This window comes from Eumetopias jubatus, unplaced genomic scaffold, assembly GCF_037043125.1.
Source record: "Eumetopias jubatus isolate StellerSeaLion01/CBP00866 unplaced genomic scaffold, mEumJub1_p1.0 scaffold_11, whole genome shotgun sequence".
Taxonomy (NCBI): domain Eukaryota; kingdom Metazoa; phylum Chordata; class Mammalia; order Carnivora; family Otariidae; genus Eumetopias; species Eumetopias jubatus.
Genome location: NW_028274817.1, coordinates 59,814,573 through 59,958,751, shown reverse-complemented (window position 1 = coordinate 59,958,751; position 144,179 = coordinate 59,814,573). Strand labels below are relative to the sequence as shown.

Here is a 144,179-nt window from a genome sequence, read left to right as displayed (position 1 = left end):
CCTTTTCGACCTTAGCCGCAGCAACTTCTTCCTAGAAACATCGCCAAAGGCACGGGAAGCCAGGGCAAAAATGAACTATTGGGATTTCATCAAGATAAAAAGCTTTTGCACAGCAAAGGAACAGTCCACAAAACCAAAAGACAACCGACAGAATGGGAGAAAATATTTGCAAATGACATATCAGATAAAGGGCTAGTATCCAAAATCTATAAAGAATTTATCAAATTCAACACCCAAAGAACAAATAATCCAATCAAGAAATGGGCAGAAGACATGAACAGACATTTTTCCAAAGAAGACATCCAAATGGCCAACAGGCACATGAAAAAGTGCTCAACATCGCTCGGCATCAGGGAAATCCAAATCAAAACCTCAATGAGGTACCTCCTCACACCCGTCAGAATGGCTAAAATTAACAAGTCAGGGAACGACAGATGTTGGCGGGGATGTGGAGAAAGGGGAACCCTCCTACACTGTTGGTGGGAATGCAAGCTGGTGCAACCCCTCTGGAAAACAGTATGGAGGTTCCTCAAACAGTTGAAATTAGAGCTACCGTTCGATCCAGCAATTGCACTACTGGGTATTTACCACAAAGATACAAATGTAGGGACCCGAAGGGGTACGTGTACCCCAATGTTTATAGCAGCAATGTCCACCATAGCCAAACTGTGGAAAGAGCCAAGATGCCCATCGACAGATGAATGGATAAAGAAGAGGTGGTATATATACACAATGGAATATTATGCAGCCATCAAAAGGAATGAGATCTTGCCATTTGCAACGACGTGGATGGAACTGGAGGGTGTTATGCTGAGTGAAATAAGTCAATCAGAGAAAGACATGTATCACATGACCTCACTGATATGAGGAATTCTTAATCTCAGGAAAGAAACTGAGTGTTACTGGAGTGGTTGGGGGTGGGAGGGATGGGGTGGCTGGGTGATAGACATTGGGGAGGGTATGTGCTACGGTGAGCGCTGTGAATTGTACAAGACTGTTGAATCACAGTTCTGTACTTCTGAAACAAATAACGCAACATATTTTAAGAAAAAAGAAAAAGAAGAAGATAACAGGAGAGGAAGAAAAGGGGAGTATGTCAGAGGGGGAGACGAACCATGAGAGATGATGGACTCTGAAAAACAAACTGAGGGTTCTAGAAGGGAGGGGGGTAGGGGGATGGGTTAGCCTGGTGATGGGTATTGAGGAGGGCACGTTCTGCATGGAGCACTGGGTGTTATGAACAAACAATGAATCATGGAACACTGCACCAAAAACTAATGATGTAATATATGGTGATTAACATAACAATAAAAAATTAAAAAAAAAAGAAGATGTGGTCCATATATACAATGGAATATTACTCAGCCATCAGAAAGGATGAATACCCAACTTTTGCATCAACATGGATGGGACTGGAGGAGATTGTGTTAAGTGAAATAAGTCAAGCAGAGAAAGTCAATTATATGGTTTCATTTATTTGTGGAACATAAGGAATAGCATGGAGGACATTAGGAGAAGGAAGGGAAAAATGAAGGGTGGGTATCAGAGGGGGAGATGAACCATGAGAGACTATGGACTCTGAGAAACAAACTGAGGGTTTTAGAGGGAAGAGGGGTGGGGGAAGGTTTAGCCTGGTGATGGGTGTTAAGGAGCTCATGTACTGCATGGAGCACTGGGTGTTATACAAAAACAACGAATCATGGCTCACTACATCATAAACTAATGATGTATTGTATGGAGACTAACATAATAAAATTTTTAAAAAATAAATAATAAATATAGATTTTATTTATTTGATCAAGAGAGAGTGCATGAGCACACACATGAGCAGGAGGGCAGGGCAGAGGGAGATGGAGAAGCAGACTGTCTGCTGAGCAGGGTGCCTGACAAGGGGCTTGATCCCAGGACCCCGAGATCATGACTCGAGCTGAAAGCAGACACTTAACCACTGAGCCACCTAGATGCCACGTGACTGTGCTATTTTTGTCTTCCCAGTATATTACAAATTAAGTAAATTTAATTCTAAGAAGCAAATAAGTAAGCTATAAAGAAGCCAAGAATGATAACCATACTTTACTTGCAAGGATTATCTCAATCTTGGACAAAGATTATTTCTATACAGCATGCTAAAGTAACCAAAATCAGTATATATGTATGTATTTTTAATTCCTAAATGTCAAAAGGTCAATTGTTAAGAGTAACTTGTGTACTGAAAAGTCAATTATATTTGCTCATTAAGTTGTATAACAATCAGTATTAAAGCAATCAGTTCCAGTTATACCTGGCTGCTCTGTGATCAACCTACATGTGACTGGTTGAAACAATAATGATAAGGATAATGATGAAAGCCTGAAGATCAATTTTTCAAAGGCCCAGAATTTTAAATAATCTACATAACCATGACTCATCTATGGAATATATGGGTTTTAACAAGACTATTAAGCCCTCTAGAGAAATAGCTTATTAGGAAAGAAATTTCTTTATGAGGAAAAAAAGTTTATTGTTTATACAAATCCAACAATGTGAATATACATGCCATTTGAACATGTTTTTGTTCCTGAAAGTATATTTTTGTGTAGAAAGTAATGTGATTATTGATAAATGAAATTTTTTATTTCTTTTAATTGAAATTATATGCTGGTAGTTTCTACTATTGAAATTATATGATTTTTTTTCGATGGGCTTGAATGGTATCAGATTTTATTCCTTCTACTCCTCCATAATTATTTAAATTTGTTTTAACCTGTAATTTAATTCAGCACTGTTATTAAACACATACTATGTGAAAATAATTGCATTAGGACTCAAAGAGGGAGGAAAACTTCCCAATTTCTACCCAGCAAGAATTTATAAACATGTGGGAGGTAGAAATGTGTGTGTACATATTTATGTACAAATTTAATGTATGGTTAACTTAAAATATTAAACAAATAGCCAAAATGCTTTATTATTAATTGCTGGTAGCTTACTATGAACCAAACATGTTACTAAGCTTTTTAGATATTTTTCCTCATTTTGTCCTTACAATTACTTTATAAGTCAGATTCTAGTTTTAAGAAGAAACTAAGACAGAAAAGTTATATCCAAGTTTCAGTTATGCACTGTAATCATAAAGGCAAAGGAGGGATGTGATATCATTCAAGTATGTAAAAAAATGTCAATTTTCATGAGCCCCGATGAAACAATTTTATTTCTCTACAGGAGGATATTTTTAGGATGGGCATTCAAAGAAAAGAAAATAGGTTTTGCAAAGTTCATAAACCAAAAAACGTTATAGTTTGTTTAAAGAATGTTAAATATAAGTATGCTATGACTAAAAGTGTGGGTTCTGGAATAAAAATACCTGGATTCAAAATCCTGCTATTAGCTGTATGACCTTGGACAAGTTACTTAATCTTTTCTATGTGATATTTGACTCATCTGTAAATGACACTTGCAGTTGTACCTTCCATTTACAGTGTTTTTCTTTTTTTAGAATTGAATGAGATACTATATATAAAATAATTAGACTAAGCCTGCCACAAGTAAGCAATCTATGTATCATTTTATTATTATCAATAGTACTGAGTAGCCTAAGGGGACTGGTGCAGTAATGTAGCACAATTATACTAAACCTCAAAAACATAATTTCTTTTGTACTCTATCTAGTGCCTAGGGCAGAGCTGGCAAAGCCCACATTGGCCACTTTCCCTCTGAAGCCATATTACTTCAGTTTTCCATATAAGATACCCAATAAATACTTCATTTTTCCATAGCTACTTTATTTAACAGTATCATATCTTCTTTGAACTCCTTTTCTAGGAATTAGCTGGACCATTTGTAAGGCTTATCATATTATCGTTGCTTTTTCTTTTTCTTTTTAATTTGTACATGGCTTATTATTCCAAAGAAACTTCAAACTCCTAGAGAGTAGAGAATATGTGTTATGTAACCGTGTATTCCCTCCAGCACCCAGTGTGTTATATAGTCACAGTGATTTCTTAAGAAATCCCCCCACTCCCCCCCCCCAAAAAACAGCTAGTTTTCCATGGGTACGCTACATAGTTTTTTTTTTAAAGATTTTATTTATTTATTTGAGAGAGAATGAGAGATAGAGAGCACGAGAGGGAAGAGGGTCAGAGGGAGAAGCAGACTCCCTGCTGAGCAGGGAGCCCGAAGTGGGACTCGATCCCGGGACTCCAGGATCATGACCTGAGCCGAAGGCAGTCGCTTTACCAACTGAGCCACCCAGGCGCCCAAGCTACATAGTTTTTGATAATTGTTTATTGGTTAATAATAATGATAATTCCTGGGGATTACATACTTACTATATACACATAAGGCACTGTGCTTTTTTCATATATCACCAATTTTCACAACAATTCTGCTAACAATTATAAAGAACTAGATGAGGGCAATGAATAAATAAATTGGATTAAACTTAAATGAAACAGATAATTGTAATGGAATCAGGAGAATTACCTGAAATAATTCTATGTTCATATATTGAAAGATCAGGAAAGGAAAGATTTAGTTGAGATAGTTTACATTACTACTTCCTTTACCAAGTGGATAATCTCACCCAGTTATTCTCATTTTGTTCTTTTAAACATTTTGGATAGTGTACTTTATATCACCTTATAATATTCAACCTCCTAGATCATTATGAATCTCCATTAAGTACCCCATATTACTTAACCAGTTATTACAGTGTTAGTGCTTCTTAATATTATGTATCCAGCCAAGACTGTCTGGCAATATTGATCTTCTGTGCATTATCTATCTTTGTTCTTCCCAGTTCTTTCCCCAACACCAAATAGGATATTTAGTCTTCTCAGAGTTTTATTATTTCCTTTAATAGCTATTAACTAATCCCACTGATATGTTAGTTCTAATCTTTAGCTGAAATATTTTTATCTTATTTATATAACCCTTTACATGAGCACTTCCCTTTTTACTATAAGGGTCTTTGTATCTTAATAAAGTAATCTGAATGATTTTAAAAGATTTATACAATCAAGTCTCCTAAATGGTAGGAGTTGTGTTGTTTGAACTTGATTCTTGTGGGCAGGCGACAAGTATACCATGACTAGAACCCCATAAACCTCAAATTGTATTGTGAACACCGTCACTTTTCTACTAATTTGTTTCACCTCCCACTTTGTCCAGCATTTCCTTCCTCTGATAAGGTTTCCATGCTCTTCATTGTTACCCTCCAACACTGCCTAGTTAACTCCTGGACTCTCCATATTTGTCCTTCTTTACTTTTTTGTTTCCATTACTAATCACTTTTTTTCATCTATTTATCTAACAAATATAATTTCTTCCTGTGCATTTGTCATGAGTAATACAATCACTCTCATTACCTGATTTTTTGAACTGCAGCCCTTAGATTAGTACCATAGTTTAGCTGTTGGATCTTATTTACCGATGTTCCACATTCTGCATCAAAATTTACCTTTGATGATTGCTTCATATGCCAGTTCAAATGGTGATAAGGTCTTAGTAAATTAGATAGGTGAGACTTCTTTAATGGCACCGAAGAAACTGATAATCCACTCCCCCTTCAAAGCAATGAGAACACTGAAAAAGAGTCATATCTACTGTTTCATAACTTGTGAAATTAATGAAAGGCTTGGAAAAATCCAAAGAGAATTTACTCAAGAAAAATTACCCAATATCAGGAATAAGCACAGTCTCTTCAGCTCAGTGGCAGTCTTGAAAACTAGCAGTCTCTCAACCATAGTGATGTGGTGGCCAAACTAATACCTAGTAAGTTAGCTGTCTAACAATCACCAAAGAGGGGCAGATCAAAATTGGAGCTCCTTTAAATGTCTCATCCTCAGAACATTGCCACTATTTGACTTATCTAGAAGTTCCTTACAAAAACTCCATTCCCAGGGCTTGTAATTATTTGACCTGACTTAGAGCTCACTCAGTGAACAAAACTTTACTTCCAGGATATTTGTTAAACAGAATCAGTGATAATTATTTAACATTGCAGCTGCCAGAGACAGCAACATAAGTTGAGACAAGTGCCTATCAGAAAACTATGTTAAATGAAGGTCTAACAAAAAAAAAAAAAAAGAAGGTCTAACATAGTTTTGAGAATCTACAAGACAATAAGCATGCAAAGGACTATGCAAATGCCCAGGAAAGACATGAGAAGGCCCTAATTTCTCACTCCTGGTTGAGTTTGAGACCCTGTGCAAACACTAAGTAATGGCTCAGGTAGTGTTATCTACTCCTTGAGCATTGATGCCCAAAACACATGAAATCCTTTGCAAAGGATAGATTTTTTTAGTTCAAAGCATTGTACAGTCATTAGCTGACCACTAAACTAATCAAGCAATTATTTTAGTCACCAAACAAGCAAAAATCGACAACAATGACACCAACAAAACACCAATTACAGTGAATGGAGTGGGGGAAATCTCATTTCCAAAGTTGCTATGTTATACTATTTTCAATGTCCACTTTTCAAAATAAGTTACAACACACACACACACACACACACACATGCACACACACACGGAAAAAAAATCAATAAAAACTCCCAGAGGAAGACCATATGTCAGATTTATTTGATACACATTTTATTTTTTTAAAAGATAGATTGATTGGGAGCACCTGAGTGGCTCAGTTGTTAAAGTGTCTGCCTTTAGCCCAGGCCATGATCCTAGGGTCCTGGGATCGAGCCCCACATCGGGCTCCCTGCTCAGTAGGAAGCCTGTTCTCCCTCTCCCCTTGCTTGTGTTCCCTCTCTCGCGGTGTCTCTGCCAAATAAATAAATAAAATATTTTAAAAAATAAAATAAAAGATAGATTGATTATTTGAGAGAGAGAAAGAGGAAAACAGAGAGAGAGAGAAAGTGGGAGGCAGAAGGAGAGGAGAAAGAATCTCAAGCAGACTCCCCACTGAGCATGGAGTCAGACATGAGGCTTGATCTCATGACCCTGAGATCATGATCTGAACTAAAACCAAGAGTCGGACACTTAACCAACTGAGCCACCCAAGATCCCCCATCTGATACAAATTTTAAATCACCTCTTATAAATATGTAAAAAAAAAAAACCAGCAGAAAATTATATCAAAAGAATTAAAGAAAAAAAATGGTGCTCAGCGCAGAGTCTGCTTGAGACTTTCTCTCCCTCTCCCTCTGCTTCTTCTCTCTCTCTCTCTCTCATAAATAAATAAATAACCTTTAAGAATTAAAGAAAAAGTATGAGTGGAAAGTTTCCCTAGATATACAATACCACTAAAAATGTAGAAATTGCATTTAAAAAAGAACCAAATACGAATCTCTGGAATTTAAAAGGACAATAACTGAAATGAAAAATTCTCTAGAAGCTATCATCAATAGATTTGTACTATTATGAAGAAAGAATCAGTGAAGTTGGAAATAGGTCAACTGAGATGGTCCATTCTGTAAAGCTGAAAAAAAATTGACTTTAAGACACAAAAATGTGTCATGTGTACCTTACCATTGTGGCTGAGTTATCATTGATGATGATAATGATGATAATGATGATATAATAGTGTCATTTTAAAATTTATATGTCATGGGAAATTTTGTTATAAAATACAGTTTCATAGATCTATAAGGAATATAATCAAATAAACTATCTAAAACTTTATTTAATACTTTGTCATTGTATGATCCAACTTCACTAGCCACCACACTGTTCTCTGTTCTTACAATCTCTTGCTTTTCCAATCTATAATATTTACATTAATTTCTTTATTAATTTGCTCCCTCATTTTTACTAGTTTTTTATGGTTTCTATTAAGCACAAGGAACCATGCTCAATGTTGTATAGGATATGGAAATGACCAGGGCACATCTCAAACTTTTAAGACTATATGATTGAGTAAAGATTTGATGAGAATATAAAGAACTAAAAGTTACTCAAGGGAGTAAAAATCAAATGTCTAATAACAAGAAAGAAAAATTTTACCTACAATTTTCACATCAAATATTTGATTCCACAACTACTTAGCTGATGTACATAAGGGAAGCATTTGCATGAGGAGGTTTTGAATTACTCCTGGAAGCATGCTATTACATCAACAGGCATTCTTGGAATGGAAAGCAGTCCAAGCATTGGGTTCAGTATAAACCAAGATATGTAATAGAACATTTAGGGGTTGGTTTGATGTATAGAAAACCCAACTACATGCTACCTACCAGAGACTCACTTCAGACATAAAGACACATGCAGATTGAAAGTAAAGGTATCAAAAAGAATTTATCATGCATATGGAAGTGAAAAGAAAACCAGGTTAGCAATACATACATCAAACAAAATAGACCTTAAAACAAACATAATAACAAGAGACAAAGGACACTACATAATCATAAAGGGAACAATCCAATAAGAATATATAACAATTGTAAATATTTATGCATCCAATATGGGAACACACAAATACATAAAGTGGCTAATAACAAACATTAAAGAAGTAATCAATAGTAATACCGTAACAGTAGTGGACTTTAACACCCCGCTTACATCAATGGATAGGTCATTGAAATAGAAAACACAGAAGGAAATATTGGCTTTGAATGACACATTGGACCAGATGGATCTAACAGATATATTCAGAACATTCCATCCTGAAACAGTGGAATACACACTCTTTACAAGTGCACCTGAAATATTCTCCAGAATAGGTTACATGTTAGGCCAAAAAACAGTTTTCAACAAATTCAAAAAGACTGAAGTCATACCATGCATCTTTTCTGACCACAATGTTATGAAACTAGAAATCAACCACAAGAAAAAAATCTGGAAAGAGCACAAATGCATGCAGGTTAAATGATATGCTATGAAACAATGGATAAATCAACCAAGAACTCGAAAAGGAAATCAGAAAATACATGGGGAGAAATGAAAATGAAAACACAATGGTCCAAAATCTTTGTGATGCAGCAAAAGTAGATCTAAGAAGGGATTTTGTAGCAATACAAGCCTACCTCATGAATTAATAAAATTCCCAAATTAAAAACAAAACAAAACAAAACTAACCTTACATCTAATGGAGCTAGAAAACAACAACAACAACAAACAAAGCCCAAAACCAACAGAAGGAAGGATACAATAATGATTAGAGCAAAAATAAATGAAATAGAAACAAAAACAAAACCAAACCAAACAAACAAAAAACCCCACAATAGAACAAATCAGCTAGACCAGAAATTGGTTCTTTAAAATATCAACAGAACTGATAAATTTCTAAGAAGACTCACCAAAGAGAGAGAGGGAGAGGGGCAGAGAGAGAGAGAGAACTCAAATAAACAAAATCACAAATGAAAGAAGAGAAATAACAATAAACACAACAGAAATACAAAGGATTATAAGCTAATATTATGAAAAATTATATGCCCATACATTGAGTAGCCCAGAATAATTGGATAAATTCCTAGAAACATATAATCTCCTATAACTGAATCAGGAAGGAATAGAAAATTTGAACAGGCTGATTAACAGCAATGGAATTGAATCAATAATTTAAAAACTCCTAAAAAACCAGAAGTCCAGGACCAGACAGCTCCACAGGTGAATTATACAAAACATTTAAATAAGAGTTAATTCCTACTCTTTTCAACTTATTCCAAAACAGAGAATAGGATGGAAAGCTTCCAAATATATTCTATGAGGCTAGAATTACCTTGATACCAAAAAATAAAGATACTGCAAAAAAAGAGAATGACAGGCCAATATATTTGATAAACACAGATGGAAAAACCTTCAACAAAATATTATCAAACCAAATCCAACAATATATTAACAAATTTTTTCACCAAGGTCAAGTGGGATTTATTCCTGGGATGCAAGGATGGTTCAATATTTACAAATCAACTTGATACATAACATCAAGAAGAGAAAAAGTAAACACCATATGATCATTTCAGTAGATCCAGAAAAAGCACTTGACAAAGTACAACATCCATTCATGATAAAAACTCTCAACAAAGTAGGTTTAGAGAAAATGCACCTCAACATAATGAAGGCCACATATGAAAAACCCATGGCTAACATCACACTCAATGGTGAAAAACTTTTTTCCTAAGATCAAGAACAAACCAAGAATGTCCATTTGCACCAGTTTTATTTAACATAGTACTGGAAGTCCTAGCCACAGCAATCAGACAACAAAAAGAAATAAAAGGTATCTAAATTTGTAAGGAAGAAATAAAACTTTCACTATTTGCAGATGACATGACATTATACATAGAAAACCCAAAAAATCCACCAAAAAAATACTAGAACTGATCAGTGATTTCAGTAAGGTCAAAGGATACAAAATCAATATACAGAAATCCATGGCATTTCTATACACAAATAATGAAACAGCAGAAAAAGAAATTAAGAAAATAGCCCTATTTACAATTGCAACCAAAATAATAAAATATCTAGGAATAAACTTAACAAAGGTGAAAGACCTATATGCTGAAAACTATAAAATACTGATGAAAGAAATCAAAGATGACATGAACAAATGAAATGATTTCCCATGTTCAAATTAGGAGACCAGATATTGTTAAAATGTCTACTCTACCCAAAACTATCTACAGATTTAATGCAATCCCTGTCAAAATACCAACAGCATTTTTAACAGAAATGTAATAAATTATTCTAAAATTTGTATGGAACTGCAAAAGACCACAAATAGCCAAAGAAATTTTGAAAAAGAAGAACAAAACTGGAGGCAACTCAATCCCAAATTTTAAGATATACTACAAAGCTGTAATAATAGAGTATGGTGCTAGAACATAAATCGATATATAGATACATGAAATAGAATATACAGCTCAGAAATAAACCCACGATTATATTGTCAATTAATGAACAATATAAAAAGCAAGAGTATACAATGGGGAATAAACAGTATCTTCAACAAATGTGTTGCAAAAAGTGGACAGCAACATCCAAAAGAATGAAATTGAATCACTTTCTTACACCATACACAAAAATAAACTCAGAATGGATAAATGTGAGACCTGAAACCATAAAATTCATAGAAGATAGCACAGGAAGTAATTTCTCTGACAGTAGTCATAGCAATATTTTTCTAGATAAATCTTCTAAGGCAAGGGAAATAAAAGCAAAATAAACTATTGAGATTACATCAAAATAAAATCTATACAGTAGAGGTAACAACAAACAAAAGTAAAAGACAACCTACTGAATGGGAGAAGATATTTGCAAATGACACATCCAATAAAGGGTTAATATACAAAATATAGAATATATACAATTCAACAATATACCAAGATCAATGTCAAGGATCTTTTCTCCTATGTTTTCTTCCAGGGGTTTTATAGTTTCAAAATGTTTTTTTAACTCTTTAATTCATTTTGAGTCCATTTTTGTGAGTGGCATAAGATATGGGTCCAATTTTATACTTTTACATGTGAATATCCAGTTTTCCAAGCAACATTTGTTAAACGGACTATCCATTCCCCCATTAAATATATCTTGTCAAAGATTAGTTGACTCTGTGTGTGTGTGTGTGTGTGTGTGTGTGTGTGTGTAAATATATATTTCTGGGCTTGTGATTTTATTCCACTAGTCTATTTGTTTGTTTTCATGCCAGCACTGTGCTGTTTTGACTATTATAGCTTTGTATTATAGTTTGAAATCAGAAAGTGTGATGCCTCCAGTTTGTTCTTCTTTCTCAATATTGATTTGGGTATTGGCCTTTTGACATTTGATACAAATTTTAGGATTGTCTTTTGTATTTCTGTGAAAATTTTTGCTTGAATTTTGATAGGGATTGCATTGAATCTATAGATGGCTTTGGGCATTATGGACACTTTTATAATATTCATTCTCCATTAATCCATAAACATGGGATATCTTTTCATTTAATTGCGTCTTCAATCTTTCATCAATGTTTCAGTTTTTTAGTGCACAATATCCTTAAATTTATTCCTAAATATTTTATTGTTTTTTATGTTATTATAAGTGGAATTCTTTGAGCACAGGGTGTTATACACAAACAATGAATCATGGAACACTACATCAAAAACTAATGATATACTGTATGGTGACTAACATAACATAATAAAAAATATTATAAAAAGAAAAAATAAGTGGAATTATTTTCTTTATTTCTTTTTCAAATAGTTTACTGTTAGGGTATAGAAATAAAACTGATTTTTTTTAAAGATTTTATTTATTTATTTGACAGAGAGAGACACATTGAGAGAAGGAACACAGCAGGGGGAGTGGGAGAGGGAGAAGCAGGCTTCCCGTGGAACAGGGAGCCTGATGCGGGGCTCGATCCCAGGACTCTGGGATCATGACCTGAGCTGAAGGCAGACGCTTCAACGACTGAGCCACCCAGGCACCCCATAAAACTGATTTTTGTATGTTAATTTTGTACCCTCCAACTTGACTAATTCATTTATTGTTTCCAACTGTGTGTGTGTGTGTGTGTGTGTGTGTGTGTGTGGAAGTCTTTAGGATTTTCTATAGATAATATCATTTCGTCTGCAAATAGAGAACATTTTACTTCTTCTTTTCCCATTTAGATGACTTTTGTTTTTTTTCTTGCCTAATTGCTTTAGCTAGGACTTCCAGTACCATGTTGAATAAAAGTGATAAGAGTGGGCACTCTTGTCTTGTTCATTTTAGAGTAATGTCTTTTAGTTTTTTGTTTTTGTTTGCTTTGTGTTTGAATATGATGTTGGTTCTGCAAAATAGTTAAAGGAGTATCATGTCTATAATTTATTTTCAAATGGTTCAGAAAACTATATATATATGTGTGTGTATATATATATATATTTTACTCTACAATCATGAACAAGACAAGAGTGCCCACTCTTACCACTTTTATTCAATATGTCACTGTATAGATAGATATATATGTATATACAGACATATATACATAAGACATACATAGAGAAGGAGAAACTAAATAGTACAATGTTGATAGCATTTCGGGAATCTAGGGGAAAGGTGATTGGATGTCTTTGCATCATTTTGCAACATTATTCTAATTCTGAAATTATTTTAAATGAAAAGATTAAAAATTTAAATGCAATAATAAAAACTATTGTTAATATACACTTTATATTTCATAATCCCTCTTTGGATTACACAAATTTACTAAAGAATGTTGTAAGCAAACATTATTATCTATTATCATATGATAAAACAATAAAAGTGGTAGTAGTCAGGGGGCGCTTGGGTGGCTAGTCACTTAAGCATCTGTCTTCAGCTCAGGTCATGATCCCCCTGCAGTCCTGGGATTGAGCTCCATGTTGGGCTCCCTGCTCAGTGGGGAGTCTGCTTCTCCCTTTCTGCTCTCTCTCTCAAATAAATAAAATCTTTAAAAAAAAAGTGGTAATAGTCATTGTAACTTCAATTTTTTGTCTTCCTTTTTATTTTTAATTTTTTTTTTTTGAGAGAGGGAGAGTGTGAGAGTGTGGGGGGAGGGGCAGAGTCAGAGGGAGAGAGAGAATCCCAAGCAATCTCCATGCTCAGTGTGGAGCCTGATACCAGGCTTGATCTCATGACCCTGAGATCATGACCTGAGCTGAAATCAAGAGCTGGATGCTTAATCAACTGAACCACCCAGGTGCCCCTGGTCTTCCTTTTTATTTTTTAAAATATTTTATTTATTTATTTGAGAGAGAGATAGAGCGAGTGCACACACAGAGTGAGAGGGAGAAGCAGACTCCTGCTGAGCAGGGATCCTCATGCGGGGCTCAATCCCAGGACCCTGGGATCATGACCTGAGCAGAAGGCAGACACTTAACCAACTGAGCCACCCAGGGGCCCCTGTTTTTCCTTTGTAAATGTTAATTTAGTATATTAAAACTTTCCCTAATTGCTACATAGTGATTATATATAAACATCAGATAATGATTTTTAAGTATTTAATAGGGAAAAATTTTGCCCCTTTTTTCCTCCCTCTTTGTATTACTTTCTTACTTTTTACCTTCCTCCTTCCTTCATTTTTGCTTCTTTTTGTTCTCAGTTAGTGGATGTTTGCTAAGTATCTATGAAATACTCAACAATGTGCTAGATGTAAGATGAGGATAAGGTACATGGGAGGCATGAAAGTAACAGAGGGAGACAAATGGAAAACTCCAAAGTAGAGGATATTGAAAACTACTTGAGGGAAACAAATATTCCTTGAATTGACCACTCTGTCAACACTTTCTACATCAGAAAATCAGAACCTCAGGTTACCACTACAGGAACTATCCTCAAATCTAGGAAGTAATTTATAAATCTACTTTGGATACAATAAGTATGATGCACTTAGCTTACTACTTTTGAAAGTGATTGTGTATTTACCTTTCTGTAAGACACTGTACTTGTCAAGTACTGACTACATGGAAAAGCACTCTTTGGGCAATTTAGCAGACTGAACACACAGAGGCAGTTTTCAGAAGTATCTCTATATCAATTATCTATAAGTTTTGATAACTTCCTCCATGTGCAGGGGTGACATCTCACCGTACTGCATTCCAGTCATATGCATCTCAAAAGGGCTTACCAAGTGCAGTTCATAGATATGGAAGAGCAACCCATGCATTTAAATATACTGATTTTATAGCTATAAAGCCATTTACAAAGGAAGGTGCAAAAAGTTCTGTAGCACAAGGTAGCAGTAAGTTAGGCACTACCATTTGCATGCATTTTTATGAGACTATTCATTCAACTCTTTTATTCATTAAAAACAAAAGTACTTAGTATAACAACTGTCACCATCTCCTTGGCCTAAAACAGATTAACTTAGATCATTTTTAAAAAATACATTCAATCACCAAGTGAATTACTTTCCTTTTAACATTTCAAGGCACTTGTATTACAGATCTCAATGAATATCTGTACTCCACTGTAGAGATAGATTTAAAATTTATACATATATTCTATTCTTTCTTGGTTATTTTAAGAGTACCTGAGAAGGGAGGTGGGGGTACCTCCAGAGAGTGTTAAGTGATAGACCAAAATTTATACCTGAATGCAGAGAATAATCTAAGCAAGATGGAGCAGTATGTGAAGATTATCTTCTTGGATTTTTTTGCTCTTTTCTCCCACCCATACATGACTACAACTCTTCTAACATAGAGGAAAGTTCTTTTATAGCCCTCTTTCTGTGTCTAAAGTAATTCATTCAAGTTTATTATAACTCTGGTGTATGAAATGTGTTGTTATCCTCTTAAGGTAACTTGTGTTTTAATATTTAATATTGCAAAAAGAATCCTGGAGGGGATCTGAGTTGTGTTCTGACTTTGCCACTAAATTGCTTTGCAGCTTTGGGTAAGGCTCCACCCCCATGTGTAAACTGAGCCAGATTGATAATTGTCACATCTCAATGAATGGAGAAGTATATAACAATGTGAGGGAAGGTACTTTGTAAAAATCATACAGGTAATCTGAATAAACCCCACCCCTGGGAATTGCTTCTTGTTACACATACACTTCTACTTGAGAATCACTAGACTAGAAGATCTTGTAGGTGTATTTTTGCCACCAGATTCATAGCAGATAATGTATAGGAGCACTCATACATTTGTGTGTCACTCAAATGCTGACTTGTGACTCAGGAAAAGTGTACAAATACAAGGAAGAGTGATATTTCTATAAGGAAAGCCTTGCATCTGCTATGATGCATAAAAAGCAGTTATTTTATGTTAACTATTCATTCAACTTATTAGCAATAACAATTAACAATAAATGTTCATTATCAGTAATAAAATGCTTATCACATTTCTCACAATTCAATGGGATAAAACAGTGAATACTAAAACAAATAAACAACAAAACTGTAGCTCCTTAAATTCTATTAATCTCTACAGGCCAGAATTTTAAGTTCCAGAACAGATGAATAAGGGAAATATTTGGGAATAGAGAGCTCTGATGGTATATTCTAAAGCCCTATGACACTCCCTTAATTGATATTTGTATAAAATTTGCTGTGGCTGTCTTGGGATGAATGAATGAAATTATGCATTTTATTAGCCACATACTGATGGCTGTTCTTTTTTCTTGGGTTTGAATCACAAATCTCTCATTTACTAGTTTTGTGACTGGGCAAGTCTCTATACCTTTCCTAACCCCAGTTTCTTCATGGAAATAATATAAGGATAATGATGTCCATCTCATACGGAGTTGGTGAAGATTAAATTAACTATTGTATTGGCACTTGCTTTATAGACTAAATCTGAGGAGTTACATGGAAGAAAATGTGAGAGCTTGTTAAGCAGAAAGTGAGCTATGGATGTCTATTCCAGTGAAGTAAGCATTTAGTATATCTGGGTAAGATGAGAACTTGTTATAACTCCATGTTGGGCCAATTTAGGCATAAGAATTGATAGGAAACAACATGAGATCTTGATATAACTGATGGTTAAAAGAAATAGCTCTAAGTCAGCTAGACTTTCCAGTAGTTTTCAGTTCTAGTTGAATATTCAAATCACTTGGGGGTGCTTTTAAAAAATATATTTATCTGGGCCCTATCCAGACTGATTAAATCAGAATCTTTGGGAAGTGGTGCCTGAGCACCAATATTTTCTTTAAGTCCCTTTGGGTCAATTTCATATGCAACCATGATTAAGAGACACTGCATCTAAGTAATTATGCAAAGTTGTCAAATTTGCCATTTCCCCGAGGTTCCAAATATTCTTCTCCAGGTCTTTCGTGGCACCTGGTAAACAACTCAATTACTACAGAGTGAAGTGCCTAGGAATGAATCTTAAACAGTGAAACTTCTAGCCCTATAAGATCAGGCAGGGTATGAGTGCTATCCTGGCATAGCCCTGATACACTGCACACTAGACTTTTGGATCTAGGTGAGTTTCCTAGTGCTCCTTAAATCTTGTCATCTAGGTATTTCACTATCTTCTTTATTCATGTATAAGTCCTTTAGACTATAAGAAAAATCAGTGTTATGTACCAGTGGGCTTCCCTGATGGAAAGGAGATGCTCTTCTACTGCTCAGCTGTTCCCTCTGGAGGCAACTGCAGGATTCTAGTCAAACTAGGGTATTTGGGCTGCATTTGTTCAGAGCTATGACATAGAATAGCTCTGCCTCCAGATCATGTATGATGAGGAATATAAGGTTATAGTTAAATTGATTTCTTTTTTTTTAAAGATTTTCTTTATTTATTTGAGAGGGAGAGACAGAGTGAGAGAGAGCACAAACAGGGGGAGTGGGAGAGAGAGAAGCAGACTCCCCGCTGAGCAAGGAGCCCGACGTGGGACTCGATCCCAGGACCCTGAGATCACGACCTGAGCTGAAGGCAGACGCTTAACCATCTGAGCCACCCAGGTGCCCCTAGTTAAATTGATTTCTAAACAAGGGTTTTTTTTTTTTTTTTTCTGAAGTAATACAATTTACTTCCTGATTAAAACTCTGGGCTGGCCTTCCCACTTGCTTTGGTTAACAGAATAAAACGAATGCAACAGTGTGCCAATTGAGAGCCTAGGGTTTTGCAAACTTATATTTCTCTCTTGAAACTCTGACTCTCAATGAGAACATGCTGAAGTTAGTCTGATAGAAATTGAGAGACTGAGTAAAGCAATGCTATTTGTCATAGACAAAGCCCAAAGTGACCAGTGAGATGACTGAAGACACATGATCAAAGCAAACTGAGATCACTCAAACCTGTTCCTGATCAGCAGAATTGCTTAGCCAATCTGTAGACTAATGAAAAATAATGTTTCTGTTACTCACGGTTTGTGATTCATTTAAAGAAAAAAATCAAAATGATAAATTGAAATTTATTTTTTTAAAGATTTTATTTATTTATTTGTGAGAGAGAGAGCACAAGCAAGGAGAGCAGTAGAGAAAGGGAGACGCAGGTTCCCTGCTGAGCAAGGAGCCTAAAATGGGCCTTGATCCCCAGGACTCTGGAATCATGACCTGAGCTGAAGGCAGACACTTAGCCGACTGAGCCATCCAGGCATCCTGATAAATTGAAATGTATTTACTCATCTTCAACAATTATAATTAGTTTTGTGGGGAAAATAAGTAATCCACTTTCACACTACTGTATCTCTCTACTACTTGGCACATAATAGGTGCTCTATACATATTTGAATGTGTGAATGATTAGTTGTAATAACAAATATCTGAAGACAGAAGTGGCAGAAGAAATTGGTAATGTTTGGAATGAAGGATAGAAGATTTGGAAAGAGTGCGATAACTTCCTGAAAATACTTTCAGGACTGCCATAGGAAAACTTATATCATCTCTTGGTTAGCAGGGAGGTAATAAGTAGTAAGCTCCTTATTACTTAGGTGTGTCAAGCAGAGGCTAAGTGATCATTCACTACCTCTTCTGCAGAGTGTTTTCATTGGATAAAAGATTCAACTTTGGAAGCTCTTGTCTACTCAAAGTTCCTGAAAATGCCAGTCCTCTGAAACATTATAGTTGGTGCCTAACACTTGAATGAAAATGTATAGGATAGATTATTTGCCTTGCTGGCTGCAACATTACAAGAAACAGTCCAATGCAGCAAGTTATAGCAGTATAGGTTTTGGTATAAGACTGATCTAGGTTCAGTTCCTGGTTGTGCTACTTAAAAAAAATAGTCTCAACATTATATCTAAGTTCTCAGAAATTGTCAAATTTATAAAATGGGAATGATAGAAATGGAACTTATGATAAAGGATTACTAAATGGGTAAAGCTTTATGCTTAACAAATAATAAGAGCTTAGCAAATATTATCTACTACCTCTATTATTACATGTATTTTGGTTATCATCATAGCCTAATTATTGAGAAAGATCAAGAAAAGAGAACATGGTAAGAGCCAATGGGACATTTATTTTCCAATTTATTTTGAATTGTCTCTATTTATATAAGGCACTTGTATATGCCTTTGTGGAGTTGATTGTGTATACACACACACACACACACACACATAGATATATCACATCTTCTTTACACATTCATCAGTCCACAGACACTTGGATTGCTTCCATATTTTGGCTATCATAAATAATGCTGCTATACACATAGGAGTGCATGTATCCCTTTGAATTAGTGTTTTTATATTCTTTGGGTTAAGTACCCAGGAGCATGATTACTGGATGGTAGGATGGTTCTAGTTTTAGCTTTTTGAGGAAACTTCATACTGTTTTCTACAGTAGCTGCACCAGTTTGCATACACACAAACAGTGTAATAAAGTTCATTTTTCTCCATATCCTCGCCAACACCTATTGTTTATGTTTTTCATTGAAGCCATTCTGACAGGTGTGAGTTGATACCTCATTGTAGGTTTTCAAGCTTTTTATTTAAATTTTGGTTAATTAACATGCAGTGTTATGTTACTTTCAGGTGTATGATATAGTAATTCAACATTTCCATATACCAGTTTGTTCTCTGTAGTTAATAGTCTGTTTCTTGGATTGTTTCTCTGTCTCATATTTTTCCCTTTGCTTGTTTGTTTTGTTTCTTAAATTTAACATATAAGTGAAATTATATTTGTCTTTCTCCGACTGAATTATTTCACTAAACATTGTACTCTCTAGATCCATCAATGTCATTGCAAATGGCAAGACTTCACTCTTTTTTATGACTGAGTAATATTCCATTGTGTATATATACATTCCAGATCTTCTTCAGGCTCCCTGCTCATAGGGGAGTCTACCTCTCCCTCTCCCTCTGCCTCTCCCCCTGCTCATGCACTCTCTCTCTCTCAAATAAATAAATAAAATCTAAAAAAAAAAAATTGCAAGGTGCACCTGGGTGGCTTAGTTGGTTAAGCGTCTGCCTTTGGCTAAGGTCATGATCTCAGGATCCTGGGATCAAGTCCCATGTTGGGTTCCCTGTTCAGTGGGGAGTCTGCTTCTCCCTCTCCCTCTGCCTCTCTCCCTGTTCATGCTCTCTCTCTCTCTCTCTCTCAAATAAATAAGATCTATATATTCCAGTTCTTCTTTATCCATTTATTAGCTAATGAACATTTGGGGTGTTTCCATGATTTGGCTATTGTATGTAATACTGCTATAAATATTTGGGGTGAATGTATTTCTTCAAATTAGTATTTTTGTTTTCTCTGGGTAAATATCTAGTAGTGCAATTACTGGATTGTAGGGTAGTTCTATTTTTAACTCTTTCAGGAATCTTCATACTGTTTTCCAGGGTGGCTGCACCAGTTTGCATTCCCACCAGCAGTGTAAGAGGGTCCCCCTTTCCCCACATCCTCACCAACATCTGTTCTTTCTTGTGTTAATTTTGGCCATTTTGACTAGTGGGAAGTGGTATCTCATTGTGGTTTTGATTTGTATTTCCCTTATGCCAAGTGATGTTGAACATCTTTTAATGTGTCTATTAGCCTTTGGGAAAAAATGCCTATTCATGTCTTCTGCTCATTTCTTAACTGGATTTTTATTTGTTTTTTGGGGGGTGTTGAGTTTGATAAGTTCCTTATATATTTTGGTGCTAACACGTTATCAGATATGTCACTTGCAAATATCTTCTCCCATTATGAATGTTGCCTTTTAGTTTTGTCATTTCCTTCACTGAGCAGAAGCTTTTTCTCTTGATGAAGTCCCAATAGTTCATTTTTGCTTTTGTTTCCCTTGCCTCCAGAGACATGCCTAGAAGAAGTTGCTATGGCAGATGGCAAAGAGGTTACTGCCTGTGTTCTCCTCTAGGATTTTGATGGTTTCCTATCTCACATTTAGGTTTTTCATCCTATTTGAATTCCTTTTTTGGTGTGGTGTAAGAAAGCAGTCTAGTTTCAGTCTTTAGCATGTTGCTGTCCAGTTTTCCCAACACCATTTGTGAAAGAGACTGTCTTTATTCCATTGGCTATTCTTTCCTGCTTTGTTGAAGATTAGTTGAAAATATAGTTATGGGTCCATTTCCAGGTTTTCTATTCTTTTCATTAATCCATGTGTCTGTTTTTGTGCCAGTACCATACTATTTTGATTACTACAGCTGTGCAGTATAGCTTGAAGTCTGGAATTGTGATGCCTCCAGCTTTGCTTTTCTTTTTCAAGATTGCTTTTGTTATTTGGGTTCTTTTGTTGTTCCATACAAATTTTGGGATTGCTCTAGCTCTATGGAAAAATGCTGGTGTTATTTTGATGGTGATTGCATTGATTGTGTAGATTGTTTTGGATACTATAGATATTATAACAATGTGTGTTCTTCAATCCATGAGTATGGGACGTCTTTCTATTTCTTTGTGTGGTCTATAATTTCTTTCATCAGTGTTTTATAGTTTTCAGCATATAGGTCTTTCACCTCTTTGGGTAGCTTTTTCATAGGTGTCTTATTATTATTGGTGCAATTGTAAATGGGATTGTTTTCTTAATTTCTCTTTCTGCTGCTTCATTATTTATATATAGAAATGGAACAGATTTCTGTTGGTTTTTGTTTGTTTGTTTGTTTGTTTCTTGTTTTTATCCTGTGAATTTAGTGAATTTATTTATCAGTTCTAGCAGGTTTTTTCTGATAAATTCTTTGGGTTTTCTATACATAGTATCATATCCTCTGCAAATAGCTTTACTTCTTCCTTACCAATTTTGATAAATTTTCTTTCTTTTTGTTGTCTGATTGCTATGGCTAGGACTTCCGGTACTATGTTAAATAAAAGTGGTGAGAAGGGGTATCTTTGTCTTGTTCCTGACTGTAGAGGAAAAGATCTCAGTTTTTGCCCACTGAATATAATGTTAGGTGTGGGTTTTTCATATATGACCTTCATTATGTTTTTGTATGTTCCTTCTAAACCTACTTTGTTAAGGGTTTTCATCATGAATGGATGTTATACTTTGTCATATGTTTTTAGATTTATGAATATTGAAACACTCTTGCAACCCAGGATTAAATCCCACTTGAACGTGGTGAATGTTTTTTTTTTTTATTGTATTGGTGGATTTGGTTTGCTAGATTTTGTTGTTGTTGTTGTTGTTGTTGTTGCTGAGGATTTTTGTACCTATACTCATCAGAGATATTGGCCTGCTGTTTTCTTTCCTTTTTTTTTTTTTTTTTTTTTGGTGTCTTTATCTGGCCTCGGTGTCAGGGTAATGAATGTGGAAATTTTTCTTCTTTTTCTGTCTTTTGGAATAGTTTGAGAATAGGTATTAACTCTCCCTTAAATGTGTGGTAGAATTCACCTGTGAAGCCATCTGGTCCTGGACTTGTTTCTTGGGAGTTTTTTGATTACTGATTCAGTTTCTTTGCTGGTAATTAATCTGTTCAAATTTTCTGTCTTCCTGTTCAGTTTTGCTAGGTGATATGTTTCTAGCAATTTTTCCATTTCTTCTACATTATCCAGTTTATTAGTGTATAGTTTTTCATAATATTCTCTTAGAATTGTTTGTATTCCTGGGCGCCTAGGTGGCTCAGTCAGTTAAGCGTCTGCCTTCAGCTCAGGTCATGAACCCAGGATCCTGGGATCAAGTCCCATATCAGGCTCCCCACTCAGTGGGGGGTCCACTTCTCCCTCTGCCCCTCCTCTCTGCTTGTGCACTCTCTCTCTCACAAAAGTAAATAAAATCTTTAAAAAAATAAACATCAAGCATTATTTTTTTAAAAGAATTGTTTGTATTTCTGTGGGGGTTTTTTTGTTCTTATTTCTCCTCTCTCATTTGTGATTTTACTTATTTGGGCCATTTCTCTTTTTTCTGTATAAATCTGGTTAACATTTTATCAATTGTACTGATTTTTCAAAGAACCAGCTCCTGGTTTCATTGATGTCCTATTATCTTTTTTGTTTCTATATCATTTATTTCTGATCTACTCTTTATTGTTTTATTCCTTCTGCTGGCTTTGGGTTTTATTTTTCCCTTTCTAACTCCTTTACGTATAAGGTTAGATTGTTTATTTGAGATTTTTCTTGCTCTTTACATAGGCCTGTATTGCTATAAACTTCCCTCTTAGAAGTGCTTTTGCTGCACCCAAAAGTTTTGGACCATTGTGGTTTCATTTTCATTTATTTCCATGTACTTTTTAATTTCTTCTTTGATTTCCTGGTCATCCATTCATTGTTTAGTAGCACGTTATTTAACCTCCATGTAATTTTGGTCTTCCCAGATTTTTTCTTATGGTTAACTTCTAGTTTCATAGCTTTGTGGTTAGAAAAGTTGCATGTATGACTTTGATATTTTTGATATTGTTGACGTGTTGTGGTCTAATATGTGATCTATTCTGGAGAATGTTCCCTGTGGACATGAAAATAATGTGTATTCTGCTCTTTTAGTATGGAATGATCTGATTATATTGGTTAAATCCATCTGGTCCAGTGTATCTTTCAAAGTCACTGTTTCCTGTTGGTTTTCTGTTTAGATAATCTTTTTATAAGTGAAGTGTTACAGTCCCCTACTATTATTATATTATTATTATTAATTAGTTATTTTATGTTTGTTATTAACTGTTTGATGTTTTTGGGTGTTCCTATATTGGGTGTGTAAACATTTACAATTGTTATGTCTTCTTGTTGGAATACTTATTTCATATATTGTCCTTCTTTTTCTGTTATTACAGTCTTGGTTTTAAAGTCTATTTTGTCTGATATAATTATTCCTATTCCAGCTTTCTTTTGACATCCGTTGGTATGGCAGATATTTCAGCACCCCTTCACCTTCAACTGCAGGTGTCTTTAGATAAAAAATGAGTCTCTTTTAGACAACATGTAGATATGTCTTCTTTTTTAATCCATTCTTTCAGCCTATGTCTTTTATCGGAGCATTTATTCTATTTATATTCAAAGTAATTATCAGTAGATAGATGTTTATTGCCATTTTGTTACTTGTTTTGTGGTTATATCTGAAGACTTTCTCTGATCCTTTCTTGTCTTTCTCATTTTCATGGTTTGCTGGTTTTCTTTAATGGTATATTTGGATTTCATTCTCTTTATTCTTTGCATATTTATTCGTAGTTTTTGATTTGTGGTTAGCATTAGGTTTGTATATAACCTCTTTCTTGTACCTATAGTAGTCTATATTAAGCTGATGGTTATTTAAGTTTGCATCCATTTTTACTCCTCTCCTCCCCACCTTTTATGTATATGATGTCATATTTTACATCCTTTTATTTTGTGAGTTCCTTTATTGATTTTTACAAAAATAATTTTTAACTGCTTTTGTGTTTCGTAGCTTCATAATTTCATTTTTGGTTTTTCCTTTCCACTGAAAGTGTCCTTTCTAATATTTCTTGCAGGGCTGGTTTAGTGGTCATGAACTCCTTTAGTTTTGTTTGTCTTGGAAACTTTTTACTTGTCCTTCCATGCTGAATGATAACCTTCCTGAATAGAGTATTTTTGGCTGCAGGTGTTTCCCATTCAGCATTTCGGATATATCGTGCCCCTCCTTTCTGACTTGGAAAGTTTCTGCTGAGAAATCTGGTGATAATCTTACGGGGTTTCCATTGTATGTAACTATCTTCTTTTGTTGTTTTCACATTTTTTTCTTCATCACTCTATTTTACCATTTTAATTATAATATATCTTGTTGTGGATCTGCTTTTGTTGATTTTGCTGGAAGTTCTCTTTTATTCCTGGATCTGTATATCTATTTCCTTCCCCAGATTAAGGAAGTTTTCAACTATTATTTTTTCAAATAAATTCTCTGCTTCTTTTTTCTTCTTCTTCTGGGACTGCTATAATGTGATATTTTTAAAAAGATTTTATTTATTTGACAGAGAGAGACACAGCAAGAAAGGGAACACAAGCAGGGAGTGGGAAGCAGGCTTCCCCACAGAGCAGGGAGCCCAACGCAGGCCTTGATCCCAGGACCCTGGGATCATGACCTGAGCCAAAGGCAGACGCTTAACCGACTGAGCCACCCAGGCGCCCTATAATGTGATTGTTAATTAAATTTGATGGAGTCACTGAGTTCCCTAAGTCTATTCTCATTTTGCATAATTTCTGTTTCTCTCTTGTTTAGCTTAATTACTCCATTACTCTGTCTTCTAAGTCATTAATTTGTTCCTCTGCTCCTTCCATCCTGCTGTTTATTCCATCATGTGTAATTCTCATTTCATTTATTGAGCTCTTTATCTCTGCTATGTTATTCCTTAACTCTATGTTAATGATCTCACTGATATCCCCCACTCTTTTCTTAAGTTCAGTGAGTATTCTTCTGATCATTGGTTTAAATTCATCATCAGGCAGGTTGGTTATATCAGTTTCACTTAGATCTCAAGCTATGGCCTTTTCCTGCTCTTTCATTTGGGATAAATTCCTTTGTCTTCTCATTTTGTCTAAGTCTCTGTGCATGTTTATGTTTATTAGGAAAGTAATCTCTGTCTCCTGTTCTTTAGGGCAATGGCTTTATGAAGAAGAGGTTCTGTAGTTCCTTGCTGTGTAGTGTCTCCAGAGGCTGGTGCTTCTGTGAGTGTCTCCAGTGTATGATGCGTGTGCTCTGCTGTTGCATCCTGGCTGATTGATCCTTTAAGCCAGCCATCTGCAGAGGATCTCTTTGCCTGTTGTGGGCTGTGTATGATCCCTGGCCTGAATGTGGCAAGTTTTAACTTGGTGTGCTCTGGTCTGCTTGTGAAATGAAACCTGTCTCTGAAGCCACTAGAACTGTGGCTGTACAAAGCTCTTAGTTTGGGAGATGCAGTGTTGGCAGGGGCTTGGACTGGACTTCTGGTTGAGGGGGCTCACCGTGCTGGAACTGAGGCAAGCATGACTGGGAAGGACAGTTCTTCCAAAGAGCCAGGGGTGGGGTGGGGCAGGACATTGTGTAAGCAAGTTAGATAGCAATTGTGGGTGCTGTGCTGGTTCCCACAGGTGTCTTTGTGTTTATGCTGAGGGTCAGGGGAGAGAAATGGTCCCTGCCTGTTCCTTTACTTTTCTTGGAAGGGTCTGTCCATTAATGCTGCCTATCTGGGACACACACTCCAAGCTGAGCAACTATCCTCCCCACTCACTGTGTGCCCTAGGTTCTCTTCAGATTGCTATTTCTACACTATATGTCCATAGGCAGTTTGCTCTGCCTTTTCTTTAAGAGTGGCCCCAATGTCCTCTGAGCTCTCCCAGAGCCTAACATGCTGACCTTTAAAACTCCAGGCTTTAAGCTCCACTCCTTGCAAAATCTCACAAAATCAGCACTTCTCACTTTCCAAACCGGTTGTTATGGGGACTCATTTTCCCCATGCTCACCATTTTGTGCTAGTTTGTCTTTGACTCTTCTTCACAACCAAAGCTCCCTCCCCACCACAGCAGCCATGATCCATTTTTCTTCCAAGCCACATCTCAGTGTTTCCTAACTTCTTCAGTGTGGCCTTTTCTCTACCTTTAGTTGTGGAGCTTGTTCTGCCAGTCTTCAGATTGATTTCTGGGGTATTTAGGATGATTTGATAGTTATCTAGTTGTATTCATGGGACGAGGTGAGCTTAGTGTCCTCTTAATCCACTGCCATCTTCAATATCCATGGGAATCTCTTTAGTCTCAATAGAAGTCAGTTTGTTTTGTTCATTGATTGTGAGACAGGGATCATTAGTCTATGCTTATTCGGGTCACACAGAAATCTAGTGCTAATTTTGGTCAATAGTGATTACTCATCTTTCCACAATTTAGATCACTTGAGAATAAGTGAACATAAGCGGACAAATCCCCTAAACCACTTTCCTAGTTTATATGAACAATAGACTGGCACTGGGTTTTTGTTTGTTTGTTTCGATTTTTGTTTTTTGTTTGTTTGCTTGTTTTTTAACAAGTGACTAGAAAGCTTATAACTAGATCCCTGGCCTCCACTTACCCTTGATTCTCCATTAGGAAACATCATATAGAAAAATATGCCAGGGGTGCCTGGGTGGCTCAGTCAATTGATTAAGAGTCTGCGTTCAGCTAAGGTCATGATCCCAGGGTCTTGGGATCAAGTCCCGCATTGGGCTCCTTGCTCAACAGGGAGCCCACTTCTCCCTCTCCTGCTCCCCCTGTTTTTGTGCTCTCTCTCTCTCTCTCTCTGTCAAATAAATAAATAAAATCTTAAAAAAAGAGAACTATGCCACGTAGAAATGTGTCTTTGTCAGGACATGTTATATTTCCCCCCTTTTCTTTCTCTCATATCAAGTTTTGTCTCTGTAGATACCACCTCTTACTCCTACAACATTTCCATTTTATCTTCCCTTCAGCAAACTGGTAGCGATTCCTACAAAGAAGTTAAATGAACACAGACTTCCAATGTAGTAACATACATTAAGTGGCTTTGGTGAGGCTTAACTCCTCAAGACTGGTGATAATGGGCTTATGAGACATGAAGGTACCTAAGAGATTTTCTTCAGGGGCCAAAGAGATATCTAATTGCATGAAGATGCTGAAATATGAGACAGGAGGAGTGGTGTAGAAAAGTGGAGAATGAACGTCTCACTAAATAGTGTCCAATTCGTTTATTTAAAAATGCTGGTCATCCCAAGTAAAATGCAATTAAAGTCTAGATTCTCCTTCCTTGGCTTTGACTTGTGGTCCCACAAAGCCCAAAGGAAAGTTTCTCAGATATTTCAATCCTAGAGTTTGTAGCAAGTAGTGTTAGCATAACTTGAAACTGAAGGACCAGTCAGAATCCCATCAAATTCTCCTCAAAATTGCAGTAATATCTCTAGAAATCATATTCCAAGCATTGTCTTGGAGATCATCCCAGTGAGGTCATACCTAAATACACTTTTCTAAGGGCCTTCCTAAAGACCCTCCTTTCCTTCCCACCTTTAAGTTTATTGCCCAAGTTTCCCACTGTCTATGGGAAATAGATTATATTTATTCATCTGGATTGCAGAGCTGTAATGGTGATAATCTTCAGGGAGGTGCTTATATCAGCTGTGCCTCCAGTGGTTCTGTTCAAAACCACTCCCTTTGGGGCTCTAATTAGGATGAACTGCCAGAGGCTTGTTTCTCACTTATGCTTAGATGCACTACCCCTTGGCCTCTCTAAGCTCTGATTAGCCTTCTTGCATGATGTGTAGGAATAGACAGATTAATGATTAAGTATCTCATTTAATTTTGCTTTTGATAAGACAGCAGTCATAGCTATTGTCCTTTATCATGTAGAAAGGCACACTCCTGATACTGCTTGGGTCTTTAAAAACAAGGCCAAGAGTAGCAAAGCAATTAAAATTCAAGAGAAATCATAAATTCTATTGGGATTTAGTATGTTATTTAATTCTTCTAACAGGGGCTGAATCCCAGGGATGATAGAAAAGTCTGGATGTTTGTTGCCAGCCTAGAGACATGGCTAGTTACAAATTGGAATGTTGTCTGACTTGGGGCCAGAGATCTCTCTAAACTGATTTTTAATGGCCTTGCCCTTCCTACTGAGCTGAATATGTCAGTCAACAAAATTCACTGCAATCCTATTGCATACTTTGTCCTGATTTAGTGATGGAGAGAACCCAGATAGAGAAGATTAAGTTGTGGCTTTTGTGAAGGTCACATCTAAGGAGTTCCTCTAAGAGTGATGCATATGGAATGACAATTCTCAATTTTATTTCCATGGAGTTCTACATTTGACAATGTTTCTCCTTATGTATAGTTACATTAGATTTTACAGATACCCTAAGTAGAAGCATGTACTAATTTAGTGAATCAGGGCATGGATTAATGCTATAGAAGAATCTAACAGAACAGTGTTTCCTGATAGCTCCAAATAATTTTCTCTATTATAAAATTGGAAGAAAGCTAGTGTGACAAAGTCAGTGCTAGAAATGGCTGAGGTAAAATCTGGTCATCTTTGTGCTTTCCTACCAGGCCTGAGTACAGCTGGCCTCTTTAGCAATCCATAGGGAAAGGGATGGCACAGGATTATATGATAGCTGCAACCCCACCTTCCCCCCAATCCTATTCTGAAAGGGTATCAGTGAGTGACTACTGTTTTTAGTTTTAGAGCTATATTTTCTCCTGTGTAAATGCTGGCTAAAATAGAATTGTAAAAAGAGTGAAGGTTTGCATATTTCAGAAAGAAGTTGAGTTTTGCCTTATAAATTTAGAAGGGTCAGTTTACTTTTAATAAGGTTCAGCCTTGCATATAAGTTCATTTGAACTGATTGCACATAGAATAGGAAAGCACTCCTTATCCTTAAATGCTTGAACTTTTATCATTAGCAAATCTTTCCTCTCTGTTCTTTTCTTAATATTGTAAACTTCCTGTGTTTAAGTTTTCCCCATCACTAAACTTGGGACAGAATATGTCATAGGAATGCAGTGAATCCATGTTGTTTGATTGATGTAGATCAGTGGAATACAAACAAGAACATTACAACTCAGTTTAGAAAGGTCTATGCCTTAAGTCAGACAAAATGCCAGTCAATAACTAGCTGTGTTTCTGGGCTGATGATGAACATCAATCCTCTTTCTATCATTCCTGGGATTCAGTCCCAGTTAAAGGCATTAAGTTACACACAAACATAAATTTAGCTGTGGTTCCTGTCTTTAAAAATTTCACAAGCTATTAGAAGAGAAAGTGATTGAACTAAATAATTACAGGATTAATCAATCTGATAGCTTTATCAAATGTCATAAACAACTCTCCTCAGGGGCCAGGCAGGTGATATAAACTAACTATTAATAAAATGAGTTGTGGAGAATGACAATTTATAAGTGAACAAATCCTACCTAAAGACTTCACATTTAAAATTATTTTAATGCTCTACCTGGCAATATATTTTTTGTCACCTGGCTAGGATATCAGGACACTTTCCTTCCCTGGAAGAAAAGAGGCTATAAGTATAAGGGACAGAGTTGCATGAGTAGAAAAATAAAATTATGTTGATAGTTGCACTAGGCTTAATTAAACTGACTTTGTAATAAATATATATATTTCAAATAGATTGTGGAATGTCCAATCATGGAAATAGCATGTAGCTATCAAAAATGGTCTTAAAAGAATATTTAATGGCATTGGGGAAATTCTCACAAGATGAAGATTGAAAAGGTCCTGATAAAACTCTTCTTTTTTTTTTTCATGGACCAATCTAAGTTATTTATTTAAGCCATCTCCTGCCATAAGCAAATGGATGGAAGATTAGTATACTGGTCGTCATTTGATGCAAGTAAGGAAGGTGAGCTTAAGGTCCCATAGACTTTTCTGGTCCGTGTGCAGAGTCATGGTCCAAACCAGTGCTGTGGTCACCACTGGGTGGTGGTCCAGGTTCTCTTTATTCATCTTCATAGCCGGTTGGAAGTGGATTTATGTGAGAGTTATGGAATAAACTATGATTACCATCTCCCCAGGGAAAGGGCTTGGATCTGATGCAGAGATGGGGGTGGCCGATGAACTCAGGTCTGTCGTGCTTTCCATGAGGTGACTTCAGGAAGACATTCAGCATGCTCACACCCACGCCAGGGAGCGTTACCAAGTAGGTGAGAGCCTTTCACATGCAAGCTGAGGCCTCCTCGCCATGGGCACCACTCGACATGGAATGCCCCAGTTGTGCCCCAGATGGACCTAGCAGCCCAGACAGCCAGGACACAGCTGCCACCACCACCGCTATTTTTGACCTAGACCCTGATAAATTCTATCATCTATCATCTATCTATCTATCTATCTATCTATCTATCTATCTATCTATCATCTATCTATCTATCTATCATTTATCTATCATAATCCTACTACATGGACACACTCATGGAAAATAAAAGACTAAGGAAATATACCAAAATATCTGCATTAGGTTATTCTGGGTGATGGGTTAGCTACACTTTTTATTGTCTTCTTTGTGTTCTTTCACAGTTTTGTAACAAACTCTATGTTGTTGTAATCAGGAAAAATTATAATTATATCTTAATGGACATGCTAAACCTAAAGAATGAATAAAGGGATTTCAATACAAGTAGAGCAAAAGAATATATGGTAGAGAAAAGGCCATCCTACCACCTTCAAAATCATAATCACCTAAGCAATTGCATAGACACAAAGCTATTTCTAGTTTAATTCTGAGCCTGTTCTAGGTAGCTTATGCAAAACTGTATGGCAACTAGCAAAACCTAAACCCTGTTTTATTTTCAGAGACTGTAAACAGTTGTGTTTGTGTGTGTGTTTTAGATTTGTCAAGGCTCTCCCTTCTCCGTGTACTGGTACACCTTGCTTCAACTTATAAATGTATTCTTTTTTACAAAAAAGATTTTGTTTATTTGAGAAAGAGAGAGAAAGAGTGTGCACAGAGGGAGAAGCAGACTCCCCGCTGAGCAGAGAGCCTGATGTGTGGTTCAATCCCAGGACCCTGAGATCATGACCTGAGTCTAAGACAGATGCTTAACCAACTGAGCCACCCAGGCGTCCCAATAAGTGTATTCTTGAAAACATATGTGTGTGTGTGTGTGTGTGTGTGTGTGTGTGTGTGTGCATGTGTGCATTGTAGACTGCCCAGTAGGAATAGAATTTTCTTTAGTTAAGTACCTACTATGTTCCAGATACTCTGTTAGTTGTTTTCCAAACACAGTTTCACTCATCTATACAAGTTAGAAAATTAGCTACTGTGTCCCATATTTTACAGGTGAGAAAACAGATTCAATGAAGTTATATTACTTGCTAAAGGAAATTGACACAGTTCAAGAGTGGCTGAGCTGAATCTTGAATTCACCGTGTTCTGGTCAAAATCTGTGCTTCTTCCATCGTACTGATTTGGCCTAATGTTTGCCACCCAACCTCTGAACCTTGGTTTCTTTATCTTTAGTATGAAGAGATGACAATATAAAAATGCAGGACTTTTTCAATTCTGACATTTTATGAGTCTGTAATTACAACCAAACTCATAGAGCTGTTACGAGGATTCTGTGCAATTGTCTTTAAAAAGGGGGCAAAGTATGATACAAAGTCAAGGTGTTATTTTGTTAAATCAAATACTACTGTCCCATACACTCACATAATTTCAGAGCTGCTTCATCATTCCAGCTGACAACTCTTCAACAGTTGTACCTAAAGTTGTCTCTCTAGTTTGTTAGGCTCCAAGCCTCAAGGTAAATAAGCACATGCATGCACAAATGCTTGGTGTGTGGGAATGTGAGTATTGAGATGCAAGGAACTTTAAGAAATTGAACAATTTTTTTGTATTGTGAATGTCAGCATCTAACTGAATTTTTATATATTACTTGTTTTTGTAGGTTTTGTTGTATTTCTAAATTGGACCTGCTTGAAAGAGTATGGCATACAAATAGAGAAATCAGCCTGAAGTAAATGAAATGTTACCTTACTCTGTCAAGATTCTTCAAGATGTTTTTAAAGTGTTATCATTAGCCTAGTACTATGAAAAATCTACATTCACTTTGTGCTTCGATCTGGAATTTGTAGCAGATTTTCAGTGAGTTAGTTAAAAAGGAATATCCTTTTCATAGCTATTTACTACCCTTTCCCAAATTTAGCCTTCCACAATGTAAACCAAATTGTAGAACACCAAAAGCCTTTCACTACTGAATTTCATGCACTAATTGGGCACAGAATGCTTTCTTGCCTGTGTAAATGGCTTACATATGCGACCTCTAATTCAGCAGGTTTAAATTAAAGAACACAAAAATTATAAGGAGAGGACCTCTGCATTGTGGGCTATATTTTCTATTCTTAAAGAAATTATATATTTAAATATATACACAATTTACATATATTTATTTATTTAAGTTATATTATATATAAATATATATATATTTCATGCATTTGTTGTAAAAATATTTTACATTTTTTTGGAAGAAGGGGAGGAAGGGGATGTTTTTAAGGAAATTATAAGAAAAAAATCACTTTGATCTGTTCATCTATTGAAATCATGTAACAATATTTATTGTAACAGATTTTTCATAAAACAAAGAAACATCCTGACAAGAAGTTTCAGCATAGGCAGTTGGAAGTAGGTAATCTCTTAAATAAATACTAGGTCAAAGATAGGATGGTTGTAGTACATGTTCTATGTATAGGGATAATTACTTAGTGATATTTCAGGCACGTTTAAATCATGTATTATGATGATATTGCATTCTATTTATCTTTTAAATCATTAACATTATAATTTTACACAAGACAGAATATTTTTATTTTACTTCATTAGTCTAGTATTAGAGACAACATAAATAGTTTAGAAGAAATAAATTCAGAAGTAAATAATTATATTCCTAGAACTAAATACAGTTGATTGAAATGTGTTTAAGATTTAGAATAACATTTCTCTAACCTATTGATTCATACTGACCATATTTGTAAGAAAAATAAAAGTCTGTCCTCATAAATGTCTCTGTTACTCCTGCATGGATTGTACTCTGTGGTAGCATCTGAAACTTTTGCTATTTTCATATAAGGAATGGTGAACTTTTGTAACATTTGGCTTGAGGGCCAAATATTGGAGTCCCTCTTCTTTTGGCCATCATACAAACTATGTGACATTGTTTTAATTTACAAAATTCAAGTATTGTTGAGTGAGAGAACTTTGTGCAAATCTATATTAAAAGAATGCAACCTGTTCAAAATTGTGAAGTTTATAGTTAGTAATACCAACTGAGGATAAACATGGCTAAGCTGAGTTCCTTGAGAAACAAGTCAGAGGGTAATTATTTGTGTCTTAGCCTGGTCTTATTGTTAGCTTCATAAACAACCCAGAGGGAATTCTGTGGCTCTATTCCATCTTAAGTCACTAATATCTGCCAAAATAGTAAACAAAAAGTGAATACATAAATAATAAAGGTCTTTAACATACCTGGATAAGTGTAGTTATTTAATTTGTTTTGATTTTGCCTTAGTTGTATGCAAGATTCTTTGGTCTGATGAATTTGGAGAAAAACACCATAGAAAGTAAAATTTGTGTTTGCATTATTCAGCTCGCTTTGAATTAACTACGCTGTAGTAGTTCATTTTTTAGTTTCTCTGACAACTATACAGTTTATCTGTCCTTTGCAAATGAGTGCAGTGCATTGCAGAAGTCCAGAAACCACAGTCAAATGTTTCCCTAGTCATGCTGTGTTAATCAGGATACCATAAATCTGTTACTGTCACATTCTTTAACTGTAGCCCTTGTATTATAAAAAATGTATTATAAATTAAAAAGTAAATAAATAGGATCTACTAAGCCAAAAACTAAAAAAAAAATCTTCATTGTTTTTATTTGTTTTAACATCAATAGTTTAAAAAAAAATTAAGAGAGGAAGCCTGATCATCCCAGTTGGATTACAAAATACAGCCCAACCACTACTTTAGAAGATAAAGTACAGATGTTCTATAATGAAGGGAACTGGGAATTCATCTCGGTAACCAACTTTGTGACCTCAAAGCTGCTTCACTGTTTACAGATATATTCATTTAGGTGAGACCCACACCTAGTGGTAATGATGAAAATGTGTTGGAATGTTTAAGACTCCATCATGCTGATATTCTCAGTAGCAAGTGTACAACATACTCTTGGATTGAGGATGAAAGAATGCTACAGTTGAGTTCCAGGTGTGATGGAGATTTATGACACCCTATTATTATGATTTTCTTTAAGCCTTGAATTCCTACAGTAATTCATCTGAAAAACCTAGCAACACTGCAATGGTTTGCAAAACCAACTGACATATAAGAAAGCTTTGTTTCTGACGGCATTAACTCTACAGATAATTACAATTATTAACTCATGTGACATGCTTGTGTTTGAGGATAAGGTTAAATGGTTGCTTCTCTACTGCATGTCCTTTGATACTTCCTACTTTTGAAATCGCTTCCATAATTGTTATAAATAAAAGAAAGGTGGTCTGTTTTTTCAATTCATTTGCTATGTTGCTCTTTCTCTTAAGTTTAATATATGTGTCATACACACAGATATGTATACTCATAGCCCACTAGACTATGCTTTTCAGGATGTATGATTATCCTTTATCTGTGTGGATTCTGACTTTGGTGGTGAAAATTATCCATTTACAGACAAATATAAGTCCAACTTTTTTGGATTCTAAATATAATATGTCTTATACAAAACTCCCAGTGAACGCTTTTCTAACCCCAACATTATGCTATGCTGTTTTTATTACACCATCTAACTTTTTAAATAAACAGAACTATGTATTCATTCAATGGTTATGATAATCTGCTCTAAATGAATCACCAATTTTAAGAGATAGTACAAAATTCTAAAATTGTTATGATCATAACTAATATTTTAACAACTCAGCCTCCCTCACTTTGCTCATACAATCCCATCAATTTAGAATCTCTTCTTTCCTTCTCTATGCAAATTATACACATAAATCAGTATAATCTCAAATTCCACTTATCACTTCCATGGCTTTTGATTCTTTTGATTTAAAATATTTTCTCTTTTAGAAGGAAAAAAGAATGATGGATCACATGAGTAGACTTAAGGAACTCGCGACTCCATCAAATGTAATAACATTCATATCATAGGAGTCCCAGAAGAAGAAGAGAGAAAAGGGGGCAGAAAGTTTATTTGAGGAAATAATAGCTGAAAACTTCCCTAATCTGGGGAAAGAAAGAGACACCCCAATCCAGAAGGGACAGAGAACTTCCATCAAAATCAAGAAAAGCGGGCCAGCACCAAGACATATTGTAGTTAAATTTCCAAATTTTAGAGATAAAGAAAAAATTCTAAAAGCAGCAAGACAAAAATCAGCAAGACAAAAGAAGTGCTTAACTTACAAGGGAAGACCGGAAGGTTAGCTGCAGATCTCTCCACAGAAACTTGGCAAGCCAGAGTAAAGTGGCATGATATATTCAACGTGCCAAAGGGGGGATATCTGCAGCCAAAAATAATCTGTCCAGCAAGGCTATCATTCAGAATAGAAGGAGAAGTAAAAAGTTTCCCAAACAAAAACTAAAGGCGATTGAGATCACTAAAACAGCTCTGCAAGGAATATTAAAGGGGACTCTGAGTGGAAAGGGAAGACCAAAAGTGACAAAAATGAAAGGAACAGAGAAAATTTCCAAAATCAATGACAAAACAAGTAATAAAATGGCACTAATACATATCTATCATTAATTATTCTGGATGTAAATGGACAAAACTCTCCAATCAAAAGATATAGGATGTCAGAGAGAATGAAAAAACAAGACCCATTTATATGCTGCCTACAATAGATTTATTTTAAACCTAAGAGACCTGCAGATTGAAAGTGAGGGGATGGAGAAATATTTATCATGCAAATGGATGTCAAAAGAAAGCTGGAGTAGCAATGCTTATATCAGATAAACTAGACTTTAAACAAAGACTGTAACAAGAGATGAAGAAGGGCACTATATCAAAATAAAGGGGACTATCCAAAAAGAAGATCTAACAACTATAAATATTTATGCCTCCAAATATATAAAACAATTAATAACAAATATAAATGAACTCATTGATAATAATCCAATAATAGCATGCTACTTTAACACACCACTTACATCAATGGTTGGATCACCTAAGCAAAAAATCAAAGAGGAAACAATGGCTTTCTATGACACACTGGACCAGGTGGACATAACAGATACATTTAAAGCATTTCATCCCAAAGCAGAATACACTTTCTTTTAGAGTGCACATGGGACAGTCTCCAGAATGGATCACATACTAGGTTACAAATCAGGCCTCAACAAGTACAAAAAGACTGAAATCAAAAACAAGACAAAAAGACTGGCTTATTATCTGTCCATAACACTATGAAACTTGAAGCTAACCACAAGGAAAAATTAGGAAAAAAACAGATACATAGAGGTTAAACAACATGCTACTAAAGAATGAATGGGTCAATTGGGAAATTAAAGAAGAAACTAAAAAAAAAAAAAAAGGGAAATGAATAAAAGGGAAAACACAATGGTCCAAAACCTTTGGGATACAGCAAAAGTGGTCCTAAGAGAGAAGAATATACCAATATATGCCTACATCAAGAAGTAAGAAAAATTTCAAATAAACAACTTAACCTTACATCTAAAAGGGCTAGAAAAAGAACAACAACGAACCTTAAAGCTAGTGGAAGAAGGGAAATAATAAGGATTAGAGCAGAAATAAACGACAGAAACTAAAAATAAACAGTAGAATAGATCAATGAAACCAGGAGCTGGTTCATTGAAAAAAGTAATAAAAGTGATAAAGCTCTAGCCAGACTTATAAAAAAGAAAAGAGAAAAGACCCAAAAAAGTAAAATCACAAATGAGAGAGGAGAAATAACAACGAACAGCACATAAATACCAAAAAAATGAGAATATTATGAAAATTTGCATGCCAAAAATCAGACAATCTTGAAGAAATGGATAAAATCCTAGAAATATAAAAACTACCAAAATTGAAATAGGAAGAAGTAGAAAACTTGAACCGACCAATAACCTGCTTAGAAATTGAATCAGTCATTAAAAATATCCCAAGAAACAAAAGTCCAGGACTAGATGGTTTCATGAGGTCAGTCTACCAAATATTTAAAGGAGAGTTAATACCCACTCTTCTAAAACTATTCCAAAAAAAAAAAAAGTGGAAGGAAAACTTCCAAATTCATTCTATTAGGCCATCATTACCCTGACTCCAAAACCAGACAGACTCCTCTAAAAAAGAGAACTATAGGCCAATATCCCTGATGAACATGGATGCAAAAATGTTCAACCAAATACTAGCAAATCTTATCCAGCAGTACATTAAAAGAATCATTCACCATGATCAATTGGGAATTATTTGTGGGCTGCAGGGTGGTTCAATATTCACAAATTGAACAACGTGATAAACCACACTAATAAAAGGAAGGATAAGAACCATATGGCCTTTTCAATAGATGCAGAAAAACCATTTCACAAAGTACAACATCCATTCATGATAAAAACCCTCAACAAAGTAAGGATACAGTAAACATACCTCAACATCATAAAGGCCGTATAGGAAAAACCCACAGCTAATACCACCTTCAGTGAAGAAAAACAGCAAGCTTTTCCTCTAAAATCATGAACAAGACAGGGATGTCTACTCTCAACATTGTTATTTAACATAGTACTGAAAGTCCTAGCCTCAGTAATCAGACATCAAAAAGAAATAAATGATATCCAATCAGCAAGGAAGAAGTCAAACTTTCACTATTTGCAGATAACATGATACTCTATATCGAAAACCTAAAAATTTCTTGATCTCTCATTTTCAAAAATTATAAAAAGAATCAGCAGGCTGTTAGACTTTCAGGTTCTGAAAATTTTTAGTTTAACTCCTAATCTCTCCCCTCAAAATTTTTTTTTCACCACAAGACATGTGGTCTGTAAGACTGGCGTACATTTAAGATGTGTGTGTGGATGTGAGAGGAAGAGAAACAGAGAGACAGAAGATACTTCCATGTAGTTTACTTTACTATATAATGACTTGGCTTTCACCTATAGGGACAAATGACACTTAAGTATTTCTGGTCACTTGGCAAATCAAAGAGTAGACAAACAACACAGGGACTGAAATGTCAGATGTCTGCTTTTTCCCTTCACATGTGTATTTCAAAACAAAAACCGGAAAAAAATGGACTTTCAAAATAGGAGACTTTGGTAAGTTTCGTGTGTGCTGCAGCTACCCTGTTGCAGGCTTGTGTTTAGATTGGATCCAAATGCCTCACTGACAGACATAGGACAAGTCCAAATAGTTGCTTCTAGATAAAGTTATTTACACTGAAGTTTGACCCCCGAGGGCAACAGAGCAGCTAAGTATCCTGGGAAATACTAACAAACAGGCCTACTTTGCTCCAGATCATTCAGATTAAAAACAACAACAACAACAACAAATTTCTGATAACTTCAAAGCTTCTTTCCCCCAGCATGCATCCTAGTTTCCATGAAAACAGGAATTTGAAACTTATATCCTTTATATCAAAATATCAGGAAACAGGCCCTTAGCATTTGGTTTCTGTCTCAAAGACTTTCAACAATATTGGCCACATACCATTTTCTATTATGGTTATAGGCCAGCAAGGTCACACAATGTGAAAGAAGCACAATCATTTTTACATTGTAAAGTCGGTTTTAAAAAGAATTTTGAAGTTAGACTGCGATGAAGGAAGGATTTAATTTGGTCAGCCATATGTGATTCATCAAGTATGAATATGCTTATGTAACATGCATTATACTGTATGTGTTTGTTCCTAATCCTTTACACACTTGTGGCCCAAGTAGTGTCCAGATTGTGAGAACATTTTCTCAGTTCTTGGTCTGATTTAAATACACATCTTGAGTTAAATGTAAGTTTAAATTTGTAATGTTTTAACAAAAGTTTCAGGAAAGGGTTGTAATTGAGTAGAGATAAATTTGTTTTGTAATTGTTGATATAATGTGAGATTTTAAAGGAAGACTTCACTGAGCATGGGACATTTAAAATAAATTTTGTTAAAGCTGATATCTCAATACAAGATGTCATCCAAGCCCCCTGCCATTTTAAGAGAAATATTTCTTTAAAATAATATTCAATACAACAATTTCCTTGTGCATGAAAAGAATTAGCCTCTTTTCGTTGAACTGTAACACAGAACCTTTCTTTCCATTCATCTCTTGTCTCCTTTTATAGTGATATTGCTTTTCTTATTATTCAAGTAGAAAAAAGACAGCCTTGAAATCTGAAGGACAGACCTCCCCAATACACACACTGTTTGCAAATGAGCCTTTATACTATTGCATTGAATAAATGTTTTCCTTTTATGTCATACATGTGATTCAAGTTCTTTGACAAAACGTAAGTGTATTTTAACAGTTGTCAATAACCATAATGGGTACTTCCTCACTGAAGACAAACCTGTAATTTGGTAGTAGGAGATATGCTAATATTGTAAATCATGGTGTTCTTTTTGTTTACCTGTGGCAGTGGTAACCTTTGAATTACAGCTGTGTCATTGATCTGGATTGCTGCTCATTTTATCTAGAAAATTATTATTTATAGGCTCAAAGGAACTTAATACTAATGTGAAGTTCAATCTGAGACAAATAAGGAGATGTTTATTAAATGGGGTAAATTGAGGCTAACTTTTTTATTTGGGGGTTTGGAATATGAAGAAAGTTTATTACATATCCAAAACAGTAGAAGAAGAGAAGGAATTTCTTTAAATAGCCAGTGGCAGAGGAACAACTTAATTTCAAGCCCAGTGCCCTTTCTCTCCTGTATTGCAGTTGTTGGACAAGTATGCCGGGATAGTGATTGAGGAGGGAAAACATTCCTTCTTGCTTGGGAGAACAAAATGTTACACGAATTTCTTACCTAAGGAGACCAAGTCAAGAAAGTGCTCAACTCAAGGAGCACTAAAGAAACATTTGAAACAATAAATTCTGCTGCTTTTACTTCAGTAAGAATTTTCAATCTGTACCCACATAGAAAATTTAACTTCCCGAAAAAAAGAAGAAGAAAATAACAGATAATAAAAATGGTCCTGTGCATTTGAAGCATCCCTGAAAAAAGTGACAAAGTTAATCTTTATATAAAATTTGAGATTGTTTTCCCCTTTCCTGTCAAGGGGGTTAGGGCAAGATTCCATATTGAAATATTTTTGGGAAACCAGAAAAAATAAGGGGAAATATTTTTTTTTTCATTTTCTTGTCTGAAGATCTAATTTATTTGATTTTATTTATTTTTTTAAGATTTTATTTATTTGACAGAGAGAGACAGCAAGAGAGGGAACACAAGCAGGTGGAGTGGGAGAGGGAGAAGCAGGCTTCCCGCTGAGCAGGGAGCCCGATGCGGGACTTGATCCCAGGACCTTGGGATCATGACCTGAGCCGAAGGCAGATGCTTAACGACTGAGCCACCCAGGCACCCCATGAAGATCTAATTTATTTTAATGACATGAAAACTAGTAGTCAGGTTTATATGTAATAGTATGTGAATATATTTATTATATTTCTAGTAAACTCAGAGACCCTTCACTCTACTAAAAATCATAACCAAATAGCAAATCCATAGAAAGAGACATTTTATCTCATTTTGAAGAAGAGAGAGATTTCTGAGGTTTTTCCTCTCAAGGTTACTGCCTGTAGTAGAAGAAGAAAAAAAAATTAAGTTAGACACCAAACTGCTAACACTGAGTACTTTTTTGTACTTCTTTGTACTTGGCACTTATCTGAATTTCCTTTGTTTTCTAAATATATTAGTAGATGAGTAAAAGTTATTTTTTTAATTGTTGGTCTGATATCATATACTCATTTTCTTTCCTTATATATGTACCATTTGAACCTTTTAAAAGTTACTATTCTGATTCACAATTTTGAGAATAGTGAGGTAAATAGTAAATAGAAGTGAAATATTTATTCTTCCATATATTCATACTAAAATATTTCTTGTACATCTCCAATGTAGACTGTTTAGTGCTCTGTGAAATGTAAAGTTGAAGACAGCATAATCCCTGATCTTGAGGAACCAAAAATGCTAGAAGCTTTTACATATATCTAAAATAGTCATATGTGGAAAAAAAATAGTCATATGTGGTAAGACGTGGTGCAAGCTCAGTGTTGTAAGAGTAAGCTATGAATACCAGATGAAACATTTTGATTTTATCTTGTAAGTATAGATGAGATTAAAGGTTTTAAATCAAGGATATGATCAAAATGATGCCACAGAAAGATACATTTTCTGGCCATGTTTGTAGTGCTGCATTAGAATAGGTTGGAGTCTAGAATAAAGAGGCCACTTAGGAGGCTATTGCAATGTGAGACACCAGAATCACAGCAGTACTGTCAGTGTGCAGACCCTGAGAAAGAAAAATCAGCTAGTTTGTGTTTGGTATTGCTGTGGGGTGAGACTGGAGCAGGGAAGGTGGGGAATGGTGGCTGGCCACACAGAGAATTGAAACAAAACTATCTCTGAAGTTGTTAACTTTGGAAGACTAGGAAAATATTGTCACTTGACAAAAAAAATTCAGTGCCTCCAGATGCATAGAGCTGATGACGAATTTCAGTTTTAACAGGAAGTTTACAATTGAAGAAAAGGAAAACAAATTTCAGGGATTCTGTCCCTTGGCAATACAGTTTAACAAAAAGACCCAGGCTAAGGCATTAGGAGACTAAGATCATATTTTTAACCCTATCACAAGCCACTTTTCTGTGCCTCCCTTTCTCTGTCCGTGGACAGAGTGTAACCATACTTCTCTCACAGGGATATTCACTGAGAGGTGGGGCAAGTGATTAGGCTTCCTCAGAAGGAAGTAGACATAGAAATCCTAGCTTCATTATGTTCTGCTCAATAATAACCTACTCACAGAGTAACAATAACAGTGGTTGAAATATGTGAAAAGCAGTGCCTGGAGGAAACAGAACAAGACTCTTTTGTGAGTTAAAAAAAAAAAAAGAAAGTAAAAGAAAAAAAAAACAGACCTTTTGAAGAGGAGAAAGAGAAGAGTAAAATCAAAAGAACTCCTTAGTACCGTATTGGTGATCTCAAGGTCTAAAACAGTTAATGCATGTCTGTAAGCACCTTGTTTTTTTCTTTTAATTCCTTAAACTGGTTAGACATATAAAATATTATAGGGTGTGAATTCATATTCGGGGGTACCTGGAGCGGGGTGTGTAAATAAAAGAGGGAAAATTTAATCGCATGATCCTTGGAAAAGGACTTTTGTAAAACGTGTTTGAAATTTTCTCCCTAATACAACTGAGCCTATCTTGTTCTCTATTGACAGTTCCATTTTTATTTTTTAATTGGTACAAAGAAAAGATTAATATTCAATATTGTAGACTATTATTTAAAAGTTTCATTAAATTTCAAATGAGCAAAATTGAGTGGGAAATAATGTTTTTTTGTACAAAGATCAAAATGAAGTACTAGGATTGGAAATCTTTTCACATTACCTTCATCATAAATTTACATTCAATTGTTGATTTTTACAAATCAAAAACAGGCTAATAAAAATTATATACCAAATCAAGAGTGTAAATGTGCTCACAGATTTGATCCAAAAAATGCCATTTTAAGAGAAAGGTTTGTATTTAAAATAGATCCCTGATTATGCTAATTATACTAATTCTTTCTTAATTATCAAATTGCTCAGCATTTGGTACAGTTTACCAAAATACAGAGAAATCCTACAGGAAGATGTGATTTCCTAATAAGAGCAGTCAAATCAAAATGATTTGAGAAAGTGATACATTCTCATCAGCTTGCTTCTTATGGTGCAGAGGGGAAACTGGAGGATGGCAACTTAAGTTTTCATGACCCATTTATCAGATCACAACCCAATTTAAGACTCATAAATAAATCCACAACATAAATTGAGGAAAGCTAAAGCTTATTCACTTTAATAACCATAAGGATTGAGGATAATATATTAAAATTGAAATGGGTAACCACCTGAAGAGTCAAGATAAGAAAATGAATCAGAAAATTTTCAATTGAAAGCATTAAAATTAGTGTTAAAGAAAATAATTTGCACAAAGTATTAAAAAGAGGAAACTACACTAATTGAAAGTGTTAATGCATATAAAAATGGAGAGAGAAATCACACAACAGCAAAAAGCCATCTTTGCATGTAACAGGGTTTTGTTTTTGTTTTTTGTTACCATTTTATGTTTTCTACTTAGAAATAAGCAAACTCATAATCCTCCTTAAAGTGATACATACAATAAATGCAACACAACTAGGAAAAACATGAAGATTAAAAGAAGCGTTGGGAGAACATTTAACTTTGGTCATTTGGACTGGATTTTAGAAAAGAAAAGTCACTCAGACCATTGTTTCCTTTGTTGAGGCTCATTTCATAACCTAAACAGAAACACCTCCATATTTGAAGGAAAAACTCAATTATAATATCTGAGATGAGGGTGATTGTGACCAAAGCAATCTTTCTAACTATCCCTCCCAAAATACATGATTCTATTTACCTGAGAAAATCATACACATGCATTTCAAAATAAACAGCTTTTTATTTCATAGAGAACTGGTCACAATGAGTTCAGGTTGCAGAGCTGCCTGTTTGGACAACCAAAAAAGCAGTCTCAAGGATTCAGGAAGTTAGGCTCACTTCTTTTATTGACACTGTGTTTTCCATATCTCAAAATAACTCCCGGGGTTCTAGCTCTTCCACTTAGCAATATTTCTAAATTACTTCCTTTTCTCTGTCCTCTCACTTAGCAAACCTGCAAAATACTGAACCGTTTTAAAAAATGACCAAAGCTTCTGATATTTTAGAAGTCTTTTAAATAGAAAGGATTTTTTAAGTGCTAGTGGTAACTAAATAGTGAAATCTGATGCTAAAGAGTATGCTTATTTTAACTAGTGGTACAGTTCCTGTGTGTGGAGAGTGGCGGCTCCACATTCCTGCACCTCTAAGTAGTGGGCAGAGTGGACTTACTTTGGGGGCACTTTACTTAAGCCAACAGAATGTGGTCCTGTTCCTCCCAGATAATTTCCTAGGACACACTGGCATTCAAAAATCCTGAGCATAAGCTGCAAAGATTTGGCAACTGTTGTGGTTTTGATGTGTGTGTGTGTGTGTGTGTGTGTGTGTATTCACAAACACACAGGCATGAAGTACGGTCTGTTGAGAAAAATAGACCAGTTTCAGCTGGGAGCCTGGCATTCCTTAGGCAATAGCAAGAGCCAAGGAAGAATTAACATAACAATAAAAATTATTTTTAAAAAATTAAAAAGAAAAAGAAAAAAAAAGAACCAAGGAAGTAAAAAGGGACACTCACTTCCTTTATGCAGCCAGGAGACTGTTGATTTATCAACAGTGTTCCAGCTAAGGGCCAGATTCAGAAAGAGAGCTACCCTCTCTAGGACCTTATTTCTCTAAGTTCTGCAGGGGATAGGAGGTACAAAAGAAATACAGTGCCACCTTTGAGCAGTGCTGGATAATAAAGTAAAAATTGTTTTTTTTTTTTTTTGAGGTTCTTAGCCTCCCATTTATTATTTCTTATAGAGCCTCTTCCTTTTTCCTAGCCCATGTCTCTCTTATTTCTAGCTGTTTCTGAATTAATTTCTAATAAAGGACTATCTGATAATGAGGAGTATCGGTTACTAGGTAGGATCCCTTCTGAAGGAAATAGTAAAGTAGAGGCAATTAAAGCCTAAAATGTGTAGTTGTTATTTGAGGACCCCCAAAAATCACATCTCATAGACAGAGATGGCTACTGATTAATCCCTATGCAAGGTCTTACCTAAAATAATTTATTTGAACCAAGGCAGAATGCTACAGTTTGTGGACAAAAAAGGAACTCAATAAATTCTTTCTGACTTGAAGTAATTTGGCCACAGACCCCCCAAAAAAAATAGTATATGAACCTCCTTAGGTTACTCATAGTTTACAAAGTATTACTCATATGTCCATGGAGTTTTAAGCATGAACCTAGAGATATTATCTTCATTGAAGAACATCATGCAAAATACACAAATTAATTTATGGAACTATTCTAATGGTCAGGGGCCCCAGCTTCCTGTTTGGCATGTTTTTGGCATGGTATCCAAGCAGTTCACCCAATCACCAACTTTGCATTCATTTCTTCTGACAAATAGCTCCGCAAAAACAAAATTGTTTTATTACTTTTTATTCTCTGGCATTCTTTGGCTTTCTCTAGAATTTTTGGTTGGAATTTTTATAATTTCTTCTATTTTTGCTACCCAAGTAGTTGGAGGGCAAAAACAGGAATAAGTAAAAGGATGCGCTAGTTGCAAACATTTTTTTCTCTGGTATGCTCAGAACTACCATTCCAAGTGTCTTCCAGAAATTTTGAGAGATGTGAGGAAATAGAGGTTGAGAACAAGTTATTTGGATTGTGCTTTATATGTATTTATATCTATCTATCTATTTATCTATCTATCTTTTATCTATCATGTATTTCCAACATATATCTATCCTAAAGTTTTTTTAAAGAAAAGCATTGAAGTCACTTTGTGTGATCTCTTTAAAGCCAATGAAAAAAGTTAGTTCTGGGCTTTAAAAAGGAAAGAATCAGGTTACATATCACCATATGAGAAGGTGCCTGATTAGGTTATTCTTTGCCTTTCTTATAACTTTCTTTTCTTTTCTTTTTTTATTTTTTTATATAACTTGCTTTTCAAATCTCCAGAAGAAGTGGAAATAAAAAGCAAGAAGACATTATTTGAAGGCTCAAAACCTCAGGAAATTTCTCTCTCTCTCTCTCTCTCTCTCTCTCTCTATATATATATATATATATATATATATGAACTTTATTTGATACAAACTCATTCCTCATATCAGACCACAGTAAAATACCAGTGTGTAGATTGGGAGGAAATGCTAAAGAATGAAGACAACAATAACAAATGGGATGAAACCCAATAAATAAATGATTTAACTGTCATCAGAATGGATTATGTGTTTAGGGAATATTATTTCATCCAAATAGAGGAGGCTTGGCTTGCATTTTCACTGTTCATATTTAGTCATTGTCTCCTTGGGTACACAAGGGGCAGTCAATCCAAATTACCCGTCCTATAGGGCTCTCTCTCTGTCTCCTGCTTTTTGTTTGCCTATTCATTCCTTGCACAAAGCCCAGCCTAGAGAAGGAGTGGCTTGGGGGTGCCCGGAGGCATCTCACAACAATGGCTTTGAGTCCTCCGTTTAACTCTTCAACTGATTAATATTCTGTGTAGCCAGAAGCCAGCCTGACTCAGGGCCTTGGCTTAAAGAGCAGATGGATTATGGCCACTGCTCCTCAATTGATTCATTATTTAGGCCATTAATTTTCTTCTCACCAAAAACATCTGGCGTCTGATGCTTGGGGATAAACTGATATTAGCTTCAAGCAAGTTTAATAACAGGTTCATCATCTATGATTGCAGGTTAAAACCACAGACAAGAATTCAGAAAGTATCCAAGTATTTCAAAAGAAAGGATGCTGAATAAGCTGCTCAGCTTAGAAATATTTCAGAGAAAGGATTAATTTTGTTTTGTTATTTAAAAGAAAAATACACTCACGTTTTGGTATTTTTACGTTACTAATAATCTTAAATAAGATAATAAATATTAAAGAACTTTGAAAACTATAAAGTGTGACACAAATGTGAGGTTGATTTATAAGTGTTATTCTTGCCTTCAATTCTTTTTAGAACAGGTGGTAAGAAGGTAAATAAATGACATTATTATTTTAGATTATAGGATTTTTAATAATATATTGAATATATCTTATTTTTATATCCCATGATAATTCATGTTTATTGGCCAGATCCTTTATCCTCCAGAGACTACTAAACTACATTTTGATCATTAAGCTCTCTTTTGCTAAAATAGCTAAAGGGTGCCGGCTATAATTCTACTACTCCTTTCTAAACCATTTTCCTTCTTTTGAGATGAAAACTTCTCTCATTTTAATGTTTCAGAAGCTTTTGCCTATCAAAAAACTATCCTGGGGAAAGGTTCTACTATCAGTCATTTACATCTTAGTATAAATGTGCTATCTCTCCTATAAAGGATTTGTAGTTAAAGACTAAAATGAAAGTGTAAAATGAAAGGACTATGACAAAGGAACTTAAAGTAACAGTAAAGGGATAAAAATATAAGTGCACACATGTATGTGTATATTATTCTGTCATTGGATACTTCCTGCCATACCAGAACACACACTTACATAGATGACTGGCAATTCTGCCTGTGTGCCTAGCTGTCCATATTGGCTGCAGGTAGGTGTTTGGCACCAATCTGCAAGAAGTTAAAAGCCCAGAGTGGTTGCCAAAATTAAACAGTTGTGTGGGTGGGCCTAGCTAGACATTCATAACAGATATCTGGCTTGGACCATCCCTGTGAGCTATAACTGCAACATGCTTCCTCCCAGCACTCCTGTGTCTTATGCAATGCTTGCTGGAAAGCTGCTCAAAGGTTAATGTCTTAAGAGAGGTGAATGAGCCTGTAGTGAACAGCCTCAGATTTGTAAACAAGCACACCCTCCAACTCCTAATTCAGTAGAAACTGTGAGTCAATAACAAAGGTTATTTACTAGGCTAGTAAAGTCCCAATAGAGATGATTGGTTATTTTTAAGGGTCTGAATACCAAGCACACAAAAAAGGATATTTCAATTTAGTCAAAGCCAGTTGGTCTTTTTTCTCAATTCTCCTTGAACAGAAAAAAGGGGATCCCTGCTTTCCCCCCATCTTTACACAGTTCTTTTCCTTCACTCTTATGCCCTATATTTTGATATATTTCTTCTTTTCAAGGAGAAAATGTCCCAGTGTGTGCAAGCTTTTAGAATGTATGATGGAAGGTAAGGATGAGAACTGTACCTGTCTTTCAGGGCTAAAGTCCAAAGACACATTTTAGGGGCATTTTCAAGACTGGGGCAGCCAAGGTAATTTCTGAGGCAAAAGTTCAGTTAATTGGTCATTTTGACAATTTCATTAATTTCTCCTTCACAGGTCCTTCAGCTTACTACCACTCAGCACCCCATTTCCACCCGCACTACCACTTATGGAATTTCCAGAGTTAATGAATTGCTTTAAAGGTGTGGAGAAGAGTGGTTCCCAGATTTAGAGATTTCACAACAGTTCACCTCCAAGAAAAGATTATTTGACCAACACAAAGTTGAAAGACTGCTAACTTTTCATTCTGTCAAATAACGTATTTAATGTTGTCTACTTACACTGTGACTCCATATAAGAAAGGTTATCTTAACACCAAACAAAATGTAAGATTGACAAAAATCTCAGTTAAACAAAAAACTATTTAGCGTTATACTATTACTCACTTCATTGTTCTTTTATATATATGTTTTTTCATTTCACTGTGACACAGGTCTGTTGATGTCTAGATGAGGACTGGCATTTGGGAAAAAGTGATGTAGACATTATCTGCATTCTCAGTGGGCCGATGATAATAGGTCATGGAATCTATGTCCATGATATTTACATTCACTGTTTGCTTAAAGATGCTATACTGGCTGCTGAATACAAAAGGACTTAACAAATGAAATTGTGATTAACAGAAATGGCCTTGCTCATGGATCTTTATTGACCTATGTATTTTATAATTTGAGTAGTACCATGAAAATGCCCCATCCCTGATTATAATGTGTCCTTATTTAAATCTTTCCATTACGGATTCACTACTTGGTGCTAGAAACAAATATTCTCAAAAAATTCAAATATTTTTGGAAAGTTAATTTTATACTATAAAGTATTATCAGTTGCTTGTGCTTTAATGTAAAAAGCCTTCCTCCTAAAAATTAACTCTGCTAAAGACATTGAAAGAAGAAAAGATTTTAAGTTCTAAGGACAAAGTTGAAGGACTAAAGGATCATTATGAAACATGGAAGAGAAGGGTAGAGCTCTGACCTGGACATCTTTAAAGTCTGAGTGTTCTAGGAACCTAGAAGGCAAAGTATAGGAGGTAACAGACATGGGAAAGCTCTAAACTAACTTGTAATTTTGCCAAAGGTATTGAGACTCTAGATAAAATCTTTTTTTTTAAATATTTTATTTATTTGACAGAGAGAGACACAGCGAGAGAGGGAACACAAGCAGGGGGAGTGGGAGAGGGAGAAGCAGGCCTCCTGCCGAGCAGGGAGCACGATGCGGGGCTCGATCCCAGGACCCTGGGATGATGACCTGAGCTGAAGTCAGACGCTTAATGACTGAGCCACCCAGGCACCCCTAGATAAAATCTTAAATTCCCCATTTTTAGAGTATTCCACTCCTTTTATTCATTTTGTCCTCCATTACTCACACCCAAATAGTTACTGAATATGTGAGAATAATTAGTAGTATCCTTTATGGTAAAAAATATAATAGTTTTCTATCTACAATGTAAGAGTGCATACACAGCTAATTTTAAGCCTTCTTAATGAACCTCTCTGGGGATCAACCTGCTATTGGGTATGACAGCTCTCCAAGGTCACTAAGTACTTCTGTATCCCATGCCAGTTCTCCTTCTTACAAATATTCACAGCAAGGATTTTATAACCCTGGGAGGGAGGGATCTTGCTCTCATTGAATTTAACCTCCTTTATCTGGTAAACCCTATAGTGGGAGCACATGTATCTGTAGCAAAGTTCAGTGAAGGCAGGCTTGTACTTTGCTTTAGTTTCTTGATATTTGGTCACATATACTACTCTAAAAAAGAACTGTCAACTAAGATGAGAAACCAACTTCTAGGTCTCTCAAATGTCCCTTTATCCTCCTTCCCAGAAGTTTAAGAAGCTGGGGCTTACCTTGACCTTTGGTTCTTCTAAGATGATTAAGTATATTAAATGATACTATGACCCTTGACCATATTCATTAAGCCCTAGTGGGCAATTGATTTTTCTTAATATCTTATTGATTCTAATTGGTACCTAGTATATTGACATTCAATATATTCCTGGTCCATATGATGATAATGAAGGTTACATTCATAATGGTCTGATGTAATTCCTTAGATATTTGGGTTGAGAGAAAACATAATCAACCAGCTACTATGTAATACAGTAGTCACATTCACAAAGTACAAAATGGAATATTGTTTATCATATGATTCCTTCATACTCTCCAGATTTTACTTAGCAATCTGGGAAAAAAGGAAGGTTAGTGCCTCTTCTGGCTGAAGCTGACTCTCCTGAGAAAGTAGAAAATCAGAATGATAGAGCAAACTTTAAAGAATTGTCTATTTTCCAACTTCTTTCATGAGTTTCATCAGTCCTTCACTGTCCATAAAGGATTATAAATGAGCTGTTAATTCCAACTTCCCAAACTCAAATATGATCTAATTTTCAAAAAGCCCTCTTTCTTTTGGGCCCAAATAAAACATATTTTAACATTAAATTTATTGGTCAAGTTAGGGTTTTCAGATAAAATACAGGACATTCTGTATTTTTATTTGCTAAATCTGACAACCATAGAAAGGGAAAATATGTGGCAGTATAGCATATTGTTTAAGAAAACAGGATTCAGTGTTTGACAGATTCTGGTACAAACCATGGCTTTGACATATAGTAATTACATAACTTTAATAACATCACTTAACCTGTCTAAGCTTCAGTGCCTTCAACTGTAAATGGAGATGATAATAATATTTAGTTCATTGGGTTTTCTTAGAATACATTAGATCACCCATAAAAATTGATGTCTAATCCTCAATGACTATTGTCCTTGTTTTCTATTCATTGAGTGTGCCTACCTCATAACAACTGGAACCTAAGGATTATAACCCTGAAGTAAACAGGTGACAAAAAAATGAACTTTAAGAGAGAATTTAATGAGTGCTGCTCTCTGGCCGACTCTGATAACTGCCTGAGTTTCTGAGAACAAAGTCAGGAAAGCAGTGTTTGTTCAATCTTGAGAGGGACTACCTTCAAGCATTTGAATTAGCTAAGTAATTGAATATTCCTTAAATAATTTACAATTATACTCTGGTAGCAGTGTCCATGTCTAGGTGAGCTTTTTTTTTTTCCTAAATGGCAATGACAGTTCCACTGTCCAAAAATCCACTGTTCTCCTCTTCATCCCTCTGTCCCTTTAACCACTGACGACCACTGATCTTTTTACTGTCTCCATAATTGTGCCTTTCCTAGAACGTTATATGGTTAGAATCATACTGTGTGTAGCATTTTCAGATTGGCTTCTTTCACTTAGTAATATGCAGTTAAGTTTCCTCCATGTCTTTTCATGTCTTGATAGCTCATTCTTTTTAGCCCTGAATATATTCCATTATCAGTTTATTTACCCATTCACCTACTAAAGGACATCTTGTTTGTTTCCAAGTTTTGGCAGTTGTACATAAAGCTGCTATAAGCATGTGTCCAGGGTTTTGTGTGTGCATAAGTTTTTTTTGTTTTGTTTTTTAAAGATTTTATTTATTTATTTGACAGAGAGAGACACAGCGAGAGAGGGAACACAAGCAGTGGGAGAGGCAGGCAGAGGGAGAAGCAGGCTTCCCGCTGAGCAGGGATCCTGATGCGGGGCTCGATCTCAGGACCCTGGGATCATGACCTGAGCCGAAGGCAGACGCTTAACCATCTGAGCCACCCAGGCGCCCATGTGTGCATAAGTTTTTAACGCAGTTAGGTGAAAACCAAGGAGTGTAATTCCCAGAGTGTATGGTAAGAGTTTTGTAAGAAACTGCCAATCACATTATTTATAGTTTATTTTATTTTTTGTAAGGAAACTTTGGAATATAAAGAAAACATATGAAATCACAAACACCATGCTCAGAATGCATCCATAATATATATGGGTCTAGAGTCTAAAATCATTGTCTAAAATTTGGACAGAGCAATATTTTATAACTATATAATTTGAGCACAAGTAACCACAGATGGCCTTGTTAGAAAGGTTCCATAATAATTTAGGTATGATGAGTCAATACAATTATGTGTTAAAATAGTTTTAAAGATTAACAAAATTATATTGAAGTAATTTTGTTAATTTAAATTAGTCATGAATACATCTTTTTTAAAGATATTTTTGTAATTTATTTCTTAGAGAGAGAGAGAGAGCACAAGCAGGGGGAGGGGGGAGGGAGAAGAAGCAAGCTCTCTGCTGAGCAGAGAGCCCATGCAGGGCTTGATCCCAGAACCCCAGGATCATGACCTGAGCCAAAAGCAGAGGCTTAACCCACTGAGCTACTCAGGTGTCCCTCATGAATACATCTTTATTCATGTGAGCTTTAAATTTTTTGATTTATTTCCTTTTGGTCCTCACATTTTTTGATAGCTAAAGAAACTTATAGAGAAGTTAAGTCATTTCTTCCTTAATCAGAAGTCCTATTGTGAGAACAAACTGGTGGTAGAATCCAGGTTTCTTGACAAGTTAGCTTTATCTTAATTTCAATGCTTACTGATAATTTCACTGTTATGAGAAAACTTGATTCATAAGAACTAAACTCTTAGTTGATGTTCTCATTCTACATTCATGCAACATAAGAACAGGGAGGTATATGATTTTTTTCCATGGAGACATAGCACCTAAAAGAACTCAAATGTATTTCTGGAGTTTGTCTTTTTTCTAGAGGAAAGATTAGTTATTTTACTTAAAATACAAGGAATCAATGATATGTTACTTTAATGTGAGATCTTAATTCATTAATTTGCTTGGTTTCCAAGTCAAGGGCATAGAAACTTTTGGTATATAATTGATGTACTATGAAAAGTATTAGCTTTTAAACTCAGTAAATGAAAGGTTTATAGTACCAGTGTTATGTGGGCTAGTGCATTTCTTTAAAACTTCAGGCCCTTCATTAGAAATCCTTATTAGAGTCACTAATAGACAGATTGATTTCCTCAAAAGAAAATATCTAAAACAAATTGGAATTAGACCACAATGAAGGAAAAGGTGACAGTCCTACCATTTTCACTGTGGCAGTGAAGTTGTCCACAATACTAGCCTAATCGGATGATAAAACAGTTACCATTAGTAAACTATTGCCTGTGTGAAGAATGTGCCATTCAATGTTTATAATTAATTAGAAATGAAACAGATAAATACCTCCTTTTATTCATGTAAGGGCCATAAATATTGCTGTTATCCTCAATGCATTATTCTTTCTTTCTTAATTTTGAGCATGCATTCATGCAAATGTGCGCACACTCATACACACACACACGCTTATGCTGTCACTAAGATATATCCATTAAAAAACCAGTACATCCACACACCTAGAATGCAATAGGCAGAGTGACAATATTTGGAACTCTGTAGTTTATGCCTTTTGAAACTTGAATACAAAAACAAGTAGATAAGTAAAAATTCCTGTTAGAAATTATAAATGAAAGAACATTTTTCAGTGAGTAGGGTTTTTTGTCCAATTCTTTTTAATGTTAGGAAAGGGTTCATTAGAATAATAAAAGATATCTATCATTAAAGATGACATAGTTTTGTATTTCTTGGCTGAAACTTGGTGAAATACCTCAATACATTTTTAGAGAACAGCTTCAGAAATATAACTGATTATTTTCTTTTTCTCAAAGTGACTAAATTTGTATGGGTTATAGGAGACAGAGCAGAAGGTATGATCCATTTTTTTAAGTAATGGGACTAGAAATCTTTTGTAGAGGTAATGATTGTATACTTTTTTGTTGTTGTTTTACCTTGAGCCTGAACTTCAGTCTAGGTAGTATTCTTTCTATGTTCTATGAGGCCAGTCAAAGCCAGCAATGATTACGAGGCAGGTGTGAATTTTCACCCCAGCTCTGAGATTTACATAACAGGTGAGCTTTGGCAAGTCATTTAGATTCTGAGTTTCCTCTCATTTATATACTGGTGATATCTATACCACAGGGCTATTGTGAGGATGTGAAGTGAAATGCAAAGACTTAAGAGTATACACATGAAAGACCTCAATTTTTATAACTATCAGTCCAGTTAAAGAAGTGTAAATTAAGTGAAAAACATTTTGATTATTCTGGCTAAATAATTAAGTTAGTTTACATATGGCAAATTTCTGAGTCTCATCTAAAGTTACTTTTCAATTAGGTTAGAATTTTACTGGAGCAATTTGTTTCAGACTTGTGAGTCTACAAAGAGTCTATCTTGCTCATAATATTGTCTTGTGGATCTAGTGTAATCACTTCTCTTAGCCATCATTACCTTCTTTCTCTTTCACTAAGCTTTGAGAATATAAATATTTCTCTGTGTCACACAGACTCTTGAAAGTTCCTAGAGAAAAACACACATCAATGGAAAATGAATTAGAAAACAAAAAGCAAAATGCATGAAATTTCTCTTTTCTAACTACCTGCTTATTTATATTGGACTCAATATTGAATAAGTAGGGAATAAATGAGTCTAGATCTCATTAAACCTGCTACCTGAGATCCTGGCCAATCCATGGGAGAAGTACTTTTCTTAATCCATATAAGTTTATAATCCTGCAAGTTATTTTAATGGTTTGTGTGTACATGTATGCTGATACACATTTCTCTCTCTTTCTCTCTCCCCCCCTTTTTTTTGGGTTGTAATTTCAAGTTCTAATAGCAGCTTAAAAGATTTAGATGACATTGGGAGGGTATGTGCTATGGTGAGCGCTGTGAATTGTGCAAGACTGTTGAATCACAGATCTGTACCTCTGAAACAAATATAAGGAATCTTTAAGTGAGTTAAAGGAAAAGTAGAAATTGGGCACCACTCATTACCTAAAAAATGAGCACATTCCTCTTCCTTCCAGCTGTGGGCAAGGTCATATTGGATGGGGTAGGGGATCTAAACTTTAGAACAAGAAGCCAGTTTTCTTCCTTAGTAGGCTACTACAAATCCTTCTAAAGACCAAAGATCAAATTTTAAGCTGTCATTTCATTAGGGGCAACTTGTAGTTTGATTTTTTTTTGCTTTAATAATAACTAGTCCTGACATCATTACTGTGAAAGATTCTGTAAAAAATAGGAGGCTTTAGCAAAGTTTCTATTAAATCAAAGAGCAAGAAAGAAACTAAACTAAATGACAATAGAGCCATGAAATGTGTCTTATTTTTCATACTTTTCTCCTATGTGCCTCTTTGTGCAATACTAAGATACAAAACATTTTATCATCAAGGAACTGTTACTTTAATTATAAAGTGAAACAACCTTGCTAATGTAGTCTGAAAGCCTTGTCAGTTCATACTCCAGACATGTAGTTCTGAATGGGCTCCAAATTCAAATACTTAGAAAGCCTGCTACCATCTGATTGTGATGTGGAGGCTTGAAACAGCTTTCTATTACACCCTACTGATTTGAGTCATCCTGGTTTTATTCCTGTGTTTTATTTATTTATTTGGAACTGCAGCCTTTGCCCTTGGGGTAGAGATAAAATACTAACACTCCTTTGGTCCCAAGCAGCATGCACTTTTGAATAGTTCATTCATGGGGAACCATTTGTTTGAGAAGGCTTTTTGTCTGATTATTGGCCTGGCCTTTAGGGCTCAGGCAGAGATGTGATGAGCCTTGCAGGAAAAATTAAAGAAGATGTAAACAGTAAATGCAGACATTTTGCAACATAGCTAAAAATAAATTGCACTACAGGCAATTATGCAAGTTTTACTGGATACATTAAAAAGACATTAAATGCACAGCTGTTTTAAGTGTCTTTTAAGCTGATAAATTAACTGTCTAATAAATTGTAAGATTTGTCAGCTAATAATGCTATTTTATCTGCTTTAACATATGCCTTCCTAGTTCATGAGGCATTATTGTAAGTGCCAAAAGGAGATAATGTGCATTTTACAGTGTTATGTCTTAAGTGGAATGGATCATTGGCCATGAAGAAGTGTGTTAATAAATCTCCTAGGCTTTGTTAATTGCACTCAATGAAGTGTCACTGTTAAAACACAAAAGATGTGATAGAGAAAGCTGAACATAATGTCTTTCAGTTTTACAATTAACAGTTCACTAGGCAAATCGACTAAAAAGACCATAATTTGTTGAAGCCTTATTAACTTACATTTTTCTAGTCAAGGTCATAATTGTGGATGGTTTAAAGCTATCTTTTAATGCTCATCACAAAAGTAACCTTGCTAAAAAGAAGAAACATTTTCCTCCAAGTGGAATGAGATGCCTACCAGGTTCAAGAAAAATAAAGCAGCACTGAATCAAACAATAGTCTTTTAGAATTATTCACCATCAAGCACATATCCTTGTCCTTGACTTGAGAAAAATGCTATTTTGTACTGTTTGTCCAATATAGTAAGTAAAAGAAGGTAGTGCACAAACTATGAAATTAAAAGACACTGCTTCAGAGGCCATTAAATATAAGCCCTCAGCCATTAAAAAAGCAATAAAATTTAAAAGTTTAATTTATGTGAAATTGATTTATTTTTTCCTTTTAAATTCAGATGACCCAGTATATTCAATTTGAAAACTCAACATAAAAAGCTCTTTCTTATAAGTTTTGAGAAACTTACAATGAGGGTCATGTTGTTTATATGTTAAAGCAAGAAATGCTTTCTTTTCACTGCTGGGAATTTACTCTTGATTAGTTTTTATTACCCGGCCAGTTTGCAATACTGACCCCACAAAATCAGAAGTTGCATCTTTTTTTTAAAGATCTTATTTATTTATTTGACAGAGAGAGAGAGACAGTGAGAGAGGCAATACAAGCAGGGGGAGTGGGAGAGGGAGAAGCAGGCTTCCCGCTGAGCAGGGAGCCTGATGCAGGGCTTGATCCCAAGACCCTGGGGTCATGACCTGAGCCAAAGGCAGAAGCTTAAGGATTGAGCCACCCAGGTGCCCCAGGAGTTGCATCTTTAATAATACTCTGGCTTCAACAATAATTTTCACAAAACATGTGTAGAAAAAACAAATGGGAAACAATGAAACTATATACTACCTTTAAAGCCAGATGGAACTTCATCTTTTGGGCCAAGTATAACATATTTCATGTGTTTGTTTTAGTATCAGATTCTCCAAAATTGTTAACCACCCAAAAGCAAATTTGAGTAAATTCCAGAAATCCTGCATCAGAATCTCTGTTCAATTTTTACTAGTTGAGTGATCCAGTAAGCCCTCATTTATTTATCTATAAACTAAAATAAAAACATCTACCTTATAGAATCATTGTCAAGATCAAGGGAGAAAATTTATGTGAAATACTCTAAAAAGCCAAATTTGTATTATTTATCCTTAATTGTGTGTTAAAATATCAATTATATAATTGTTACTATTCAAAACACTTTCACATCTAGTATCTCAATTAATTCTTACAACAATCTTTTGAGGAAAGCAGGGCAAGTACTTCTTAAACACAAAATATCTTCTGATGGCCTATTGAGTATAAGGTGCTATGCTAGAGGTTATAATTCTATTACCAAGTATGATACTGACTTCATCTCTCTTAAAGCTCATCATCTGGTTGAGTAATCATAGTGGTATTACAATAGAGACAATTAAAGCTCAGTGAAGTGAAGTTACCTTCCTAAGGCTATACAGTAAGACTAGGGGAAAAACAACTTTAAGCCTTCTGGTATAGTTCACTTCTAAAAACACCTTGAAGATGTGAAGCTAATGTCAGTCCAATGCTCTTTAACTTGCTCACACTGCTTTACTTAGACCACACAGAAAATGAAAATGGAATAGATCCAATGTTAGAAACTATTGTGGGCATTCTAAATGCCTTGATGATATTTGGACTAGATGGAAAGGAAGGAATAGAGTGAAAGAATGCTATATTCAGTAAACTATTTGAGTAGGGCTGCCTCAGATAGCTTCATTTCTGGCCAGACCACCCAAAAGAATGGAAGTCCTAATTATCTTCACCACGAATCTTCTTTTTGATTGAGTATGAATGGGATGATTTGATCTTAAGTGGAGATTATACACTATGCTATGTCAGTCAGTCTTCAAATAAGCTTAAGAGAAGCTTTTTAAAGAATATACATCATCAGTAGGGGGGAGTAGATTGGGAGTGTTTTTTTTTCCTTAAACTCAAAAATATTTCAATCACTTTTGTTTTTGAATTGCTGCTTCTACTTGTGGTTGGAAAGTGCAAGGAAAGAAATACCATCAGCTTGTTTATTAATGTCTTTAGTACATCTGTAGAAATAATAAAAGTTATTCAATCTTCATGAGATTTCTTGGCTCATGATGGGTGTACACAAGATTGAGAAACTAGAAGTATCAAAACTTCCAAAGATAGTCAAGTTAAAAAATGTATGTACCATATTCTCAAGATAAGAATTGTGTATTTTAAACAATATGAATTAGAAAGAAATAATCAAGAAATTTAGAAAGATAGAAGGATAGAGAATAGTAAAGAGAAAGATGGAGAGGGAGAAAGAAAGAATGGAAGAATGGAAGGAAGGAAAGAGAGAGAGGGATGGAGGGAAGGAAGGAAGGAAGAAAGGAAAGAGGTAAAGAGGGAGGAAGGGAGGGAAAGAAGGAAAGAAAGTGAAAGAAGAAAGAAAAAAGAAAGAAAGAAAGAAGCAAAGAAAGAAAATATAAAAAGAGAAAAGGAAAGGAAAAAAATAAAAAGGAAAAAAGGAAGGAAGAAAAAGGAAGGAAGGAAGAATGGAGGAAAGAAGAAAACATAACATACTATATTAAAAGATGAGAAGTGCACATATTTGGAATACTTTTCTATGGCCAGGATCCATATTCCTATAAAACATGTAAAATATGTCAGATCTTACCAAATTCAAATGTTGCATTTTTCCACTATATATGGGTTCAAAATCCCATGGCTTAATAATAATAACAGTAATAATAATTTGTTGAGGGCTAACTATATACTATTCTAATAACTTTGCTTATATTAGCTCATTTAATCTTAGCAATAACCTCATGAGACTGGTTATATAAATATCTTCCATTTCACAGATGAAAATTAAAGGCACAGAGAGAGGTTAAATAACTTGATCTGGGTCACACAGCTAGCAACTTTTAGAGTCAAGCTGTCTGATTCCAGAGCTTACGATCTTAGCCACTAAGCATATTCACTAAATAGTATGCTTTTTCCATTATCTTCCAGGAAGAGAAGAAAATAGCCTGCCTGTTCAAGTGTTCTTACAGCTGGCTCAGTTCCTTGTTGCAAGAAAAGGTAAGCTAAGATCTGGGGGAGTTATCAGGGTTATACTGAGTTTGTAGTTTAAATACCCATGACTCCCCAAAAGATAATATATCTGTTCAGTTTTAATAACTTCCATTATTTTTATTATTGCAAGCGAGGTATATATTCTTCATGGACAATTTAGAATATAGATATAGAAAATTATAAAACTAAGGGTGCCTGAGTGGCTTAGTCGGTTAAGTGTCCTACTCTTGATTTCAGCTCATGTCATGATCTCAGGGTTGTGAGACCGAGCTCTGCATTGTGCTTCATGCTGGGCATGCAGCCTTCTTAGGATTCTCTCTCTCTCCTTCTTCCTTTGCCCCTCTCTCTCTCTCTCCCCCTTCTCTAAAAAAATATATAAAAATAACTGAAAGTCCCATACTCCACATCCAGCCAAAAATAATCACTATATATCTGTATGTACACACACACACATATGCACACACGTGCCCACAAAATCAACCATCTGCATAAAAGATGTGAGGCATAACTTAGTGGTCATACATGTATATAAAAAAAAAACCGTCTAGGGTGTTTATCAACAGTAAGCACAATATGAGAAAGCAAAATGGTATGCTTTTGCTCCCAAGATGCTGAAGTGATCTTTAATAGAAGGAGAAGTTCAAGAAACAAGAAGCTAAGAGACCTGTTCTAGTTTATATTATTCCAACTACACCTGTAAAATTGTTTAGTTATGGACACCACATAGGATATTGACAAACAAGTGTCCATCCATAAGAAAATGGGATAGTATAGGGGTATGAAGTCATGTCAGAGTAGGAAAAATTGATAGAGCATAGAACTTAGAATACTGGGAAGTCCAAGTGCCTTCAATTTCTGTCTTCAGATAGCTGATGAACCGTTACCTGAAATAGCAATAAAACCTGTATTACCACATAGCCCAAATTAGGAGAAAAATTTCCAATGTTTTTGAGGAGAACAAAGGTGGAATTAATTTCTTGGGAAATTAGTTCCTTGTCAGTGAAAGTGATCAAGCAAAGATAATGCACGTTCACTTGTTTAAAATGTTTCATAGGGGATTCAAGCTTTGGAGGAAAGCATTGAAGAGTCTTGCCTTAGGGACGCCTGGGTGGCTCAGTCGGTTAAACGTCTGCCTTTGGCTCAGGTCATGATCCCAGGGTCCTGGGATTGAGTCCCACATTGGGCTCCTTGCTGAGCAAGGAGTCTGCTTCTCCCTCTGCCTGCCTCTGTCTCTCTCTCTCTCTCTGATAAACAAATAAAATCTTTAAAAAAAAAAAGGGTCTTGCCTTAGTTCAATTTGGGCTGTTAAAACAAAAATACCATACACTGGGTGTTTAAACAATACAAATTTATTTCTCACAATTCTGGGGGCTATAAATCTAAGATTAAGTTTCCAGCATATTCAGTACCTAGTGGAGGCCCACTTTTCAATCCACAGATGGCACCTACTCACTTTATCTTCACATGGTGGAAAGAGCAAGGAAGTTTCTTGGGTCTCTTTTATACAGACACTAATCCCATTCATGAGGTCTATGCCCTCATGACCTAAATACATCCCAAAGGACCCACCTCCAAACACCATCACACTGGGGATTAGGTTTCAACATATGATATTTTGGGGGAAACATGTACCCATTCTATGTTCTCCTCTACCTTTGAGTCCATATATAAGTCTTGAGCCTTAGGATTTCAAAGACTTTAAAACTTGGGTGTGATCCTGGGCAAAATTGTGAAGGTAATCCATCTTATTTTTCAATACCCCTTTCTGTTGTTGGGATCTTTCACTGTTACCTTTGGCTGTGAAATAGACCTCACTTTCACCTTCTCCAGAACTAGAAGCTCAGGTCCCTATTGGCAGGCCTCAGGCCCTGCTTTTTTCCCCCTAAATTTTTCCCCCTAGTCTTCTTTTCTATTCTCTTAGGTGCTAGCAATTCAGACAGTAATCCAAGCAAAGTGGGTTATAATGGGTTAATGGCTTTATCCAAACAGATATGATATTTGTATTCCATCAGTGACATCCCCCATGCAAACAATGAAAGGATGTAAGGCAGTTCAGAATGAAGTCAAACACCTATGGTGATTTCAGGTCCTGAAAAGAGGAATGAGGAATGAAAGTAACTTTTCCACAGGATGTGGGTTGTTGTGAGAACATTTTTTAAATGTAATTTCTCTAACATATTTCCTCTACCAGTGAATCATAAGCAGAATGGAAATCCAGAGATAGCATCAAAATATCTAGGGGAAGTTTGTGGAATCTTCATCAACAGAGATGTATAAAAAGAGCATAAACTAACCTTTCTGGGATGATAATAATACCTCTGGGTAATACACTACTCAATGCCCTTCCATACACATAATTTCATATCAGTCTTTTAAAACTCTGAGGTAAGTAGGGTGGGAATAATTATTCTAATTTTACAAATGGGAAACTTGAGGTTCAGAGTATTTAAATAAGTGACTTACATTACTTATGCCTAATTAGGGATAGAAACAAGAAAAAATAAATTCACATATCCTAAAGTCATTGTTCAGGGATATTTTCTATGATGATAATTTTAAAAGTTACAAATAAATATTTATTGAATGCTTACTATACAATTAGTCCTGTATTAAGCAATTCACTCATATTATCTCATTGGATCTTTTGGAAACACTATGATGTAGGTATTATCATGCCAGTGTTACAGATGTGAAAACTGAGGTTTATAGAGATTAGTGACTTGTCTCAGACTGCATAATTAGCAAATGGCATATATAGTATCTTAAGCCAGATTTGTTTGACTATTAAGTCCATACTATTTTCTCTTCAAAGCCACCATCTGTGCATTATACTGGTCCTAGACTAAGGGTTGTTTACTTTTAAGCTCTGCATTCCAATTTGACCTTTTTAATCATTTGTTAAATTCACACACAATATTCATTTCTTAGTTTAGAAACTCAGATATTAGGCACAAAAGATAGAGAGCTTTAGTTTTTAAAACAGATAATACCTATGCAAAATGTATAATTGAATATATATTACTTAATATATAATTAATATAATAAAAGTCAAAGAATACAGAAGAGAATAGAATGAAAAGCAAGTTTCTCTTTAATCAGTGGATCCCCATCCCTGAGTTTCCCAGCAACACCACCCCTCATCCTTACTCTCCTCCTTCAAAAAGCAACCACTCTTAACAGTTTCTGGTTTATCTGCCTAAAGATACTTTATTGTTTTATTCACATAATTTTATGTATATGTTTATGAATATGTATATATGTATACATATAAATATACAACTGCACATGATATATGTGAACACATGAAAATGTCTATGACAAAAGGTAAAATTCCTAGAGGTAGAATTGCTGGAGCTCATGGTATATACATTTTGTTACTTTGATAGATATTGCTAAGTTCAGTTGTATAAGTTTAAGTCCTACCAACAATTTGTCAGAAAACCTTTTTCCCACAGCCTTTACAACAGAGTATGTAATCAAACTCTTTAAATTTTGTCAAAATTATAGGCAAAAACTGGCATCTCATAATTTTAATTTGTATATATTTTCCTATTATCAATGTTGTATTACATTTCATATGTTTAAAAGCCATTTGCATTTTTCTGAGTTGTCTAGAAATAGCTCTGCTTATTTTTCTATAGGGTTGTTGGCTTTTTCTTATTGATTTTTAGAAATTTAAGGTATAATAAAGAAATAGGGCCTTGTCAGAGACATAGTTTACATTCTATTTCACCTTGTCATGTGCATTTTTGTCTTTATTTATGGTACATTTTTCAATGCATACAATTTAAAATGTTATAAAATAACATTTATTTAATCTTAATGGTTTTGAGGTTTTGTGTATTGTTTAAGAAGGTCTAACCAGTCTAGGATTACTTAAATACATTCCCTATGTCTTCTTCTAGAGCTTTTATAATAACTGCTTTTAAAAAGCCTGGTTTGTGAATGAATTATGACCAAACCACTCTGATTTCAATGATATATTATCTGAGTGATTTTAAATTTCTAGCAAATGCTTACGAAAAATAATTATAGAAATACATGTGTGATGGATTAATTTTAATTCAGTCACTTATTAGGATAGATTTAGCCAAAATTTGTGTAACATAGAACCACAAGGTAGACAAAGTAAACTTTGGTCAGAATCAGGAATGTGGAAAGATGTGGAGACAAAGAAAATACTTCTTACACCAGATAGCTAGAGAGAAATTGCATGTACATCTAATTGTAAATGAATGGTCAGGAATATTGTTGAAAGATGCTCAGTATTTCTCTTTTGTCATGTAGTGTGTTGCATCAGGATTGGGAGAGAAAATAAGCATAAGATGGTGGGATTTCTTCTATGCTCAAACTGATTTTCTTCCATACAGAGAAGTTCATCCTGCTGATAGAACTGCTTTCCAGAGATTAAAGATAGGGAATCTCACATTAAATTAAGGATACATAAAGCATGCATGTATTTCTCTCTGCTAAACTCTGAAGGGCTTGTCTGTTGGCAGAAGTGACCCATTATGACTTAAACAGATATCCATCTGCAATATATTAAATAAATGAGAGGCTGAAATTATTAACCCATGCTCAATATATTTGCCAAAACAATAGGATTTGAGAAAAGTGGATGCAGCTTTATTTCCCTAGGAAATTTCAATAATTCATTCATTAGATGAATACAAACTGAATTTTAATGCAATGTAACTGGTAGACAAGAGACTCAATCTCAAGAATGTGAAGAATGTTGCTTTATTTTCACATGCTTGGTGGTCTCTCTAAAAGACTTTTTTCTAAAGATGGTTAAATTATACACTTTTTTTCTTTAATCTTTATATCCATGGTAGAAGTAAGTTGAAAAACTGAGATTTACCTTTATAATTTTGCCTTATCATTCACACTAAAGATGAAAACCAGAAAATAGGAAGAATGTACATAGCTCCATGAATAGTTAAAGGGTGCTAAAACTGAAAAAAGAATTGTTTATGAATTTGCAACCACCTTCTCATTTTTAATAGCCTAATTCCAAACAAGATGTAAGAAAATGGTCAGATCACATATGAACAGCAGGGAATGGGAACATCAGTGAAAAATATATGCGACAAGGAGGCTCATTGTATTGGGGATTGGCCCAGGCAAAGTTATTCAGCAGGTAAGGTGCTGTCTGCCTCAGCCTCTTTCATGCTGTCACTTAGCCTTTCCTGTGTCATCATGCTACAAATCTCTGTTACTATTGTTTAACATGTTAGTAGCAGTGAAGCCAACTTCTGCTAGGACAAAAGCTGCTGAATTAACACCACCTTAAATCACCACATTTTACATATATAAAAACTCAGAACAAAAACAGCAATGCTGATTTATAGTCCCAGTTAGGGAATAAGGCCAGGAGATTTAGAATAAAATGCAGTCCCCACAACTTCTTACCTTTGTGACCTCAGAGAAACATCTAAACCTTTTTGATGCTCAATATCCTCATTTGTTGATTAGGGGTATTTAACTCACAGGAATATCCAGATAATTAAATTAGAAGATATATAAAAATTGCCTAAATTGCTTAGTGTATAATATATACTCAATAAATGCTATTATTATTTGATTATCCTTCCTTCAATGTTGTGATGTGTACATGTCTAACCCAGTGCTTATCACACAGTGTGTGCCCAATAAATGTTAGTCAAAGCTGAAAGACATGTGATTACCTGTTTTATGCTAAAATGTTAATGACATAACAATTTAGTTTATTTGTTTTGGATGAAACATTATTTTCTTTATTCATATGAAGGAAGAATTCTTTTTTTTTTTTTAGGATGAATTCCATTGAATGGTAATACCTTAACTCAAACTCATGAGTCACTAATAATACATATTCTAGAAATGTAGCTGGGAAGAGATACTACTTAAGATCAAGAGAGCTTTCGTTCATCCATCAGATCCCAACAGGAGCCTATATGATCAGAAGGTAGAATTGTTGTGATTAAGAATGTGGCCTTTGGATTTGGAATGATTTGGACTCAAGTCCTGGCTCTATCAACTTCTAGCTATGTGACCTTTAGTATGTCACTTAATATTTCTGAGCTTCAGTTCAAACTCAATACATGTTATTTTTATTGCTGTTATTAGTTGAAATACAATACTGTCTTTAACATCACCTTTAAATACAGAACACAGAAATTCTCTAGTATAAGCAACCCCCCCAAAAATGGATCCAAATGAAAGAAATAACTCTCCAGAATCTCAATAAACTAAATAGAATATATCTCAATTAAAGCACAGATATCAAACATTATATATCTGCATCTCTGTGTATATACAGACACAAATCATGGTAAACGCGTTTCTTGATAATAACCATAGGTAGAAATGATGGAGAAAGATGAGGTCATTCTTTTTCTTTCTTTTATTTTTTTTGAGGGGAGTGGGGTGAGGCAGAGAGAGAGGGAGAGAGAAAATCTTAAGCAGGTTCTATGCCCAGCACAGAGCTCGATGCGGGGTTCGATCTCACAACCCTGAGATCAGGACCTGAGCCAAAACCAAGAGTTGGATGCTTAAGTGACTGAGCCACCCAGGTGCAAGGTGAGGACATTCTTAAGAGCAACAATTCCTTTCAGACACCACTAGTAATCTGAGATTCTTATACAAACACAGCAGGATATAATATCCAGCAAAAGCACATACCAAAAGAACTCCATCATTCTGTTATTGCTGCCTTGGCATGGTCAGGAGCTAATCATATTTTAAAACACAAACATTTCTAATTAAGTGGTCTGAAAGCCAAAGGCCTTTTAGAAAGACCTTATTTAGTAGCACTATACAGTAAGTCTTAATGCTCTAGAATCTAGTACCTATCTATGCTTTACAACAAATACTTTTTGAATTTCCTTCTCACTAACCTTTGTATTCTGTTTACTTTTGTGTGAATATTTTTTTTCTGAAAGATATCAAATTTAAAGTGTTTTTCAAAACTAAATCTTTAGTGTTGATAGTCATAAGACGTGTCAAAACTGGAAAGAATCTTCTCTTCCCTTAGCAAATAAAATGCGATTAAATAGTGAGCATAAGGGGTAAAATAATAAATAACCTACATTCAGATATTATCACCTTATGAATTTAACCAAAAGATAAGGTATCAACCATCATATTTTTCCATTGATCCTATAAAATATTTTGGATCATATTCTTAATTTTGTCTCCAAATGTTACTGAGAGAATCTTTATCAGTATGTGTAAATGAACACAGCATAGTGATTCAATACAGTTTGTTCATGACAGGTCTGTGAGATCATTGAAGCAACTCTGCCACTTAATCAGTTCTTTAATTTCTGCAAATTAAGTACAAACTATAAGTTATCTTCATTTCGCATACTAACCTACATGAAAGTCTACCTTCCAGAGCACCTCTCCTGTAGTAAATTCTGAGGCTAGAGACACAGAGATGAATAAAACATGATCCCTGCCCTAGTGGTTTTCAGAGACATTTGTAAACATGTAGTAGCAATATGGAAAGTCTTACAATGGGAATAAGTCTCAAGTTCTATGGAACCCCAGAAGAGGCAGCATTTTTTAATTGGATGAAAATTCTTAAAAGAAATAAGGAAAGGTGCTTTACAACAAAAGGACAAGATATGCAAAGGTAGATAAGTGAGAAATGAATGGGATGCTCAGGGAACTATAAACTATTCAGGAAGTGGCTGAACTCAGGGCCAGTTTCATGAGTATGTGACCTAAGTAGTTGCCTATGGCCCTCCACCCAGAAGGGTCTCATACTGATTTAATAACATGTCATCACCATTTTGAAATTGTTAATCATTTTTGAAAGGAGTTTTGCCCTGGCCCAACAAATTATAGAGTTTGACCTGGCTGCAGTGAAGGATGACTGTGAGGATAGTGTTGAAAAAGGGTGACTATGAGGATAGTGTTGAAAAAAGAGGCTGAAATTATGGTAGGCAAGGGCCCATTCATAAAGGTTACTGTATGCTCTGCCAAAGAGTTTTGATTTTTCCTAGATTGATAAAGAATCGCTAAAGAATTTTAGGCAGGTAAATGGCATAAGATTTTAATATTTTCCAAAGAATTTTCGGAGGACGGCATATATAGAAAGAATCAGAGGATGGGTGAGGGTGGAGGATGTTAGAAGAATATTAGAATAACCTGGTCATCCTCATGACTGTACATAAGAATATTAAAATATTGAAGTCAAGGGGCACCGAGGTGACTCAGTCGTTAAGCGTCTGCCTTCGACTCATGTCATGATCCCAGGATGCTGGGATCCAGCTCTGCATCTGGCTCCCTGCTCCGCGGGAAGCCTGCTTCTCCCTCTCCCACTCCACCCGCTTGTGTTCCCTCTCTCGCTGTGTCTCTCTCTGTCAAACAAATAAATAAAATCTAAAAAAATATTGAAGTCAAGAGGTAATTAAAGGTTTGATGTAAAACAATGGCAGTGGAGATGGACAAATGATTATTCCCTAAAATTCACAGAGTTTGGGACAAAATACCAAAACTGACTGAATTTAATTATTATTGTGCAGGTCTGAGTATTCTGTTGATGAGTTAACAATATTTGTATGAGTAATGAAATAAATACATAAATAATTTGTAATTTATTACATATTAATTACATAAAATTTATTCTGGCCTTTATTTTACAAAATCATTACATTTTTATAATAATAATATCAGTTGTGTTCTGTTGACAGCAATACTAAATAAGACAGGGTGTCTTGAGTCATACTAATTTTTAGCTAGTTTTTCATTAATTTCAATTTGGAGAAACTTCCCTCAGCTGAAAGAGAGTAATAGTAAATGGAATTATCAATACAATTCTTAAGATTCTTAAGTAATACTTAGATTAAAATATAAACCATTACCTCAGTTAGCATTTCTTGTATAATAAAAACTTAGTGATTTAGGACAACAATCATTTATTACCTCAAGATTTTGTAGTTGAACAGTTTAGGCTAGACCCAACTCATGATAAAATGGAACTACAAAATATAGTACCCAATTTTTTCAACCACAATCATGTACTTCACCTATCATGGACAAAAACTGTAATGTTACATATGATAAAGCATTGTTGATACATATTACAAGAATTTTTTTAAGATTTTAATTTTAAGTAATCCCTTACACCCAACATGGAGCTAGAACTAAAAACCCCCAAGATCAAGAGTCACAAAAAATGAATCATGGAACACATCAAAAACTAATGATGTAATGTATGGTGATTAACATAACAATAAAAAATTGAATTAAAAAAAAAAAGGATTCACATACTCTACTAAGCCAGCCAAATACTACCATATTACAAGATATTTTAACTTCACCACATAAATCTCCATGCCTTATACTGTGATTTTTATTATTTCCAATGCAATATTTAAATCTATAGGATATTGTATAATTTCTGCTTTCAAAATTTCCAATACTCACAAATTATAATATAACTTTATGGCAGTATGTTTGTCCAACTTGTTCAAATGTCTTTCAATCAAAACTATATCTTGACCTAAAAGGAAGAATAAGTCATTCTGTAGAGCAGTCTTTATAGAAATTGGCTTCGGCAATATTTGTGTGTGAATATTTTTTCTTGTGGTTGTGCAAACATTTTTCTTTTTTTAATGTAATTATTTTTGGAATATCACTTTTATTGCATATTTCTAAGCAGGTCCTTTCAATATAGAGAACCATTTCCTATTTAAAACATTTAATCCTGTTAAATATGAAATAGACAAACTTATCTGTTTTCTTAAAGCTCCTGTTCATATTATTAGTAACAAGCAACAGTTTCAGACCAAATAACAGTGAATAAATTCAAAATTAGTTTCATTTTCCACTAAAGACCACAAGTTGTTCTTCATTTAAAGATATTTTGTTATTTCACTTAATTCTTCTAGTGCATTTTGTATTTTGCCTAAATTAAATGTAATTATTTTAATAGCATTTAGTTGACATATCATCATGTGTCTAAGGATGGTTGTAAGGTCAACATTAATATATATTATATTAAATTAAAATGATCTATCTTTGGGAAGACCCAGAAATTATCATATATAATCTCAATTGTCAAAAGAAACTCTCATTATTATCAGCACAGTTGAAGCCATGTCTCCCAATAACAATTACAATATGTTCAAGATGTACTCTGTACATAGCACAAAAAAAGCTTCTGTATTTTCAGCCCAAATTTTGTCTTGTACACTTTTCTTTAACCAAAATTGTCAGCATCATTAATACAGGCTCACCCTCAAGAATGATTTAAATCTTTGCTTAAAATTGAAAATGGCTTACTTTACGCTCTCTTACCTGTAATCAAAACCTGTAATTTTATATTAAATGTTATTTATTCAACATAAATTTTCCCTCCTATAATCTAGTTGTGCTCAATAAAATTCACGTTTAAAATTTCACGATTTATTTTCTTACTTTTTAATCTATTAAATTAAAAATACCATTTTCAATTTTTCATCCTAGATAGTGACCATTTACTTTATTCATTTTTATCCATTTTATAGGTTTAGACAACAGATTTCAAAATAATATCTAACAAATCTAAATTTCTGTTATTTCTATAGTGTGCACAATTATGTTTGCTTAATTTTGGACACATATTATTTTAAGAACATCGTGACTGAATTCTATACTTGCCTTTACTTGTCTTTGTTGAACTATAATTATTGTTGGGTTTTTTTTTCATTTTTCCTCTGTTATGGAAGTTGCATATATACAAGTGACATTTTGTATTCATTTAACTGCAAATCTAACTGCCTCAGAGACATAAATATTTTTATCAATCCAAGCCGACCTTAAGGGTTGGTTGTAAAGTGAGCAGTAACAGTGATAAAATACATTGTTTTTGAATGGAGAATACAAAGCCATTTTCCAGTTATTTCCAGTTATTTCTCCATTTGAAAGAACTTTAGTGCAAAATGAATTATTAAGTGTCTGCTATGCTCATCTAATTGGTAAAAAATAGAGCATTAATTAAAATTGTATTATGCTTTGTAAGAAATATTCATATGACAGCCATTTTTCATGACCATAATTCAATAAATATAGTAAAGATTCAGAGGTTTCATGTTCCAATTTTCTGGATTTCATGAATGTATTTTTTTTTCATTTTTTAATGGGCTGGACATAGTTGCATTTATTACTTCTGAGTTGTGAATTTGATATGAATATTTTTCTTTTTTGTTCCATTGGTTTGATCAATAATTAAATTTCCACATAAAAAATACCAAGGATTTCATCTGACCTTTTCAAATTGTGAACTTGATGAGAATAATATCCTCGCTCAAAGTCTTTGTTTTGATGAGGAATTAACTTTACATTAAATAAAGAATATATAATGTCCTGCCCTGTTGATGAATTTTGTAGGAGTTATGCTCAAGAGAAATCTGCTCACTTTCATTATTTCTATTTAAAAAAAATTAAACACACAATATCGTTATTTTTTTATATTTATTTTATATTAATATTTATTTATTTTCTATGTTCCACTTTTATATTATCTGTTTTCATTATCTGAATATTTCCTTATCTTAATAATCTGAAGGATTAAAAAATACAGTTGTATCCAAAGGGTACAAAATTTGAATATATTTTTATCAAAAATGCAAATTTAACTAAATATAAAAATCAAAAATTAAAATATTTTGTTTTTATTTGTTTCTAAATATTTTAAATAATTTATTGAATTGAAAATATTATGAATTATAATTAATAGTATCAAAGTTAATAGCTTAGTTATTAAGATAAATCTGATGTTCTTTTATTTAATTTTCTAAACTCTAAATTTCTAAAACTCTAAACCTTATTAAATGATTTTATAAAGAAAAACTGCATTTTTAATATTCCTCTAGTTGTTAAAGAATCAGTATCATGGATGATTTACATATCTACATATATAAATATGTGAGTAATGTGAGTTATTCAACAGTACAAAATTTTCTTCAGCTTATATATGTGCATACTGTGAGAATCATGAGTACCTCTACAATAAGGGATTGGAACATGAAGGGTAACAAAAAAATTGCATGTTTAGCACCACTAAGAAATGATTCTTTGTTATGCAAGAATCTATGCCATTGATAACAGATGAGAAAAGGATGTGAAAGATAATTTACCATTTCACCTATCTTTGTACTTTGGCTGCTTAAATTCTCCTCACACCCTAAAGTAGTGCCCTTCTCCAACACTGGTACAATCTATAAACCTTTATGTTATTTGAATGCAGTCATCATTTGGTTCAAGGATATAGTGTAAAGGATGTGAAGGAGAATTTCCCTGGGGTCTCAAGAGTGCTAGCTGTAAGAATAGATTCTGGAGTTATTAGTTACCCTATGCCAGAGCTTAGCACTGGATCTTGAGTGATAGAAAGATTCATGTATTCTTGTGTAAGACTGTTGAATCACAGACCTGTACCTCTGAAACAAATAATACATTATATGTTAAAAAAAAAAAAAGAAGAAGAAGAAAAAGATAGCAGGAAGGGAAAAATGAAGAGGGGAAATCGGAGGGGGAGAGGAACCATGAGAGACTATGGACTCTGAGAAACAAACTGAGGCTTCTAGAGGGGAGGGGGGTGGGGGGATGGGTTAGCCTGGTGATGGGTATTAAAGAGGGCACGTTCTGCTTGGAGTACTGGGTGTTATGTGCAAACATTGAATCATGGAACACTACAGCAAAAACTAATGATGTAATGTATGGTGATTAACATAACATAATAATATAAAAAGAAGTAAAAAAAGATTCATGTATTTTTAATAGATTTCTTTTTGTGTTTTGGATATGTATGCAGCTCTATAGCATAGATCCCAATATCTAAGTATATTACAAATGTGCAAAGGTGGAAAAAAGATATTTACAGTATAAAAATGACAAAATCTCCTGAATTGGATACTAGGAGTGAAAGACACATTGGAAATTATTTCGACAGCTGTTTAAGTCCCTGGATGAACTACGGTATCATTAATCAAGATGTGGAATACAGAAGGTAGAACAAGTTTTGGGCAAAGACAGTGATTTCAGTATTGAACATGTTGAAGAAGAACTGACTCTGTGATATCAGGGTAGAAATAACCAATTTGCTGTTGGAAGTAGAGTATTATGTTCATAAAATTTAGACTTTGATAAAAGAAATATCTTAGTTAATCAGGGCTAGAAATTACAATACAGACCATATTGGCTGACAAATTTGGGTGGTATTTTTCCCATCCCTTATTACTTAAATATTTAATTAGAGGAATAACAGGAACAATGCATTTAACAATATATAAATGTGGCAATATAACATAGGAATCTGTGTGTTTCAGTGAAAATAGCAGCAAAAATATTTATCCAACTTTAGATATCAATTTATACCCTCCCAATTTTACTTCTACACACCAAGCAAATCAATTAGCTTCTGTGAACCTCCGATTCTTCATCTAAAAAATGAAGTTAATATGCACCTCTATCAGTTTAGATTATTTTTGCTTGAAAATAACAGGAAACACTGGCTCTAATAGCTTAGAGAGTATGATATGTATTATCTGACATAACACAAAATCCAGAGGTAGGGTGGCTCTAGGATTAGTTCATTCAATGGCGTGGTGACACCATCAAAGACCAAGGTTTTTGCTAAAGTTTTACTCTGCCATTCCAAGCATTTAAGTTTAGGTCTCCTCATGAGAGCAAGATAGTTGTGGCACTTTCTTTTTTTTTTTAAGATTTTATTTATTTATTTGAGAGAGAGAGAATGAGAGAGAGAACACGAGAGGGGGGAGGATCAGAGGGAGAAGCAGACTCCCTGCTGAGCAGGGAGCCCCATGTGGGGCTCAATCCTGGGACTCCAGGATCATGACCTGAGCTGAAGGCAGTCACTTAACCAACTGAGCCACCCAGGCGCCCCAGTTGTGGTACTTTCAAGAATCACGTACAGACATGGAAATATCCATAAGAACAAGAATAAGAGGGCCTGTTTCTTGTATTTATCTGTTTTCTTTTTATTTAATCACTGAGGAATGTTTTCCAGAATGCTCCCTAACAGACTCTCTCAGGTCTCACTGATCAGAAGTGCATCATATGCCTGTAGCTAGACCAATTACTGACCAGGAAAATTACATCACTAATCTTGCCTAGACATTGTCATTCATCCCCTGGATTAGAAAAAGCACTGACTTCCCTTAAATTTAAAAGCTCAATAAGAAAAGTGATACCTAAAAAAAATTAGGGTTCTTTTAGAGGGGTGGAAGGGGAAGGCTGGATTGATGTTGGGTATGCAATCATCAGTGTCCACTATGATGCCTTGGAATGTTTTTGGAGTATTAAATAAAGCAAGATTTATTAACATATTTGGCATATAATGACAAACAAATTACTTTAAGACTCATGGTAGCAGAATTAATGTTCGTGAGAAAAGCAGCTGAAGATTTCTCTAGCATCATCATCCAAAATGATTATGGGGGGCACCTGGGTGGCTTAGTCAATTGAGTGTTGGATTCTTGATCTGAACTCAGGTCTTGATCTCAGGGTTGTGATTTCAGGTCCTGCATTGGGCTCTATACTGGGCGTGGAGCCTACGTTAAAAAAATGATTATGGGGTTAACATCATACCAGGTACAAAGAGGGTTTGTACAATGTGGAGGATACATTGCAATTAATCTGATTAAGCTTCGCTCTTGCCTTAGATATTCCCAATCTCTGGATGCTATGATGGAAAGCAACATTCAATAAGCTAAATACAAATTCAGCAAAGCCTGAGACCAATTTGTTGCATCTGATTATGTGTCTTAAGCAAGTCAGTATTCATGGGCTACTGACGTGTATGTGTGCATTAAGACCATTTTATCGTTGATGCATCCACATTTTTCCCATCATTCACTTGTTTTTTTAAACCACACATAAAATCAGTGTATACACTGATCAGAAAAAATTACTTGTTTCATGCAAAAGAGCAAGAAAGTCACTGAGCTAAGTTTCAATGATGTTCAGGCCATATGAGTGTGCTGTGGTAGTTCATACAAGTAATATTGAGGAAAACTGTCCTCCCATAGCTGATGCTGGTAAAAATCTCACATGCTCTGCCTTGGATACGTAATACATTATATGTTTTCTTTGACCCCTTAGATTAGACAAGCACCAGAGAAGTAAGGAAAAAGGCAGATAACCCACAGATTTTCTGAATTTTCTGTATTGACTGATTTGAATAAGAACACAAGTGCAAAAGGCAAAATTTTACAACTGCAACCTAAAATTTATCCCATTCAGTTTCTGCAAGCAGAAAACTACTTACATGACATTTGCAGAGGATTAGGGGTTTGGATTAGAATGTGAGTTCATATACGTAAATATATAAATATATGTATATTACATAAATAATAACTGCGCATTGTATAATATATTGTACTGTCAAAGTATTATTTATATGACTAACTTCTATACTTAGAGAATACAATCTCTCTTCTGTGATAGCCAAAAAGTTCTGATCTGACTCCAGAAATAAAAGATGCCAAAACTTCTCCTCAGCAGTAAGTTGCAAATTGAATTTAATGTTCTTTATGCTTGAGAGAGGTTTTTAACAACAAAAAGCTTTAATATCACTGTTGGTAAATAAACAAATAAGTACTCTTCTTAAAGCACTATCCATATACCTGAACTGAAACAAAGTCATCTCTAAATCAAGAAGGCTAACAATCATGACATTTCCTGTGTATCCTGGGAAAATTCCAACAAAGATTAGTTTTCTGGAGGGCAGCTCATTTTTGCATTTTCCCAAATTCTGGAAAAGTGAACAATGTAGATTGCTTCTGGGTGAGTTTGCTTTGTTAAATAGATAATATTGTTCATAACGTGCTAGTGGAATTAATTTTAACTGGTATGGTATGGTTATGTATTGGTGTTGTATGGTTAAAAGTTAATAAAAACCAGGTAGGAGTCCCATAGATGCCTTAAGGTTTCAATGAGATAATATAAGTTAAAATTTCTAGAATAAACCTACTATATAGTAAATGTTCAATACATTTTTTCTCCCTTCCAAGGTCACTTAAATTAGGAAGGGTTTATTTTACTCTATTATTAATGGTTATTTAACCACTGTGATGGAACAAAAATTTAGAAGCTTATGATCTAAAATTTGAAGAGTTATAAAACAAAAGCCAAGGCAATTTTTGGAAGACCAAAATACATGTTTTCTTTTCTACATGTTTCCTATTCAATTTCCAGCAACAGTAAAGGCATCTTTTGAGTAAACAACCCTGTTGCAGAGTTGACTCAGACTTAACTTCCTCAGTAGGCAAACTCCTTCCCTTTTTGCTAGCCTGGGTTATGTCAGGGGCATTCCGAACAAGGGGACATTAAAACTATATCCACCTGGGAAAAATCAGAAACCCTAGCTTTCTCTGCTAGATGGGAAGCTAAGCAGTGGGCACAGAGCAAGAATATCTAATTAATCTGTTTTTCCAATCTTGGGAAATGAGGATTTGAAGCATCTCTTCTTTCCTCCATTTAATGCTTATTATAAACTCCAAGAGACAAGAAACTACTCTCGGATCAATTATTTGAGCTTGCAGGACTTTTGGAAATATAAGTCCCTTCCACTCCATAATATCAGAGAAGAAAATAATTCCTGATCTTGAAAGCAGTACAAAATTGACCTCACCAATGCCTATAACCCAGGCAGGCATACTTTGAAACCAGGAAGGTGACAAATAACTTTCAATATATCCAATTACTTCATCGGCTTGCCTGTAATTTTCTTTTTATATACTTGTAGAGAATATGCGACATTTAAAATTAATATTTTTGAACAGCTTGCATCATTCACACAGATGCCCTGGTAAGAATAATTAAATATATTCTCGGTGGGTGGATTTCTTTCTCTCTCTTTCCCTTCTCCTTCTGTGAAACATCTGTGGGTGATCCTTCTAAATAAAGAGGGCTAACTAGTCCACAAACATAAGATGAAGTCCTCTGTGCCATATTATATATGCTCAGCTGTAATGTTTTTGTTTATTTGTAAAATATGTCACATGGTAAATGATTGACTTATGATGATTTCAGAGTAGGAAATAATGAAATTGTCTCAGCAAAGTAATTTGAGAATACAAGCATTAAGACAATAGGACCAATCCCTGGTCAAGCCAGGGTAGCATTTGAGTTAACCTAAGGGTCTATAGATGCTAGCCTATTGTTGTTCTATGCTAATACTTCTTTCCAAAAAGTGATCCTGCAACCAATAATTGCAGCTTTTTAAACTTTACTATTCTTTTTTTTTTCAAACACATAATAATCCCCACTCCTTACTGTTATCTACACAATTCTTTACTATTTATAAACCCTTCATTGTTCAGCTGAAGTCCCATCTCTTCCAGGATGCTTTCCCTGATTACTTTAGCTCACATTACTCTCTCTTCTTTTTGAACACCCATAACACCAATAATCTAAGCTTCAACTTTGTTTTTTTAATATAACCTCATGCTTTGTAGTATTGGTTTATACTGATTCATGAATTATTCAGTACTTATTAATGCATATTTATTTTGTCTTTTCACATATGGTGTAAGTACTTCAAGGACAAGTTTCCTAATATATGCTTATTTGTGTCCTACAGCACAGGGGACAATGGACCAGGACCATGCCTGTGGTGTTCACTTAATAAATTTATGTTAAATAGAAGTGGAATAAATCTCATGTTGTCAGATGTAAAGATTGTTTAATTCTTCAGTTTTTTTACAATCTAACATTTTAGCTGATAACAAAATCATATGATCATCTCACTAGATGTAGAAAAAACTTTTGACAGCATTCAACATCCGTTCATGATAAAAACTTTTTTAACAAAGTGAGTTTAGAGGCAATATATCTCAACATAATAAAGGATCTCATTTTGTGATAACTTTTCAATTTCCTCTCAGCAAAAATATGGAGGCAAAGTCCAATTTTTAATTGCCAGAGACTATTTTACCATTTACTTATCCAGATGTTAGCAAGAAGTGTTGACACTGGAAAGCTTGGAATACATGTTTCTGCATATAAACTCAAATTTAAAATAAGGGGGAAATATGTGACAATATACTATGTGGTGATTATGAACCACACGGGAAAAGTCTCTTCACAGATCCTTTGTCTTCTCTTTATTTTCTCCTGGAAATTTAAGAAAATGCTATGTGGGTATATACAAATCAAAGACCTGATTATCATTGGCATTTCCTGTTCGTGCTCAATTTTAACTAACACAGTTAACTTAACTCCCCATTTCCACTACATATTATTTCTAATCTATATAATTCTTCAGTTAGAGTAGGAGTGATCTATCCAAACTTTCCTGGGAGTGTATAATACCAGATAGCAAGCCATCTGCTGTACCTTTCTTCAAAAGTGGTCCACAGGCTCTATACTGCATGTTTGTAAGCTAGACTATCATATGATGAAGGATTTCAGATATTTTAATATAAGTATGTTCCTTTGGGGCATCTCTAATGTGGCTGTAACTTCATAAATTCAGATCTATAGCAAATAGTGCTGCGATGAGTTCTCACAATATAAGAACTGGAAATCCACCATGAAAGTAAAACACAAATTATTGTGGCATATTCCCTTAACTGTGTTTGGAGTTAGTTAATACAGAGAAAACTGCCAGAATGTGGTGGAAGGGAATGTGGGATCACTTGTAAAAAACTTGATAGAGTTGTTTTTCCCTTTTCATTAATTTGTATTCCACAAAGGAGAATGTGCTACTGTTTTGTTTTTGTTTTTATATTCTCATTTCTATTTTAAGATCTCAGGGTGAGAAAGGAGAACCTTATATGTCAAGATTCTTCCTTCCTCCCTTCCTCCTATCCTTTCTTTCTTTCTTTCTTTCTTTCTTTCTTTCTTTCTTTCTTTCTTTCTTTCTTTCTTCTTTCTTTCTTCTTTCTTTCTTTCTTTCTTTCTTTCTTTCTCTTTCTTTCTTTCTTTCTTTCTTTCTTTCTTTCTTTCTTTCTTTCTTTCTTTCTTTCTTTCTTTCTTTCTTTCTTTCTTTCTTTCTTTCTTTCTTTCTTTCTTCTTCTTTCTTTTCTTTTCCAGCATTGTTAACATACAGTGTTCTATTAGTTACTATAGAGAACAAACTGATGGTTACCAGAAGGGGAACGGGTCAGGGGATGGGTTAAATAGATGATGGGGATTAAGGACTGCTCTTGTGGAAAGCACTGGCTCATGTACAGAATTGTTGAATCATTATATTGTACACCTGAACCTAATAGAGCAGAATCAGTTTTTTGGTTTGTCTCTTTTTTTTTCTTCATGTTTTTTATTTCTTAAATTCCATATATGAGTGAAAAATCATATGGCTTTGGTCTTCCTTTGACTTATTTTTCTTAGCATTATACTCTCTAGATCCATCCATGTTGTCACAAATAGCAAGATTCCATTCTTTTTCTATAGTGAGTAATATTCCATTGTATGTATGTATGTGTGTGTGTGTGTGTGTGTGTATAACACACACACACACACACACACACACACACAGAGCAAGAATATCTAATTACCTAATTAATCAGTTTTTCCAGTCTTGGGAAATGAGGATTTGAAACATTTCTTCTTTCCTCCATTTAATTAATGCTTATTATAAAATCCAAGAGAGAAGAAGCTACTCTCAGATCAATTATTTGAGCTTGCAGGACTTTTGGAAATATAAGCCCCTTCTACTCCATAATATCAGAGAAGAAATTTCATCCCTGATCTTGAAAGCAGTACAAAATTGACCTCACTAACCACCCATAACCCAAGCAAGCATACTTTGAAACCACGAAGGACAAATAATTTCTAATATATCCAATTAGTTCATTGGCTTGCCTGTGATTTTCTTTCTATATACTTGTAGAGAATATGCCACATTTAAATTAATATATATATTATATATGTATATTAACATATAATATAATATGAATATATAAATATAAATATATATACCACATCTTCTTTATCCACTCATCTATCGATGGACACCTGGGTTGCTTCCATAATTTGGCTATTATAATTGAGCTGCAATAAACATAGGGGTGCATATATCCTTTCGATTTCATGTTTTTGTATTCTTTGGGTCTTTATACACCTAACTGTACACAGCCTATAAAAGTATTCTAAACTTTCTATAGTTTATTGCTAAAATATAGATTATGCTGTTATCAAGCTAAAAACATCCATGGAGATAAAAGATAACAATTCATATTCCACATTTAAATTATTTTTATTAATTTGAAAAAAAATCCTAATTTAAGAAATACTACAGAAATACTAAATCAGAGTAGGGCTTTTGGACTAAAGAAAAGGTTTCTTCACACAAATTAATAATTATACCCAATATATTAGAGAATTTCAGAAATAATTAACTTAATGAAAATTAATATATAATATGGAAAGTATGGATCACTTCAACTTTACCCTGAGTATATTATGGTCATAATCTTTGTTATCAGGCAGGATCAATAAAGGATAAAGCTACAATACCCTGAAATTCTAAAATTCTAAGATCTAGTATTGAAATGCAGAGGAAAAGAGAAACGCATAGTAAAACTAAAATTTTTTAAACCCCCAGATCTTTGGAGTTAATAGACCTTATGTACTTTTTTTTGAAAGATTTTATTTATTTATTTGACAAAGACACAGTGAGAGAGGGAACACAAGCAGGGGGAGTGGGAGAGGGAGAAGCAGGGCTTTCCACCGATCAGGGAGCCTGATGCGGGGCTCGACTGCAGGACCTGGGACCATGACCTGAGCCGAAGGCAGACGTTTAATGATTAAGCCACCCAGGCGCCCCATAGACCTTATGTACTTTTTGAGGTTAATATAAAATATACAATATGATAATTTCATTATTATTAAAGATACTGCTAATTATTTACTGTTTTTTGAATTAAATGAAGTAGCTCAAATGTCTTAGAATCTAGATGTTGGGAGACTGAGAACAAGGTACTGGTTAATAATGAGGAAAAAATATTTCAATATAAAAATCAATAGAAGTATATGAACTTCTAAAAGTGAATAACTCAAAAAAACATGCTTAACTCTTAGAGAATTTCATTGAATAGTGCCCCCCAAATAACCATTTAATGGAAAATAGCATTCAAAACAAGAAAAAAAAAAGGAAAGAAATTGCTGGTGCTGCAGACACATCAAAAATTCAGGGAATGTCAAAGACCTAAAGTCTATTGAATGCATCTATTGTGACCTAAAATAAGGTTTAGGTTTGTTAAATTCAACTTTATTACTGGGGTAATATATTACAGAGCTATATACACAGATGCATGCACACGTGCCTCTACAAATTATACAAGAGTGGGAAATGAAAGTAACTAATGGTGGCCAGTTTACAAATGATTAACTAGGCTAATATTATCCACAGGTGATAAAGTTGTTATTGTCAAGTCAAAATAATAACTATAAATCAAATATAATTGCAAAGGAACAGAACATGGAAACTTCAACACATACAAAGATAAAATCAACAGACACAAGGAAATCGTTAGAGTGAAAGCAAAACTTTAAGCAAAATTTTGGAGCAGAAAATTTCTATTATAAAAAATAACTTGCACTTTTTCATTTTGCTGAATTTTCAAAGGCTTTCTAAAACTCTTGTGTCATTTGACCCTCACAAGAATCCTGTGAGATAAGCAGGGGTGGAATCATTATATTTGTTGAACATAATTTATATATACGAAAAGAAAAAGCTGATTTTTTAAATGAGCAAACTTACAATAAAAAGCACAATATAAATAAAAGCAAAATTTGGGAAACAGATAATCATGGGTTAAAAAATAACATTTCACAAGACCATAATAGAAGAAGCACTATAAAATAATGGTGAACTATGGTAACATGATGTAGATTGAGTAAGATAAAACAGGGTTTGGATTCTGCCTCTGCTACTTACTTGATGTGTGACCTTGGAGAAGCTACTTATCTCCTGAACCTCAGCTACCTTATGCTTAGCACAATGTAATATCCCACAGAAAGGCAACCAAAATAAGCATAAGTAAATGTTAAAGATGCTATGTTAATGGTTTTTGAATTAGCTTAAATAACTGTTTTGAGTAAAGACATAGGGAAAGGAGAATGGGACATCTAGAGAATTACACAGAGATGTGGCTAATTGCAGTTCTGCACTTCATGAAAAATTGATCATAAAGGAGATAATTATTATACCTGGTCTAGTGTCTGAGACCTAATAGAGGTTCAACAAAAGATAGTTGTTGTTGTTGTTGTTATTTATTATCCACCTGAAAGTCCTTCATCCTTAAAACCCATCTCCTCTTAACCTTTTTTAGACTCATCCTCCACACAAAATTGTGTGCTCCTTCCTGTCTCTCCCATAACACCCAGCTATTCCTTTATTATCAGACTTACCATTGATTTATACTAATCAGTTTTCTTGTATTTTTTCTTCACTAAGACTGATTTCTGAGATCAGGGATTTGTTCTGCTTCATTTATATCTCCATCATATATCACAGTGCTTGGCACATCATAGATCCCCAATAAACATTCATTAAAATAATATGCAGTGACTATTCTCAACAACTTCAAGGATAAGTTTAAGCACCTTTGGGACCTTGCATTGTACTCTAGGCTTCATGATGTTAAGTCACCAAAATTTAGGAGCACATAAACAACAGAACATATTGATATTTAATGTGTTATTCATATATCTAAAGTTGCAAGAGAAAAAAAGTTAGAAGGGTTTTAAGTACCTCGCATTTGTCCCTCTATACTCAAGAAATCTTTGTAATAATAATGTAAGAGACAAAATAAGAAACTCTGAACAAAGATTCCACAGAGGGCCCTTACATTCTTAACATTCTGCTATATCACTGAATCTGAGGTACAAGGTTGTAAAATTGTAAGGAGATAGTGTATGGAAAGTGTTTTAACAAAATGCCTGAATTATATCCAGGATTCAATAAATGTTTATGGGGAGCGAGGGAGAGAAAGGGAGAGAGAGAGAGAGAGAGAAGGAGGAGGGGGAGAAGGAGAAAAGGATATTTGATGGAAGGAAAAACAAGAGTTCAATCTCAGTCTGGTCTGGGGTGACCACTGTTAGTCCTTCTCTGCCTTCCTTGAAGGAATTTTAAGAGAAAGTATAAGCACTTCTTAAATATGAGGAATCATTATAATTACTATTATGAATGTTATTGAAGATAACATTATGAAGATGTAATGAATTTTATTGAAGAAGAGTTTTTGAACTGAAGATGAAATTTTTAGAAACCTTGTTTCTGGTTAATTAGGTGTACTGAAGGAAAAATTTAGTTTTAGAATGTTTAAACATTGTCACAATTTGATTGTGAAAGGTAACAGTTGAGCACTTGTGGAAACCGTTTAAACAAATAGCTAAAAAAGACATCAACCTTCAATGAATGCTCTATATACTGTTTGTTGAAACTATGATTATTATATTCATATTTTAACCTCTATTTTTCATATATTCACAGGAAGCATTCAATGCCATATGAGAAAGAGAGCCTGCTGAAAACATTTAGAGTAGGATGGCTTTTGAGCCCTACTAGCTTAATGTTTGTTTTTGCATATTGCATTGTACCCCGCAGCCTGCACAGAAAATGGTAAGCTAAGAAATCCTAAAAAATGAAATCTGCATTCTAGTAAATATGCAAAGGTTGAGATGGTCATTAAAAATATTCTTCAATCGTCAGTAAAATTCAAGTTAAGTACCTTTCTGTTATGGGGCATTCATCCTTTTTCATGAAGTGCAGAACTGCAATTAGCCACGTCTCTGTGTAATTCTGTAGATGTCCCAAACAGTAAAACCCATTAGAATGGGCCAAGATCCTTGGACTTACTTCTTCTTTCCCTATATCTTTACTCAAAACAGTTATTTAAACTAATTCAAAAACCATTAGCATAGCATCTTTAACTCTTTCTTAAGCTTATCTTGGTTGCCTTTTTGTGGGATATTACATGAGTGCTAAGCATTGTGTGACAAAGGAGGTATCTGGTTTTTGGAAGGAAAATTGTTGAGACTTTGATTCAGAGTATTTTCACATCCTCTTAGAGTTCTAATGGAGTTTGATCCTTTGCTTGCTTTGATATGTAAATAGAGATATTGCTTTCTCCCAGGGGACCCTGGAGATCTGCCAAAGCACATAACAGTAAGATATCCTTCAGGATAGAAACTGAGTTGCCTAGAACAGCATAGAAAGCCACATTTGTGTTTGGGCTTCACAATAAAATGCCTTTGTTAATAGTTTTTACTTCCAATATAAATGTTTATATATTTATTCAGCTTGTCATTCTAGTTAGCCAATAGTTAGAAAACAACAGTTTTGCTCTTCTTTTTCCTGGTGCTGTGTTACTAAACTTATAGCTTTCCTTTGAAGATGCTATTTATGTTTCCTTTGATATATTCCATAAAAAAATCTGTTATTTAAAGAACATTTATCTTTGTTGAAAATTGGACATAGTTTCAGCTATTTATTTCTGTGAAGAGAATAACTACTGAAATGGTAAAATTGCTAATCTATAGGGAGAAAGAATAATTTCCACCCTAGATGTTATGCATATCACATTTGGAAAGGAAAAAGGAAGCTGAAAACAGCTTTGTCCTTTAATCATATTTTTTTTTTACCTTTTAGCTTCTTACATGGTTCTCCCTGCTCCTAACATATGTTTTAAAATGTAGAATTAGTGCTAATCTTTCATATGAAAGCTAATATTATATTTAAAAACCTTGCCAGTTCTATAATTAAGACATATTTATCCACCTTAACAGTGTGTAACCAGATAATTATAGATTGATTTATAAAGAATTTTTTTTTTAATTTTCATAGAAGACAAGCATTTATTGCTGAGTCACAGGTGCTTGAAATGGAAAGAGAATTCCAAAAATGTAAGATAAAGCAAGAGAAAGAGATGGCACTGCAGGGTCCTTGCAAGAGAACTATATATATATAAAGATATTTTCTTTTGCTATTTTTAAGGAAAAGAGTATGCAAATTACAAATTCAATTTCAAGCTATTTAAACTGATAAGAAAAATTTACCCATTGGGCTTTTTAATCTAATGTGTTTTTTCCACTTTCATATAAACTGGGATGTTTTAAATTACTATAAAATGATAACACAAATTTTTTTGCATCATACTTTTATATTAAAAACAATATTTCCTGAGACCAACATTCTCTTAAAACCACGTTGCACTTTTGGATTTCCTTATAGCTCACATTTGGTGCCCGATGACACAATCAAAAAACATATGTCTCTTTGCAGTCACTGTGTTTTCTTGGAAGAAAAGTACTTACAGGTCTTTGGATACTTGAGTTCAGTCCCAGATACTGCATTTTTTTTTTTTTTTTTACTGCAGAGACATTTATTACACCATTCTATTGTTTGTGAGAATATTTTTAATGACAGCAAATACCACACAATATGAAGATCAATATCTTAAAATACCATTCATTTGGTATAAAAATAAATTCAACAAATTTTCTTTTAAGGAAAGATGGTCATGGTTTCATTTGGCAATATAATAGTAGAACTAGACACATAGTTTATAGAATGAAAAATACATTTATCTATTACTTGTTTTCTCCCTCCCTTCCAGCTTTCTTTCCATGTTTCTTAGTTCCTTCATCTTTTCTTCTGTCCTTCCTTCTTTCTTTCTTTCCTTTCTTCCTTCCTTCCTTTCTTCTTCCTTCTCTCCCTCCCTCTCTCTTTCTTTCCTTCCTTCCTTTTTTCTTTTTTTCTTTCTTCCCTTTGTTCTTCCATTTTCCTTCTTTCTCTCATTCCTTCTTCTTTCCTCCCTTTTTATTTTAGCTTCTTTTTTCTCCACCATTCTTTCTCTATTCTTTATTTTTATTTTTTTTCTATACTCACCCTTTCTCAATTTTATGCATCTCTCTTTCTCCCTGTTTTTGATTTACAAAACCCTTTTGATTTACAAAATTTCTTTACTAAATTATAACATATAGACTTTCCCAAATTCTAAAATTCATAAACTCATGAAACATTAAAGATAAAAATAGCAATAACATCTGCTTTCCCAATCTTAAAATAATTCTCTCTGACGTATAGGAAAGCCTCCTGTACTGGGAAAAGTGCTGAACTTTATATTTGCAAAGCTGCTGCTTCCTGACTACAGTTTGATATTCCTGGACAAAGTAAATTTTATTTACAACACCTTGAAAAAACAAATACTTCTTTATGGCCAAGCACAAGCATATTGTTAAATTCAGAAACAAATGATGCAAAGATGATTTCATTTTTCTTTATTTCATAAAAGAAACTCATATTTAAAAAAATAAAATCAAGAAAAATATGTCAAATCCTCTAAAATTCTCTCCAAATGATGTGTATGTAAATACATGGCTTATTCAAAATTATAAAGTATATAGTTATTTATAAAATATATTTAATATTTTATGTGACACTAACATTGCAGTCTCTACTCTTGGAAATATGCAGGGAAATGGGTCTAGCTTTGGACATTTGTAAGCAAAGAAAAATTAACAGAAAAATGCAGAGGCCTGATGAATCACAGAAGAAAATTCATTTGCTTGTGATTATTATGATTAGTTTTGCTTCCTTTACTATCCTTCATTCATAAAAGCCCAGTTTCAGTTTCACACACAAAAACTGCTTTTGAAGAGTTATTGGAAAGAGAGGTGTTAGTTTATTTTCTAAGAAGAAAAGACGCAGAGTATACAGAGGTAAAAATTATTAAAAATAACAAATTATAAGTAATGAACTATGAATATACATATACAAAGAGATTAAAGAAGTTCTCCCTGGGTGCAGTTGACATTCAGAAACATCTGGAAATTTGGATTTACTGGCCATTTTCACAAGCACAACATTCTTAATGGATTGTTTCCATTTATTATCTTTTTTAAAGGTATTTTAAAATATATTTATTTATTTGAGAGAGACAGATCATGTACAGGAGCTGGGGGAGGGGCAGAGGGAGAAGGAGAGAAGCAGACTCCCCACTGAGCCTAGAGCCCAACCTGGGCTTGACCCCAGGACCCTGAGGTCATGACTTGAACCAAAATCAAGAGTCAAACACTTAACCAACTGAGCCACCCAGACGTCCCATCATTTATTGTTTTGTTTTGTTTTTTAATAAATTCATCCCCTTGGGAGTTTGTTGAATGACATATTACTTTGAAAAAATCAATATTCTATATGTGTTAAAAAGTAATTTAATAATTTGATCTGTATTAATCTATGTTAGAGGCATCCACATGTTGATTTTCAAAGGAAAACAATGCAACAAAAACTGTCATATCTTGCAAACAATTATTTATTTGAACCAACTATGTTGCTCATTAGAAATGTTACATTTTCAACATGAATAGAATAAACCAAAATAATAAAACAAAATTAAAAAAACAAATTGGCAAAAACAAGCCCTTACCTCTCAGTCACTATTATTGTTCTATTTTAAATATCAAAACACTTAAACCTGGTCCAAGTTGCTGGACCTTGGGATAATTCAGTGAGGTGAAAATGGCATAAAACCAGGAAAACACTCCTATGACAGAAGCAGTTAATGCAATATTGAAAATTAATAGTCATTTGTGATGCAGCCACCAAAAGTGAAGGTGCCTTTTATACAGTGATCCTGGAGTACTCTAAATTCCTCCAAAACTGTTTAACATTTCAATATCCCATTAATGCTCTACATTTCTGTTTCCTGATTCCCAGGATTTAACAAATCTGTTTTTGATGACTTCCAGATTTTGCAGACTGAATTCATCTTGTATTGAAATTGGATTCTGCCACATTGATTTGCAATCATAATTCTAATAATTGTTACTTTTAGTAAATCTCCAGGAACTCCTTTTCCAGTTCTTCCCTGTATTCCCTGTATTCCCTTATTCTCTCATTAGTGCCTAAAATGCCAACCTACATAGTATTCATTGATTCCAAAGACTCATTCAACAAATACTTATTAAGTGTCTCTATATTAGACATGGAAGCATCACTAGAATTATTTTTTGAAGCATCACTAGAATTTATTCAAAGTATTATATAAGGGTTCTCAGATCTTGGGGAAGTGGTCAGAATTTACTGTCCCAGTATTTTGACATGATTCCACCATGAATTGTGCAACTATAAACAAATCTCCTTGGACACAGTTTTATCATCTGTACAACAGAGATTGAAGTGGTTGAATAAGAATGGTGTTTTGGAAAAGCAAACAGTCATACAATAATGGGTCATAAAGTCAATTTAAGAAGATATGACTGGTATTTCTTAATGAAATAGAATAGAATAGAAAATATTACAGCATATTTTAAGATTATAAAAGTTTGTGAAATCTCAATTTTTTAAACCTATCTATGCATGTGTATATTGTATAATGGATTTGTGTATATATATTTTGTAGTAGTGGCTTAAAATATATTTTATTAATATGTGTCATATTAAAAAAATTGCACTAAAGGGACGCCTGGGTGGCTCACTCAGTTAAGCGGCTCCCTTCGGCTCGGGTCATGGTCCCAGGGTTCTGGGATCAAGTCCTGCATGGGGCTTCTTGCTCAGCGGGGAACCTGCTTCTCCCTCTGCCTGCAGCTCCCCCTGCTTGTACTCTCGCTCACTCTCTCACACCCACTCTCTCTCTGTAACAAATAAATAAAATCTTTTAAAAAATTGCACTACAAAGGAGTAGTGATAGGAAAGACTTAGCAACCACATGCAGCAAAAGACGGCCAAGAAGTTTGGAGTACTAGAATACTCACCAGACTTTGAAAACTGGGTTCTTATCCTTACTTTTCCAATATAATTTAATGTGAATTTAATAATCATGGTGATGTTGATAATAATAACAATGACTAACATTTATTGGTCACTAACTATATTCTAGGCACTGTTCTAAACACTTTACAATACACTATTTTATTTATTCCTCCCAATAGCCATAGGATGTATATATAATTTTTATCCCCATTTTATAGACTAGGAAACTGAAGCATAGAAATCATTCATTCACCATAAATTATGTACAAGAAATAAAAATAAGCACTGAAGAAGAAAAGATGAATAAGACATAAGCGATCTTTTCAAGGAGTTTACTGTGTAGTAGAGGGACACCCATGTGAACAAATAATCATAATAAAATATGGTATACTATAAACAAGAATTTTATAAAAATCACAGTGAAGAGTATAGAAAAGAGGGCAACCTGCTTAGGATTTAAGAAAGACTTCATAAAGTGGATGATATGAGTCTTGAAAGATGGGTAGAAATTTTGCAAGTAAATAAAATAGGTAAGATAATTCTATTCATCTATGGATAGACCCAGAAGAGGTCTGGAAAAAGATAGTGTGTCTAGGGATGTTTGTTGATACCTAATAAATCTGCAACTTCTCACCCCATCCTAGCTCTATGTATTGTATTCTAATAGATCAAATTTGCATGTTTTTTCACTTTCAAGCCCTTGGATGAACAAAAACTGATATTCCCTCTAGCCTGCTTTACACTTTTACTGGTTATGTGATATTGAGCAAATCATTAAATTATCTGAGTCTCAGTTTCTTCCTTGTGGAACAGAAGTTTCAATATATGTAGAATAAAGGTAATCAGAGAACTACAAGCCATGTGAAAAAGCTTAATAAAAAACAAGACCATAATCATATGAGTGATATTTGTAACAATATGTAGGTGAGAGAAGGGCTGATCTTGGATAGAAGTACATGAGAGTAATTATAGGAAGCTCTAGAAACTGCTTGGATTGCCTTCCTTTAGTTGAGGTGAGAAAGCAAGACAAAAACAAGACAAACAGTGACAAGGAGTGATGTTATGGAAGATGGAAGAATAGAAAGCTACAGAAATCTGTCTCTCCATTGAGACAACAATTGGACTGGCATAATTTGTCTAAAACTACTATTTTGGAATTCTGGAGTCTATTTGAAAGTTTGAAGCTTCCAGAGAAAACTTGGTTGGTAAATTTTGGTTAATAATGGTCACTTTCAGCCCTCAATATGATAATGGTTGCCGATTTCCATACTTAGGCTTGTGGCAAGCAGCTGTGAGGATAGTGACATATGGTTCTACTATGCTTTGGCAGAGGCAGGGTAGTCAGTAAGGACTTTGTCCTCCAAATATTGGGGTTCTGTGTTCTGATTAAGGGTTACTAATTCTGATCCATGAGATGCAGGCACAGAGGCTGGCTGCCATTATTTAAACCCCAACTGACAAAAATAATTTCCAAGGGATTTAAAGAGGTTGTCCTATTTTTTTGGATATTCAAAAATAACTGCATTTGTAGGGGGTGGGTTTAGAAATCCCTGGGAAAGGTAAGTTCACAAAAGATATGAGAAGATGTTATATTTTCACCTCAGGCTGATCCTCAGTACAGTGACACACTACAACAACAACAATAACAACAACAGCAGCAAAAACAATAACAACAAAATAGTAATAAAAAACCCTGGGGAAGGGGTATAATCTGATTCCCAAGCTAAATACATTATAAGATGTAAATGACCAGTTTTTAACAAAAAAATCACTGGGCATACAAAGACACAGAAAAGGATGATCCATTCAAATAAAATGAATAAGCTGACAGTAAATATACCTGAGGAAGCCAAGACATTACAGTTACAGGACAAAATTTTAAAACAACTGACTAAAGATGCTCTAAGAGGTAAAGGAAGACATGGACAAAGGGAAACAATGTATAAAAAATGAAAATATCAATGAAGATATAGGCATTATAAAAAAATAAATTCGGGAGCTACACAGTAAAATAACTAAAAGGAAAATTACCCTAGAGGAGCTCAAAGGGACATTTAAAGAAGCAAAAAAAAAAAAATCAGTGAACTTGAAGATGGCTCAATTGAAATCACTGAGTCTGATATACAAAAATTGAAAAGAAAAAGTGAACAGAGCCTAAGTAACCTGTGGCATGCCATCAAGTGGACCAATGCACACATTGTGAAAATACCAGAAGAGAGAGATAAAGGGCAGAAATAAAATGGGTAAAAATTAAAATTTGTTGTATGTTTGAATCTATAAATCAAAGAAGCTGAATAAACTTCAAATAGGATAATGCAAATAAACCCAGGTGAAGAAATGTTATAATTAAATTTTCAAAAGACAAATACAGAGACTTGAAAGCAGAACAAGAAAACTCATTATATAAAGGTCATTCTCAATAAAATTGTGAACAGCACTGTCATTAGAAATCTTGAGGCAAGAAGACAGTGTGTTGATTATATTCAAAGTATTGAGAGAGAAAAAATACTGCCAATTGAGAATTCTATATCTGTCACAACTGTCCTTCAAAAATGAGGGAAAAATAAAGACATCCAGAATTTTAAAAATCTGAGACTTTATTAACACTAGACCTTCTCTGTAAGAAATGCTGAAGGTGTCCTTTAGGTTGAAATGAAAGGACACTAGATAGTAACTTGAAGTCATATGAAGAAATAAAGATCCCCAGTAAAGGCAACTACAAGGGCAATTATTAGTTACTCTTATTATGGTTTTAGTTTGCAAGTCCAATTTTCATTTTCTACAGTACTTATAAATATATAATAAATAATTACTTATATGTAAGGTATAAAGATGTAATCTGTGACATTAACAACAGAAAAAGAGTAAGTGTTGCTGTATAGACACATAGTTTTTATATACTTTTGAAGGTAAGTTGGTATAAATTCAAATCATATAGTTATATTTTCAGGGTGTTAAATGTAATCTCCTTGATAACCACAGAGAAAATATCTATTAAAAGGAAATGGGAAGAGAATCAAAACATTTAATCCCAGAAGAGACAACTAAACATAAAAGAAAGTAGTAATGGAGGAAATGAGAGACAAAAGCTATAAAGTATAAATAAAACCAGTAGTAAAATGACTGAAGGTTTTGATGACCAGTAATTTCTTGAACCATCAATGGCTAAACTCTCCAATTAAAGACAGAGATTGACAGGATGAATTAAAAAAAAAAACTTGATCCAATTTATGCCGAAACAATAGACACACTTTAGATCAAAACACATAAATAGGTTGAAAAGGAAAAGATGCAAAAAAGATATTCTAGACAGTAGTTGCTATTGCCCATGTCAAAGAGATTACTGCCCGTATTCTTTTCTAGGATTTGTATGGTTTCAGGTCTCACATTTATTTTTAAAGATTTTATTTATTTACTTGACAGAGAGAGACCAGGGAGCGAGGGAACACAAGCAGGGGGAGGGAGAGAGGGAGAAGCAGGCTCCCTGCAGAGGAAGGAGTCGGATGCGGGCTAGATCCCAGGATCCTGGGATCATAACCTGAGCCAAAGGCAGACGCTTAATGACTGAGCCACCCAGGTGCCCCAGGTCTCACATTTAGATCTTTAAAACATTTTAAATTTATATTTGTGTATGATTTTTTAAAAAATGGTCCAGTTTCATTCTTTTGCATGTTGATGTTCAGTTTTCCCAACATTTGTTGAAGAGACATTCTTTTTCCCATTGGATATTCTTTCCTGCTGTGTTGCACATTGGTTGACCATATAATTGTGGATTCATTTCTGGGATTTCTACTCTGTTCCATTGATCTATGTGTCTATTTTTGTATTACCCTGTTTTGATCGCTAGAGTGTTGTAATATAACTTGAAGTCCAGAATTGCAATGCCTCCAGCTTTACTTTTTTTTTTTTTTCAAGTTTGCTTTGTCTATTTGGGGGATTTTGTGGTTTCATACATATTTTAAGATTGTTTGTTCTTGTTCTGTAAAAACTATGCTAGTGGTTTGATAAGGATTGAATTAAATGTGTAGATTGCTTTGGGAAGTATAGATATTTTGAAAATATTTGTTCTTCCAACCCACAAGCATAGAATATCTTTCCATTTCTTTGTAATTTCTTCAGTTACTTTCATTAGTGTTTTACACTTTTCAGAGTACAGAACTTTTACCTCTTTGGTCAGGTTTATTCCTAGGAATCCTATGGTTTTTGGTGCAATTGTAAATGGACTCGATTCACTCACTTGTTTTTCTGCTACTTCATTATTGGTATATAGAAGTAAAACAGATTTCTGTACATTCATTTGGTATCTTGCAACATTACTCAATTTATCAGCTTTAGCATTTTTTGTGTCAAAACTTTTGGGTTTTCTATATAAAATTTCATATGATCTGCAAATACTGAAAGTTTCACTTCTTCCTTGCCCACTTCGATGTCTTTTATTTCTCTTTGTTTTCTGATTGCTATGGCTGGGACTTTCAGTACCATGTTAAATAACAGTGGTGAAAGAAGACATTCCTGTCTTGTTCCTGACCATAGAGGAAAAGCTCTCAGGTTTTACCCACTGAGGATGGTTATTAGCTGTGGTGTTTCTTATGTGGCTTTTATTATATTGAGGTATGTTAGCTCTAAACCTACTACTTTATCCTTCAGGTCAGTTGTCTGCAGAGGTATCCTTTCCTGCTGTGGGCACTCTTTGGTCCCTGGCCTGAATGTGTTGAGTTTTAAATAGGTATGCTCTGGTCAGCTTGATAAATGACAACTGACACCACCTCCACCAGAACTGAGGCTACTCTGGTCAGGAGACAAGGTGTGGATAGGGTTTTATGCTGGTCTTCTGAGGAATTGGCTCACTGCACTGGGATTGAGGCAGTTTTGACTGAGAAGGGTAGTCCTGCCAAGGTGCAGGGGTATGGGGCCTGATATAAGCAAGTTAGGCAGCCAGTGTCAGTGCTGTACTGCTTCCTGCAGGTAGTTCTGTGTTTATACTTATAGTCTGGGAATGAAAATGATGCTATCCAACTCCTTTGTTCCAGGAGAGGCATTTTCATTAATGGTGCTTCTCAATGTTGTGCTCAGAAAAGAGCAATCTCCCCACTATGCCCCAGGCTTTCTTCAGATAGCTGTTTCCCCACTGTCTGCCACAAGGTTGTTTGCCTGCCTTCTCTCCAGGAGCAGCACAGTGCCCTCAAGGCTCTATCCTAGACAAGCCTGCTGAGATTTAAAACTCCAGGCTTTAAGCCCTGCAAGCTGCAAGAACTTGTGAAATTCAGCCCCTCTTGTTTTCCAAGCCAATGACCTTCTGGAACCATTCTCCTTGTGCATTCCCTTGTATGCTTTACTCTCTCTTGCCCTTCTCCTTAACCATGGCTCCCTCTACTCCACAGCACCCTCAATCGGCTTTTCCCCTAAACTATGTCTCTGCATTTCCTATTTTCTTTGATATGGCCTCTGCTCTCCTTTTAGTTGTTGAGTTTTGTCTGTCAATCTTCAGGTCAATTTCCTTGGTATTTAGGATGATTTGATAGTTATCTAGTTATGTTCATGGGATGAGGCAAGCTTAGAGTCCTTCTACTCCATAACCCTTGTATTCTCCTTCTTGTCCAACAATGTAAAGTCTTGGACAAAATGTCTTCTCCATTAAATTCTACCACACATTAAGAAAGAATTAATACTAATCTTTCTCAAACTCTGCCTGACTGATTATTGAAGAAGGGAGAAAACATCCTAACTCATTTAATGAAGCCAGCATTACACCAAATCCAGATAAAGAAAATTGCACACCAATATCCTTTAAGAATATAGATTCAAAAATCTCAATAAAATATTAGCAAATACAATGCACATAATATTAAAAGCCTCATCATTGTAACCAAATGGGATTTATCCCAAAATGTAAGGGTGGATCAACATACAAGAATCAATTAATGTAATATGTAACATTAATAGAACAAAGATAAAATGTGCATGATCATCTCAATTGATGTAGAAATTATATTTGATAAAATCCAAGACCATTTCATGATAAAAACTCTCAGAAAATTAAGAATACAGGGAAAATCCCTCAATGTGAAAAAGAGTATTAATAAAAACCCCACAATTAAACTTAAACTCAATAATAAAACTGAAAGGTTTCCCTCTAAGATCAAGAAGAGATAAGGGTAACCTCTTTTTATATTGCTGATCAACAAAATATTGGAAGTCTAGATAGAGATAATAAGACTAAATAATAAATAATTAAAAGGCTTCCAAATTAGAAAGGGAGAGATAAAATTATTTCCATTTAAATACATTATCCTATATATAGAAACTCCCAAGGAATCCACATAAAGGCTACAAAAGCCAATGAACAAATACAGCAAAGTTTCAGAATTCAAGATAAACACACAAAAATCAGTTATGGTTCTATTCATCAGCAATGAACAATCCATAAGAGAGCAATTCCATTTACAATATTATCAAAAATAATTAGGAATAAATATAACCAAAGACATGAAAGTCTTGTGTATTGAAAACAACAAAATATTGCTGAAAGAATTTGAAGAAGACCTAAGTAAATGGAAAGACATTCCATGTTCATGGATTGATACACTATCAATATTACTCAAAGTGATCTCGAGATTTAGTACAACTCCTGCCAAAATTCCAACAGTGTTTTCCTCAGAAATGAAAAAATCTTTTTTACTAACTTATATGGAATTACAAGGGTCCAGAAACAGTGAAAACAATACTGAAAAAGAAGAAATAAAGAGAACCCAACTTGCCAATATTGAAGCTTACCACAGATTTATAGTAATTTGAAATTTATGATAGTGATATGAGGACAGACACAGATATATGAAATATAAAAGACAGCACAGATATAAACCATCACATATAGGATCAACTGATTTTTGATGAAAGTTCTGAGACCATCCAATATGGAATGGAGTGTCTTTTCAACAAATGGTGCTGGAAAAACTGGATAAACACATCAAAAGAATGAAACTGGAATTTTATACCATATAGGAACATTAACTAAATTCACATTAAAAATATAAATTTAAAAACTAAAACTAAAATGTTATGGTTCTATTCATACTATTCATACTTTAGAAAAGATACTGAGTCAGCAATCACTGGGTGGTTGGCATTAAGGAGGGCACTTGATGTAATGAGCACTAGGAGTAATATGCAACTGATAAACTAATAATATACTATATATTAATTAATTAATTAATTGATTTTAAATTTAAAAAATTTCTACAATTAAGAACTTCTATGTATCAAATAATACTATCAAGAAAGCATAAAGACAAAGCACTTAGAAAAAGAACAACAAAAAAACCCTAAAACCAACAAAAGGAAGGAAATAATAAAGTTTAAGTAGGAATAAATGATACAGAAACTAAAAACCAATAAAACAAATCAATACAACCAAGACCCTGTTCTTTTAAAGTTCTTTGTAGTTTTAGTTTTAAACATTGGAGGAAACCTTTATGATATTGGATTTGGCAATGATTTTATGGATAGGCCAAAAAAAAAAAAACACCAAAAACAAAAGAATAGATACATGGAAACAAACAGGGTTCCTGGAGGGGAGGTGGGTGGGGGATGGGTTAACTGGGTGATTGGCATTAAGGAGGGCACTTGATGTAACGAACACTAGGAGTAATATGCAACTGATGAATCACTAACTCTACCTCTGAAACTAATAATACACTATGTATTAATTAATTTATTTTATTTTATTTTAATTTTTTTAAAGATTTTATTTATTTATTTGACAGAGAGATAGAGAGAGATCACTAGTAGGCAGAATGGCAAGCAGAGGGAGAGGGAGAAGCAGACTCTCTGCTGAGCAGGGAGCCTGATGTGGGGCATGATCCCAGGACGCTGGGATCATGATCTGAGCCAAAGGCAGCCATTTAACCAACTGAGCCACCCAGGCGCCCCTAATTAATTGATTTTAAACTAAAAAAATCTTCAATTAAGAACTTTTATGTATCAAATAATACTATCAAGAAAGCATAAAGACAAAGCACTTAGAAAAAAGAACTACAAACAAAACTTAAAACCAACAAAAGGAAGGAAATAATAAAGTTTAAGTAGGAATAAATGATATAGAAACTAAAAACCAATAGAACAAATCAATACAACCAAGAACCTGTTCTTTGAAAAAAATCAATAAAATTGATAAACATTTCACCAGGCTTATCAAGAAAAAAGAAAGGAACTAAATTAAAAAAACAATCACCAATGAGAAAATAGAAATAACCAACACCACAGAAATACAAATAAATATGAGAGAATATTATAAAAAAATATATGTCAACAAATTGATCAACCTAAAAGAAATGGATAAAGTCTTAGAAACATAAACTACTAAAACTGAAACAGGAAGAAATAGAAAATCTGAGCAGATACATAACCATCAAAGATACTGAGTCAACAATCAAAAAACTCCCAACAAACAGAAGTCCAGGACCTGATGGATTCACAGGCGAATTCTACCAAACATTTAAAGAAGACTTAAAACCTGATCTTCTCAAACTAGTCAAAAAAATAGAAAAGGAAGGAAAACTTCCAAATTCATTCTATGAGGCCGGCATTACCCTGACACCAACACCAGAAAATACACCACTAAAAAAGAGAAATAAAGGTTAATAACCCTGATGAACGTGGATGCAAAATTCCTCAGCAAAATACTAGCACATTTAATTCAACAATACATTAAAAAAACATTAACCGAAATGAGAGTCCAAGATGGTGGAGGAGTAGGAGACCATAGTTTCGTCTGGCCCCAGGAATTCAGCTAGATAGCTACCAAATCATTCCGAACACCTGCAAACTCAACTGAAGATCTAAAAAAAGAATAGCTGCAACTCTACAAATAGAAAAGCAACCACTTTCTGCAAAGTTGGAGGTGTGGAGAAGTGAATCTGAGGCAGTATATGGGAAGATAAGCTGCAGGGGGAGGGAGCCTTTGTCACCTGGCTACCAGAAAGTGATATAACAGTGGAGCACAAAATCAGAACTTTTATTTTTTTATTTATGTTTTTAAATATTTTTATTTATTTATTGGACAGAGAGAGACACAGGAAGAGGGGGATCACAAACAGGGGGAGGGGCAGAGGGAGAAGCAGGCTGGAGCAAGGAGCCTGATGTGGGGCTCGATGTGGGGCTCGATCCCAGGACCCTGGGATCATGACCTGAGCCGAAGGCAGATGCTCAACGACTGAGCCACCCAGGCGCCCCAAAATCAGAACTTTTAGAAGTCTGCTATGGTGAAGGACTTCCCAGGCTGAAAGGTGCTCAGATAGCTAAGTTGGGCAGAATCCTAGGTGAGACAGTGTGGTCTCAGGATCCTAAGGGTCACAAGAAGACTGGGGGTGCATGAGTGCTGCAGAGTTCCCAGGATCAGAGTGGGGAAACCAGCTGCAAACAGTGACACCAGGAGTTGGCTTTCAGCTGAACCATGAACCATGGCACAGTTGGGTGACTGCTCTCTGAGCAGGGGCCCAACAAATGACAGAACCAGGGAGACACCCTTTACTCTCCCTGGAAAAGATGTGTGGGGGCATGCCACAGGAGTCTGCAGAGTTTGGAGACTCAAAGCGGGGTTCTGTGCCTGAGATAGAAATGTTTGGTCACAGGCTGGGTGAGCATGGAGTATGGTTGGAAACCAAAAGACAGGAGTAATGAACTGTTTTTCCCTGTCAGTGCACTGAGGAGTGGGGACCCAAGCTTTCAGATCCACACCTGAGCCGGAGATTGGGCGGCCACTATTTTCATTCTCATCCTCTAAAGCTGCACAGAAAGACTTCAGGGAACAAAAGACACATAGAGCAAACCAGAGGAGATTATATAGGTTGACCCCCTGGCAAGGGCGGTGCAATTCCACCTGGGGCAATGACACTTGAGAATCAAAACAACAGCCCCTCCCCCAGAAGATCAGCAAAAACATCTAGCCAAGACCAGGTTTATCTATCAATGAGAACTGCAAAACTCCAATGCTTGTGTAATATAGCATATAGAATCCATGTTTTTTTCCCCATGATTCTTTAATCTTTCAATTTTATTTTTTCTCTTTCCTTTTTCAACCAACTTTTTATTTCATCACCTCCTTTTAATCTTTTAAAAATTTTCATCTTTACAGTTACATTCCATCATTTCAATGTAATTAATTTGATCTTTGTATATATGCAAATTTCTCTTTTTTTACAATTTTGAGAGGTAGTTTATTCTAACAAACTGACCAAAATACACTCAGGATATAAGTACTGCTCTGTTCTGTTCACCTATCTGTTTATATCCCTACCTTTTTGTTGTTGTTGTTTTTATCTGTTTTGTTTATTTTGGTCTTTTAATTTTGATTTCTACATTTACATTCTATCCTTTCATTGTATTTAATTTTATTTTTGTACATATACAAGTTTTTCTTTCTTTACGATTTTAGGACCTAGTTTTCTAACAAGAGGACCAAAATACACAGAGGGTCTAACATATTGCTCCATTCTGCTCACTTGTCTGATTTTATTCCCTTTTTCTTTTCCTTTTTTTTTTTTTCAGTTTTGAGTGTCTTTTGGTTTGTTTAGTGTATATTTCTCTGGGGTCATTGCTGCCATTTTAGTATTTTGTTCTCTCATTCATTTACTCTTCTCCGGACAGAAAGACAAGATGGAAAAACTTACCTGAAAGTAGAGAACAAGAGGCAGTACTGACTACCAGGGACCTAATCAGTATGGAAATAAGTAAGATATCAGAATAGAGTGCAGAATAATGATTATAAAGATACTAGCTGGGCTTGAAAAAAGCATAGAAGATAATAGAGAATCCCTTTCTGGATAATTAAATCTAACCAAGTCAAAATCAAAAAGGTTATTAATGAGGTGCAATAAAAAATGGAGGCTCTAACTGTTAAGATAAATGAGGCAGAAGAGAGAATTAGTGACACAAGGGCAGAATTTGAGAGATAAATGATACCATAAAACAAAACAATATTAGAATAAATAGGATCCCAGAAAAAGAAGAAAGAGAGAGGGGGTAGAAGGTATATTGGAGCAAATTATAGTGGAGAACTTCCTTAATTTGGGGAAGGAAACAGGCATCAAAATCCAGGAGGCTCAGAGAACCCCCCCTCAAAATCAATAAAAATACATCAACACACTGACCCTGACATATAATAGTAAAAATTACAAATCTCAGAGAGAAAAAGAAAATCCTGAAAGAAGCTTGGGACAAGAGGTCTGTAATCTACAATGGTAGAAATATTAGATTGGCAGCAGACCTATTCACACAGATCTGGCAGGCCAGAAAGACTGGCATGATATATTCAGGGTGCCAAATGAGAAAAATATGCAGCCAAGAATACTTAATCCAGCTAGGCTCTCACTGAAAATAAGAGTGATAAAAAGCTTCCAAGACAAAAAGAAACTAAAAGAATTTGTTATCACCAAACCGGCTTTACAAGAAATATTAAAATGGATCCTGTAAGTAGAGAGAGCCCCAAATTAACATAGACCAAAATGAAAAGAGACAATATACAGAAACAATGACATTACAGGTAATACAATCACACTAAATTCATATCTTTCAATAGATACTCTGAATGTAAATGGGTTAAATTCCCCAATCAAAAGACCCAGGAAAAAAGAAAGACCCGTTGATATGCTGTCTGCAAGAGACTCATTTTAGACGCAAAGACACCTCCAGATTTAAAGTGAATGCATGGAAAACCATTTATCATGCTAAAGGACATCAAAAGAAAGCTGGAGGTGGCAATTCTTACATCAGACGAATTAGATTTTACACCAAAGACTGTAATAAGAGATGAGGAAGGACACTATATCATAATAAAAGGGTCTACCCAAAAAGATCTAACAATTGTAAATATTTATGCCCCTAACATGGGAGCAGTCAATTATATAAGCCAATTAATAACAAAATCAAAGAAACACACTGATAATAACAGAATAATGGTAGGGGACTTTAACACCCCCATTCACTGCAATATACAGGTCATCTAAGCAGAAGATCAACAAAGAAACAAGGGATTCCAACAACATGCTGAATCAAATAATCTTCACAGATATATTCAGATCATTCCATCTTAAAGCAACATAATACACATTAGTCTCAAGCAAACATCCTACTTAAGAATGAATGGGTCAACCAGGAAATTAACGAATTTTTAAAAAATCATTGAAACAAATGAAAATGAAAATACAACTGTTCAAAACCCTTTGGATGCAGCAAAGGTGGTCCTAAGAGGGAAGTATATAACACTACAAGCCTTTCTCAAGAAACAAGAAAGGTCTCAAATATACAACTTAACATTACACATAAAGGAGCCAGAGAAAAAACAGTAAATAAAGCCTAAACAAAGCAGAAGAAGAAAAATAATAATGATTAGAGCAGAAATCAATGAAATAGAAACAAACAAAAATCAAAAACAAAACAAAACAAAAACCAGCAGAACCACTCAATGAAACTAGGAGTTGATTCTTTGAAAGAATTAATAAGATTGATAAACCTCTGGCCAGACTTACCAAAAAGAAAAGAGAAAGGACACAAATAAATAAATTCACGAATGAAAGAGGAGAGATCACAACCAACACTGAAGAAATACAAACAAGTGTAAGAACATATTATGAGCAACTATATGCCAACAGATTAGGCAATCTGGAAGAAATGGTTGTCTTTCTAGAGATGTATAAACTACCAAAACTGAAACAGGAAGAAATAAAAAGCCTGAACAGACCCATAACCAGCAAGGATATTGAAGCAGTAATCAAAAATCTCCCAACAAACAAGAGTCCAGGGCTGAATGGCTTCCCTGGGGAATTCTATCAAACATTTAAAGAAGAAATAATACCTTTTCTTCTGAAGCTGCTTCAAAAAATGAAAATGGAAAGAAAACTTCCAAACTCTTTCTATGAGACCAGCATTACCTTGATTCCAAAAATAGACAAAGACCCCACCAAAATAAAGAGTTACAGACCAAAATCCCTGATGAATGTGGATGCAAAAATTCTCACCAAAATATCAGCCAATAGGATCCAACAGTACATTAAAAGAATTATTCACCATGACCAAGTGGGTTTTATTCCTGGGTTGCAAGTGTGGTTCATCATCTGCAAATCAATCAATGTGATACACTATATAAATAAAAAAAAGGAGAGGATAGGATCCTCTCAATAGATGCAGAAAAAGCATTTGACAAAGTATAGTATCCTTTCATGATTAAAACTCTTCATGGTGTAGGCATAGAGGGAACATACCTCAATATCATGAATGCAATATACAAAAAGCTCACAGTGAATATCAATCTCAATGGGGAAAAAATTGAGAGCTTTTCCTCTAAGGTCAGGAACTTGGCAGGGATGTCCACTATTACCACTGATGTTTAGCATACTACTAGAAGTCCTAGCCTCAGCAATCAGACAACAAAAAGAAATAAAAGCCATTCCCAATCAGCAAAGAAGTCAAACTCTCATTCTTTGCAGATGACATGATACTCTATGTGGAAAACCCAAAAGACTCCACCCCAAAATTATTAGAACTCATGCAGGAATTACACAAACTGGTACAGTATAGTATCAATGCACAGAAATTGTGGGAAACAGAACGCCACAAAGACCACTGGTGCATGTTCGCTCAGACTCCAAATTTCTGAGAAAACTCGAGATTGCAGGGTTAAGAATAACCGGAAAGGATCAGAGTGAAATGCCCTTGGGACGTGTGTGGTCAATTCTAAAGTACGCAGCAGAAGATGTTTTGTAGATAGGAAGCCAGCTGTAAACAGCACACTGTGCACTCCCCTCTTTGTTCCCTTGTCCTGTAAACAGCACACTGGGCACTCCCTTCTTTGTCCCTTTATTCTGTTTTAAAGATTCTTACGTGCTTGACTAATCCTGGGTACATGGAGGAATGTGCCTTACTATGCCCCTGCTGTAAATCATTATAGATCTGTATCACTGTAGAAGGTATATAAGAGTATGGAAAATAAACCTTGGCACCTCAGGCTGTTTGCTTGGGGTCCCCTGTCCCTCGCTATACTGTCATCTCTTTTTCTCAGTTCCTTCGCCGCCCCAGGTCCCCGACTCTCAGAGGTCGACAGAAATCCGTTGCATTTCTATACACTAACAATGAGATAGAAGAAAAAGAAATTAAGGAGTCAATCCCATTTACACTTGCACCCAAAACCATAGGATACCTATGAATAAACCTAACCAAAGAGACAAAGTATCTATACTTAGAAAACTATACAACATTCAGGAAAGAAATTGAGGAAGACAAAAAGAATGGGAAACCTTTTCATGCTTATGGATTGGAAGAACAAATACTGTGAAGATGTCAATGCTACCTAGAGCAATCTACACATACAATGCAATCCTTATCAAAATAACAACAACTTTTTTCACAGAGCTGGAACAAATAATCCTAAAGTTTGTATGGAACCAGAAAAGACCCTGATTAGCCAAAGGAATGTTGAAAAAGAAAACCAAAACTAGTGGCATCACAATTCCAGGCTTCACATTCTATTACAAAGCTGTCATCATCAAGACAGTATGGTACTGGTACAAAAAGACACATAGATCAATGGTACAAAATAGAGAACCCAGAAAAGGATCTCCAACTCTATGGTCAACTAATCTTTGACAAATTAGGAAAGAATATCCAAAGGGAGGAAAAAAAAGACAGTCTCTTCAACAATTGATCTTGGAAAAATTGGAGAGCCACACACAGGAGAATGACACGGGGCCATTTCCTTACACCATACACAAAAATAGACTCAAAATGGATGAAAGACCTAAATGTGAGAATGAGAATCCATCAAAATCCTAGAGAACACCATCAGCAACCTCTGTGACCTCGGCCACAGCAACTTCTTGCTTGACATATCTCCAAAAGCAAGGGAAACAAAGGCAAAAATGAACTATTGGGACTTCATCAAGATAAAAATCTTTTCCACAACAAAGGAAACGTTGACAAAACCAGAAGACAACTGACAGAATGGGAGAAGATATTTGCAAATGACATATCAGATAAAGGGCTAGTATCCAAAATCTATAAAGAACTTATCAAAATCAACACCCACAGAACAAATCATCCAGTCAAAAAATGAGCAGAAGACATGAACAGACATCTGTCCAAAGAAGACCTACAAATGGCCAACAGAAAGATGAAAAATGCTCATCATCCCTTGGCTTCAGGGAAATGCAAATCAAACCCACAGTGAGTTAACACCTCACACCATTTAAAATGGCTAAAATTAACAAGTCAGGAAACGACAGATGTTGAGGATGTGGAGAATGGAGAACTCTCTTATACTGTTGGTGAGAATGCAAGCTGGTACAGCCACTCTGGAAAATAGTATGGAGGTTCCTAAAAAGTTGAAAATAGAGTAACACTATGACCCAGCAATTGTACTACTGGGTATTTATCCTAAAGATACAAATGTGATCCGAAGGGGCACCTGCCCCCAATGTTTATAGCAACAATGTCCAGAATAGCCAAACTATGGAAAGAGCCCAGATGTCCTTCAGTAGATGAATGGATAAAGAAGATGTGATATATATATGTTTTATATATGTATATAGATATAGATTTAGATAGATATATAGAACATATATATATATATATATATATATATGAATACTACTCAGTCATCAAAAAAATCTTGTTATTGGCAACAACATGGATGGAAGTAGAGGTTATTATGCTAAGTGAAATAAGTCAATCATAGATAAACAATTATGATATGATCTCACTCATGTGGAACAAAAGAAACAAAATAGAAGATCATAGGGGAAGAGAGAAAAAATAAAACAAGATGAAATCAGTGAGGGAAACAAACCATAAAAGACTCTCAATCATAGGAAACAAACTGAGGGTTGCTGGAATGCAGGGAGGTGGGGGGATGGGGTATCTGGGTGATAGACAATAAGGAGGGCATGTGATGTAATGAGTACTGGGTATTATATAAGACTGATGAATCACTCACCTCTATGTCTGAAACCAGTAATACAGTATATGTTAATTAATTGAATTTAAAAAAAAAAAGAAACATTCACCACCATCAAGTGGTATTTATTCCTGGATTGCAAGTGTGGTTCAGTATTCACAAATCATTTGTGATATATCACATCAGTAAAATTAAGGATAAGAACCATATGATCATTTGAGTAAACACAGAAAAATCATTTGACAAAGTAAAACATCTATTTATGAAAAAAAACCATCAATAAAGTAAGGATTGAGGAAACATGACTCAACATAATAAAGGTCACAATATAAAAAACCCACAGCTAATATCATCCTCAGTGAGCAAAACATAGATTTCCCCTAAGGTTAGCAACAAGACAAGAATGTCCACTCTAACAACTTTTATTCAAAAAAAAGTCCGAGCCACAGCAATCAGACAATAAAAAGAAATTAAAAACATTCAAATCAGTAAGGAAAAAGTCAAACTTTCAGTATTTGCAGATGACATGATTCTCTATATAGAAAACCTGACATATTCCACACAAAAAAAAAACTTCTAGAGATGATAAATGAATTCAGTAAATTCACAGGATACAAAATCAATTACAAAAATCTGTTGCATTTTTATACACCAATAATGAAGCAGCAGAAAGAGAAATTAAGAATACAATCTCACTGGGGCACCTGGGTGGCTCAGATGGTTAAGTGTCTGCCTTCGGCTTCGGCTCAGGTCATGATTCCAGCGTCCTGGGATCAAGTCACCCATCGGGCTCTCTGCTCCTTGGGAGCCTGCTTCTCCCTCTGCCTCTCTCTCTCTCTCTCTCTCTCTCTCTCTCTGTCTCTCATGAATAAATAAATAAAATCTTTAAAAAAAGAATATAATCTCACTTACAATTGCACCAAAAATAATAAGATACCTAAGAATGAAACTAACCAAAGAGGTAAAAGACCTGTACTCTGAAAAATATAAGTGATGCATGATATTGAAGTGGACACAAAGACATGGAAAGACATTCCATGTTCATGGATTGGAAGAACAGATATTTTTAAAATGTCTATACTACCCAGAATAATCTACACATTTAATGGAATCCTTATCAAATCACCACCATCATTTTTCACAGAGCTAGAGCAAACAATACTCAAATTTCATGGAAACAGTGGAGACACTGTATAGCCAAAGCAGTCTTGAAAAAGAAAAGCAAAGGCAGAGGAATCACGATTCTGGACTTTAAGTTATATTACAAAGCAGTAGCAATCAAACAGTATCAACTGTCACAAAAATAGACACATGGATCAATGGAAGAGAATAAACAACCAGAAATAAACCCACAACTATATGGTCAATTATTTTTTGACAAAGCAAGAAACAATGTCCAATGGGAAAAGGACAGTCTCTTCAACAAATGGTGTTGGGAAAATTGGAGAGCAACATGCAGAAGAATGAAACTAGACCATTTTCTTACACCATACACCAAAATAAATTCAAAATATATTAAAGACTTAAATGAGATATCAACCCAATAAAATCCTCAAGCACACAAGCAGTAACCTCTTTAACATTGACCATAGCAACTTTTTTCTAGATAGGTCTCCTGAGGTAGGGAAAGAAAAGCAAAAAAAAAACTATTGGGAGCACATGAAAATAAAATTTCTGTATAGAAAAGGAAACCATCAACAAAACTAAAAGGCAGCTTATAGAATTGGAGAAGATATTTGCAAATGATATATCTGATGGTGTGTTAGTATACAAAATAAAGAAATTATAAAACTCAATACCCAAAAACAAATAATCCAATTTAAAAATAGGCAGAAGACATGAACAGACATTTCTCCAAAGACACACAGATGGCCAAAAAATAGAGGAAATGATGCTCAACATCACTTATTATCAGGAAAAACAGATCAGAACTAAAATGGGAAGATATCACCTCATACCTGTCAGAATGGCTAAAATCAACAACACAGGAAACAAGAGCTGTTGTTGAAGATGCGGGAAAAAGGAACCCTCATGCACTTTTGATGGGAATGAAAACTGGTGCAGCCACTCTGGAAAACAGAGTGGAGATTCCTCAAAAATTAAAAATGGCACTACCCTATGATCTAGCAATTGCACTACTGAATATTTACCCAAAGAATACAAAAACATTAATTCAAAGGGATCCATACACCCCTATCTTTATTGCAGTATTATTTACTATAGCCAAGATATTTAAACAACCCAAATGTCCACTGATAGTTGAATACACAAAGAAGATTTGGTGACATATAAAATGGACTATTATTCAGCAATAAAACAGAATGAAATCTTGCCATTTGTAATGTCCTGGATGAAGCTAGATAGTATAATGTTAAGTGAAATATGTCAGTCAGAGAAAGACACATATCATATGATTTGACTCCTATATGGAAATTAAGATACAAAACAAATGAGAAAAGGGGAAAAAAAAAGAGAGTGAGAGGCAAATCAAGATAGTCTCCTGAAGAGAAGAAATTGATGGTTACCAGAGGGGAGGTAGGTGTGGGGATGGGTTAAATAGGAGATGGACTTTTTCTGCACTTTTTCTGATGAGCACTGGTTGATGTATGGAAATGTTGAATCACTACATTGTACAACTTACACTAATATTACACTGTATGCTAATTAACTGGAATTAAGAGGAGGTTCAGGAAAAGATGGTGGAGGAGTAGGGGACCCTCTTTCAACTGGTCCCTGGAATTGAGCTGGATATCTACCAGACCACTTTGAACACCCATGAAATAAGCCTGAGATGTAAGAAGATAGATCTGGATCTCTACAAACAGAATATCACATGTGGTTTGTTTTGAGGTATGAAGCCGGGATCCATGAATCCATGGGCACATATTGGAAGATATAGGGAAGGGGGAGGGAGCTGCCATAAGCTCTGGCACCGGGAATGTGAAATAACACAGGAGCACAAAAGCCTCCCACGCTGGGGACCAGGCACAGACTCGCAGACTGGTAGTGACAGGGAAAGGACTTTAGAGCAGCGCTCCCAGACTGAAACCTGGAGTGGCAGGGCTAAGCATGTGAACTGGGGGCGGCTGGTGGTTTCAGAAGCACAAAGGGCAGAGAAGTGCCCCACATGGAGGTAAGGACTGGGAGTGATGCTGAAAGGTACACAACCCAGGACACTGTACTTTATAGCAGTACAGACAGAAACAGAGATAGTGTAGCCTGGAGAGCTCCCTGAAGAACAGACTGCAATCTCTCTGTTCTAAGGCAGAGGGTTGGAACTGATCTCTTCTGCTCTGATCCTCAGAAGAGATGTTGAAAGGCACCAGGGAAATCCACCAGAGAACAAAAGCCCCCAAAACCATTTTTCACTGAGTCTATCCCTCCACCACAGGAGGCAGGGCAACTCGGCCCAACCAGGGTTGCCTGAGTAACAGCACAGCAGGCCCCTCCCACAGAAGACAGGCTGAGAGAGCAAGCGGCCTGAAACATTAAGGTCCCTATAAAACAGGTACAACTTGCTTGGGTTCTGGTCAATAATATGGACTCTGTACATTCCCACAACCACACCTCACGAGAATGACTAGGAGGAAGAACCCCCAAAATGGGAAAGACTCAGAGACAGTTACTTCTGCCACAGATTTATAAATGGATACAGATATAACAAAGATGTTGGAAATGCAATTCAGGGTAGCAATTGTGAAGACAATAGCTAAAATGGAGAAATCGATTAATGGCAACATAAAATCTCTAAGGACAGAAATGAAAGCTGAACTGGCAGAATGTAAAATGCTATCAATGAGATCCTGTCTAATCTAGATAATCTAATGGCTAGGGTAAACCAGGCAGAAGAACAAATTAGTGATCTAGAAGATCAATTGATAGACAAAAAGGAAAAAGAGAAGGCCAGGGAAAAACAACTCAAAATTCATGAAAAGAGATTCAGAGAAATAAGTGACACCAAGAAACATTCCAATGTCAGAATTATTGGGATCTCTGAGGGAGTAGAGAGAGAGAGAGAGGACTAGAAGATATATTTGAGCAAATTGTACCTGAGAACTTCCCTAATCTGGGTAATGAAACAAACATTCATGTCCTAGAGGCAGAGAAGACCCCTCCCAAGTTCAAGGAAAGCAGGCCAAAGCCCTGGCATGTAATAGTAAAACTCACAAATCTTAGAACCAAGGAAACCATCTTAAAGGCAGTTAGGAGGAAGAGATTCCTTACGTACAGAGGGAGGAACATCAGAATAACGTCAGACTTATTCACAGAGACCTGGCAAGCCAGAAAGAGTAGGCAAGACATATTCAGGGTACTAAATGAGAAGAACATGCAGCCAAGAATTCTTTACCCAGCAAGGCTGTCATTTAGAATGCATGGAGAGATGCAGAGCTTCCAAGACTGGGAGAAACTGAAAGAATATATAACCACTAAGCTGGACCTGCAAGAAATATTAAGGGGGGGGTTCTATAAAAGGAGAAAGACCCCAAGAGTGATATAGAACAGAAATTTACAGAGACAACCTATAGAAACAAGGTCTTCACAGGCAACATTATGACAATTAATTCATATCTTTCAATAATCACTCTCAATGTGAACAGCCTAAATGCTCCCATAAAATGGCACAGGGTTGCAGATTGGATAAAAAGACAAAACCCATCCATATGCTGTCTACAAGAGTCTCATTTTGAACATAAAGATACATCCAGACTGAAAGTGAAGGGATGGAGATCCATCTTCCATGCCAATGACCCTCAAAAGAAAGCTGGGTTAGCAATTCTTATATCAGATAAATTAGATTTTAAACTAAAGACTGTAGTTAGAAGCACAGAAGGACACTGTATCATTCTTAAAGGGTCTATCCAACAAGAAGATCTAACAACTGTAAATATCTATGCTCCCAACATGGGAGCAGCCATCTACATAAGCCAACAGTTAACCAAAAGACAGTCATATTGATAACAAGATGTTAATTGTAGGAGACCTCAATACTCCACTCTCAGCAATAAACAGATCATCTAAGCAGAAAATCAACAAAGAAACAAGAGCCTTAAATGACACACTCGACCAGATGGACCTCAAAGATATATACAGAACATCCCACCCTAAAACAACAGAATACTCATTCTTCTTGAGCGCACATGGAACTTTCTCCAGAATAGACCACAGACTGGGCACAAATCAGGTCTCAACTGATACGAAAAGGTTGCGGTTATTCCCTGCATATTCTCAGACCATAATGCCTTAAAACTGGAACTCAATCACAAGAAAAAAATTGGCAGAAATTCATGCACTTGAAGCTAAAGATCACTGTGCTCAAGAATGTTTGGGTCAACCAAGATATCAAAGAAGAACTTAAAAGATTTATGGAAACCAATGAGAATGAACCAATTCAGTAATGTGGCAGGATACAAAATCAATGAACAAAAATCAGTTGCTTTCTTATACACTAACAATGCAACTGTAGAAAGAGAAATTAAAGAAACGATTCCATTTACAATAACACCAAAAACCATAAGATACCTTAGAATAAACCTAACCAAGAGGTAAATGATTTTTACTCTAGGAACTACAGAACACTCACGAAAGAAATTGAAGACACAAAAAGATGGAAAAATATTCCATGCTCATGGATAGGAAGAAGAAACATTGTTAAAATGTCTGTGCTACCCAGAGCAATCTATACCTTCAGTGCCATCCTGATCAAAATTCCAAAGACATATTTCGAAGTGCTGCAACAAACAATCCTAAAATTTGTATGGAATCAGAAAAGACCCCGAATTGCCAAGGAAATGTTGAAAAAGAAAAACAAAGCTGGGGGGATCATATTGCCCGATTTCAAGCTAAATTACAAAGCTGTGATCACCAAGACAGCATGGTACTGGCACAAAAACAGACATATAGACCAATGGAACAGAATAGAGAACCCAGATATGGACTCTCAACTCTATGGTCAAATAATATTCGACAAAGCAGGAAAAAACATGCAATAGAAAAAAAAAACAGTCTCTTCAATAAATGGTGTTGGGAAAATGGGACAGCCACATGAAGAAGAATGAAACAGCATACACAAAGATAAACTGAAAATGGATGAAGGACCTCAATGTGAGACAGAAATCCATCAAAATCCTCGAGGAGAACATAGGCAGTAACCTCTTTGACATCGGCCACAGCAAATTCTTTCAAGAGACATCTCCAAAAGCTAGTGAAACCAAAGCAAAAATGAACTTTTGGGATTTCATCAAGATAAAAAGCTTCTGCACAGCAAAGGAAACAGTCAACAAAACAAAGAGGCTACCCACAGAATGGGGAAAGATATTTGCAAATGACACTACAGATAAAGGGCTGGTATCCAAGATCTATAAAGAACTTCTCCAATTCAACACTCAAAAAAACAAATAATCAAGTAAAAAAATGGACAGAAGTCATGAAAAGACACTTCTCTGAAGAAGACGTACAAATGGCTACCAGACACATGAAAAAATGTTCATCATCATTAGCCAGCAGGGAAATTCAAATCAAAACCACATTGAGATACCACCTTACAACAGTTAGAATGGCAAAAATGGACAAAGCATGAAACAACAAATGTTGGAGAGGTTGTGGAGAAAGGGGAACCCTCTTCCACTGTCAGAATGCAAGTTGGAACAGGCTCTTTGGAAAACAGTTTTGAGGTTCCTCAAAAATTTAAAAATAGAGCTACCCTATGACCCAGCAATTGCACTCCTGGGTATTTACCCCACAGACCCAGATGTAGTGAAAAGAAGGGTCATATGCACCCCAAAGTTCCTAGCAGCAATGTCCGCAATAGCCAAACTGTGGAAAGAGCCGAGATGGCCTTCAAAAGATGAATGGATAAAGAAGGTGTGGTCCATATATACAATGGAATATTACTCAGCCATCAGAAAGGATGAATACCCAACTTTTGCACTGACATGGATGGGACTGGAAGAGATTATGCTAAGTGAAATAAGTCAAGCAGAGAAAGTCAATTATCATATAGTTTCAGTTATTTGTGGAACATAAGGAATAGCATGGAAGATATTAGGAGAAGGAAGGGAGAGATGAAGAGGAGGAATGAGAAGGTGAGACGAACCGTAAGAGACTATGGACTCTGAGAAACAAACTGAAGGTTTTGGAGTGGAGGCAGGTGGGGGGGTTAGGCTGGTGATGGGTATTAAGGAGGACACGTCCTGCATGGAGCACTGGGTGTTATATGAAAACAATGAATCTTGGAACACTACATCAAAAACTAATGATGTAATGTATGGTGATTAACATAACAATAAAAATTATTAAAAAAACAAAACTAATGATGTACTGTATGGTGACTAACATAAATTAAATTAATTTAAAAAATAAGTGAAACTAAAATCAATATTTAAAAAATAAAATTAATGCATAAAATAGAAAGTATAAATACAACTTACACAATGTGAGTATCTATTAGCAAATATACACTTGATAAGGGATTAATATCCTAAATATTTTTAAATTATTAAAACTCAACAACAACAATAAACAGTCTAATTAATAAATGGGCCAAAGATTTAAATAAACATTTCTCCACAGGCAATATACAAATCGCCAGCAAACATTTGAAAAGTTTTTTTTTTTAATTTTATTGTTATGTTAGTCACCATACTATACATCTTTAGTTTTTGATGTGGTGATCCACGATCCATTGTTTTCGTATAACACCCAGTGCTCCATGCAGTACGTGCCCTCCTGAATACCCATCACCGGGCTAACCAATCCCCCCTCCCCCCTCCCCTCTAAAACCCTGTTTGTTTCTCAGCGTCCATAGTCTCTTATCGTTCATCTCTCCCTCCGATTCCTCCCCCTCATTTTTCCCTTCCTTCTCCTAGTGTCCTCCATGCTATTCCTTATGTTCCACAAATAACTGAAACTATATGATAATTGACTTTCTCTGCTTGACTTATTTCACTTAACATAATCACCTCCAGTCCCATCCATGTTGATGTAAAATTTGGGTATTCATCCTTTCTGATGGCTGAGTAATATTCCTTTGTATATATGGACCACATCTTCTTTACCCATTCATCTGTTGAAGGGTATCTTGGCTCTTTCCACAGTTTGGCTATTGCAGACATTGCTGCTAGGAACTTTGGGGTGCATATGGCCCTTTTTTTCACTACATCTGTGCCTTTGGGGTAAATACCCAGTAGTACAATTGCTGGGTCATAGGGTAGCTCTATTTTTAAATTTTTGAGGCACCTCCACAATTTTTTCCAAAGTGGCTGTACAACTTGCATTCCCACCAACAGTGTAAGAGGGTTCCCCTTTCTCCACAACCTCTCCAAAATTTATTGATGATAAGGTTTTCAACATCATTAGTCATCAGAAAAAGGCAATCCAAAACCACAGCACAGTACCCCTTCACAACTAATAGTATGTCTATAAAAATAAAAATAAGTATTGAGGATGTGGAGAAATTGGAAACCTTTGCATTACTGTTGGAAATGTAAAATGTAAAATGATGCAACCATTGTGGAAAACAGTTTGACAAAAGATTAAATGTAAAACTACCATATGACCAGGCAATTCTAATCCTAGATATGTAAATCCAACGGATTTGAAAACATGAATTCAAACAGACACTTGCACACCTATGTTCATAATAGCAGCTTTATTCACAATATCCAAAAGGTAGAAGCAACCCAAGTATCCATTAACAGATAAATGGATGAACAAAATATGGTATATATATCCAGTTTTAAAAAGGAATGCCATTTTGATATGTTCTATAACATGGATAATCCTGTAAAACATTGTGCTTTGTTAAATAATCCAGACATAGAAGAAAATATACTGTGTAACTCCATTTAATTGAGGTATCTAAAATGGCAAATCCATAGCATAAGAAAGTAAAATAGAGGTTTCAATGGCCTGGGAGGATTAGGGAAAAGGGAATTAATGTTTTATGGGTATAAAGTTTTTATTGAAGTTGATGAAAACTTTTGGGTATAGATGGTAGAGAGGGTTGTAAAACACTGTGAAATATATTTAATGCTACTGAATTATATACTTACAAATAATTCAAATGATAAATGTTATGTTATATATATTTTAACACAATACAATAATTTATAATTATGTGGTAAAAACAGTGATAAAAAAGAGCTAGAACAAGCCCCCCCAAAAAGAAGGAAACTGACATTGAGTACCTATGACTGAGATCTTTTAAATATCACTTAAATATTTTCTTATAAATTATCTCATTCATAATGAAACTGAGAGGTAGATATTATTATTGAACAGATGAGGAAGCCAAGGGGCAGTGATATTAATAACCTTGTGTCATCTGACAGTGCATGATATATGACTAAGATTAGAGTCCAACTTAACAGACACAAAAGTTTAGCTTATCAAACTGCTTTCCTACTGGATGTAGAGTATTCTAGAATGTGATTTATCTCCATATTTTGAGTAAAATAAAATCTGAAAGCTTCAAGACCCAAAGATTCAATACTCAGACAAACTCACATGTCATGTCCAAATTCAGATAATATATGAGAAGGGAAAAAAAGAAAAAAACTGAAAGCACAGAAGACATCCAAACTTCTATTACATTTGTACTGACAGTTACTTCTTTTATTTTTAAGATTTTATTTATTTATTTATTTGAGAGAGAGAATGAGAGAGAGAGAGAGAGCATGAGGGGGGGAGGGTCAGAGGGAGAAGCAGACTCCCCGCTGAGCAGGGAGCCTGATGTGGAACTCGATCCCAGGACTCCAGAATCATGACCTGAGCCGAAGGCAGTCGCTTAACCAACTGAGCCACCCAGGCACCCTTGACAGTTACTTCTGCAGAATTCACATAGAACTGATTTTTTTCTTATTTAGTATCTACTGTTTTACATCTGAATTCATTCTTGACATAGCTGTTGATTTCTTCAACCAGATTACAAGTTCTTAGAAGGAAAAGGCCTTTCTCATATCTGTATGCTTCATACAATGTTCCATATAGTTTAATGAAAAAGGCAACATTAATTCCCTTTTCCCTAATCCTCCCAGGCCATTGAAACCTCTATTTTACTTTCTTATGCTATGGATTTGCCATTTTAGATACCTCAATTAAATGGAGTTACACAGTATATTTTCTTCTATGTCTGGATTATTTAACAAAGCACAATGTTTTACAGGATTATCCATGTTATAGAACATATCAAAATGGCATTCCTTTTTAAAACTGGATATATATACCATATTTTGTTCATCCATTTATCTGTTAATGGATACTTGGGTTGCTTCTACCTTTTGGATATTGTGAATAAAGCTGCTATTATGAACATAGGTGTGCAAGTGTCTGTTTGAATTCTTGTTTTCAAATCCGTTGGATTTACATATCTAGGATTAGAATTGCCTGGTCATATGGTAGTTTTACATTTACATTTTAGCTCTTTTCCTGGGTGTAAATAGAGCCAGATGAGCTGATAGTAATGTCTGTCCTAAGTGTCTAGCTAGTAGTCTCTTAAGGAACCTGCAATGTTGTCTTAGGTTTGAGATTTCCATAGATGCTCCCAAAAAAGTGTTTGCAGTGTGTGGATTTTATGAATGGAGAAGTTTGCAGATTTTTTTTCATTTTTTCAAGTCCTCAACATACAATTCTTTAAACTACTCTGTATGTACTTAAACATAGTTTATTAATTCAAGTTAATATAATACAAATTGGGCCCTTATTGCCTTTTACTGAAATCTACTTACTGAATCTTTTTATCTCCAAAAAATGGTGAGCACTCTAGGCAATCCTATTGTTTAAAAATACAAATTCTTGCTTTTCAATAACCATAGCACTGCACTTTTGTGACCTCATCCCCTGCCTGCTTCTTCTGATGTTTCCATTCACCCTCCCAGTCACAAGGGGAGTTAGAAATAGATAAAGAGAGGTGTATTAGATCATTTGCACCTAAATGCTTTTTTCCTCTATATGTAATCAGAACTAAAAAGAGCTGAAAGGAAAATAACAAGCGGACAGCTGTGAGAACATTTTGGTGTGAAATATATATGTTAAGATGTGTCTATTCACGGGGCTTTACAAGACGTAATTTTTCCAAATGAGGGGATTCTTTCTGTTCTCCAAAAAGGGAAAATAACTTTATCGTTATTCTTATACTCTTAGAGTATCTGAGGTCACAACCCGACCTAGCAAGGTAAGTTAGTTCTGGAGAAGTATTTGGGATAAAGGGTTAGAAATACAAACCATCATTGGCATCAAAGACAGAAGTTTTTTATTCCATTAAACCCTTTCTCCTTAATATCTAATATTACAGATGCTTTAAATTATTGTGTTTTGTATAATTATAATGTATTAAATGCTTTACAAGACATATATTATTTCATTAAATCCTAACTAAAATACAACTTAATAAATATGAAATTTTACTATTACACAGACACAGTAAAAAAAAAAATATTTTAACAGTTGGTCCCAATATTTCTCCCTCAGATAGAACTGTGTTTACTTAGGAAAAATCCTTGTTAAGTTTTGTGGTAGAAAGCTAAGCCCTAAAGAGAAGGGTAGAAAAAAATAAGCATATTTTTTGTTTGCTTATTTTTAAAACTGAACAGTATTGGGGCTTCTGGGTAGCTCATTCGTTGGACGTCTGCCTTTGGCTCAGGTCATGATCCCAGGGTCCTGGGATCGAGCCCCGCATCGGGCTCCCTGCTCCGCGGGAAGCCTGCTTCTCCCTCTGCCACTCCCCCTGCTTGTGTTCCCTCTCTCGCTGTGTCTCTCTCTGTCAAATAAATAAATAAAATCTTTAAAAAACTAAAAAAAAATAAATAAATAAAACCTAACAGTATTTTGAGCGTAGGGCACAAGAGAGGGAAGGAGTCAGTGAAGACAGAGTTGAGACTATGCAATAAGATCAGAGTCTGACAGGGGTGCCTGGGTGGCTCAGACGGTTAAGCGTCTGCCTTCGGCTCAGGTTATGATCCCAGGGTCCTGGGATCAAGACCCACATCATGTTCCTGGCTCAATGGGGAGCCTGGTTCTCCATCTCCCTATGCAGCTTCCCTTGCTTTAGCTCTCTCTGCCCTCTCTTTCTATGTCTCTCTCTCAAATGAATAAACAAAACCTTAAAAAGAGATTGACACCGAGAGAAAAATAAAATGTCCAGTGAAGAATTCCTGTGACTGAAATTATTAAAAAAATGGTAAAAATGAAAATGTCTTCAATTCAATTTTAAGTTGCTTGCTACACTTCAGTAAATATTTTCCTCCTTTAACTTTAGAAAGCATAGGAATTGCAGTACAGACTAGCATGGGACACATTGCACAGAGAAGTGACAATATACTTCAAAAAGTGAGATGATCTGAAAATTGAACAAATTCAGTTAAAGAAAGAATGCAGAAACAGGACTGACTAAGAGAAACATAAGAAACATGAGAGTACCTGGACCTAAGGGGAAAAAAAAATAATGGAATCCCTGAATGAAGATTTGAGCCAATATCCTTTAAATTCAGTGCAAATGTTTACCACAGGTGTTACAAATACATATGAGAAAATTTACACTTAGTGAGTTTAATCTAAGTTACACCAGGAGTAATTGTTGGTACTCATATCAGGTCTGTCTGATTTCATATCTCATTTTTCTTGCAAGGTACCAGAATCTTCCACATAATAGAGTTAGTAAATATACATCTTAAAAAGCCCTGTGGGGGATGCCTGGGTGGCTCAGTCAGTTGTCTGCCTTTGGCTCACATGGGTGGCTCTGTCATGATCCCTGGGTCCTGGGACTAAGTCCCACATTGGACTCCTTGCTCAGGGTCCTGGGACTGAGTCCCACATTGGGCTCCTTGCTCGGTAGAGAGCCTGCTTCTCCTTCTGCTTGACCTTCCCCCTGCTTGTGTGCTCTCTCTCTCCCTCTCAAATAAATAAATAAATAAATAGATTAATTAATTAATTAATTAATTAAAAAAAAAGCTCTGGGGGGATGCCTGGGTGGCTCAGTCACTTAAGCGGCTGCCTTCAGCCCAGGTCATGATCTTAGGGTCCTGGGATCGAGTCCCACATTGGGCTCCTTGCTCAGCAGGGAGCCTGTTTCTCTCTTTCTTTCCCTCTGCTTGTGCTCTCTGTCAAATAAATAAAATCTAAAAAAAAAAAAAAAAAGCTTTGGGGTGCCTGGTTGCCTCAGTCGGTTGTGTCTGCCTTCAGCTCAGGTCATGATCCCAGAGTCCTGGGATCAAGTCCTGCATTGGGTTCCCTGCTCTTTGGGGAGTCTGTTTCTACCTGCTTGTCCTCTCTCTCTCATGCTGTCTCTCTCTCTCACATAAATAAATAAAATCTTTAAAAATGTCCTGTGGGTCTTTATGCATTTCCTAGTTTTTTATTTAAGATTTGATCATAAAATACCAAAATATAGTGAAAAAATTGACAGAAAATTTAGTGGTAGATAAAATTAAAATAACTTACAAACAAATGAATTTAGAAGTAAGCTGGGGTGTCAGACAAAATAGACTTTAAGACAAAGAATGTAATAATAGACAAAATATATCAGTGCATATTGATAAAGGGGCCAATCTAAAAAGAGGATATAACATTTGTAAGTATTTATACACCTAACAGGAGCACCTCAATATATAAAGCAAATATTAACAGACCCAAGAAAAGAAAAATAAATATAACAATGCAATAATAGTAGGGGAATTTAATATACCACTTTTATCAACACATAGATCATTCAGACCGAAAATCAATAAAAACATTGGCTTTAAACAACATATTAGACCAGATGGACTTGATAGACATACACACAATATTCTATCCTAAAGCAACAAAATACACATTCTTCTCAAGTGAACATGTAACATTCTCAAGGAGATATCATATGTAAGACCACAAAACAAATTGTAATAAATTTACAACAGTTAAATCATATAAGTATCTTTTCTTATCATAGCAGTATGAATCTAAAAAGTCAATTATAAAAAGAAAATGGAAAAAATTAAAAAAATATGTGGAGATTAAGCAACATGCTATTGAACTACCAATAAGTCAAGCAAGAAATCAAAAGAGAAATTAAAAAAAATACCTTGAGGTAAATTGAAATGGAAAAACACTATACCAAAAGTTGTGGAATACAGCAAAGGAAGTTCTAAGATAAAAGTTCATAGTGATAAATGCCTACATTAAGAAAAAAAGAAAGATCTATAAAAAAATAACGGTGTACATCAAAGAACTAGAAAAAGGACAAACTAAGTCTAGAATTAGTAGAAGGAAGGGACTAACAAAGATCAGAAATAAATGAATCAGGGGCTTCTGGGGGCTCATTCAGTTGGGTGTCCAACTGTTGATTTCAACTTAGGTCATGATCTCAGCATCGTGAAATCAATCCCTGCATTGGGCTCCATTTTGAGCATGGGGCCTGCTTAAAATTCTCTCTCCCTTTCTCTTTGCCCCTCCCCCTGCTCACACTCTCTCTCTCAAAGAAAAAAAAGAGTAAAAGAAAGAAGAAAGAAAGAAAGAAATGAATTGGAGCTTAAAAGACAATAAAGAAAGATCAATAAAACCAAAAGCTGGTTTTTGAGAAATATAACCAAATTAGAAAAACATTTAGGTATTCTAAGAGAAAAAGAAAACTTAAATAAATAAAAAAAAATTGAGAGAGGAAACATTACACCTGATGCCATAGAAAAACAAAGGATATATGAGACTACTAAGAACAATTATATGCCAGAAGAAATGGATACATTCCTAGATACATACAACCTAATGACTAAATCATGAATAAACAGAATGTCTGAACAGACCAATTACTAGTAAGGAGATGGAATTAGTAACCAAAAATCTCCCAACAACAAGAAAAAATATTTAAGGACAAGATGGCTTCTCTGGCGAATTCTACTATTATTTATTTATTTATTTAAAGATTATTTGAGAGAAAGAGAGAGTGCATGAGCAGGAGGGGCAGAGGGAGAGGGAAAGAAAATCTCAAGCAAACCCCATGCTGAGCTTGGAACCTGATGTGGGGCTCCATCTCATGACCCTGAGATCATGACATGAGCATAAAACAAAAGTCAGCTGCTTATATGACTGTACCACCCAAGCGCCCCTCTACCACACATTTAAAGAAGAATTAATACTAATCCTCAAACTCTTTGAAAAAAATCAAAGAGAAAGCACTTCCAAACTCATTTTACAAAACCAGCATTACCCTGATACTAAAACAAGACAAGGATACCTCAAGAAAAAAAAAAAAGTGCAGGCCAATATGCCTGATGAACACAGAGGCAAAAACCATTAATGAACTATTAGCAAACAAAATTCAAGTATATATTAAAAAGATCATATATTGTGATCAAGTGGGTGTAGACAGGAATTCAAGGATGGTTCAACATCAGCAAATCAATCAGTGCGACGTACCACATGAACAAAGTAAAAACTAAAAATAGTATAATTATCTCAATAAATGTAATAAAAGTATTTGACAAAATTCAATATCTATTTATGATTAAAACTCTCAGAAAAATATGTATAGATGAAATGTATTTCAACATAATTAAGACTATATATGACAACCATGAGAAACTATGGACTGTGAGAAACAAACTGAGGGTTCTAGAGGGGAGGGGGTGGGGGGACAGGTTAGCCTGGTGATGGGTATTAAAGAGGGCACGTTCTGCATGGAGCACTGGGTGTTATATGCAAACAATGAATCATGGAACACTACATCAAAAACTAATGATGTAATGTATGGTGATTAACATAACATAATAATTATAAAAAAAAAGACTATATATGACAAGCCCATACCAACATCATACTCAATGATGAAACTCTGAAAGCTCTTCTTCTAAAATTAGGAAGAAGTCAAGGATGCCCACTCTCCCCACTTTTATTCAACATAATTTTGGAAGTCCTAGCCAGAGCAATTATGCAAGACAGAAATAAAGGTCTTCCAAATTGTAAAGGAAGAAATAAAACTGTGAGTATTTGCAGATGGCATGATATTATATATAGAACAAAACCCTAAAACTCCACCAAAATCTGTTAGAACTAATAAACTCAGTAAAGTTGAAGGATGCAAAATCAACTAACAAAAATATCAGTTGTGTTTCTATATACCAACAACAAACCATCACAAAGAGAGATTAAGAAAACAATCTCATTTATAGTTACATCAAAAATGATAGCATAGCTAGGAATAAATTTAACCAGGAAGGTGAAATATCTTTACACAGAAAATTATAAGACACTGATGAAAAAAAAATGAAGATTCAAATAAATGAAAAGATACTTCATGCTCATGTATAAAAAGAAATACTATTCTTAAAATGTCCATACCATACAAAGACATCTATAGATTCAATAAATTTGCTATGAAAATCCAGTGGTATTGTTCACAGAAATAGAATAAAAATCCCAAATTTGTGTGGAACCACAAAAGATCTGGATAATAAAAGAAATCTAGAGTTAGAAGGACAAAACTGAAGGCATCAAGCTCCCTGATTTTAAACAATATTACAAATCTATAGTAATAAAAACCGTATGGCACTGGCATAAAAAACAGACACATAGATTTAATGGAAAATAATAAAATGCCCAGAAATAAACTCACACACACATGGCCAATCAATTTAAAATAAAGGAGTAAAGGAGCAAAGAAAATACAAGGGGGAAAGAACAGTGTCTTAATAAACTGAAGAGCCACATGCAAAATAATAAAACAGGGTCACCACCTTACAACATACACAAAAATTAAACTGGATGAAAAGCTTGAATATAAGGCCTGAAACCACAACCTTTCTAGAAGAAAACAAATGTGGTAAGCCCTTTGACATCAGTCTTGGTGATGATATTTTGGATTTGACACAAAATTGAAGGCCACAAAAACAAAAATCAGCAACTGGGACTACATCAAACTAAAAACTTCTATACAGCAAAGGAAACAATTAGAAAAAGGAAAAGGCAAGTTACCAAATGGGAGAAAGTATTTGCAAATCTTATATTAAAACTCATCAGCAAAACAAACAAAAACAATCCAATTAAATAATGGATGGGGGATCTGAATAGGCATTTTTCCAAAGAAGACCTACAGATAGCCAACAAGTACATGAAAAGATGCTCAACATTAGTATTTATCTTGAAAGTGTAAATCAGAAACACAATGAGGTATCATCTCACATCTGTTAACAATAGCTATTATTGAAGACAAGAGATGATAATGGTAGGCAAGGATATGCAGAAAAGGGAACACTTGTACACTGTTGGTGGGAATGCTAATTGGTGCCACTCTGGACAACAGTATGAAATTTCCTCAAAAATTTAAAAATAAAAACTACCATATGGTCCAGCAATTCCATTTCTGAGTTGTATCCAAAGTAAAAGAAGTTACTAACTCAAAAGGATATCTTCACCCTCATGCTAATTGCAGCATTATTACAATAGCCAAGACATGAAAGCAACTTAAGTATCCATCTAAGAATTAATTGGTAAAAAAATATATGTGAACCTGAGAGGAGAGAAGGCCTAATATGGAGATGTAGGAAGACTTTGAACTCACCTTGTCCAGGGAAACACCAAATCTACTCCTACATATGGAGGAACTCCTCCTGAAAAAGAACCAATGGCTGATTTGTGCACAACAAAAGATAGAGGGGCCACATAGCGAATGGCAGGAGAGACAGAGACATGGTTACCATGGGAACCATGTCCTCCAGCTGCAATGGGAAAGGATAGTATTGAGGGACTGGGAGCAAATTCCTTGACCCTGGAGCGTAGAGAAAAAGTCATGGTTCAAAAGGGCAACTAGAAATTAAAGGAACTAACTCCTCTACAAAATGGCAGGAGTCTTGTGGGAATGTTCACTGGGATTGGAGGGACAGCAAAACCATTGTTCATGTTCCCCCTCCACCATGATAGTGCAGACTGCAGCAGGATATAGATACCCTAGCCAGCCTGCTCCTTCAGTGAACCCAGGGCCCCTAAGCCATACCAGCCCTAGCAAACCCGGGGAACAGAAGAAAGAGCTGTGGTTTAAAGGAAAAACTAAAGTATAAAGGAAACAGCCCTAGAGCATCTTCCAAATATCAGAGGAGATGCTGGAATGTTGTCCAAATCAGAGGGACTGGAAATCACTATTACCTATATTCCTTTCCAACTTGATAGCACATAGAGGAACAGGGTATAGGTGTCTGAGCCATGTAGCTGTCATAGTGAGTCTTAGGCCCACAACTCATGTTATCACCAACAATCCCCTGAAGGTGACCCCGCACCTGCCCCTGTCTGAGCTTTATCCATCCAACCAAATCTGTCCCATTGTGGTGCATACTAGGATACAGCAAGACAATCCCACTATAGCTCTAGCCATCTCACCAAGGTGATACAGCACAAAAACCTCAGGACCCTAGACTTGAACATACTTTATTTTTTTAATTTTTTCACATAAAAGTTCTTAGTTTATTAATTCTCTCTTGAAAAATCTGCATAAATCACATGATCCACAAGGACACCCAATGTATGGAACACCACAGGACATCCTAACTCATATCCACTTCAGCTCCAGTTATAATGCTAAGGCCTTCCCTGTGTAGAGCCCTGAGATTCCTGTCTCACACTCTCTTAAAATTCAGGCATCCCACTAGGGTGCTCCCTGAAGAGAGAATATTGGGAGTACCTGCCCTATGCCTACTTTGACTCCTGCCATCCCACAAATGGTGTCCCTATACAGATTGCATAGGGAGCCCCTGGCTCATGCTCACTTCTGCTCCAGCCATCCCACAATGGTGTCCCCTGTACAAAGTGCTCTGGGTACAATTAGACTATTCTTGCTTCAGTTCAGGCTATCCTACCAGCATGACACCTGCAAAGGGGGGTCCCACAACCACTATGGCTGAAGGTTTCTTTGGTTTCAGCCATTTCATGAGAGTGACTCTTGTGTGAAGTGACCCAGGACCCCCTGGTCTATGCCTGCCTTAATGTCAGCTATTCCACCACGGCAGCCCTGGTGAAGACTGCTCTGGTACACCCAGATCAGACCCACTAAAGATACAGCCAGCCAAAGCCACCAGGTATATGCAGGCTATACAGGGGCTATAGAGGGGACATTCCAGCACAAGACAACTCCTTCAAAGCTAGAAGAAATATCTCTTTGACCTAATTCATAGAAACAAACACAGAAAATCAACCAAAATGAGGAAATAGAGGAATATGCTCCAAACAAATAACCAAGAAAAAAAAAATCAGAAATGTAACTAAATAAAATGGAGATAAACAATGTATTTGATAAATAGTTGAAAGTAATGGTGATAAAGACAGTCACCAGACTTGAGAGAAGAGTGGAGGAGCTCAGTGAGAACTACAACAGAAAGACAGAAAATATAAAAAAGAATAAATAAACTGACAGAACAAACTCCACAAATAAAGGGAAAGAAGAGGCCACATCAAGGAAGTTAAGAAGTTCAGAGACATGTTTTAGGGGAGAAACAGATGGTGAGTGCTACAGAGGGGAGAGAGCCTTGGTCACAGAGAAGGGTGCAAGAGAGTAGAGCACACAAGGGAATGCACAAGGAGAATATTTCCCCAAGCCATTGTCTTTGAAAACAAGAGGGGGTGATTTAATGACTTCATATAAGCAGCAGAGCTTAAAGCCTGGAGTTTTAAAGGTCACTGGGCTTGGCTGAGATAGAGCCCTGAGAGCACTGCCCTGCTCCTGGAAAAAAGGTAGGCAAACAACCTGGGGGAAGACTGCATGAAAACAGTGATTTGAAGACTGCCTGAGGCACACCAGGGGTGGGGAGGCTTATTCCCTCTTCTTAGAGCATATCCCTGAGAGGCAGCATTCATGGAGACCCCTCTCTGGGGACAAAGGAGATGACCAGCAAAATTTCCCTCCATTTCCCCTCAGTATAAACAAATAGCCACTTGCAGAAAGCAGATTAGTATAAACACTGGCTGTCTAACTTACTTACACCAAGTCCCACACCCGTCTGCTATGACAGGACTGCCCTTCTCTGTCAAACTTGCCTCAGTCCTGGCCCAGTGAGCTCCTCTCCCAGAAGACCAGCACAAACCCCTGCCCACACAACAACTCCCAACCACAAAGTTCAGCAGGGCTTTAGTTCTAGTGGAAGTATTATCAGGTCCAATTTAACAAACAGACCACAGCACACCTAGTTAAAACTCACCACATTCTGGCCAAGGACCAAACATTGCCCACTGCAGGCAAGGAAAGACTCTGCAGAAGATTGTCCTGAAGGATAAAGCAGCCAAAACACAACAACAAAATGCACACATTATACACTTGAGACACTCCATGAAGCACCAGACCCTGGACACTACATGAACTCTTTTTCATAAAGTCATTACTTTCTGGAGCAGGAAATATAGCTGGCTTATCTAACACAGAGAAGAAGGCACAGATCTAGGAAAAAATGTCAAGACAGAGGAATTACTCCCAAATAAAACACAAAGAGAAGACCACAACCAGAGATGTAAGTGAAAAGATATAAGTAACATGTCTGATGGAGAATTTAAAGCAACAATCATAAGGATATTCACTGGGCTTGAGAAAAGAATGGAAAAAAGAGACATTAGATGGAGGAGGCACAGAGAACTTCCATTCAAAAAAAAAAAAAAAGTTGGTCACCACCAAAACCTATTGTAATTAAATTTGAAGATATAGTGATGAAAAAAAACTTAAAAGCAGCAAGACAAAAGAAGTCCCTATCTTACAAGGGAAAACCCATAATGTTAGATGGAGATTTCTCAGCAGAAACTTGGCAAACCAGAAGAGAGTGGCATGCAATATTCAACGTGATGAATGGGCAAAATCTGTAGCTAAGAATCCTCTCTCCAGCAAGGCCATCATTCAGAATTGAAGGAGAAATAAAGAGTTTCCCAGACAAACAAAAACTAAAGGAGTTCATGACCACTAAAACAGCACTGCAAACAATATAAAAGGGGACTATTTGAGTGGAAAGGGAATACCAAAAGTAACAAAGACAAGAAAGGAACAGAGAAAATCTCCAGAAATAACAACAAAACAGGTAATAAATAGCACTAAATACATGTCTATCAAAATTACTCTGAAGATAAATTGACTAAACATTCCAATCAAAAGACATAAGGTGTCAGAATGGCGCTATATCATAATAGAAGGGGACTACAAGATAAACAATTATAAATATTTATGCCCTCAACATGGGAACATCTGAATATGTGAAACAATAACAAACATAAAGGAACTCACCGATAATAATACAATAATAGTAAGGGACTTTAACACTCCACTTGCATCGATGGATAGAGCCTCAAACAGAAAATCAAGATGGAAACAATGGCTTTGAATGATACACTGGACCAGATGGACTTAACAGATATATTCAGATCATTCCATCCTAAAACATCAGAATACATATTCTTTTCAAGTGCAGATGGGGCATTCTCTATAACAGATCACATATTAGTTCACAAAGCAGGCCTCAACAAAAACAAAATTTGAGATCATAGATGTATTTTATATATGCAATGGAATATTACTCAGCCATTAAAAATGAGGTCTTGTTATTTGTGACAACACAGATATACCTAGCAGGAATTGTACTACATGAAATAACTCAGACAAAGACAAATACCATATTATTTTACTTATGCAGAATCTAAAAAACAAATCCAACAAGCAAAAAAAACAAAAATAGGCGAAGTGGATTAAGAAATACAAACTTCCAGTTATAAAATAAATGTCATGGGGAAGGATTGTACAGCATAAGGAATGTATTCAATGATATTGTAATAATATTGTATGGTGACAGATGGTAGGTACACATAATGATCACTGTATAATGTGCATAATTGTGGAATCACCATGTTGTACACCTGAAACTAAGTTAACATTGCGTGTCAACTATACTTTAATAATATATTTTAAAAATATTATATAAGTAGTGCACTCAAATGTTATTCAACCATAAAAAAGAAGGAAATCTTGCCACTTGTGACAACATAAATGGACCTTGAAGGAATTACGCTAAGTAATTCAGATAGATGATATATGATTTCACTTATATGTGGAATCTAAACACACACAAAACAAAACACACACAAAAAAAAACAAAACAAAAACAACCTGAATGAAGATACAAAGAACAGTTTGGTGATTGCCAGAGGTGGAGTGGTAGTAGGTGGACAAAATGGATGAAGATGGTCAAAAAGTATAAAATTCCAGTTACAAAATAAATAAATTTTGTGTATATACTGCACAGCATGGTAAATGTAGTTAATAATACTCTATTCTATATTTGAAAGTTGCTAGGAGATTAAATCTTACAAGTTATCACACACACACACACACACACACACACACACACACACACAAACTCTATTTACTGTGATGGGCATTAACTAGATTTTTTGTGGTGATTATTGTACAATATATACACATACCAAATCAATATGTTGTATAACTGAGACAAAGATAATGTTATTTCAATTACAGGTCATTTTAAAAACTTATTTAAAATGCTACTATTTTTTCTTGTTATAATCACATTAAAAGATGAAAATAATTGTTAGCCTTTACTATTTTATTATTTGAATGAATAAACAATGTAGAAGTTACTCTTTTTTTAATATTAAAATCATAGACTCATATTTCAAAAAGAAAAAAAATATATAGCAGGAAATAGAACTAAAATAAAAAGGGAAAACTCCAAAGATTTAATGTACCATTTCTCTATATACTTAAGCAGTAATGTGAAGGGATGAAAACAATGAAAACAATTCAAAACATTTTGCTCTACAAAATAAGTATCACATTAGTACTTAGTATTTGGTCAATTTTCCTTGCTTGTTTATTTTACATTAATTCTGGCTGCCTCCATTTCTAAAATCTTTTAGTTGTAAGGAATACATTTTTTTTGGTTAACTTTAAAACAATGTATTAATTAGCTGCATTCAATTCTTGCTGAAGTCTTGCATTGTTTGTAAGTGCTCATTTTTTCCTGTAAATGAGGAATTCACAATATTCTGGAAAATGTAATTATTTAGGTGAAACATATTGATATTAAGCAACCCCATTTTATTTTTTTTAATTTTTAAGATTTTATTTAATCATCTGAGACAGAGAGATACAGAGAGAGAGGGAGCATGAGCAGGGGGAGAGGCAGAGGGAGAGAGAGAGGCAGGCTCCCTGCTGAGCCAGGAGTCCCATGTGGGGCTGCATCCCAGGACCCTGGGATCATGACCTGAGGCAAAGGCAGATGCTTAACCATCTGAGCCACCCAGGTGCCCCCAAGCAACCTCATTTTAGAAACAACAATATAAAAACGGGGAAACCTTTTGTTTAGTATCACTCAGAAACTTGTGACTGATGAAGTAGAGTATCAACATGATTCATTCTTATATTTATTCTTAGAGAACTAATTTTCCAAAACCCATTGGCAAAAATTGTAAATGAAATAATTATCTAACAATTGATATTACTTTGAAAATCCATATTTCTTAAATAAATTAAATTATGTCTTAATTACTCTTTACGATCCAATGACCACTGAAAGAATCAGACTTTGATTGCTGCTAGAAACAAATCCAAGAAACCATAAAAGTTTTCAATTGTTTCCTTATTTTAATAGCAAGCATAGAAAAGATAATTGAAACAAAGAAGATGAAGGCAGGAAAGAAGAAGACAGTAGAGAAGAAATACTTATTCTATGACCAAAATTGAGTGATAATGGCATTTCTGAAAGTATGTCCAACTCAAATTCTTTTGAGGAATTAATGTTGATGACTCAGAAATGACAAATGTTTAGAGATTGTGATTTGTCTGTCATTTTATTGCCTATTTACCCAGATATTAGGTTTTAGCTTATTAAAATACTTGTCATAGGGGGGCCTGGGTGGCTCAGTCGTTGGGTGTCTGGCTTCAGCTCGGGTCATGGTCACAGGGTCCTGGGATAGAGCCCCGCATCGGGCTCCCTGCTCAGTGGGGAGCCTGCTTCTCCTTCTCCCACTCCCCCTGCATGTGTTCCCTCTCGCTGTCTCTCTGTGTCAAATAAATAAATAAAAACTTTAAAAAAAATACTTGTCTTATTTCTGTGGGGTAAGCATGTTTTATTATTGTAGAACTCAGGTGACAGAGTGCTGTATTTCATGTGGTCAATAATAGATGGGTGTGTTTTATTATCTTTAAATTTTTTATTGTTATGTTAATCACCATACATTACATCATTAGTTTTGATGTAGTGTTCTATGATTCATTGTTTCTGCATAACACCCAGGGCTCCACGCAGAACATGACTTCTTTAATACCCATCACCAGATGAACCCATCCCCCCACGCCCCTCCCCTCCAGAACCCTCAGTTTGTTTTTCAGAGTTCATCGTCTCTCATGTTCGTCTCCCCCTCTGATTTACTCCCCTTCATTCTTCCCCTCCTGCTATCTTCTTCTTTTTTTTTTCTTAACATATGTTGCATTATTTGCTTCAGAGGTACAGATCTGTGATTCAGCAGTCTTGCACATTCACAGCGCTCACCATACCACATACCCTCTCCAATGTCTATCATCCAGCCACCCCATCCTTCCCAACCCCCACCACTCCAGCAACCCTCAGTTTGTTTCCTGAGATTAAGAATTCCTCATATCAGTGAGGTCATACGATACATGTCTTTCTCTGATTGACTTATTTCACTCAGCATAACACCCTCCAGTTCCATCCACGTCGTTGCAAATGGCAAGATCTCATTCTTTTTGATGGCTGCATAATATTCCATTGTGTATATATACCACTTCTTTATCCATTCATCTGTCGATGGACATCTTGGCTCTTTCCACAGTTTGGCTATTGTGGACATTGCTGCTATAAACATTGGGGTGCACGTACCCCTTCAGATCCCTGAATTTGTATCTTTGTGGTAAATACCCAGTAGTGCAATTGCTGGGTCATATGGTAGCTCTATTTTCAACTGTTTGAGGAAACTCCATATTGTTTTCCAGAGTGGTTGCACCACCTTGCATTCCCACCAACAGTGTAGGAGGGTTCCCCTTTCTCCACATCCCCTCCAACATCTGTCATTTCCTGACATGTTAATTTTAGCCATTATGACTGGTGTGAGGCGGTATCTCATTGAAGATTTGATTTGGATTTCCCTGATGCCGAGCGATGTTGAGCACTTTTTCATGTGTCTGTTGGCCAGTTGGATGTCTTCTTTGGAAAAATGTCTGTTCATCTCTTCTGCCCATTTCTTGATTGGATTATTTGTTCTTTCGGTGTTGATTTGAATAAGTTCTTTATAGATTTTGGATACTAGCCCTTTATCTGATATGTGATTTGCAAATATTTTCTCCCATTCTGTCGGTTGTCTTTTGGTTTTGTGGACTGTTTCTTTTGCTGTGCAAAAGCTTTTGATCTTGATGAAATCCCAGTAGTTCTTTTTCACCCTTCCTTCCCTTGCCTTTGGCGATGTTTCTAGGAAGAAGTTGCTGCGGCAGAGGTCGACGAGGTTGCTCCCTGTGTTCTCCTTTAGGATGTTGAAGGACTCCTGTCTCACATTTAGGTCTTTCAAGCATTTGGAGTCTATTTTTGTGTGTGGTGTAAGGAAATGGTCCAGTTTCATTCTTCTGCATGTAGCTGTCCAATTTTCCCAACACCATTTGTGGAAGAGACTGTCTTTTTTCCACTGGGCATTCTTTCCTGCTTTGTCAAAGATGAGTTGACCATAGAGTTGAGGGTCCATTTCTGGGCTCTCTATTCTGTTCCATTGAACTATGTGTCGGTTTTTGTGCCAGGATCATACTGTCTTGATGATGACAGCTTTGTAATAGAGCTGGAAGTCCGGAATTGTGATGCCGCCAGCTTTACTTTTCTTTTTCAACATTCCTCTGGCTATTCGGGGTCTCTCCTGGTTCCATACAAATTTTAGGATTCTTTGTTCCATTTCTTTGAAAAAAGTGGATGGTATTTTGATGGGGATTGCATTGAATGTGTAGATTGCTCTAGGTAGCATTGATATCTTCACAATGTTCTTCCAATCCATGAGCATGGAACATTTTTCCATTTCTTTGTGTCTTCCTCAATTTCTTTCATGAGTATTTTATAGTTTTCTGAGTACAGATCCTTTGCCTCTTTGGTTAGATTTATTCCTACGTATCTTATGGTTTTGGGTGCAATTGTAAATGGGATCGACTCCTTGATTTGTCTCTCTTCTGTCTTGTTTTGGAGTATAAGAATGCCACTGATTTCTGTGCATTGATTTTATATCCTGCCACTTAACTGAATTCCTGTATGATTTCTAGCAGTTTTGGGGTGGAGTCTTTTGGGTTTTCCACATAAAGTATCATATCATTTGCAAAGAGTGAGAGTTTGACTTCCTCTTTGCCGATTTGGATGCCTTTGATTTCTTTTTGTTGTCTGATTGCTGTGGCTAGGACTTCTAATAATATGTTGAATAGCAGTGGTGATAGTGGACATCCCTGCCATGTTCCTGACCTTAGGGGGAAAGCTCTCAGCTTTTCCCCATTGAGAATGATATTCACTCTATGTTTTTCATAGATGGCTTTTATGATATTGAGGTATGTACCCTCTATCCCTATACTCCGAAGTTTTGATCAAGAGAGGATGCTGTACTTTGTCAAATGCTTTTCTGCATCTATTGAGAGGATCATATGATTCTTGTTCTTTCTTTTGTTAATGTATTGTATCACGTTGATTGATTTGCGGATGTTGAACCAGCCTTGCAGCCCAGGGATAAATCCCACTTGGTCATGGTGAATAATCCTTTGAATGTACTGTTGGATCCTATTGGCTCGTATTTTGGTGAGAATTTTTACATTCATGTTCATCAAGGATATTGATCTGTAATTCTCCTTTTTGATGGGGTCTTTGTCTGGTTTTGGGATCAAGGTAATGGTGGCCTCATAAAATGAGTTTGGAAGTTTTCCTTCCATTTCTGTTTTTTGGAACAGTTTCAGGAGAATAGGTATTAATTCTTTAAATGTTTGGTAGAATTCCCCTGGGAAGTCATCTGGCCCTGGGCTTTTGTTTGTTGGGAGATTATTGATGACTGCTTCAATTCCCTTAGTGGTTATAGGTCTGTTTAGGTTTTCTATTTCTTCCTGGTTCAATTTTGGTAGTTGACACATCTCTAGGAATGCATCCATTTCTTCCAGGTTATCTAATTTGCTGGCATATAGTTGCTCATAATATGTTCTTTAATTGTTTGTATGTCTTTGGTGTGGGTTGTGATCTCTCCTCTTTCAGTCATAATTTTGGTGATTTGGGTCATTTCTCTTTTCTTTTTGATAAGTCTGGCCAGGGGTTTATCAATCTTGTTAATTCTTTCAAAGAACCAGCTCCTAGTTTTGTTGATCTGTTCTACTGTTCTTTCGGTTTCTATTTCATTGATTTCTGCTCTGATCTTTATTATTTCTCTTCTCCTGCTGGGTTTAGGCTTTATTTGCTGTTTTTTCTCTAGATCTTTTAAGTGTAGGGATAGGTTGTGTATTTGAGACCTTTCTTGTTTCTTGAGAAAGGCTTCTATTGCTACATAATTTCCTCTTAAGACTGCCTTTGCTGTATCCCAAAGATTTTGAACAGTTGTGCTTTCATTTTCATTGGTTTCCATGAATTTTTTAAATTCTTCTTTAATTTCCTGGTTGACCCATTCATTCTTTAGTAGGATGCTCTTTAGCCTCCATGTATTTGAGTTCTTTCCGACTTTCCTCTTGTGATTGAGTTCTAGTTTCAAAGCACTGTGGTCTGAAAATATGCAAGGAATGATCCCATTCATTTGGTACCGGTTGAGACCTGATTTGTGACCTAGGATATGATCTATTCTGGAGAATGTTCCATGGGCACTAGAGAAGAATGTGTATTCCGTTGCTTTGGGATGGAATGTTCTGAATATGTCTGTGAAGTCCATTTGGTCCAGTGTGTTATTTAAAGTCTTTATTTCCTTGTTGATCTTTTGCTTAGATGATCTGTTCATTTCAGTCAGGGGGGTGTTAAAGTCCCCCATTATTATTGTATTGTTGTCAATGTGTTTCTTTGCTTTTGTTATTAATTGCCTTTTATGATTGGCTGCTCCCATATTAGGGGCACAGATATTTACAATTGTTAGATCTTCTTGTTGGATAGACCCTTTAATTAGGATATAGTGTCCTTCCTCATCTCTTATTACAGTCTTTGTTTTAAAATCTAATTTGTCTGTTATAAGAACTGCCACCCCAGCTTTCTTTTGGTGTCCATTAGCATGGTAAATGGTTTACCACCCCCTCACTTTCAATGCGGGGGTGGCTTTGTGTCTAAAATGAGTCTCTTGCAGACAGCATATTGATGGGTCTTGTTTTTTTATCCAATCTGATAGCCTGTGTCTTTTGATTGGGGCATTTAGCCTATTTACATTCAGGGTAAGTATTGAAAGATATGAATTTAGTGTCATTGTATTGCCTGTAAAGTGACTGTTACTGTATATTGTCTGTGTTCCTTTCTGATCTATGCTGCTTTTAGGCTCTCTCTTTGCTTAGAGGACCCCTTTCAATATTTCTTGTAGGGCTGGTTTCATGTTTGCAAATTCCTTTAGTTTTTGTTTGTCCTGGAAGCTTTTTACCTCTCCTTCTATTTTCAATGACAGCCTAACTGGATATAGTATTCTTAGCTGCATATTTTTTCTCTTTTAGTGCTCTGAATATTTCATGCCAGTCCTTTCTGGCCTGCCAAGTCTCTGTGGATAGGTCTGCTGCCAATCTAATGTTTCTACCATTATAGGTTACATAGCTCTTCTCCCGAGCTGCTTTCAAGTTTTTCTCTTTGTCTCTGAGACTCGTAAGTTTTACTGTTAGATGTCGGGGTGTTGACCTATTTTTATTGATTTTGAGAGGGGTTCTCTGTGCCTCCTGGATTTTGATGCTTCTTTCTTTCCCCACATTAGGGAAGTTCTCTGCTATAATTTGCTCCAATATACCTTCTGCCCCCCTCTCTCTTCCTTCTTCTCCTAGAATCCCAATTATTCTAATGTTGTTTTGTCTTCTTGTATTGCTTATCTCTCGAATTCTGCCCTCGTGATCCAGTAGTTGTTTATCTCTCTTTTCCTCAGCTTCTTTATTTTCCATCATTTGGTCTTCTATATCACTAATTCTCTCTTCTGCCTCATTTATCCTAGCAGTTAGTGCCCCCATTTTTGATTGCACCTCATTAATAGCCTTTTTGATTTCGATTTGGTTAGATTTTCGTTCTTTTATTTTTCCAGGAAGGGTTTCTCTAATAACTTCCATGCTTTTTTCAAGCCCAGCTAGTATCTTTAAAATCATGATTCTGAACTCTAGGTCCAACATCGTACTTATGTCCATATTTAGTAGGTCCCTGGCAGACGGTTCTACCTCTTGTTCTTTTTGTTGAGGTGACCTTTTTCATCTTGTCATTTTGTGCAGAGGAGAATAGATGAAGGAGAGAACAAAATGCTAACAGGTTAACAATGTCCCCAGAAAATATACTCTAAAAAAATCAGAAAAGACCTGAAACTAGGGGAAAAAAAAGTAACAGAAAGAAAAAAGAAAAAGAAAAAGATAAAAACAAACAAAAACAGAACAAACAAACAAAAAAACAGATTATGATCAAATATGATCAGGTTAGTGTATAGATCAGTGCCACACACTAGATTTTGTGTGTATTTTGGTCTGTTAAAAGAAAGTGTCTCCTAAAATTTTAAAGAAAGAAGTCTTATATATATACAAAATAAGGATTGATACAATGAAGGGATGGAATATGACTGTAAAGATGAAAATTATAAAAGATTTTATAAAAGGAATTGATAAGAAGTTTGAAAAAGAAAGAAGAAGATTTTAAAAAAGAAAAGAAAAGAAAGGGAGAGAATGTGATCAGACAGGAAACTAGAATAAAGCCATACACTAGAGATTTAGGGTATATTTTGATCTGTTAGAAGAAACTGTATTTCAAAATTTTAAAGAGAGAACAACTTATATATATACATACACACACACACACACACATATATATTTGCCAAAATAAGGGTAACTACTATGAAGGGATAGAATATGACTTTAAAAATAAAAAATAATTTTTTTGGGGGGCGCCTGGGTGGCTCAGTTGGTTAAGCGACTGCCTTCGGCTCAGGTCATGATCCTGGAGTCCCTGGATCGAGTCCCGCATCGGGCTCCCTGCTCAGCAGGGAGTCTGCTTCTCCCTCTGACCCTCCGCCCATCTCATGTGCTTTCTCTCTCATTCTCTCTGTCTCTCAAATAAATAAATAAAATCTTTAAAAAAATTTTTTTTAAAAAAAGGGATTGATAAGATGTTGGTTGAAAAAGGGAAAAAGAAAAATTAAAAAAAAAAACAGTTAAAAAAGTTAACTTTGAAAGACTAATGAATCATGGTAAAAAAAGCCGTGAATTCTATGTGCAGTATTCCTAGTGCTGGAGTTCTCCTGTTCTCATTGATCCCTAAACTTGGTCTTGGCTGGCTGTTCATGCTGATCTTCTGGGGGAGGGGCCTGTTGCTGTGGTTCCCAAATGTCTTTGCCGGAGGCGGAATTGCCCCGCCCTTGTCGGTCCGGGCTAAGCAATCTGCTCGGGTTTGCTCTCGGGAGCTTTTGTTCCCTGCAAGCTCTTGGTACAGCTTTGGAGGACGAGAGTAAAAATGGTGGCCTCCCAATCTCCACCCAGATGAGCCAAGAATTCGAGGCCCTGCTCCTCACTGCACCCCCAGAGAAAAGCAGTCAGTCACTCCCGTCTCCCCGGTCTCCAGCTGCACTCTGTGCTCACCCGGTCTGTGGCTGAGTGTTTCTATCTCTGGCACCCGACTCCACACCCAGCGCACCCTGTCGTGCCGTCCTGCGCCACTCCTCCCGGGGGAGAAAGGGGAGTCTCCCCGGCTCTGCTGCTTGTTGGGTCCCTGCTGGAGGAGCAGTGGCCCAACTGTGCCACGGATCACGGTTTATGGCAACTCTGAGCTGAGAGCCCTCGCCTTGGTTCCGTCTCTGCAGCCAGCTTCCTTGCTCCGAAACCTGGGAGCTCTGCTGCACTCAGGCACCACTGGTCTTTCTGTGACCCCGAGGGTCCTGAGACCACACTGTCCCTCGAGGGTTCCACCCCCCGCTTAGCCAGTGGAGCGACGTCCCTCAGCGGAGCCAACTTCTAAAAGTTCTAATTTTGTGCTCCGCAGCTCTATCACTTGCCAGAAGTGGCCTATGGAGGCCCTCTCCCCCGCCCTTTATCCTCCTGAATATCGCCTCGGATTCACTTCTCCTCATGTCCTACCTTCCAGTAAGTGGTCGCTTTTCTGTTCAGAGAGTTGTTGTTATTCTTTTCTTTGATCGCCTGTTGAGTTTGTAGGTGTTCAGAATGGTTTGATCCCTATTCAGCTGAATTCCTGAGACCAGATGAAATCCAGGTCTCCTTCTCCTCCCTAGATGGGTGTGTTTTAAAAAAGAGCATGAAGGAATAAGTTTTAAAATTCCACATCTTGGACATCACCCTATGATTATTCCTGTAGCTGTACCTCCTATAATAAAATAAATAACACTTAAAAATGTTTAAAAAAGGCTACAAACTCAGACATTGAAGAAAAATCAAGTTGTTCGGAAGTGTGATGATTAGTTTTATGTGTCAAATTGTTAAGGGGCTATACTATCCAATTGTATAATTAAACACTAAACTATGTGTTGTTATAAAGTTATTTTGTAATATGGTTAACATGTACAATCAGTTTACCTTAGGTTAAAGAGATTACCCTAGATAATGTGGATGGGCCACATCTACTCAGTTGAAAGGCCTTAACAACATGAGAGGATTTCCAAAAAAGAAATTATACCTTAAGTATGCAGCATCAACTAATGTTTGAGTTTCCAGTCAGCTTGCTAGCCCTACAAATTTCAAACCTGTCAATCTCTTCAATTATGTGAACCAATTCCTTGATATCAATGTCTCTCTATCTTTGTTTATCTCTGCACCTATCTCTCAATATATATATATATATATATATATATATATATATATAAGAGATAGACACAGATATATTGTGTATATGTATACATACCCACAATATGTATCCTAATATCCTATATATATCCTGTATATTATATATAAATGGGTCTTTGTGTATAAATCTCCTCTAGAGAACCCTGTGTGATTGATACAGTGAGTTTTAAACAAATTCTAAAAGCTCTGAGTTTGTCTACACACAAATATCCATGATATTAACTATGCCATGGTTCAGATCCAATGGATGTGCCCTACTAAAGTGCAAGTAGTGGCAGTCACCCAACGAAATTTCAGACTTGGAAAGTCATCTTAGCCTCAGTTTTTGGTTGGGTCTTTTTCAATTAAAGTGATGTCCTAGTTAAGTACTAGATGTGGTAACAATCAAACCCCCCAATCTAAGTAACTTTATAAAACAATTTTTCCCTCACATCAGATGTGGAGGCTCTCTTATTAGGTGCTCTTTCAAGCTTTGCCTCCAAGACCTTTTTTCCATCTCATAGCTCCACCCATTCTGATTATTGGAAGGGACATTTCATAAGCCAGATATTGGTAACATTGCCTCAGCCTAACTGTAGGGGAGTCAGAGGGACACAGTCTTCCTGTGCCAAGGAAGAGGACACAGATTTTTGAGCATTTAGCCAGTTTCTCCTTTAATGCCCAAACTCACTGAAAGCCTTTGAAGTCAGAAAGCACACCAGGGAATACTATGAGTGTTTTTTGTTTGTTTGGTTGGTTTTGTGTGTGTGTGTGTGTGTGTGTGTGTGTGTGTGTGTGTGTGTGTGTTTGTATTCATTAGGTTGTGGACAGACTGTCACCACTTCCTTTGTAAAGGCTGGTCTTCTTTAAGGCATTTAATTTATTTTTCTTATGCATGTTTCTGAAAGAGAAAAAGATAATAAAATTAAAGCAAAGACAAGCAACTGAGTAGATCTATACAAAAAATGATCAGACCACATAAATATATTATAGATGGTGCATAGTTTTTTCTAGGCTCTATATAAAATGTATGCAACAAAGTAAGTCAAAGGAGGAATCTTAATTTTAAAGATTTTAATGATTATTTAAGATTTTATTTTTATTTATTTGACAGAAAGCAGGAGAGCACAAGCAGTGGGAGCGGCAGAGGGAGAGGGAGAAGCAGGCTCCCTGCTGATGCGGGGCTTGATCCCAGGACCCTGGGATCATGATCTGAGCCGAAGGCAGTCGCTTAACCAACTGAGCCACCCAGGCACCCCAAAGATATTAATGTTTTAATGTTTCTATTTTTCCAGATTTTTCAGAAATAATTGACATACATTAGTTTAATACAGCATGATGGTTTGATATACAAATATTGTGCAATGATTACAATAGGATGACCTACATCTATCTTCTCATATCAATACAAAGCAAAAAGAAAAGACAGAAAGAAGAAAATCAAAGAAAAAGGAATATTTTCCTTGGGATAAACACTATGAGAATTTACTCTCTTGATAACTTTCCTATTTACTATAAAGCTTTTTAGCTATAGGAAGTATGTTATGCATTACGTCCCTAGTAGTTATATATCTTATAACTGGAAGATTGTACTTTTTGAACCATCTTCCTCCAGTTTTCCCTTTCCCAACCCTGCCTCTGATAACCACGAGTCTGATCTCTTCTCCTATTTTGTTTTGTTTTGATTCCGCATACAACTGAGATCATACAGTATTTGTCTTTCTGTCTTACTTAGTTGACTTAGCATAATGATTTCAAGGTCCATCCATGTTGTTACAAATGATAGGATTTCTTCACCCTTTTTATGTCTGAATAATATCCCATTCTATATATACATACCACAACTTCTTTATCCATTCATCCATCACTGGACTCTTGGGTTCCATGTCTTAGCTTTATAAATATGTTGCTATGAACATGTGGGAGCAAATATTTTTTCAAGTTATTGCTTTCATTTCGTTTGGATGTATTCCTAGGAGTGGAATTGCAGGATCATATGGTAGTCTATTTTTAAATTTTTTGAGGACCCTCCATACTTTTTTTTTCCATAGTGGCTGTGCCAATTTACAACCCCACCACCAGGGTACAAGAGCTCCCTTTTTTTCCACATCCATGCCAGCATTTGGTAGCTCTTCTAGATAATGTGGATAGGCCGTGATGAGGTGATATCTCACGGTGGTTTTAATTTACATTCCTCTAATGACTACTGATGTTGAACATCTTTTAATGCACCAATTTTTTAAAATATCTTCTTTGAAGAAATGTCTACTCAAGTCTTTTGCCCATTTTTTAATTGGGTTATTTGTGTTTTGCTATTCAGTTGTATGAGCTTCTTATATGTCTTGGATATTAACCCCATATCAGCTATATGGTTTGCAAATATTATTTAGCTCATTTTGTAAGTTATCTTTTCACTTTGCTGATGGTTTCTTTTGCTGGACAAAAACATTTTAGTTCAATGTAGTCCTGTTTTTTTTCCTTGTATTTTATGTGTCATATCAAAAAATATTACTAAGACCCATAACACGATTTTTTTCTATGTTTTCTTTAAGAGTTTTGTGGTTTCAGATCTTACACTTAATCTTTGACCCATGTTTAGTTAATTTTTGTGAATGGTGTAAGATGGGTCCAGTTTTGTTTTCTTACTTGCAAATATCAAAATATCCTAGCACCATTCATTGAAACGACAATATTTTCTCCTTTAACTATTTTTGGCTCCATTTTCAAACATTAGTTGACCATATATGGTTAGGTTTACTTTTGTGCTTGTGATTCTGTTCCATTGGTCTATTTTTTTTTCTGTTTTTATGCCAGCACCCTCCTGTTTTGATGACTATAGTTTTATGGTGTAACTTGCAATCAGAAAGTGTAATACCTCCTACTTTGTTTTTCTGTCTCAGAATTTCTTTGACCATTTTGGGGTCTTTTGTAATTCTATGTAAATTTTAAGGGCTTTTTTTCTACTTCTGTATAAAGGCTATTGGAATTTTGATAGAAATTGCATTGAATCTGTATATGGTTTCCAGTGGTATTGGCATTTTAACAATATTAATTCTTCCAATTTATGTACACAGATAACTTTCCGTTTATTTGTGTCTTCAATTTCTTTCATCAGTAATTTGTAGTTTTTAGCATAGAGCTCTATTACCTCTTTAATTTAAGTTATTCCTAAGAATTTATTGTTTTCTATGCTACTATAATTGGGATTGATGTCTTTATTTTTTTCGGAAATTTCATTGTTAGTGTATAGAAACACTACTGATTTCTGTTGCATCTTGCAACTTTACTGAATTTATTGATTAGAGTTAACAAATTTTTTGGTTGATTATTTAGGATTCTTTAGGATTTTGTATATATAAAGTAATGCCATCTGCAAATAGGGACTATTCTACTTCTTTCCAATTCTAATAACTTTTTAAAAAGTTTTTATTTAAATTCCAGCTAGTTAACATACAGTGTAATTTAAGTTTCAGTTCTACAATATAGTGATTCAACACTTCCATAAAACACCTAGTGTTCATCACAATAAGTGCACCCTTTAATCTCCATCACCTGTTTAACCTATCCCCCAACACACTTCCCATCTGGCAACCATCAGTTTAGTCTCTATAGTTAAGAGTCTGTTTCTTGGTTTGCTACTCTCCCTTTTTTTGTCCCTTTGCTTGTTCTGTTTCTTAAATTCCATATATGAGTGAAATCATATGCTGATAACTTTTTAAAATTTTTTTCTTGCCAGATTGCTTTAGCTAGTTGAATAAAAGTGGTGAGAGTGGACATTATTGTATCATTCTTGATCTTAGAGGAAAAGCTTCATTCTTTCACCATTGAGTATGAGGGTTTTTCATTATATGGTCTTTATTATGTTGAGATACATTCCTTCTATGCCTACCTAATTTGTTAGATGTTTTTATTATGAATGGATGTTGAATTTTGCTAGTTGATTTTTCTGTATCTATTGAATTAATAATATGATTCTTTTCTTTCACTCTTTTAATATGATGTATCGCACTGATCTATGTATGTTGAACAATCCTTGTATCCCAGGATAAATCCCACTTGATCATGGTGAATGATCCTTTTAATGTTCTGTTGAATTCAGTTTGTATTTTATTGATAAATTCTGCACCTATAGTCATCAAGGATATTGGTTTTAGTTTTCTTTTCTGGTAGTATCCTTTACTGGCTTTGGTATCAGAATGCTGCAGGTCTGGGTAAAATTAGTTTGGGAGTATTCCTTCCTCTTTAATTTTTGAAACAGTTTGATAACCATTGTTAATTCTTCTTTAAATGTTTGGGAAAATGCACCAGGGAAGTCATCCTGGGCTTTTCCTTATTGGGAGTTTTTTGATTACTTATTTAGTGCCCTTACTAGTAACTTGTCTCTTTAGATTTTATATTGTTTTGTGATTCTGTCTTGGTAAATTTTGTTTCTAATTCTTTTGTCCTTTTTTTTAAAGTTGATTAGTTTGCTGGCATGTAGTTGTTCATAGTAGCTTCTTATGATCCTTTGAATTTTTGTGGTATCAGTTGTAAAGTCTCCTTTTTCATTTTTAATTTTGTTGATTTGGATCTTTTCCCCTCATTATTATAGCTGAGGGTTTGCCAATTTTGTTTATATTTTCAAAGAACCAACTAATCTTTTCTATTTTTTTTCTATTTTTTATTTTATTTATTTATTTTTTAAATTTTATTATGTTATGTTAGTCACCATATAATACATCATTAGTTTTTGATATGGTGATCCATGATCCATTGTTTTCATATAACACCCAGGGCTCCATGCAGTACATGCCCTCGTTAATACCCATCACCAGGCTAACCCATCACCCCACCTCCCTCCCCTCTAAAACCCTGTTTGTTTCTCAGAGTCCATGGTCTCTAATGGTTCAGCTCTCCCTCCGATTTCCCCCCATTCATTTTTCCCTTCCTTCTCCTAATGTCTTCCATGCTATTCCTTATGTTCCACAAATAAGTGAAACCATATGATAATTGACTTTCTCTGCCTGACTTATTTCACCTACTATAATCTCCTCCAGTCCCATCCATGTTGATGTAAAAGTTGGGTATTCATCCTTTCTGATGGCTGAGTAATATTCCATGATATATATGGACTACATGTTCTTTATCCAGTCATCTGTTGAAGGGCATCCTGGCTCCTTCCACAGTTTGGCTATTGTGGACATTGCTGCTATGAACATTAGGGTGCATATGGCCCTTCTTTTCACTACATCTGTGTCTTTGGGATAAATACCCAGGAATGCAATTGCTGGGTCATAGCGTAGCTCTATTTTTAATTTTCTGAGGCACCTCCACACTGTTTTCCAAAGTGGCTGTACCAACTTGCATTCCCACCAACAGTATAAAAGGATTCTCCTTTCTCCACAACCACTCCAACATTTGTTGTTTCTTGCCTTGTCAATTTTTGCCATTCTAACTGGTGTAAGGTGGTATCTCAATGTGGTTTTGATTTGAATTTCCCTGATGGCTAATGATGATGAACATTTTTTCATGTGTCTGGTAGCCATTTGTATGTCTTCTTCAGAGAAGTGTCAGTTCATGCCTTCTGCCCATTTTTTTAACTTGATTATTTGTTTTTTGGGTGTTGAGTTTGAGAAGATCTTTATAGATCTTGGATACCAGCCCTTTATCTGTAGTATCATTTGCAAATATCTTCTCCCATTCTGTGGTTTGCCTCTTTGTTTTGCTGACTCTTTCCTTTGCTGTGCAGAAGTTTTTATCTTGATGAAGTCCCAAAAGTTCATTTTTGCTTTTGTTTCACTAGCTTTTGGAGATGTCTCTTGAAAGAAGTTTCTGTGGCCAATGTCAAAGTGGTTACTGCCTATTTTTTTCTATTTTTTATTTCATTTATATGTGCTCTAAAATTTACTATTTCCTTTCTTCTGCTAAGTTTGCGCTCAGTTTGTTATTCTTTTTCTAGTTCATTTTGGAGTAGAGTTAGTTTGTTTATTTGAGGATCTTTATTGCTGCTTAATGTAGGAGTTTATTGTAATGAGCTTCATCTTACAAGTGCCTTTGATCCATTACATAAGTTATGATATGTCATGTTTCCAATTTCTTTTGTCTCAAGGAAACTTTTTATTTCCCTTTGGATTTCTTCTTTGATCAATTGGTTGTTTGGGAGAGTGTTAATTTCTGTGCACTCATGAATTTTCCAGTTTTCCTCTTGTCATTGATTTCTAGTTTCCTGTCATTGTAGTCAGAGAAGATACTTGGTATGAGTTTGGTCTTCTTGAATTTGCTAAGATTTGTTTAATGGCCTAACATAGAAAATGTTCAATGTGCACTTGAGCAGAATGTGTATTCTAAAGTTGTATAAAATATTTTGTATATATCAGGTCCATTTGGTCTGTACTGTTGTTCCAATCATCTGTTTCCTTTTTGATTCTCTGTCTGGATAATCTATCCATTGTTGAGAATTGGGCACTAAAGTCCCTGAGTTTTACTATGCTGCTCCCCCCCCTTTTAGCTATGTTTTTGTTCTATATATTTAGGACCCCCAATGTTGTATACATAAATATTTACAATTGTATCTTCTTAATGTATTGATCCTTTTATCATTATATAATGCCCTTGTCTCTTTTTATCATTTTTATTTGAAAATCTATTTTGTCTGATAAAAGCTTAGCTATCCCTGTTTTTTTGGTTGCCATTAATTTGAAATATCATTTTCCATCTCTTCATTGTTAGCCTCTGTGTGTGTTTAAGGCTAAATTGAGTCTCTTGCAGGCACATATTGATGGATTTTTTTTAATCCATTAAGCCATTCTGTGCCTTTTGATTGGATAATTTAATCTTTTTACATTCAAAGTAGTTATTATTAGATAGGACTTACTATTGCCATTTTACTATTTGTTTTCTGGTTGTTTTGTAGATCCAGTGTTTCTGATTCTTATCCTGCTGTCTTGTGATCTTGTCTGTGTGCTTTGATGTCTTTTGATATCAGCATGCTTATAATTCTTTATTGTTTTCTTTTGTGTAATTACTCTAAGATCTTCCCTTGCAGTTACCATGAGGCTTACATAAAATATCTTAAACTTATAACACCTTATTTTTTTTAAGATTTTATTTATTTATTTGACAGAGAGAGACACAGCAGGAGAGGGAACACAAGCAGAGGGAGTGGGAGATGGAGAAGCAGGCTTCCCGCTGAGCAGGGAGCCTGATGTGGGGCTCGATCCCAGGACCCTGGGATCATGACCTGAGCCAAAGGCAGACGCTTAACAACTGAGCCACCCAGGTGCTCCATAACACCTTATTTTAAACTGGTAATAACTTCAACAATATTTGTATACCTTACACTTTAACTTCTTCCCTCTCCCTCACACTTTAGGATATTGTTGTCAGAATTTGCATGTTTTTTAAATTGTGTAACTAATAGCGGACTATTTTACGTATGGTTATTTTTGCTACTTTCATATTTATAAATTTTAAACTAGAGTTTAAATGAGTTATGCATCACTATTATGATAATGCAACATCTAACCATGACTATAAAGTTACCCTTTCAGTGAGATTTACTCCACCTTTTAGTGTTTTTATGATGTTAATTAGTTTCTTTACTTCCACTCAAAAAATTTCCTTTAGCAATTTTTTATAGGGTAGGTCAGGAAGTAACAAACTGCCTCAGGATTTGTTGTTAAGGGAAGTCTGTATTCTGCCTTTGTTTCTGAAGGACAGCCTTGTCAGATATAGAAATCTTGGTTGACAGTTATATTCTTTCAATATTTTTTTAAAGATTTTATTTATTTATTCATGAGAGACACACAGAGAGAGAGAGAGAGAGGCAGAGGGAGAAGCAGGCTCCCAAGGAGCAGGGAGCCCGATGTGGGACCCGATCCCAGGACTCTGGGATCATGACCTGAGCTGAAGGCAGACGCTTAACCATCTGAGCCACCCAGGCACCCTCTTTCAATATTTTTAATATCTTCCCATTCTCTCCTAGTCTGAGAAGTTTTTTGTTTGTTTGTTTGTTTTAGAAAGTCACTGATAATCTTATGGAGTTTCCCTTTTATGTAATTTCTCTCTTTCTCTTGTTTTTTTCTGTTCTTGAATTCTTTCTTTGTCTTTGACTTTTGACAATTTAAATATGTTTCTTGTCATAGCCCTATTTGAGTTCCACCTATTTGGGATCCTTTGAAGGGGTCTCATAGATCTGGATATCTTTTTCTTTCCTCAGCTTCAGGAAATTTTCAGCCATTGCTGCTTTAAATATACTTTCTAATTCCTTTCTTTTATCGTTCTCCCTCTCTAATTTCCATAATGCAAATTATTGTTTATTTTCATATACCCCATAATGCTTTTTTTTCACTTTATTTTATTTATTTATGTAGTGTTTTGTTCCTCTGATTGGGTAAATCCCAATGTTTTATCCTTCAGGTCTTTGATTCTTCTGCATGGCCAAATCT

At 35.3% G+C, this 144,179-nt stretch overlaps 1 pseudogene; it reads right to left on the bottom strand.

The window, feature by feature from the left end:
• Nucleotides 1-30,050: 30,050 nt before the first annotated feature.
• Nucleotides 30,051-121,580, bottom strand: LOC114207447 (cytochrome c oxidase subunit 6A1, mitochondrial pseudogene; annotated as a pseudogene).
• Between the last annotated feature and the right edge of the window lie 22,599 nt (nucleotides 121,581-144,179).